At 32.6% G+C, this 113,618-nt stretch overlaps 8 protein-coding genes across 15 annotated transcripts; 4 read left to right on the top strand and 4 right to left on the bottom strand.

Moving 5' to 3' along the window:
* Positions 1-12,815: 12,815 nt before the first annotated feature.
* On the bottom strand, positions 12,816-20,253 carry LOC100782240 (homeobox-leucine zipper protein MERISTEM L1). 2 transcript variants are annotated; one of them, XM_006590328.4, is made up of 13 exons: positions 20,060-20,253; positions 19,533-19,823; positions 16,233-16,513; positions 15,985-16,102; positions 15,672-15,860; positions 15,143-15,577; positions 14,944-15,045; positions 14,595-14,795; positions 14,320-14,494; positions 13,971-14,242; positions 13,792-13,887; positions 13,307-13,708; positions 12,816-13,214 (listed from the first exon to the last, which is right to left on the bottom strand). In XM_006590328.4, exons 3-12 carry the CDS (start codon positions 16,466-16,468, stop codon positions 13,334-13,336), a joined length of 2,199 nt encoding a protein of 732 aa, XP_006590391.1. In that variant the 5' UTR covers positions 16,469-16,513; positions 19,533-19,823; positions 20,060-20,253; the 3' UTR covers positions 12,816-13,214; positions 13,307-13,333. The 2 variants fall into 2 exon arrangements, with proteins under 2 accessions (XP_006590391.1, XP_003538765.1); XM_003538717.5 differs by having other exon boundaries at positions 19,533-20,253.
* Positions 20,254-24,357: 4,104 nt separating this feature from the next.
* LOC100799716 (COBRA-like protein 10) lies at positions 24,358-27,294 on the bottom strand. The gene is made up of 2 exons (XM_003538590.4): positions 26,281-27,294; positions 24,358-25,881 (listed from the first exon to the last, which is right to left on the bottom strand). Exons 1-2 carry the CDS (start codon positions 26,822-26,824, stop codon positions 24,470-24,472), a joined length of 1,956 nt encoding a protein of 651 aa, XP_003538638.1. The 5' UTR covers positions 26,825-27,294; the 3' UTR covers positions 24,358-24,469.
* Positions 27,295-41,578: 14,284 nt separating this feature from the next.
* GA2OX4 (gibberellin 2-beta-dioxygenase 4) lies at positions 41,579-49,164 on the top strand. 3 transcript variants are annotated; one of them, XM_041006508.1, is made up of 6 exons: positions 41,579-41,735; positions 42,279-42,402; positions 45,967-46,435; positions 47,825-47,839; positions 48,060-48,381; positions 48,467-49,126. In XM_041006508.1, the coding sequence occupies exons 3-6, from the start codon at positions 45,975-45,977 to the stop codon at positions 48,701-48,703; spliced, it is 1,035 nt and encodes a 344-aa protein (XP_040862442.1). In that variant the 5' UTR covers positions 41,579-41,735; positions 42,279-42,402; positions 45,967-45,974; the 3' UTR covers positions 48,704-49,126. The 3 variants fall into 3 exon arrangements, with proteins under 3 accessions (XP_040862442.1, XP_040862443.1, XP_003538628.1); XM_041006509.1 differs by having other exon boundaries at positions 45,944-46,435; XM_003538580.5 differs by lacking the exon at positions 47,825-47,839 and having other exon boundaries at positions 48,467-49,164.
* A 2,324-nt stretch (positions 49,165-51,488) lies between these two features.
* On the bottom strand, positions 51,489-54,637 carry LOC100799187 (uncharacterized). 3 transcript variants are annotated; one of them, XM_026124334.2, is made up of 6 exons: positions 54,285-54,637; positions 54,025-54,118; positions 53,768-53,950; positions 53,056-53,170; positions 51,964-52,180; positions 51,489-51,875 (listed from the first exon to the last, which is right to left on the bottom strand). In XM_026124334.2, the coding sequence occupies exons 1-6, from the start codon at positions 54,494-54,496 to the stop codon at positions 51,785-51,787; spliced, it is 912 nt and encodes a 303-aa protein (XP_025980119.1). In that variant the 5' UTR covers positions 54,497-54,637; the 3' UTR covers positions 51,489-51,784. The 3 variants fall into 3 exon arrangements, with proteins under 3 accessions (XP_025980119.1, XP_025980120.1, XP_040862441.1); XM_026124335.2 differs by having other exon boundaries at positions 53,056-53,167; XM_041006507.1 differs by having other exon boundaries at positions 53,056-53,161.
* A 1,956-nt stretch (positions 54,638-56,593) lies between these two features.
* Positions 56,594-60,158, bottom strand: LOC100815716 (probable UDP-3-O-acylglucosamine N-acyltransferase 2, mitochondrial). The gene is made up of 10 exons (XM_041006506.1): positions 59,998-60,158; positions 59,826-59,902; positions 59,517-59,566; positions 59,304-59,368; positions 59,130-59,181; positions 58,997-59,040; positions 58,794-58,855; positions 58,271-58,326; positions 58,126-58,176; positions 56,594-57,680 (listed from the first exon to the last, which is right to left on the bottom strand). Exons 3-10 carry the CDS (start codon positions 59,532-59,534, stop codon positions 57,675-57,677), a joined length of 354 nt encoding a protein of 117 aa, XP_040862440.1. The 5' UTR covers positions 59,535-59,566; positions 59,826-59,902; positions 59,998-60,158; the 3' UTR covers positions 56,594-57,674.
* A 1,720-nt stretch (positions 60,159-61,878) lies between these two features.
* Positions 61,879-65,141, top strand: CRK25 (cysteine-rich receptor-like protein kinase). Its single transcript, XM_041006505.1, has 7 exons — positions 61,879-63,057; positions 63,146-63,256; positions 63,337-63,449; positions 63,548-63,758; positions 63,915-64,152; positions 64,248-64,398; positions 64,486-65,141. Exons 1-7 carry the CDS (start codon positions 62,271-62,273, stop codon positions 64,780-64,782), a joined length of 1,908 nt encoding a protein of 635 aa, XP_040862439.1. The 5' UTR covers positions 61,879-62,270; the 3' UTR covers positions 64,783-65,141.
* Positions 65,142-69,655: 4,514 nt separating this feature from the next.
* On the top strand, positions 69,656-72,326 carry LOC100798137 (uncharacterized protein DDB_G0283697). The gene is made up of 2 exons (XM_003538587.5): positions 69,656-69,865; positions 70,581-72,326. Exon 2 carries the CDS (start codon positions 70,639-70,641, stop codon positions 72,139-72,141), a length of 1,503 nt encoding a protein of 500 aa, XP_003538635.1. The 5' UTR covers positions 69,656-69,865; positions 70,581-70,638; the 3' UTR covers positions 72,142-72,326.
* Positions 72,327-76,300: 3,974 nt separating this feature from the next.
* LOC100816446 (serine/threonine-protein kinase TOR) lies at positions 76,301-111,166 on the top strand. 3 transcript variants are annotated; one of them, XM_003538286.5, is made up of 57 exons: positions 76,305-76,891; positions 76,960-77,298; positions 77,383-77,457; positions 77,572-77,744; positions 78,571-78,669; positions 81,801-81,960; positions 82,087-82,230; positions 82,370-82,539; positions 82,627-82,831; positions 82,958-83,152; positions 86,131-86,283; positions 87,041-87,162; positions 87,296-87,395; positions 87,474-87,560; positions 87,642-87,772; positions 88,093-88,195; positions 88,275-88,457; positions 88,546-88,638; positions 89,923-89,958; positions 90,115-90,213; positions 90,305-90,403; positions 90,502-90,664; positions 92,376-92,500; positions 92,646-92,698; positions 94,036-94,159; positions 94,264-94,446; positions 95,670-95,822; positions 95,905-96,057; positions 96,918-96,989; positions 97,169-97,303; positions 97,432-97,493; positions 97,610-97,707; positions 98,129-98,238; positions 98,310-98,483; positions 98,566-98,631; positions 100,790-100,858; positions 100,958-101,068; positions 102,596-102,736; positions 102,829-102,957; positions 103,046-103,211; positions 103,295-103,509; positions 104,784-104,990; positions 105,824-105,937; positions 106,014-106,217; positions 106,367-106,447; positions 106,647-106,721; positions 106,800-106,866; positions 106,948-107,108; positions 107,231-107,404; positions 107,561-107,689; positions 107,778-107,861; positions 108,506-108,567; positions 108,649-108,721; positions 108,807-108,941; positions 109,780-109,953; positions 110,023-110,288; positions 110,834-111,166. In XM_003538286.5, exons 1-57 carry the CDS (start codon positions 76,778-76,780, stop codon positions 110,850-110,852), a joined length of 7,407 nt encoding a protein of 2,468 aa, XP_003538334.3. In that variant the 5' UTR covers positions 76,305-76,777; the 3' UTR covers positions 110,853-111,166. The 3 variants fall into 3 exon arrangements, 1 of the variants encoding a protein (XP_003538334.3); XR_001383393.3 differs by lacking the exons at positions 108,807-108,941; positions 109,780-109,953; positions 110,023-110,288; positions 110,834-111,166 and having other exon boundaries at positions 76,301-76,891; positions 107,778-107,923; XR_001383394.3 differs by lacking the exons at positions 108,807-108,941; positions 109,780-109,953; positions 110,023-110,288; positions 110,834-111,166 and having other exon boundaries at positions 76,301-76,891; positions 107,778-107,928; positions 108,649-108,705.
* Positions 111,167-113,618: the final 2,452 nt, after the last annotated feature.

Here is a 113,618-nt window from a genome sequence, read left to right as displayed (position 1 = left end):
GATTATAAAAAATATTGAAAGCAAAATTTAAAATATAAAAATATTATTAGTTTAAGATAATGATTTAAATCAAATTTAAAAATATATTAAATTTGCTATTATAAAAAATATTGAAACTAAAATTTAAGATTTAAAATTTATTTATTAATCCATATGTTTTAATTTTTTATAAATTATTTTTGTAGAAATTTTTTATTCTTTTAATTTATTTACAAAATTTGATAATTAAAAAAAATTATATTTAATTGAATGATGTATTTAGATGTTTATTATAATGATTAAAAATTAAATAAATATGATATTTAATTGAACGATGTATTTAAATATTTTTTATAGCAATTGATAATTAAATAAATTTGATATTTTTTTACATTTGTAAATAATTATTAAATCTATCATTTTTATTTATAATTTTTTTATATATATATATAAATTAATTATTATATAAAAAATAATCATCACAAAATTTTGTATTACAAATTTACATATACATTAAATATGAATTAGAAATTTTAGTATTGTATATAACGACATTATTTATTTATAACATAAGTTGTCTATTAACTTTATTGGTTTGAGTATTCTATAAATAATGCATATGACACAAGTTTGATTCTTACTTGAATCATTAATTTTAAATTAAATCGTAAAGTATAATTTTCAAAAATAAAATAAAATTTTATGGGCGGATTGACAACCCGGAGGCCCAACACGGATTGACGATCTATATGTGCATATCATTTTTTTTTCCTTTCCTTCTCTGACGATGAAAATCGACAAAAAATCACCGTATACTTCTAACAAATACACGTACACTATCGGAGATCAAATACATTTTCAAACCGCCCATAACAAAAGCAAATTAAACTAAGTAACAAAAATTTTATAAAAAAATGACGCTACATAAATGAAAAAATTCTAATATTATTTATAACTGAAAATATCATAAAGGTATTTTCAACATTTTAAAAAATTACTAGATGCCTCAAACAATTCCCTTTGGATTGACCTGCTGTATTGTTAGTAAATTTTTGGGTTGAATTTAGGTGAGTCGACAATTTGCCAACGCAGCATTACCCAACAGAATTGCCATGAACAAAGTAACAAACTAGTAACTCGCAAACCTAGTTTTCCTTTTTCGTTATTTTTTTTAAATTTTTTTCTGTACATAGTTTTCCTTATTTTAGATTTACTTATCATTAATTCACAATAACATCAATAATATAAATAACATACAAACAACAATTAGAAAATAACCACTTTTCTATCATATTTTAGTATTATTGTACTTATACAATAATATAATATCATTTTCAACATCTTATATTTTATATATTGATATGATTAAATTACATTTTCTTCCCTCTTGAATTAATGTATGTTATTCTTTAATTTACGATAGGGTAATATAACTATCATATTTTTTTTCTTCTTTTGTTGGCATTATATTAATTAGTCGTTAACTTGTTTATTTGGATTCTTGGATGATTTAAAACGATATTTAAAAATCAAGACTAGGGATGAAAGATCAATTTGTGCTTCGTACTTAAATTGTGAGACAACACATTTTTATTCTTATTATTTCAACAACGAGTCTTTTTCAATTAAAAGTGAGAGGCATCCATCAATATTATCTGTCTTTTGAGCTACCTAGTTGTCATTTTGGGAAGGAATTAACTCATTAATTAAGCGGTGCAGAGTAAAACTCAAGCCATGTTCTTCTGTTCTGCTAATCAATTGTACAAAAGTTAAATCATATCTTTAGTACGTATCAATAACATTTTTCTATCTATTGGATATATCTCCAACACATGTTCAAAATATTTAAGAAAATAGTTAATATTGCACTAATGGTTAAGAGGATCCTCACTTTACTACAACTACTTCTAACTATACTTGGATGCCATAGTTATAATTCACATAATTGAATCTTATAAATAAAACACACACGAACTTAATAGGTATATATACACTTTTCCTAATACTTACGAGTTTGCAAACCGATTTGATTGGAGTCCTTTTGTAGGCATTCTAACTTTTGCATGATTGCTTTGGATCAGTGCCTTATGTTCATCATCATCCTCTAACTGAAGAGGTTTAGTAGGCTTTTGACACTCTTGAAGATTCGACTATATCAATTTGATTTTAATTCCCTTAGTTTCATTCTATGTGAGTTTACTATCATTTATATCTCTAATAGTGGGTTCAGTTCGGTGGATTAACAAAAGAAGAGACCAAGAAGGATGAAAAACACAATTAATTTTCAAAATCTTCCTAATTTGTTAGGCTTATTGTATGAAGATGGATGATGACCAAAATGATTTAACTTAATTGATTGAGTATGATGTGTATAATTTTTTTAATATATATCTATTTTTAATTTGTATGAATAAAAAAATTGAAGAATGATGGAAGAGAAAGTAGTGACATTAAATTCAATTTATTCAAAAGTAGATGAAAAAAGAAATAAGTATTTATTTATTTTTAAAAGCCAAACTATCCTTTTTTTTAATTTGTTGTTTCTTAGAAATATTTGTCATTATATAATATATATATATATATATATATATATATATATATATATATATTTCCTTTACACTTTTAATGAAATTAAGTAAGAGAAAAAAAATAAACTTTGATTTTTTTCTTCTTATCAAACAACTTTTAAAATAATCTCACTTTCTATTCTTTTACTTTTCCTTCACTTTTTTTTTAAAAAAGCTAAAGAAACTAAAATCTAATGAAAAAGGACTAAAGACTAAATGAAATAAGAAAATAACATAATTAAAATGGATAACAGTGATGAGCCAATCCGGCTTTGTCCTTTATACTACTTGAATGTTATCTAATCCTCTTGGTTTCATTAGGAAAGACGACGTACCGTTTTCATTAATGAAAATTCTAGAATTGACATGCATAAACAAAAGCTGGCTAGATATTCAAAGGTACATATTCCAGACCTAAATTTTAGGACCTGGTGCAAAATCATCAATACCTTCACTTCTCTTTTACTTTTCCCAGTATTTAAAAAATTAACTTTGCCTGCCAGAAAGACAGTGGAAAAAAAAAATGAGAGAGCAAAAAGCAGCGAGCACATAATGCCTTGCAAACCTAACCATGTAATGAACATTTCGAGTCCTTACTCTGTCTGATGAATTTAATAATAACCCTGCGGCCTCTGGTGGCATCAACTACGCCTCTGCCTGAGTCTTCTTCAGCAAAAATGAGCAGAACTTGCGATAATAATTTGGCACCCAGTTTGAAATGACGTTTCTGCTGTTGATTCTTTATTTCCGGCCAACAACGATATAAATGTCCAACTGATTTTCTCAGTGCTAGCTTATCATCTCCCTTATGCTTATTAATACTTTACATATATATAATACCTTCTGTGCATGCATGTGCTGAATACTGGATATATAGGTACGATCTGCAGATTCTGCATTTCTAATTAATTTACTCTTCTATGAATTAACTATTACGGCAGACCATTAAAATTTGAACTATAACTACTAGGGTAAATCGTCACCACAATTTCCTTGGGTCGATGGCTCTCTCTATGTGTTTCACTCATATATATTACTTTAAATTGTGCAGTAATAGAGTACGTAGTAAAAGTGTACCCTCGGTAAGACAATATATAATATAATAACGGGGCACTGTACTGTACTGTGAAAAGTCAGAGGGAAAAAGTTAACAATAATTGACAACTTGAGAAAAATACAGAAAGAAAAACAATTTATTTTAAGGAATTATAAAATTGATTTAATGATAAAAAAAAAAGAAAGAAAGAAAATGTCATTATTTTTAATTTCTTGTTAACAAAAAATTTACCATCAGCAACTGGCATTTATCAATATAAAAACATAAAAACAAAGATAAAAGAAAGAAAGGTTATCAAAATATCACCACCCAAGTCAGAGAGACAGAAGCAAAAGGAGGCACAAGGAAGAAGGATACACCCGGTAAGGCTGACCGTATGGTTTGCGTTTGATAGGAGAGAAAATGAGAGAACAAAATAGAGAAGGAAAAAAAAATACTATTAACGAAATGAAAAAAATGTTTTTGTAGATACAAAAATTTTAAATTTTCCTTCCTGTTATTTTCTTTTCAATTCGAATTTTAAACTTTTATTTCCTTCCCTATTTTCCTTTCATCCAACGAAACACATACCAGTAAGACATGGCAATGACAACAACACTAAAATTGTTTCGGTCCAGTCCACCCTTCTTTTTCTGACATACCCAGCTACAGTTTTCCCGCTGTCAATATGTATCTAAATTATTAAACACGTGCATGATATGGAGAATATTAATTTTTTTTGAAGATAATATGGAGAATATTCTTGTTATAAAATAAATAGGCTATTTAATATGAAAGAATTACACTTACTTCATTTTATATTAATTTTAAAATGTCCAATATATCTTTCATTAGGTATATATGGTCATGGTGCATATTTTTTTTTTTTACTAAGAACTCAGATAGTTTATAATAACTTATACATATTATTTAATCAATTCAACTAAACCTCTTAATATATATGACCATGATGCATATACCAATTTCATATAATAGTTTGGGGGTTTTAATTGGGTCAAAATCAAATTTTCAGCATAAGCATCTCAATTTCTAGTTTTATCTTTTTTATATGGTTGAGAAAAAATTGTTGTGAAATGCACATCCAAATATCAAAAGAGAATATTAAAAATGTGTAATTGAGAGAAGAAAAAAAGTAATAGATTCACTATCCTAAGTTATTTATTTTAGTTTAAGGCGTGTTAGTAAAATACTAACATATTTATCCTATGAAATCATATGAGTGATATATGTACGTAAAATAATAAATGAGACCTATTATTTTTATTTATTTATAAATTTTAACTAATAATAGTAAGTACTTAAAAGAATATGTTGCTAATATAAATTGACGTAAACAAGTAAATAAGTTCCACTTATAATTAATTTTGTGATGTAATAACTTTCATCAATCATACAAAATTATTTAATAAAATGTATTTTTAAACTCAAACTAACTAATACATTAGTCAAACTAATTTATAAGTTATCCAGACTATCTTACCGAATACACTTTCAAAAGAAAAATTTGACATTGGGACAAGTAACGGATTTTACATCAACCCGCACCATAAAAAAAAACTCTAGGCGTCGAATCCTTTTCATACCCCACACATCTTAAAAAAAAAAAACACCACCCAATTAAGGACCCTTTGAATCCTATTGTTTATAACATTGAATGGTTTCACCAACTGTGGTTGAATTTTGATGAATATATCTTTCAATTTGTAAATTTTATTTTGCACAATAATTTTGTTTTACGAAAATATAAAAAAGTAGCTTCTCCTTTTTTTTATAAAGTACTTTAACTCGAGTATTAAATAGGATAAATATTTATTTTTATATAATTAAAATTTGTAGTAAGTAATTTTTTACTATGTAATCTATATTTTAATTAAAATTCATAATAAGTAAATATATTTAAATAAATAAAGCATATTTTAATTTAAATTGTGATGTAAAATTATTTTTAACTATTAATAGTTTATCTTAAAAATTATTGAAATTTATTTATTGATAGAGATAAAAAATGATATAGATTGAAAGACATAAGAGGATAAAAATCAGATATACGAATACAAATTAAAAAATGATAGTTTGGAATGATTGAGAGGGAGATTTTTTTAGTTGTGGGGGTGATGCCTAATACCTTCAAATTAGAAAACAATATATAACGAAAGTATCTAACTAAAAGAGTGAGGAAAATGAAGCCTTACTCTCATCAGTTGTGTATTAGATTGTAACATGATTATGATTCTCATATTTTTTTCATGACATTTTGAATTCATTTTAATAGCCAAACTTTTAGAACTAATTCAAACCATTTTTTCTTTTTTGCATATAATGATAACAAAAACCAAGTTTGAAATTAGTACCTTATGCAAATTATTCAAACCTTTCACCACTAATGCAAACTTGTTTATGTTTGGGTTAAAAAATATAGTTCTTAAATAATCATTACTTCTAAAAAATTAAATTGAGAATTTTTTTAATAATTTCAAAATGATTATTATCCTAGTTACAATATCAAAAATGCAATTATAATGTGAAATGGTAATAACCCGAATAGCAAAGGTAGTGCCCATTTCTTGTTGTCATGTGAGTAGTCAAGAATTTATCTATTTCAAACCTTATCAAGTCTTAATTTAGCACATTTAAAAATTAAAATCAGTAAATAAGATTTTATTACCAAAAATGTAAATATTTTTTTTTAGTGGTACATAAAAATGTAACTAATATTGATAAGAAGTAGAATATTCTATCCCAACATAATGTATAACCAAAATCAGACTCTTATATTATATAGTAAAATTAAGGTTAAATGCATAATTTATTCTTCCAGTGTCACAAATTTTCAATTTAATTCTTATACTTAAAAATTTATTAAATTTCTCTTTCTACATTCAAACTTTATACATTTGATCCTTACCCGCATTTACACATTCTTAATTTAATCTATATGCATGCATTTGATCTTTATATATGTAGTTAACACATTTTTTATCTTTATATATGTAGTTAACACCTTCTTAATTTGATCCTTGCATTACACGTATTAATTAGAATGTGCTATATGTATAAAAACTAAATTAAGAAAACACTACGCGTATAGGTACAAAATTATGAATGTGTAACACAAGTGAGAACTAAATAAACTAATAAAAAATGTGTAAGCAACATTATAACAAGAAGGACCGAATCATAATGTATGCACATATTAAAATTAATAAATATTTCACAATGTTAAAAAATGTTTATTTTTTATTTTAATTGCATACTAAGTTCACCGTTAGATAATTGTTTTAACCTACATACCAAGCCCATATAATGTAATATTTAGCCATTAAAATAAACGAAATAAAGATCACCCTCAACACCCCAATTATTCTTAAAGAGGATATTCCTTATTTCATTTGAATTTTTTCACAATCAATCTTATAATGTTTGGAAAGGAAATAATTTATAAAATACTTACTATTTTACTCATAAAAAAAACACACTTTCCCCCAACTGGCATGCCTCTTAAATATGTACGAGCTAGGTTAGTCCAGTGCAGTGCTAGAGAATTCAGACTGCTTCATATAAGGTACCCCAAATCGGGGAGCATTTAATTAGTTCAACCACGGAAAGGCCATTGCCTTAATTTAGGTAGGTTTCGTAAACGGAAATTTTGAAGTCATTTGCACGACACTTCTTTGACGGTAAGTGAAGTCAATGATACGTGTAAATGATTCAATGAAAGAATTTTAATTATACTACATAAAATGTTTGTTTATTTTAAAAGTTAGAAATGCATTAGAATTCTAAAAGCTTGTTCTCAACTTTTATACAAAGATAAACAAAATGTTTGTTTATTTTAATTTTTTATAGAATTAATTTTTAACCATTGAATACAATTAAAACGTTTACTTAAATTGCTTTAAAAAAACTTTTACTTAAAATTAGTTTTAATAATAAATTTTATATTAAAACGCATAGGAGTACGACACATGTAAAATTAATTTCTCTCAAATATTAAAAAACTACTAAAATGTTGAATCAACATCTTTTTTCAATTAAAAAAGTTCCGGGTAATGAAAAGAACACAAGGAGATTAATAAAAATTTTCGTTAAATTATCAGAGTTCTTTAATAAATATTTGAAATAATGATATGGGTTTTTTTTTTTTTTTACTATGGAATGATATGGATTGTTATTATCACACTTCAGTAACTCAGTGTTAGGTGCGTAAGAAAGGGAAGGGAGTGGAAGCCTTGGTTCGAGGAAAGGCACCTCCTAAATATTATTTTCAATCAAGATATCACGCCTTATTCAAGGGTTTCAGCGTCTTTATATACACGTTTCTAGCTCAACGAACTCTAACGGTCTTAACCGTTCTAACTAACCCAGAACTAACTAATTGTACACGTGCTCCATTAACTATTCATGCGTGCATTATACAACAACTAGGTTACGTAGTCGTTTAAGTATGTAGGCCTGTGAGTTATCCTCGTGGGTCTTGCTGGTCCAGGTTCGTCTCTATTCGACTGTGAGTTGGACTCGGGACTAGGCTCGTGTAAGTTGCTGCTGCTATCCTCTCCTTGTGGGTCTCTGTTGCTATCAATACCCTCTCCTCCAGATACCACCTCGTCCTCGAGGTGGTAGGCTTCTTGGAGGTCCAGCCATGGCTCCCATGTTGTATCCTCCGGTGGTTGGCCGGCCCACTGTGTTAGGACGAGTCGAGTCGGGGGTGTCGTTGAAGTGTCAAATTTGGAGTCCAAGATGCAAAGTGGTCGTGGGACTGGACGTTGGCTCACGATTTGGAGAGGCCACGGTGCCGTATTGGATGGTGGTGGACCATAGTGAGGTCGTAACAGGGAGCAGTGGAAGACCGGATGGATTCGAGAGTCGTCCGGGAGCTGGAGTTTGTAGGCTACTTCACCGATGCGAGCTGTGATCTGGAATGGTCCGAAGAATCGTTTGGGCAACTTTGAGTGGTTTGCGCCGGTGACGGAGCGCTGCCGGAAGGGTTTAAGTTTAACGTAAACCCATTGTCCTGGTGTAAAGGAGACGTCTTCGCGCTTAGCGTCTGCGTATTGCTTCATGGTTTCCTGTGCCTTTAGTAGTCCGTGTTGTAGCTTAGTATGGATTCGTTGTCTTGTTTGAACCAGTGAGTCAACTGCTTCGTTTGTCGTCATGCCGGGAATGTAATGAGGTATGGCCGGAGGAGGTTTGCCAAATATGACTTCGAATGGTGTGAGGTCGGAGCTCGAGTGAACAGACGTGTTGTATGACCATTATGCGAGTGCCAAATAACGATACCAACTGGTTTGCTGAGAGTGAACAAATGACCGCAAGTACTGCTCTAACACGCGGTTCATGACCTCGGTCTGGCCATCGGTTTGCAGATGGTACGCCGTGCTCATGCGCAGCCGTGTGCCGGAGAGACGGAAGAGCTCCTTCCAGAAGGAACTCAAGAATACTGGATCTCGGTCAGAAACAATGCTGCGGGGAAACCCGTGGTGTTTGCAGACGAGTTCGAGGAAGAGAGACGCGACTTTAAACGCGGAGAAACCTGTCGGTAATGCACCGAGATGTACCCCCTTCGAATAACGATCCACGATGACAAGGATTACGGTGAACCCATGAGAGGATGGGAGGTGGGTGATGAAATCCATCGAAAGGTCTTCCCATACGCCTGCCGGAATTGGTAGAGGTTGCAGGAGACCCGCCGGACGGCGCGTTGTGGATTTTATCTGTTGACATATCTTACATTCTTTAACGAAGCGCTTGGTGTCTTGCCGGATCCCTGACCAGAAGAAGCTAGATTCCAAGCGGTGAGTGGTTTTGGCGACTCCTAAATAACCACCTAAGGGTGTGGCATGGTTTTCGAGTAAGATAGAAGGAATGAAGGGGTTGTCGCTGTTCAACCAAATACGGCCTTGGAAGAAAAACAAGTTGTTATGAAGTCGATAATCGGGGTATGCTGTGGGCTCATCTCGGACCTTGGTAAGGAGGCTTTGGAATTCTGGGCTTTGTTGAAGTGTTTGTCGAAGCTCATCAATGAAGTCGAGATGGGGAATGGATAATATCATTAACTGGGCCGTAGTTTGTGGGATTCGTGAGAGTGCATCAGCAACTTTGTTGGTAGCTACTGTCTTATACTGGATGTTATAATCGAAGCCCAGTAGCTTGGAGAGGTAGTAATGCTGCTCCGGTGTTTGTATAATCTGAGTCATGAGTTCTCTCAGACTCTTGTGGTCTATTAAGATGGTGAATGATCTTCCAAGAAGATATTGTCGCCATTTTCTAACTGCAGCAACGATAGCGTGAAGCTCCCTAATGTATGTGGAGGCGTGAGTCATGCGTGGGCCAGTCCAGTATGTCACGTACCTTAGAAGGCTCAGGTTCGACCCCTCTGCCGGAAACTACGTGCCCCAAGTATTCCAATTGTTCTTGCGCGAATAAGCATTTGGCCTGCTTCAAGTAATATTGCCCTTGAAGTAATGTCTGGAAAATGGTTTCGAGGTGTGAGATGTGAGAGGGCAGTGAATCACTATAGACCAGTATGTCATCGAAGAAGACGGTGGCAAATCGACGAAGGAAAGGAGTGAGCACGCTGTTCATGGCGCCTTGGAACGTTGAAGGGGCGTTGCACAACCCGAATGGCATCACGAGGTACTCGTAGTGCCCGTGATGAGTATGAAATGCGGTTTTCTCGTTGTCAAGCTCATGCATGAGGATCTGATGGAAGCCTTGGCGCAAGTCCAGCTTAGAGAACCATGAAGCTTGGCCAAGTTCGTCTAGTAACTCGTCAATGGTGGGTATCGGAAAACGGTCCCGTATCGTGACTACGTTTAGTGAACGAAAGTCCACATAGAGTCTCCACGTACCATCCTTCTTCTTAACAAGCAGTACGGGTGATGAATATGGACTTGTGCTTGGGCGTATGAGTCCTGCGGAAAGGAGGTTAGACACTTGCTTCTCAATTTCCGTTTTCTGGAAGTGTGGGTACCGATACGGCCGTACGTTCATCGGAGCTGTGGCTGGGTGGGTGTTGATACGGTGGACTACGTCTCGTGGTGGGGGAAGATGATTTGGGGTCTGGAATAATTTCTGGTATCGGGTGAGCAGTGTGTTAATGGCGGGGATGGGATGAGGAAGATGAGTTGTGGAAGGTTCGGGTTGGTGGGTGGGTAATATTCGTAAGTGGAGCAAGGCCGAAGTGGAGCCTGTTCGGATAAGGCGTTTTACCTGGGTTGTAGACGCGGGTTCTGGCCCAATAGCAATATCAGCACGTAACTCTATTGCTTGGCCCAAATGGTTGAAACGCATGATGAAGGAGGTGTAGTCAGTAATAATAGGCCCAAATTGCTTCAACCATGCAATACCCAGGACCGCATCTGCACCACTTATCGGGAGTAAGTGAAACGTGACGTCGAAGGAGTTGCCTTGTATGGATAGCTGTGTGTTAGGGCAAATCTGATTGCAATCAAGCACTGAACCATTCCCTACGAGTACTTGAAAAGGAGTTGTTTTCTGGGTAGGTAAATGGAGGAATTGCGCTATCCTAGGCTGAAGGAAGTTATGAGTACTTCCGCTGTCAATAAGGATTGTGATACGCGCATGTTTGATGATGCTGGATAAACGAAAGGTTTCTGATGAAGGAAGTCCCGATAAGGCATGAAGGCTGATGTGGGGATGAGTGTCGTCCGAAGTGGGCTGTGACTGGTCTGGTAAGTCCTCTTCATTAGTAGTTATGGAGTCGAGGCTTACTTCACGAGTGTCTTCCTCCGTCACGGGGTTGTCGGCTATAAGCAGCAAAATACCTCCTTTGCAGCGATGACCCGGATTCCATTTGTCATCACAGTTGTAGCATAAGCCTCTCTCCCTACGGAAGGCCATTTCTTCGGGTGTTCTTTGGATAAAGGGTGGCTTGGTCCTTTGCTGTGACGACGATGAAGGAAGAGATGATGACTGTATGGGGTTGTTGGGACGCGAATTAGAGGATGGTGATGTAAAGTTGGGGCGTGTGGTCATACGTCGATCTCGAAGCTTATCTTCTTGAAGTTTGGCAAGTGCAATTGCTTGTGGGAGAGAAATGGGCTGAAGCGCGAGTACCTCCCGTCGTATCTTCGGTGTAAGTCCTGAAATGAAACAACTTAGCAAGAAGGGGGGTGGAAGGCCAATTACCTGGTTAGCTAAGCGCTCGAATTCCGTCAGATACTCGTTGACGTTGCCACGCTGGGTAAGTTTGAATAGAGCTCCTTTCGGATCATCGTAAAATGTCGGAGCGAACCTGGATTCTAAAGCTTGCAAGAACCCCGACCATGACGTGATAAAACCATTACGAAACATCCACTGATACCAGCTCAAGGCGGCGCCGTCGAGGTAGAAGGAGGCGACGGTTATACGCTCTTCTTCCGGTGTGTTTTGATACTCGAACAGCTGAGATATCTTGAATATCCAGCCTAGCAGGTCACGGCCGTCAAATCTTGGGATATCGAGCTTGACGGGGTTGCGCTGGGTGAACTGCGAGTTGGACGACGGTGGGTTTTGAGTGGTCTCCTTCAGACGAAGGTGGTCAAGAATTGAATCCACTTTATCGGAAAGCTCTGCGTATTTGTCCGTGAGCGTGGATTGGCAAGTGGATAAGCGTGTGATAGCTTCTTCTAATCTGTCGGTAGTGGTTCTGCGGGTGGTATGATCCGCCATGGCAACGGCGGCGCCGGCGGGTCGGACCAGTGTTAGGTGCGTAAGAAAGGGAAGGAAGTGGAAGCCTTGGTTCGAGGAAAGGCACCTCCTGAATATTATTCTCAATCAAGATATCACGCCTTATTCAAGGGTTTCAGCATCTTTATATACACGTTTCTAGCTCAACGAACTCTAACGGTCTTAACCGTTCTAACTAACTCAGAACTAACTAATTGTACACGTGCTCCATTAACTATTCATGCGTGCATTATACAACAACTAGGTTATGTAGTCGTTTAAGTATGTAGGCCTGTGAGTTATCCTCGTGGGTCTTGCTGGTCCAGGTTCGTCTCTATTCAATTGTGAGTTGAACTCGGGACTAGGCTCGTGTAAGTTGCTCCTGCTATCCTCTCCTTGTGGGTCTCTGTTGCTATCACTCAGTTCTTTTACCTTACATCTCTTATCGTATGACAAAATGGAGGAGACAAGTTTATATTTAAATTTCTTCTGTCTTAATATAAAAGAGAAAAGCTAAAATGTAAAAAAAAAAAGAGTTTTCATAATAAATAAAAAAAGACTTTGTGTAACTGTGACGGCGGTAACATCTGTGACAACACTAGAGAAAGAGATGAAGTTTACAATACAATAGGAAAAGTCAACATAACCACACTTAGGAAAGTTTGCTCAAGCCTACAAATACTACTCCAAAATTCTACGCTAAAATAAATAGCGAGTCCGAAATTTGCAGTTTTTCTAAGTTAAAATACTACAGCTGGATGGAACCATTTTAGTCTTCAATTCATAAGTGAAAGTCAATACCCGAACCTAAGATTCTTCAAACTCCTAACGTTGAAGTGATACTCCGAGGTGCGTTCATTGACTTCTTGCCCTTGTTTTGGAAACGAAATAGGCACCACTCCAAGCTCGATCATTACTTTCTCTACCTTAATTTGCTCTTCTGACTACAAAAAAAGGAAACGGTACCTTTCAGTGACTTGTTCTAATGAAATGAACTTTCGCTCCTAAAACTGCCACTGTAAATGAATTTGATTACCATGTATATGAAAGTTCTGAATTGAAATCAGGTGTTGTTGTTGTCACGTATGACTGCAACTTTGATCCTTTCAACTGTGCACTTAATTAAACTGTTAACAGTGGCCACTGAACCCAGAGATAACTTTGCGGTTGGAGCTGAATCAACTAAGATCTGGAATCCAACTGTGAGTAGAGAACCTCCAGATCCAACTTCATGCATGGGCCCACCATTTAATGCAGGAGGCCCATCAGGAAGAATAGCAAAGCCCGAGGGGAGCAGGGCAACATAATCTGGATCTCCTCCACTCAAGACAACATTCATAGCAACAATATCCACAGGAGCATAAACTACATATGAGCCAGTAGAATCTGTGCAACTCTCTTGAAGTATCAGCATATTGCTTTGGCTTGAATTTGCACTCTACACAAGGTTTTTACCAAATATGTGCCCGTCATGAGATTTATGCCAACAATTAATTACATACATATATAGCAGGAACTTACATTGACTCGAAGTAAAGAGACACAGTTGCCGGGATCACGACCATTTGCTATATGTGCTAATTCTTGAACTAGACCCCCGTTGGATAGAATGTCCCACTGATAATTCAATTGAATATTATTGTATCAGCTTCATGGATGAATATAGCAAGCAGTTATTAATAATAGATAGAGATAGATACCTCATTTCTTGAGTTTTCATCACGTAGAAAATCAAAAACCCTATTTGGAGGAACCGGAAGCCAGAAAGAAGTGGCAGCACTGAGCACTATACCGGGGGGCCTGCCAGGTTCGTCGGTGCTCTTTCTTGTCATGACCCTTACGTCATCACATCCGGTTGCGGACAGCGTTGTCCAAGCATGTGCAGTAGAAGCACCAACACCAGTGCAATAGCTCATTACCATTCTCTCCGCCAGCTTCATCATACTTTTCCTTCCCTCAGCACTCGTTATCACTGCATGCATATATATATATTTGAGATTAATTGGAAATTAACAAAAAAACAAAATCACACTCCAGCCGATCACATACCACATAGGTCCCCTGCTGGAATGTTGTTGGCCATTGAACTGGCAAGACGTTCGCATTGTCTGTCTAATGTAGCTACCCAGCGTTTAGCTCCAAATGCCAGGCCCGAGTTAACCAGAGGTCTATATATGCTATGCACCGCTCTATCATCCACTTCTACATGTTCAATCCATGTAACCTGATCGATCCATGAGGAATAATATATAATAATTAATAAAGCAAGACAGCAACTCATTAACTTATAATTCATCAAAGAAAATGTAATAATTATTTGTGACCTTGGAGTAACCATTTGGCAATTCTTGAATTAAACAACCAGAGGGCCTTCTTCGGCTTCTTGAGATTGTATTGGGTCGCAGATTATCCAAGGAAACATCCACCACTGCCCATATCCCATCTGGTTGCTGCTTACAGTACCTTACGAAATAGTTCTCACGAGTAGGAACAAGTGGTGAAGGGACTTGGAACTCAGATGACATCTAAACACAAAAAAGCAAAAAACACTTTGTTAATTAAGAGGTGCTAACAAAGATATATTTTTTGTCCTGGTCGAGGGTAAAGTTATCTGTCAACAACACCGGGTCATGGTGTAGAAGAAAATATATAAAAGGGGAGAAAAATGCGTACCACTTGCAAGGCTCCGTTGTAGTTTCCTGCTACTCCAGTTGAAAGGACTTCAAGGGTCAACGCTCTCGAGACAATACCGCAAAACACAGTTGACCATTGGTTCTGAAAACCAGTGAGTACCCATCAATGTCATTGTCAACTCAACTGTTTCACTGATTAAGAAATCGTAAGCTAGGAACATTATTTAATTAACACTCACCACGTCCATAAGGATATCAATAAGGTTAATGTGATTCATGATGACCACCACTGATTCTCTTGAAGCTTCAGATCTCAAACCCAAGGGTTTGGGACCTAAGCCTCTATTAGGGAAAGTCCTCAAGTATTCCTCTTCATTTAGAATCTCAGAATGGTGGTTGCTGGGGACCCACAAAGGGTCTCCAGCCTGAGCTAGTCTTGTGAGTTCCTCCATAGCTGCAACAGCAAGCTCCACAATCATGGGTTTGTCAGCATCAGCAGGAGCTGGGAGTGACCTAAAAAGGTCACTCCCTCCATACATTTCTCCTACCGTGCCTGACTGTGATCCATACTTACCAACAGGCACGTGGTTGTTATTCAGAGATGAAAGGTTGGAGTACGAAGAAGTCACTGGCTTTCCAACGTACTTGGCCGCAATTCCTGAAATCCTATCAATCTGAAGTAAAAGAAACTAACTTGGTTATTTGATTAAGAAAAAAAAAAAAAAGGAACAAGGACGCGTGTTAACTAACGAGTTTCTTTTGTGGTACCTCTTCTCTTAACCGAGCATTCTCAATCCTCAAGTGTTGCTCGTCGAAGGACATTTCGCCAAGAGCAGCTGAGCCTCCGCAGTTGGGGCATGTAGCATTGCTTAGGGCCTCCTTGTACCTGTTGTTCTCAGCGCGAAGCTTTTCATTTTCTGTCTTCAAAATAGCATTCTCATTTCGTTCATGTTGAGTCTACATGACCGGCATAAATTAACAAAAAGTATATGTTAGTGGTGCAACTTGAAATTCAAACAAGGCAACCATACTTCAAAGTTCAATCTAATATAACTTTCGTCTCTCTCTCTCTTTGACTTACCTTCATCTGGGTGCGCTTGTTTTGGAACCAAAACTTGACTTGCAAAGGCTCTAACCCCAGCTCACGGCTCAGCTCTTTTCTTTGCTTGTCATCCGGGTGAGGAAACTGCTTGAAGAAGCTGATGAAAGTAAAGTAGAAAACAATATAATACCAAGTAAGCAAACATATATGCTATTATCATCAGATATGATATATATAAAGAGTCATGTGTAGGAACAAATTAAGGTTTCATATAAAATATCACGTACGCTTCCATTTCTTCTATTTGGCGCTGTGTGTGGCGGCGGTAACCCTTCTTTTTGGGTCGCGGGTTGGGATCTTGGTCGTCGCCAGAAGGAGCGTCCATGGCGTCAGTGATAGATTTGGTCTCGTACTCATCATCTCTGCAGGCCTTTCCCAAATCACTCTCAGAGCAAGCAGTAGTCTTGTGGGGTGACATATCAAGCAAGTGAGGGTGAGAATCAAACATGTTTGCGTGAAACATTCCTTAAATAATTCGGAAGCCGCAATTTTCTTCTCTAGCTAGTCTCTGCCAAACCAGGAATTCTAAAACATTTAACTCGCCCGACGGAAGCAAAAATGTGGGAAAGCAAGAAGTAGGCTAGTTTGTGTAGCCCTATAGCGAGTGCCCTTAAGAATATTTTTTGAACAACTTCAATAATCAATATAATATACGTTAGAAGTTTAATACATTGAATGTTCATAACTACCTAAGGTAAATAGTTAATATTTAATATTTTCTTGACAGATAATATTTTATATTTTTAGTAAAATAGTAAATGAGCAATGCTATTCTTAATTTTAAATTAATTATATTTTTCTAATATTAACTTTCTATAAATTTTTAAATTGTATTAAAATAATAAATATTAAGAATCCAATACTTTTAGCATCTAAAAATATGAAAAATATAGATATTTTTACTTAATAACTATCAGTAATAATAAAAAGAAAACTATGCATCTTATTAACTATTACCCTCAAATTTCTTAGAAATTTTTAAACATATTCAATTAAGGATGTACCTAAAAAACATATTCAATTAAGTATTTAAATTATTTTTTGTAGAAGTAAATATTAAATACATTTGTATTTCTGACATATAATAAATTCTCTCATCTCAATTAATTTTTCCAATATAATAACTTATTTAGAGGCAATTTAATTTAAAAATAATCAAAATAAAAAATTATAAATTGAATCTTATATAAAAAATAAATACTAATACTTTTTATTGGAGAATTTTTTTTACAAGGATAAAACAACTATCACAACTCAAATTAAAAAGATTACTAATTAATGTGCTTGGTAGTGAATACCATAAATGTTAACATCACTTTCTTTAACGCTTTTTTTTTTAATATTTCCTTAGAATTTAATGAAAATCATCATTTTTATTACATTTTATTTTTCATACTCTCTCCTGATTTATATTAAATAAAAATTAAAACCTATCAAAATTGTTCAATAAACTTTAGTCAATCGTATATACAAAGAATCTTTAAAGGAGTGTGCCAAAGAGAATGTTCCTAGCATTCCAAAAAATTATGATTTCCTATAAATTTCAATCAATTATAAAAGAAGTATTTTTTTTAAGGAAATCATCAAGAGTTTGTTAAAAAATGTCTTCCTTGCATTTCTCATACAACATTACTCGAATTCAATTTATAGTGAAAGACTTAAAGAGGAAATATAATCGGTATTGATTAATTAGTATAAAGACAAAATATAATCGGTATTGATTAAAAGTATTACATGTATTTTTTAACTAATATCTTTTTCTAAATTATTTATCAAATTAATTGTTTTTTTAATATTTTTACGTGAAGGTGTATTGGTTGAAATTGAAAAAAGTGTTACCGTACAAAAAAAGTATTAAATGAAAAGAATATTATTACCATACGAAAAAAGTATTAAATGAAAAATAAATATAAAATATTTAATGTTTTTAAAATATAAAACACATTAAATACTCACCATATAAAAAGAAAGTAGTCAAGTCAGTTAAGTCGAATGATTGAGCAAGATGAAAAAATAAAAAGAAAGTAGGAAAATTAATATGGTAAAAAGTCTTCAAACACCCAAATTTAATTGATATCTTGAGAGATGGAAATAAAAGAGAGAGAAACATCGATATGATAGACAATGAGATACTAAAAGAATGATAGAGATAAATTAAGAGTGTTAATAGAGTGTTTGATATTTAAAGATGTTAAAATATAAACACTGAGAGAATATTAAATAATTTAGAATTATTTATTAATTGAGTAGACAAATGGAATTTATTTTTTGTTTTAAAACTACAAGTTTAGTTTACACAGAAATTTTTTTAAGTTTATGATTATTATGGGTAACAAAAGATTAGATAGAAACATATTAATGTTCTATTTGATTTAGAAATAAAATACAGAAAAAATAAGAAAGAAAAAAAGAAAAAAAAATTAATAGAGTAGCAAAGATGCGTTATTTTGATAAATGGAAATAACAAAAACGCAGAGAATTTTTTTCTTGTAATTACTTAGATAAATAAATAAATATTTCCAAGATGTTGGTCGAAGTTATATTTGACTCAATTCCTTTAAATAAATAAAGTCTTAGATTTAAGATTTGTGGATGAAAATTGATTATTGGTAAAACAAGTAGATATTTTATACCAATAACATGCTAACTAAAAAAGGTATAGGATGATCCTTGAGTTTGATTTAATTTGCATATTTAGAAAAAGGATAAAGAGTTTAAGTTATTCTCGATGCTTATGGAAACACCAAATAGCCAAACACCTTATAAAAAGTTATATTTTTCATTCTAATAGAAAAATATACTTATCTTTAAAAATAAAATTGTTTTATATTTAACTATTTTTAAAGATATATATATTAAGAAAACTAAAATAAAAATTAGTAAGAGATCATTTTTCCCCTCACCCATTTCATGCCAATTTGGGGAGGTAAGGAATTTATTTTTCTCCTGGGCCTCACAATAGAAACTTTTTTTCTCTCTAAAATAAACATTAAAAATTAACACTTTCTTATCATAAAAATAAAGAAAGAATAAAATTCTTACAATAAAGTAAGTGAGAGAATGAGAGTTGTCTCTCACATTAATAAGATCTTAGAATGTGAGAAGTCTAACTTAATCCTAAAAATTAACTTAAGGAATAAGAATTGTCTCTCTCACTTATATATTTTAATGTGTGATTATTTTTAGTCGAGATGAAACGTAGATTATTTTCAAAAAAAAAAATTTAAATAAGGTGAGCTTCAACCAAAGCCATGACACACCTAAAAAAACATTTTCAGAAATACTTGTAGATTGCTAAAATACCAAACTTTGTTGGCAATAAAACATTAAGATGAACATATGTGATAACAATAGCAACTGTATATATGTAAAAAAATTCTAAGCCAGAATGACTTTTCTCCCCATCGAGAATGAATAAAATGTTAAAGTTTTTCCATTTAATCAACTTGCTGTTTTACTCAAAAAAGAAAATTTGTTGTACCTCTGTTTAATTATGAGAGAAAATAAGAAATTAAGGAAGTGATCACCTGATAGATTAACCACGAAGACGACTGCAATATAATGAATCAACCGCTTTCCATCTCTAAAGTTTGATGGGACTTGCAATTGGGATTTATGGAACCGCCACGCAAAGCAAAAATTGATAATAAAAGCATCCAGGCCCCTCGTGTCGCTGTTTTGTCTCTGATCGATCGATTTCGAGCACTTTCAAGTGTTTGTCTGGAGATTCATTCTTATGTTAAGGTTGCAAGAGGACACTGCTGACTTTCCCTGGCCTTGGCCTTACTACTCTTATCTTACACGCAAAACTTGCAATGCTAGGGAAATCAGAAAAGACAAAATAAGGGTAGAGTGTTGAGTCAGTGTGAAAGGTTTGACAAAACAGATGATTACTATAACGCTTGTCAAGTAACCAATTTCAATGCGGGGGAACGTAGCCGTTACCCCTTTCTCTCACTCGGAAATTAACTAAGCTAAGCAAAGCAAGTCAAAGCTAAAATTAAGAATGCGTAGATGCAAGAGGGGGCCTTAAGCGTTTGAGAGTGGAATGAACCTTAATTAGTTATGTTGTTGACTGAAACGGATGTGTTGTGGGTCATCAGAGAAACAAGAATGTGTGTGGGGAATTAGGGAAGTGAAGGAGTTGTTGATGGGGAAGTTGTGAGTTTAGTGTGGGCCAAAGCGAAATAGAGATAGAACCAAACGACGCAGGAAGAGATAAAATGAATAAGTAGAACAAGTGGGAGAGGGTTTGGCAGCATGAAGTTATTGCAGAGGGTGTAGAAGCATTTATGGAGGGATGACTGGTGTAAATTTAATTAAATGGTTATACATGAATAGAAGAGAGTTAGAGCGCGATATCGTTCCATGCTTTAACTTTTATTTTGTGAGCTAGGTCCAGTGAAGTGACTCTTATATTTCTCAACCCTAGCCCCTTACACTGCCTTCTACTCTTGCCTTTCAAATTAAAAAGTTAACAAGTATTCACGGTCTTGCTAATTGGTGAGTGTTATTAGGTTATTGGTTAAAAAATTAAAACTTAATTATTGCTTTAGTTCTTGAATTTGGAGTGTATTTTTTTAATCTCTAAAATTTAAAAATATTTTTTTAATCCTTAAATTTTGACAAATTTATTTTTTAATCTCTTACTTATAAACTAACACTGTATTATATGGTGGTTTTTAACACTTTGTGATGGTTTTTTTATTAAAAATTTAAGTAGTTAAAAATTATCACAAAATATCAATTTACATGGCTCTGACTAAAAAGAATAATTTATCAAAATTCAGAAACAAAGAAATAAATTTAAAATTTTAAGGACTAAAAAAATCACAAATCCAAAATTTAGAAACTAAAATAATAATTAGTTAAGCCGGGCTTAAAACTAGTTTTGATAGTAAAGATTAATTATTATACTTATTTTACAAGATGTTGAAATGAGTTTGACAAAAAAATGGATTGATTCTGTAAATTAAATCATAATATTAGTTTATTTTAAATTTTCATTTTGAAACTATTACGAAATACTAAAAAAATTTCACAAAGTACTAAAAATTGACATAAAATATCAATTTATTATGTCAAAAAAAAATCATTTGTCAAAATTCAGAGAATTTTTTTAAAAAATTTTAAAGACTAAAAAAAATACACGACTTAAATTCAGGGGTTAAAAAAATAATTAAGTCAAAAAAAAAAAAGAATACGAGAGCGTAAAAAAATCATGACAATATAATTTTGTGGATCACAATAAAAAGGGTTAACATTAGCCATAATTAAAATATTTATAAACAAAATGTTTATTGTTTATTGGTGTTAAATATTGATTTAAATATATTTACAATAGAAAGACTCTATTTTAACATTTAATTATTTCGTAACAATTTTATAAGAGTTTAATTTTGATACAGTATATCGTTATTATAATTTTTTTAACAAATGTATTAGTATATAATCATAATGAGAGAAAATTATCTTACATACTATTTTTATAAGAGAAAATTATTATATATTGATATTATGCAAAAAGTTTTATATATTCATTTAATTAAACTCATCATATATATTAAATTTATTGACTTTTCAAATAATTATTTTAAAGTAATTCAAACGGAATTCATGATTGGATGATAATGTAAAACTCTTGTATACTATGAGTGTATAAATATTAAACTCATTTTATAAGATAAAATTAGTCACTAAACAATAATTATATTTATTTAAATTTGATTCTTATATAATTCATTAATAGTAAAAGGATTTAACAATATTTTAGAAAATAATGTCATTTTAATTAACATCAGATTTCTGATTTAAATTAATTTGTTGATTGATTTAGTAAATACAAGATGAATTGAATGATTAATATTTATATCATTAATTCTTATTTTTCTTTAGTTTCTCATGAATAACAAGTCATCTACAAATTAACCGCTCCCTTTTGATCTTTTTATAAAATTCAATCAACTAATTCATAAAGATTAAAAAAATAATTAATTAAATTAATAATTATATATTTATTCTAAATTTATATATTATTTTCAAAATTACCTATAATAGTAATGAAACATGTCCTTATTCTTTTTGTTTAGTATATTTGTTGTCTTTATGTCGTTTAATTAATCTGTAAATATGTTTATTGCTCTACCTTTTATTGTTTATAGATGTAAAGATAGTACACAATAAGATTTCTGTAAATTCTCTACATATGAAAAGGAAAAAAATATTAATATTCTACCTATTGGTCATCCTAATTTCAGAAAAATGGTTCATAATTAATAATGTTTTCAAAAAAATATTTAATGCAAGGAGACTTTTAAATTTCTTCTTATAAAAGAAGGTTAAATTATAATTTTGGTCATCCTAATTTTTCAAATCCATGATTTTAATTCCTAAATTTTAATTGTAATTTTTAGTCATCTAGTTTCTCAAATTTATGATTGTTGTCTCCTGAATTTTAATTATAACATTTGATCCTCAAATCTTATAAATTAGTGATTTTGATCATTCTGATAGATTATTAATAAATACTTATAATTAATTGAGTTATTAAGTTAATTATAAATTAATCAAAATCATTAGTTATTAAAAAATTAAATAAAAAAATTATTAATCCTAATTTTTCACAACATTATGTTCTTCTTCTCCGCAAACACTTTTTCTACTTTCATTTTCCTACGTGACTCCACTGATAATAATATTACATTAAGATTAATAGTCTTTTATTAAAAATTATTTTTGACGATTAATAAATTTTATTTAATTTATAATAATTTAATATCTCTAATAATCACAATTATTAGTTAATAATCTATTAGGGAGACTAAAATTACCTATTTATAAAACTAAGGAACCAAATATTACAATTAAAAATCAAAGAAACTAAATGAATTTGAAAAATTAAGCAAGCAAAAACTGCAATTAAGCCTAAAAAGAATCATGCAAAACTTCCAATTTGATTCTGATAAAAAAGGCTACAAAGAATATTAACTATTCAGAATAATAAGTCATTTTTTTATTATTATACATGTAATTATTACTTGTAAAAAGAATTCTTCCGCAATTAATAAATAATTTCATAAACATGATGTTTATTATATGCTATAAAAAAACCAATTAAGTGAACACGTAATTGATTTTTCTTATAATATTAAATGCATTTTAAATATATAAAAAAGCTCACTTTTTTTAACTACTATAATAATATATAATATATTAAAATTAAAATACACTCTAACTAAATAAAATTTCAAATAATTTTTTTAATAATCACACGCAATGCAAGTCAATGCACCAAAAAGAAACACTGATATTCTCAATAAAAAAGGCTTCTCTATATATATGGAAGCTTTATTCTTAACAACGTCATTTCTTCAATTTCAAGTGTTGATATACCAAAGGCTTCAATCAATTGGATGTACTTTTATAGATCTTAGTTCACTACTTTAGCTATGCATTTATATTTCATTGAACCATTTTCTGGTCGAGCAAGTGCTTCAAAATAAATTTTGAACCTTTTCTTTGTCATTAATTTGATGTTAGGATAAAAAGTAAAAGTCATAGAAGCAGCTTCAATATATTCATTGGTTTAAATAACATTAATAAAATTATATGCCGCAAATTTCATATGCAGAATCCAAGCTGGGTAGATAAATACTTAGATAAAATACTAGCAAATTAGTAATAGAATGTCGTAAGCTAATTTTTATGTTAGAAGCATTCTTAATGCTCTTATCATGTAAGAATGCAGAGAGATTACAGATGGTCTAACTAGTGGAGTTCATCATGCAGAGGTTCACTGTCCAAAATTTCCCTTTTATGGTGGTTGTTGAAGTAAAATTTATAACACTTTGCAATTCGTCTAGTTATCTGTAGAAATACTTAAATAAAAAACGTGCATGTTTTTCACTCCGCAAGCTGGAATATTAATTGTCCCCTGTATTGAAGCTTCAACCATGATCACTATGCCAAATCATACATTTAGTTTTATAAATGGGATGAGACATGATCCATCCCTTCAAGCTTAACTGATTGTAGCTAAGAATAAAATTAGTAGAATTGTGGTAGTGACACTGACACCGCAGTAGATTTTCATTCCTCTAGACACCTTATCTTCAGGAGGTGACGTAGAATTTACAAAACTATCTAATAGGTATAATATAGGAACAATTTAGAAGTTGGCTTACGCGTGTGAATAATAGTGAATGAATATTTATGACTAGTTGTTTTGATTAGAAATTATTAAATTGGTTTTAACATTGAATTCAGTATTAGAGACGAAAAAGTTCAACTTTAGCTTTTGGCTTTGGTCGTCCAATTTTTTGTTTTAGCTGTTGCAAGTTTTCAATTTTCTACTCTTTTTTTTTCTATAGGAGGGAGATGCAACCTAACACGAGAGAGAGAGAGATTAAAAAACAAAGCTAGATTCATAAACCTGTCTAATGGAACAGTTCTTAACATTATTATCTTAATACAATATTATACTCATTGTAAAAGCTAGGACTAAAGCTAATAGTAGGTGTAGGTTTAATGAATCTGCATTATGTTGGTTTCCATTTCCCACAGGGAAACGGGTAGGAATAGAACACTCTTCACCATTAAAAAAGACCCTTGATGGGAACCCATCTCCTTTTGCAATTTTCATGCCTGGTGCAAACTTCTTAGTAAAGGAAAGAACAGATTGTGCTTTTCCGGGCACCTTTGGGTTTGTTCCATTGTCTAAAGCTAACAAAAAGTTTGATCCTTGTGTTCCTTGCAAGAAAATAGTATGATTGAGCTTCGGAAGGAATGTTCCATTAAAAGAATAAACTTTTTCGTAACCAAGAGCAGTCTTCTTCTTGAATTGCAGTGCAGTGAACCAATTCTCAAAATTCGTATGCTGCCAATTGAACATAGTGATTCTGGCACTCCACCCACCTTTGAAGTCCGAAACTACATGCCAGTTTATGCTAACTCCACAGTTGTCAGCACATGGTAATTTTGTTGGGACTTTAAAATGCTTTAGTTTGGCCCAAGCAACTGTCTTTTTTGTCCTATTCTCAAAGGGTACAAGAAGAGCTTCTGGAGGGAGAAGCATTGCTGGTGAATTCGGATTACATCTTCTGTTATTTTCATCACAACCACAGGCACATGTGTTGCAAGGTACTATGGACTCATTGTAATAAGCAGAGAAAGAAACACAGCAGCGAGTGCTCCTCTTGGTTGGCTTAGTGATATTGCAGACTATTTGCCAACTTGAAATGGCAATAACCGTTGCTTCAAGTCCCCTGGGATCTTGAGATTGTGCAGGATCCACTCTAATAGGTGCCCCACATCTGTATTCCGGGTTGAGAATGCCCGTTATTTTCCATTTCTCTGGAGGGAAAATTGCTGTTTTGTTTAGATCAGGTGGAACTTTGAACACTTGCATTTGGAAAACAGACTTGGATTTGCTTGGATCCATAAGGATAGGTAGAAGAGTTCCGTTTTTGCAACAGTGAGGTATCTTTCCAATTTCAGTGTCATTAGCTTTCTCTGGAGGCAAGTCACTGATTATTGGATTCTTTTGACAGTTAACGACTTTAGAAAAATCCATGTCCTTGTAATACTGTCCTGCAGCTCCATAGATGCAACCTGAATATTCTATCACACGTGTGAAAGCACCTTTCATACTGTATATAAACTCCCCTCTTGTCCACTCCCAAGTCAAGTTCCAATGATCCAGCCGTCCCAAAAGGTGATTGTTCTCCATGGTCACCTCTACCATATAATTATTCTCATACACTTGATTCACGTCATAGGATATGGTAAGATCCCCTTGTTGCCGTGGCAAGAATTTTGTCTTCCGTAGTACAGCCTTGAATTTAGGGTCTTTTTTACAACACGCATACATGGAACCCTCTGCATGTGGACCATGATTCTACTAGTTAGATTAGAACCCAATGAAGAATACAAGTAATATCAATAACACACCATATACATGAGTTAATAATATATTCTTAGATACATTTTTTAAAACACACTATTTTATTATTTGAAATTTATTATAAATCACAAAAATTATGCAAGTCGCATTCCTCATTTATTGATCTTAACTAATGATTTTATAGTTTTTAATAAATTATAACTAATAATAATTAATAGTATATTAGCAAATGTAGATTAAAGAAGACATTATTACATGATCTCATCAGCTCATCAATCAAACTTGAATCATGCAATAATTTGAGGTGTTAGAGAATATGCTTTTAGAAGTAGTGCAAGCAATAGATAAAAGAGAAAAACAGGAAGACTACTCACTACGGGTAGTTGGTAGGGGGCACTTGTAACCATCATTTACCAACTTGATGGTTTTGGGCATAGGAATAGTAGGAGGCCTTACTCCAAACTGGGTGCCAATAAGCTGGATCATGGCTGAAATTTGGGTTAAATCTTGAGCTGTGTTGATGGAGCTATCCAAATCTGGCACAGAAGATCCAACAAAGGTAGTGCCATTTCCTACCAGAGCAGGGAAGTCAGTTCCATCGATTAGATTACCTCCGCTGGCAGAGATTAGAATCTCGTCATGTTGAAAACCTATGAACAGCCTCCACGCCTTAACCACGTCTTTGCCGGTGTTGAGAACTGTTGCGGTGGAATTGAAGGCCCAAGACTGTGCCGTGGCATTCTTCACGCGAGGGAATTCTTTTCTTCGAGTGAGAAAGTCATAGGAAATGAAAACCCCGTTACAAGTTTCTGCTGCTGGAGGCAAAGCCTCGGTATCTTGAGCTTCACATTCATGAATATTTCCACATGAAATCAAGAATAGCAGCACTAATGATAATGATAGCAATGGACTAGGCATGTCCTCGAGTTTGCAATTGCCTTAATTAGTATGATGAAAGAGAGAGGCTGAGCTTGAGCCTCATTGTTAGAGCAAAAGAAAGGAAACAAGGGTGTAGGAGTGGTTGGGAAGTCTAGGTCATGGATTCATAACAGTAGGAGTAGAGTTACGGTGAGATGCATGGAATATCGAAAAATGAGTGGAGAATAAGTCACAAAGGAACCTCAACCTCTAAGTGTGCGATGGATTTGGCGGAGGCAACGACTAAAATCTCTATTTTTGCACTCAATTGCCCTCACTCCCACTAAAGTATAACATTCTTTCCTTATTACTCAATCTTTTTAGTTGCTATTTTAGATGTGTTAGATAAGAATTTTAACAACATGTGAAAAATATCAAGAATTTTCAAGAATGCAAAACAATAACTTTTATTGCGTTGCTCAAATTCTACCAATAAAATGATGTACTGTCAATTATTGTCCATAATTCTTACCAAACATCCAAATTTCTTTGAAGAGTAGTTCAGTGTTATTTAATTTGTAAATTACTACTAGGTTTCAGTTTTTTTTTTTTTGTGGTTTTTTCACTCTTTTTTTTCAAATAAGAATATCCTCTGCACGTGGATATAGTTATTAGATTCTAGTTAGTGATAAATGAGTCTCATGTTATTGTTGTTATTGTTAATATAATTGGTATAGGTTTTTTTTTTTTTTGTCTAAAAACTAAAAAAGATCTTGTTAAAAAGATTTCCTAATAGGTTTTGGTGGGTCGACAAGGGATTTCCTACAAGGGTTTTGGTGGCCGAAAATATTGCTTAAGTTGCTGGCGACAAATATCTACCCCCAAATAGTAACAAACCGATTTTTTTTTTTTTTTACGGATTTACTACTAGAAAATCAGCTTTTGTATGAAAAGTGCACATTTTGAGCCCAATTCCCATAATGCTGCATGCTGAAGCTGCAGATGGCATCTAATAGGCCTTTCTATTTGCACTCTTTTTTTCTCACTATATCACCCTTTCTTTTGTCATTTCAAAATTTCTAAAATACTCTCACTCTCTTTTAAAAAAGGATTAAATACGTTCAATGTTTCTATATTTTGAAGTGTTTACTTAGAGTTAGATGTATTTCAGTATAAAATATTTTATGCTATAAATTAATCATAAATTGTCATACAACTAAAAATCGTGACTTTTATGGTATTTATTTTAAAAATATATTTAAGTTATTTTTTCTAAAAAAAATTACACAGAGAAAAATTAAATTCTATATTTAAAATTATATATTTTAAAAATAATTGCATTGGTTTAAAACTAGTTTTAGACAAAATTCATATTATTTTATTTACATATTTCAAATAAATTTTATAAAAAAAGAGTTTTCTATATACATTCTATTTTAGAAAATCAAATTTTATTTATTGTGGTTATTTCTTCAATTTTTTTTCTTTTATCTTATTTCATCCAAATCAATCTTCAATTTTTAAAAATTTTATTTTTGGCATTCAAATAAAGCTTTATCTTTAAATTTTTTTCAAATTTACCATTTGATTTGAATCCAAATAAAGCGTTAAGGCTTGAGTGGTTTTTATATAAAATATATTTTATTGTAAATAGCATGTTTCATTTAAAAGTCTAGAAGCAAGTATAGGAATGGATGTAGACGGATGCAAAATTGACAACAAAAATCACCATTCATAAAACAAACGGGCGGGGCCTCATTTCCCATGGCCAATCTCCATAGTGACAGGGGATAATCATTGCCGACTAATGCATACAAACTTGGATGAATGCATGAATGAATGTAGGGCAGAACTTTTTTCTTTTTGTGAAAATGATGGTGCTAAATCACTCTTTGTTTCCATAAAAAAATATAAAGGATATATAGAAGAAGAAAAAAGATAGGATACAAATAATCTTACCATTTGTTTATTCAAAATGACCAAAATATCAACTTAATTATCCTTTCTTTTCATTCATTCGGCCCAAACAATTGGCATACTTCTCATCAGAGGCCAATATTTATCCAACTTTCTTTTACTTTTCCATTCATGTCAGAACCTGTTTTATGTTTTCCATATCAACCTCGTTGATACGACACTCTTAGGATTCTTTTGAACAAAACTGAATTTCATATCTTTACCTGTCTTTTATTACAGTAATATGAAAATATCAGTTTTTTTTTTATCTGCTTGTAAAACTAAAGTAATTGTGAAGACACAATTTCGTTCGGTAGATAAATTGAAATATAAAAGAGAGGAGAAAAATAAAGGAGAGCTTTTGAAGAAAAAAAGAGGTTAATGCGTCTTTTTGTGTGTGTTAAAAGTATTAAAATATGAGATTATATTATAAGTCACACCTATCTTGTTGAGGTGATAAAAAAAAGTTATTAGCGACGGTGAGCAATATAAACGTGTTTGCTAAGAGATTTTTTTTAATCTTATCACCAATAATTAATTTTAATTATCAAGTTATTGATTTGAAATATTATATAATATTCATGCCATTTTTTAATTCCTAAAGTTGATAGTAAAATTTTAAAATTAGTTATTGAGAAAAAAATTAACTCGAAAAGTTAGAAATAAATTAAAGTAAAGTGTACATTAATCTTTGAAGAGAGAAAAGTCTAACTTTTAAAAAACAGAGTAAAATTTACTGAAACGAAAATGGATGCCCCACTCCTTGAAAGCATTAGCAGCAAGAAGCAAATTGAGAGAAAGGGGAGGAGCACCAACAATGCACATGACTTAAAATTATCAGTGGTAGGACCACATTGATGATTATCAGTGGTTGGAAAGTGAAATCATTATTATTTAGGGCCTCGTAATGATTGAGGTGCCGTCAATAGCCCAATAGACCAATACTCACTCACGTCATGCTCCACTATTCCTAATCAACACCATTTACCTGCCTAAGTTTAAATACCTTGTTCGCATACTTGTAACTTTTTTTTTTTTTATGGCTTAAAATATGTGAATTTAGTTTCGATAGTGCTTTTTTTTTTTTAATTTACTCATCATTGTGAAATACCTACTAATGTCATTTGTGGAAAAATGTAGAAGGTGTGAAACTCAATATGCATTATGCAGGCGGAGGGAGTGGGGGCCTATGGATAGGGGCCATGCCTCCCAAAGATTTTTAAATTTTTATACAGTATTATATATAAAATTATTTTATGATCCCCTCTTTTTCCTTCTATAATCTCTCTTTAATATTTTTTTTATCACTATATTTTATTTAAAAGTCGAAATTCTTTTTCATTTTTGTTGTATTCTATTTGATAATTATATTAGTTTTTTATACTCTTTTGATTTTTATAATGATTAATTTAATTGATACTAATGCGTTTGTCCTAATTTTTTATTTTAAATTTTCATTTTTATTAATAACATCACTATTTTATGAATGTTTGACAATATAATTATTTGTAAATATTTTAGCATAAAAACTATTGACAAAAAACATTATGGATTGGATATTGTAAAGAAAAAAAGAACAAGCATCACTCTTAACTTTAAGTCTTATAAATAGGAAAATAAAAAATAATAAAATACTTAAAATAATTCAGTATCCTTTATAAAATAAATAATTTATAGAAAAAATAGCTTTAAAAAATAGGTTTATTTTAGTAATAATTTATTAGATTTATAGTTTCTATTTTTGCTAATGATACATCTATACTTAATTAATTTATCTAAACATTTATCATGTGTTATTGAATATGTTTTCTAAAAAATTTAATGTGTGACTTATATATTTATTTTTGAAATATTTTGAATGACATGCTTTTAACTATAATGATTTTTTTCTCTGAATTTTAATGAAAATTTTATACTTTCTTATCTTTCGGTTGTCCATCTTTGGACCATTATGTGTTGGTTGTACTTATTGATTGGTATCTCTTTTATGTTCAACACAATTATATAATAATATTTTTATTTGCTCATAAGAAAATATTAGTTGTATATTAAAAATTTTATAGACATCATGCATGTAAATTTTTTAATTGATTATAAATATATATTATTTATTTACCTTAGGTAAATTAAATATTTTCATTTACTTTAACTTTAGAAAAATGAATATTAATTTTTTAATTGATTGAAATATGTAAAAAATGAGTTTAGATAAATAGCTCTCATTTTACATATAGATAACAATAACAATCGGAGTGTAAAGTCAACTGTAAAATGAGAACTATTTACCTAAAGTTTAAGTTTCATATATTCCAATAAATTGGAAAAATTAAAATTCATTTTTCTAAAGTTAAAATAAGTGAAAACTATTTACCTAAAGTTTTTTATGTTACATTTAAAAAAAAAAAAAGATATGATAAATATTCATGTAAACTGAATAAAGAATATAGATTTTTATAATTAAATAAAAAATACCAATTATTAAGATTTTAATATTAAGTTTATAATTTTTTATGTATATTTATTTATTTTAGTATAATTCTAATTAATGATTCTAAATTTTTAATTTTATACATAAACAATATAAAAAATATATATGAAAGAGAAATTAGGCTTGACTAATTGACCCAAAAGTGAAAATTGGGTCATTTTTTACTAACAAATCAGCACAAGCATTACCGTCGCTGTGCATGAGAGGAAAGTAAGGTAATATGGTTACTTTTACAAAAAAGTCAGCATGTTTTCCCATGGTCTCCCAATAGGTCAGGGAACAAAAGAAACATGCTTCAGGGCCTGAACAGCAAGGACAAAGTTCGACTCAAGCCAATTATTAATTCAAAGTTATACTCTCTATCTATAATTTTTAATTCACAATTATACTCTTTATCTTCTCTAAAAAAAAGTACTCTCTTTATCTATAATTTTTAATTAGCAATTATAATAAATTGTGGGAAAAAGGTTTTAAATTATTATACTTTTTTCGGGAAAAAAAAAGTATTATACTAATGAGTTATAAAATAAATGAAATAAAAAATAACAAATGGAGTGTGTGATAAAGGAAAATATATGATATATATTGTACATATAATTATAAAGTTGAGAAATGTTTTGCACATAAATAATGTGAGAAGTTAAGGATTCTGTAAAAAAAAAAAGGAGAAATTATGAATATATGCATTAAATATGATAATCATTATATTAACGATAGAATCTAGAATAAGATAAATGTCTGAATTTGATTGATTATTAGAAATGAGGTTAATTGACCCAATTTCACCGGAGTCAATTAGACAAACCAATATTATGTTAGTCAACTTTCTGATACTACAAAGCTTAAAGCTAAGCAATTGCGTTCAACCATTTGACCATTGCTACGTAGTGTCAATCATAATAAAAGGATGCTAAATTGGAAGATAAACGAAAAAAGGCCGCAGCTACATTTAGTGTCTACGCGACCGATGCTCGTATGAGTTCCACCACTCACATCACTCACCAAACTCAATTCTCCATGACAAATTGAATCTTCGTCTGCACTCACTATTCTAGAATCCCACTTTTGGAGAGTAATCTTCTGTTTGCACAAGGAATTTTAAAATTTTAATAAATTTGAAATGTTTAAAATTTAAATTGTTTTTTATTTTAATTTTTTTTAAATGTTTTGTTTAGATAAATCAATTCAAATTTCTTTCATTTTAAATTTTTTATTTGGATATGATAATTCAATTTCTTCCATATGTAAATTTTAATTTTATATTTTAAATATATGAAATTTTAATATTAAACTTTATAGAAAATAAACACAATCTAATTTTGCAAAATTAATTAAAAAATATTTTTAATTTTTAATAATTTATAAATACAAAATATTGATAATTTTAACTAATATTGTTTTATCTGACCACAATCAGTGATGTTTTTAAACCGACATCAACTAAGCTATTTTTCAATCAACATCAAATAGAATTTTTTTTGTCAAAATATGTCAGAAATATTTGTCAACTGACATCAGTCGGGACTATTTTTTGCCTAATGTTGATTGAGTCTATTTTTCAGTCGATGTTGGCTAGATTTTTTTACCAACGTCGACTAGGATTTGTTTGGCCGACACCGGCTAAGGTCTTCACGAACGATGTTAACCAAGACTATTTTTAGCCAACGTCGGCCTAAAGAATCCTAGCAAACATTGACAAAAAAATATACTCAATATCGGTTAAAAAATAGTTTGGTCGACGCTGACTAATAGAATCTATTCGATGTCGGCTGAAAAACATCATTGGTCAACGTTGGCCGAAAAATCCCTAGTAGAAGTTGGCTAAAAAACAACCCTGACCAATGTTGGACAAAAAACCCTACCCAACATCGACTATAAAATAGTCTTGGCCGATGTTGGCTAAAAAATAACTTTGACCGATGTCAACCAAAAAAACTCTAGTAGATGTTGACTGTAAGAACCTAGTCAATGTCAACTAAAAATAGTCATGTCTAATGTCAGTCAAAAATTCCTAGTTGATTTTAGTAGAAAAAACCTTGACCAACATCAACCAAAAAACCTAACTAATGTGGTTAAGAAATAACTATAGTTGATGTCAACCAGAAAACCCTAGTCGATGTCAGCATAAAAATCTTAACCGATGTCGACTAAGAAAATCTAGTTGACATAAGCCAAAACACACTAGCTAACATCGGCCAAAATTAACCCTAGTCGATATTGGCTAAAAAATAGTTTTGGCTGATGATGTTGGAAAAACCTAGTTGATGTCGGCTGAAAAACCCTAACAGATGTCTACTCAAAAGTTAGTCATGATCGATGCCAGTAGAAAAAATCTAGCCAACGTCGGCCAAAAAAATCATTGGTCAATATCAATTGAAAAAATCTGGATGATAACGATAAAAAAAATCCTTGGTCGACGTTAGCAAAAATTTCCCATGACTGACATCAATGAGAAAATAACCCTAACTAACATCAACTAAAAAAAATCTTAGCCGATATCGACAAAAATAGCTTTGGTTGACATCATACAAAAAAATTTTGACCAAAAAAATATCGGCTAACGTCAGTGAAAAATAACTTATGTTGATATCGAGCATAAAAACTTTGGTCACCCATAGTTGTGAGCGTTGAACGAGAAAGAGCCATGAGCAAGAACGTGAGTTAGAGTGAGCATCTCCAAAAAAAATAAATTCAAATTCTATATTTTTTGAGAGAATTTGAAATTTCACTATTTTAGTTAATCAAAATGATTCATAAAAATACTAAAAATTAAATCTCATTTCAAATACTCTATCCAAACAAACTATTTTATCATGAATCATTTTAAATTCTTTGAAAAAATGAATTTCCCTATTAAATTACTCCATTCAAACACACTATAAAAGTTGTGTGGATAAACTGCATAACTATAAGTTTGAAGAAAATGAGAAAGAAAATAAAGTAATTAACCTTTTGTGACAATTGATTTTGTTATTAATTCAGTAAATTGAAGTCCTTGATGCTTGCTAAAACTCTGTTTAATTTATTGCAATAGAAAAAAAATATTTTTTTAAATAACTTTGTGTGATTTGGTAGGAAAAATAAACATTGAAAATCATTCCATCAAGAACACCTTATGCTCCACGATGAGTCCACATGATGAAATATTTGTTAGGAAATTTGAAGGGAGTAAACACACACTTGTACTCGATGTGGGGGCATTTATCGCCTTGTCTGAGCCGGTCAACAAGTTGAACCATCAGCTCTGATACCAGTTGTTGGAGGAATTCGAGAGGAATAAATGCTGGTGAGATTTACATCAATGAGTCATGAGCAACCACATAAAGAAACTTGATACCACACTTTAACCTAAAATCTTAAGGCTCAGATTTATGGGTCTTCTCCTTATTTATATGATAATTTTTTCAATTTTAATCAATGTGAAATTTCAGCTCACACTCTAACAATATTTAATCTATCAAGAATGATTTACCTTTTTGGTCAAATATTTGAAAAACAGTGTAAACACTATAATCCGTTTTTATTCTTTTTTTTTTCCTCGTCGACTAGAGAGGGCTGACCAGAGCTTTCATGACAAAATAATCCTAACAAACTTTCATATCCGCCAACGCTCAAATTTACAAGAATAATAAAAAAGGTGAGTAACCTATTGTAGTTATTTTCACTCTATTTCTTACTATCTGACTTACCTATTTATTTCTCTCTTAATTTATTCACCATATTTTTTATTCTCAGTGTTTTAAAACATACATGTCTTCCGGCCGCCTATTGTAGAGAAAATGGTGGAAAATAGACTTAGGTGGTTTGGGCATGTAGAGAGAAGACCGGTAGACTCGGTAGTGAGGAGAGTAGACCAGATGGAGAGAAGACAAACAATTCGAGACAGAGGAAGACCCAAAAAGACTATAAGAGAGGTTATCAAAAAGGATCTCGAACTTAATGATTTGGATAGAAGTATGGTACTTGATAGAACATTATGGCGGAAGTTGATCCATATAGCCGACCCCACCTAATGGATAAGTTGTTGTTGTTGTTGTTGTTGTATGTCTTCCGGCCGCCATGTCAGCATTTTACACAAAAGATCTTAATTATAAAAGTGAGAAAAGTTGAAAGAAGCGGTTCAAGAACGTGAATTAGTTGCAGCTCGATCGATCGGTATGATAAAAGAATTTGCATGTCCCATAAGTGTATGTTGCCTGTGTGGATGGGCATCACATGCTTTATATTCTTTGTCCGATCCGTATTTAATTGGCAGAGCCAAATTGGAGATAAGAAAAATAAAAAATACACAATGTCGGTATATTCTCGAAGAAGGCCTTTTGTTGTCATTCAGCTAATGTGTTTGTGACAGAACCGCTGGCGCTTTCGATCACTACGACCACACTACACGCACATCATGACAATTGACAATACAGATATATAGTGATCAAACAGAAACTTTATTAATCATTTTCATATACATATAGTCACAGTCATGTCATTTCACTTGAATGTAGTACGTATACTGTATACATATTAGGGTAGTTATTGATTATATGAACCGATCGAGTCCTCATCTCCCATTGATGATTACATAGGGTCTGATATGTGTGGCTTGGTAGTGTTGATTTACTACCACCAGATAGATTCCCTGACCCCTCTCTATTGGAAATATCAGCACCATTCTTTGGCTACTAATTATTTTATTTAATCATTACCGGAGGAACCACCGGCCATCTTTGTTTGTATTGCTAAGAAAGTAAGTACATTTCTCATCTCTCGTTTCTACGACAAGTGCTTGAATGTGTCTGTGAGCGCTGAATAGTTGCCACTCACTCCGACAATTAAAGTTTTAAACAAAAAGAAATTATATGATACTGAAATTATATAATAAAAATACTTTTTACACTTTCAACTAGTAAGAAATTATATTAAAAATAATTATTATAAAAATTAATATATATATATATTTTAATTAATTAATAGTTTAAAAACTATTTTTATATATTATCTTGTTTTAGAAACTATTTCTACTAGCTATTTACTATTCATTATATATGTTGTCAATGTTTATACTATTTTAGTGGTAGTTGCTACTTGCTTCCCTTTGGATTGGAGAGAAACGTGAGTAACCATTTGCAGTCATGTTTCTGATCAACGGAAAGGTTCGGTATTTCCAAAAAAAAAAAAAAAATCAAACATACTGAGTCACTGTGGATGAAGGTGAAATGGCATGAAAAGATATTTCTATATAATAAGGTAGCAGTGCACATGAGCTTGCCTCAACCTCTCATCTTGGCCAAGTGGACGTGCATGTGACCCTAGCTAGATGGAGCCATCAACCATATATAGTTGATGTTTGGGTGCCGACATGGATTTGGAGAACTTGGTTAGGCCCCGGTGTGCTTTCCATTGGACTGTGGACCTGTCATCCATCTCACATCTGCCATTCTGTCAATTCATTAATATTGGGTTCGGTTAATTTTAATTTTAGTTTTTCTAATCAAATAAATATATTCCCAAAGTAAATTCTTTTCACCAATTCATGATTTGAGTATGGTTCTCATTCCTCCAAGTCTCTCTTTTTCCATCTCTACACTTCGCGTTAATTACATCAAATAGAGTCAGTTCATGATTAGGGAATTGACAAGTGCCATCATTTTCAAAAAAATTGATAAACGGGTGATTGATCCTTTTGTGTCTTTTTTTATATATATTTTAAAAAATGAATCTGTTTTACAATATATTACTAACAAGAACCTATTTTGACCAAAAGAATAGGTGAATCGGCAATCTTCTTAACTTACTATTCTATTGTCACATAATTTTTGCTAAAAAAAAGAAGGAAAAAGAGGGTGTGAGTTTTACGTAAACCAATCAATAGAAATTGTTTTTTTTTTTGGGTATTGTACTGAACCAGCAGATAGAAAATTGACGGTTGCATATAGTTAAAAATAAATAAAAATTGAACACGTTAAATACAGTGAGACCGGGAACTCTTGCATGAAATTTATTTTCCATTTGAAATGTATTTTCCTCTAGCTAACATGATATATTCTTTTTTTCCATGAAATTTGAAAAATCTAAAAAAAATGCTTGTGTTAGCAGATTATTCCATTCCAACCATTAATTAAATTACTATTTGTTGATGCTATGTCAATAAAGTAATACAATAAGAGTACCAATACAAAATTACGTGGAAATCAAAACAATGTTATACCACACCGTTGTTCAAATTGCGCTGCTTACAAGAAATTGGAAGCAATAAATATGAATTGTTGTTTCATATTTTGTTATTTTTTTAATAGTGGCATGCATTTCATGTGCACATGAAATAACAATCACATATTGCTATTTTTATTATTGACATGATACTTTATCGAGGACAAAGAAAAGAGGTTGAACCAGTAAGTCAAATTTATTATTTCTCTTTTGTTGGTTGAGTTGAACTAACAATTTTGTTTTGCTGGTTGCGGCTGACGAAACAACAAATTAAATTTACTAATTCTTTTTTCATATCATGGAAGCTAATGAGGAAGCCACATCTTTTTTCTTAATTTTTTTAACAGAAAATTGTGTGACAATGAAACAACTAATCAAAATTACTAGATTACCTATTTTTTATGATGATAATAATGATAATAATAATAATAAGACCCACGTTAGTAATATGTTCTAAAATAAACCCATTTTAAAAATAATTTTATAAAAAAATCCAAAAGGATCGATCACTCATTGATAAACACATATACACATCTTAAAAAAGTTACATATTTCATTATTTAAGTGACTAAATTGATTGATTCTTCTAAAATAAAAGTGGCTAAATTGATTATCTGTATATAATTATATAATATATTTTTTCCATCCCAAAATAAGTATTGCCTTTAAGTTATTTTATACATATAAAAAATTAATAAATAGATAAAATAATAATAGTTTTATAAAATTAACCTTATTATAATATTACATTCACAAACTGAAATAATATTTATTAGAAATATTAATAAAAAATCAATTAATATTACATTGAAATGTTAATTAATTGGATCTTCTAAACTCAAGTTTTCTCCATTTACACCGCGTAGTGACTTCTTGCCACTAAATTATTAGGACCACCACATTTTTCAACTAAGTGTTAACATGCAAATTATATTCACACTGATAGATAATTTGGAATTTAATAAAATTAATTATAATTAAAAGTTTACATAAGTAAATATCACCTTAACAAGTTACTATGTTAATAAACACTTTATCTATCTTTTATTAATTAAAACCTTGTTTAAATTACTTATGAATTCTCATATTAATTAAATTTTACTTTTAGTTAAATAAACCTTTACTTAATCATCATTTTAATTCTTATATAAGAAAAAACTAATTGTAATTGTTAAATACGCAACAATATACAATCCAAAATTATTAAAAATGTAAAAAATTAAAAACTCCAAAAATTACATAATCCAATATAATAAAATAAAATAATAAAATAATAAAAATAGTATGTAAAACAATAGTGACAAAAAAATAAGAAAATAATTAGAATATAATACGAAAAATTGAAAAAAGGAAACCAGTGGGAAATTAAAATAAAAATCTAAAGGTGTAAGCAAAGAATTAATAAAAAAAATCAAATATAAATTGATAAATACAAGAATGCAATCCAAAAATATAAAAGATAAAATAAGAATTAAGACAATCCACAAGTTATACCATCCAAAATAAAAAATATAGAAAATAGCAAGTTAAAAGATTGAATAATAGTAAGAAAAAGTGGAGCAAAAAAAAAAAAAAAATTAAGAAAAAATATTAAAAATCTACAAAAATAGTATGAAAAAATAAAAATAATAATAAACAATACGAGAAAATACAACAAAAAAAGTGCGATGCAAATCAACAATATACAATATTCAATATTATATATATAATCCAAACCAAAGGCAACAGTAAAAAAAGCTAGTAACCAAACCCATTAAAATTTAATATTATAAAATCGAAAAAATAGTAACCTGATGTAATGTACAATTTAATAATATATAATATTGAATATTATATAACCAAAAATTGGATTAATAGTTAGTATCCAAACAATTGAAAATTTTAAAGAAATTATACCATGATTCCAAAACGACAATTGGTCCTTGTAGCATGGAACAATGACAAGCAAAACGACATCTAATTGGAGATGGGAGGGGCATCAGATCGAGAGAGAGAGGCAACGACGAATGCAGAGAGGGGAGGGGGGAGAGGCAGCAGAGGGATATGAGTGACCAAGAGAAACTACACATTATGCAGTGAAGGAGGGGAAAGAGAAGAAAGTGGGAATGGAAAAAACGAAAAAGGATTAAAGATTTGTTTGCATATATAATTAAGATTTAGTGATTGAATTCTTTGGTCAATAATACTGTCGGAAATTACTTTTTTCTTATTAAAAAAAAAACCTCATCGATTTGGTCTTTACAAAGTTATCGTAGAAAGAAGTTCAAATGTTAGGATTTGATGACAAACATGATATCAGTTGCTAATGGTCAATATTTGTCACTAATTGGCATAATAGTAGTGTGCATTTTATAGATCTGGTCCATTTGGTTGCTAAGCCAATACCCAATTACTAAACAAAAAAATGGTCACTAGTTTTGTTGCTATAAAGCTAATGTGGAAGTTCAAATGCTGGGGTTAGGAATCAACTACATATCTGATACCAACATAGAAGGCAACCACAGGGAAACAGGAGACAATAACACAAATAGCAGACCAAGGAGGGATATAGTGAAGCCCACTTACCAGCAGTGGTATCAATTGAGAGTTCAGGCAGTTGATGCTTAGTTAGTTGCAAGGGAGAAACTCTGTTGTAACCAACTTACCACATTTCAGTTGCATATTCAATTGTATAAATAATAAGAACTATTGAATAATAAAGCAGAAGAATTCAGACTTATCTCTTTCTCTTTCGTAGTTTAGTTTTCCTACTCCCCAGTCCTCTATCAATATCAATTGCTAACTGTTGGTGTTTCTTTTCTGTCGTTAAAAAACAAAGTAGTTGGGGTGCATTTTAGCGATTGTTGCTAGATCGATCGCTAAATGGAAACACTAGCACAAAAAGAAAGATTGAATTGCAAAAACAATAATTATTTAATCAACAATTTTGACTTAAAAAAATTGTCATTTAACTTCTTTAGCGATTGACTTTTTCTGTAACTGCGTTTATCGATTGCTAAAGCAATCACTAACAAATTAATTTTGATTGAGGATTTCAACGGAAGAAACCTCATTCCCAGTGTTTGTTTTGGTTACATCACTAAATTGATAGGGGTTGTAAAATAAGTTAGACCATCCCGGTCAATCGATTTGTTTTGATGGGGTGACTTGTGGTCTTTAATCTACCAATTTGTTTTGACATGTCTGTTTGATATGCCAAGAAGACGAATTAGGAAGGGTTAAGGTGGGTCTGTCGGTCAATTCTTTTTTTTTTTTTTTTTAAAAAAAACTAAAAATTATTGCTTGAACTAATATTTTATTTATTTTGGCTTTATGAAGAGTGAACTACTATTTGGTTGGTAATAATCTCCTCTTAAATGTTAGTGATGTAATACTAATATTTATAATTTTTAATTGTATGCAGGTTTTATTGAAAATGTTGGCAATATGTTTGTATTTTTTTAATTTTTCCTTTATTATTAATTATTCATTAAATTAATTAATTTGCTTACTTTATTGTTTTTTTCTTTTGACATGCATACTTGCCACTAAGCAGAATGAAGTAACAATATAATATACTGTGATATGATTGATAATTTAAAAAAAAACATTTTATCATTACTCTTAATTCTAAAACTAAAAGAGTTAAAAAACAATAATTCTGATTCTTAGTTCCTTCCTTTCCTTTTCATCATCATTAAAGAGTATATCTTGAGAAATACTCATAATATTTTCTAACAAAATTATAATAATTTTCTTTTAAAACTTACCTAGAGATATTATTATTATTAAAAGAGAAAGAGAAAAGAAATATCAACACTAATAATGGCCTAACATGGTGTATAAGAATAGAAGATCATTAATAGAAGATAACAGATAATTTTATCAATATAATGAATCTAAATAGTTTAAAAATTAGTTTCTAACTTTCAGTCAAAAAATATTGTGGTTAAAAAAAGAAAAACACGAGTTAAAATTTTCCAACCATTTTATCAATATAATCAAGCTATCTGATTCAATTTATAGAGTGTCCATGAGGAAGGGGATTGACAGTTTTCCACCTGTAAAAATAAATTCCTGAATGTTTGCTTTACTTTGGTGTAATCTTCAAATGAAAAAAAGGGAGATACTAGAGATATATTTTCTCTGATACCACCATGCGCCGCGTGGTCTTCTCTTCAGCATAAGCTTTCAATCATCGTCATCGAAGTTTCCTCGACATATGTTGACAATAATTCATCGTCTTGTTGCCTATAAATTATCAGCCACTGCGCCAATCTTGCTATACCACATTCTTTCTTACACTCTCAAGTGGACCTTCATTTTTCATAGTTACGATCTTCTTCTGTAAGTAATTATGTTCTTCTTGCACATGTATAATTAATTTCCTCTTTGGTATGGTATTTTAGAGACACTTGTCACGTTAATTAACTGAAATTACATTTCTACTCTTAAACAATCTAAGGATGCGCTTTCCATAGACGACGTTGTAAGAATTGATCAATTTTTCTAAATTCTAAGTAAGAACCCAAATTGTCAAGACTAGAAGCAGAGCAGGCTTATTTCCTCTGAAATTAGACGTTCTGATCTCCCCAAATTATTGTATTAAATATATAGTTATTTATATAACTAGTTTCTATGGTTCACGTGTTTAATTTCTCGTCTAACATATTAGTGTGTTATTTAATTCATTATATATATGGCAGCAATTGAAGTTTAATTTTCAGTCACCTTTAACATACATGACATCTGAAACTCCAGACGTCATGCATGTAAAACCTTTTTTTTCTACCCTGCACCTTTACATAAACAATTCATCATAAGCTGATGCTTGTTTTATATATATTATCATATCATTTATATACTGCTTAAATCTATCTTCTCCTGCAGAACCCGCAATATAAATATAGCAGTCGGGCACATCTGATGGAACTTGAATGCTGGTGAAAGCACAATACAATATCTAGGAGTTTCTCGGATAACTTATATCTTAAAGATCCTCAACCTCAACCAGGTATCTAATTTGCCTACTATATAGCACAGATATTTATTTATTTTGGTATTGGTAAAAGATTCAACCTGTCCTTAAAATAAAACTTTTCAATTCAAAAGTCAACAGATCGAGCAACAAGGTTTTGACTACCTGACCAATATTCTATTTAGATGTGACCATGTGAATCTCTCAAATGAGATCTAATTAGTAATTACCTTATATATATATATATATATATATATATATATATATATATATATATATATATATATTAGGTCAGTCATAGATGTAGGCGTGTAGGATAACCATAACCTCAATTAGTAATGACTCCCGGTATACTAATCATTTCGCAGAATATTGTGTGCCACCACATGATCTTCTTCCCATGTGGAAAAAGAAGAACCAAGTTTTCTTACTTGATCTGCAAAATGTTATATTATTTTGACCAATTAACAATCTGCCACTTTTAACCATGACCATTATTTATATATATACGTACAATAGTTTTGGGCATTGGCGATGGGAATAAAGTAGTGGTCCACTGCTACATGTATGAACAAACCCAAGCGGAGTGAGCGATAATATGTTATGGGTCTAGACAGTTCCAAGTAGCCACAAATTTAACATGTTATGGAAAAATCCGAATCCAGTCTCCATAGATTATAAACACAAAGACGGGTTTGTTGTTACCGTGCCTTGTCGAAGTTCTTTGTAACGTTTCCATAGGTGGAGACGCAAATATTGCTAGCCAGTAGCCAGCACACACATGTTATATATTTGTTTTCTTTGTAGTCGTTTTGTGGAAATTTGGACCGTGCAAATCAGAAAATATGGCTTGGACCACCAACTTGTTAAAGGATTTTTTTTCCTATAATTTCTTAGAAATAAGTTTTTGGGAATATATACTATCTACTTAATTTTACTAAAACTACTAGATATTTTTTTTGTGAGAGTGAGAGCCTCGGATATACCATCAACCCCACGAAATACGGACTTTTCAAAAGTGGGTCTCCATGCCCCTCCAAAGGAGAGTGTGGATTCTAACATGCATGGAATCTTAGTCTTAAAAATAAATTCTATATATAAAATAATAATATAAAATATAACAAAAAAAATAGATCCTTGGATAATGACTACAAAATCTTTGTATTTACATTTTAAATGCAAGGAATCTTGTTCCATCCAAATTAAGGATCCCCACGTTAACTAAGCATACGCTCATGGGAATTGATTCGTCACTAAATTCCTAATTACCTAATTAAGTTTTTTTTAGGCCAGTTTAAAATATTAGTGATTAATTGTTTTTAAGTGTAGAGACCGGGTATGTACATTGTGTATATAAATGAATGAGATGTAACTTAAGAGAGAGAGAGAGAGAAAGCGACATATGCATGAATGATGTAAATTGTGTATATAAATGATCAGATGAGATGCAGGAAAAAGAGATGTAAAAGTATTAAAATTGATTAAGTATTTAAGATGTATACAAAATTACAAATAAGTGAGAAATACAGTAAAAAGGAGAAAATAAAAAAAAGATGTTAAAATAGTAAAAATTAAAACCTAGGAAAGATACTAAACAAAAGGATATGAAAATATCAATATTGTCGGGATTTTTATTTTTTATTTTTTTTACTTTGAGACAGTCGGAGAGGTGGGGTTTTATGGGAGATCTCGAAGCCAGTAGTGCTACTATGTGAATTGTGAGACTTCTTAGGGATTGAAGATTTGAAGAAACCTTCTGGTGTCTTCTTAGTAGTGGGATTGATCTTGAAGCCAATTAGTATTTGTTTTCTTTTTAGTAAAAAAACAAGATAATATATAATATAAATATTTTTTATATAATAAATATTTTATTTTCAATAAAAAATACTTCTTTTTTTTATCTTTTAATACCTTGAAATTAATATCATTAAAGTAAGTTAATCTTTCCTCCTCCTTTTTAGGGGTGTTGAAAATCGAACTAAATCAAGTGTAAAATAGAAAATTAACAAAAAAAATACTTAAAAGTAGCATAAAAATTGATTGTCATTGGTTTTATTTTTTTATTTTTCAAACTGCACCGGTAGTTTAATTTATGGTTTCACATGTGAGAATTGAATCAAACTAAACCACACTGTCAATATTTCTAAAAATTATTGTTGTAATTAGTTTTTTGTTGTTAGATATTTACTTTCTAAGAAGCAAATATTATAAATATTGTTTTACTATTCTTTTTTTAAGTTTGAAAGTTGGAACTTAAGAACAAGTATTATGTGTTATTTTTACTTTTATGTTGAATGATTACTTTTATGTTAACAAGTTGAGAATAGTTATTATTTTACTTTAAATTCAATTGTTAAAAATTTAGTTAGTTATTATTCAAGTTTTTTTAAATTAATAACAAATTTTTAAAGCATTTTTTAATATTTATTAACAAAATTTTTCAAACTGCTAAAATTGAACGGAATCAAATAAAAAAATGATTTGATTTGGTTTGGATTTCCTCTTCTTATATATTATTATTATTATTATTATTATTATTATTATTATTATTAATTATTATTATTATTATTATTATTATTATTATTATTTCAAACAAACACAATCTACAAAACGAGCAGAATCGTCGCATCATTCTGGTGTCTTCTTAGTAGTGGGATTGATCTTGAAGCCAAGTAGTATTTGTTTTCTTTTTAGTAAAAAACAAGATAATATATAATAAAAAAATATTTTTGATATAATAAATATTTTATTTTCAATAAAAAATATTTCTTTTTTTTTTATCTTTTAATACCTTGAAATTAATATCATTAAAGTAAGTTAATCTTTCCTCCTCCTTTCTAGGGGTGTTGAAAATCGAACTAAATCAAGTCTAAAATAGAAAATTAACAAAAAAAAATATTTAAAAACTGCATAAAAATTGATTGTTATTGGTTTTGTTTTTTTATTTTTTAAACTGGGCAGTTCGTTTAATTCATAGTTGGACATGTAAGAATTGAATCAAACTAAACGGCACTGCGAATGTTAAATCTATTATACTTAATTTTTTTTTTATTTAGACTAATTTTAAGTCAAAATGGGTGACATCAAACTGCATTCCAAACACCATCCTCTTCTTATATATTATTATTTCAAACAAACACAATCTACAAAAGGAGCAGAATGGTCGCATCATTGTACTTGGTATGACTTTTAAGAAGTTAGTTAGAAGTAATTTGGATTAGGCTTGAATAGCTCCGTGACGAGACGAGTAGCAGATAGTTGCTTAGAATTGATGTTCGTGGGGGCATGAAATTAAAATGATTAACGGATGTAATTTTAAGTTAGAATTTGGCAGTGTAGGTGGTGTGAAAGAAAAGACAATAATAATAAAGTAAAATGGATCAATCTGTCTGAACAAAAAGACATGTAACGACCTTTGTCTCCAAAGTCTAAAACGTTTTCATCGATCAAATTAAAGGCAAAATAAACAGAAAAAAACAAAGCAACAAAAAAATTAGTTGTCCTTATCTCTTTATAAGTTGTTCCTTCAAAGAAAGCCTCCAGTCGATTAATTTTCTTTTGACATATATCTCCTTAGCTTTTTTCTAATTTCTATCACAGAAGATAGAATGGAGTCGATTTCGGACCCACCCTTTCACGAGGCATACAAGATCCTGTTTGACAAGACCAGAAACGGAAACAATTTTGAAGAGCATAAGGAGCTCTTGGCGGTGGCCGAGGAATGCGACCTTCCGGTGATCGATCTGAGCCGTTTAGAAGAGAGCGATGAGGTTGTGAGGGAAGAGTGCAAGTCACAGATAGCTAGGGCTTCGCAGGAGTGGGGTTTCTTCCAGGTTGTAAACCATGGTATTTCCACTGAGATTTTCAGCAGCTTGAGGTGCGAGCAAGAGAAGGTCTTCAAGCAGCCATTTGAAAAGAAGACCAAAGAGGACAAGTTCTTGAACTTCTCCGCCGGTAGCTACCGTTGGGGAACACCCTCTGCCACATGCATTAAACAGTTATCTTGGTCAGAAGCCTTTCATATTCCTTTAACCGATATATTAGGATCCACTGGATCAAACTCTCTTAGGTACGTATGTCCCTACTTAATTACTTTCTCATATGCTTTGTTTTTATTATATATTCGGCCCCCTTAATAACAATCCAAGTTAATATGTATATATTTCACTTTTTCCAGAACCTGTTCTATACAAGCTTCATTTTTTTTCTTCATATGTTTGTCTATATGGTTCTGTACAATATAGTATGTGGTAATTTTTTCACGTGTTATTGCACAACTAATTCGTAGTTCTTTTCTTTTGTAGGAAAAATTTTTGTTCACTTATATTTATTTTAATTCTTGATCACAACTAACTTTTTATTACCTATTACATAAATATTAGTCAAATCATAAACACACCGTCATCTCATTCATATAATAATAGTTTCTCTTAAGATGGTTTGAGGATTTGAATATCATATTTAGATATATGTAATTCTTTTGTTACATGATTATCTAATTCTTTAAGATTAAAAAAATAATTAATTTAGTTAATAATAATATATTTATCTTAAATTTATAAATTTTAAAAAATTATCCTTATCATTAATACTCTTTTATTTATTAATATATTTTTTCTCTTTTTTCAATGAAAAAAAAATTTAATTTAAAATAATTAATGTAAAAAATATTATAAATTAAGTCTTATAAAAAAATATAAACATCATTTTAAATTTAGATCTTATTTAAATAAGAATTAAAGGAGTAATATATAGTAATATTTAATTCCAGTGTGGGCAACTTTTATTTGATTTATCCATCTTAAATCGGGAATTGTGGACACATTACGACCTATCTTGCGTGGTCTGTCCTCTTTTTAAATTTTTCATCAACAAACCCGAAATTTTCATTTGACCCCGTTCATACATGAGCTCAAGTAGTGTCATTCTCAAAAGGATCTGTTGGTAAAGTGGAAAAAATTGAAAGAAAATTAAATAAGATAATATATATATATATATATATATATATATATATATATATATATATATATAAATATGAACACCACGTTATTTTACTGTTTATTCCTCTATTTTTTACCTTCTTTTTCTAAAGAGAGCGGATTTCTGCACACACACAGAAAGGAAAGCCTACACTTTCCACAGGTCGAATTAATGTTGTCAACTTCTTCTGCCACCGCCATCACATTCGATCACTGGACTCCCATAAATGTTAGCTCCGTCATGTGTTGACTTGACTCACTCTTACACACACATAATTAATTAGTTTCATGCATTTTATTAATTAATTAAAATCTAAAGCCACATGAAGTAGACATTGCTTTCTTCCTTGCCCCGAACTTGTTCACACAATTTTGGTATATAAGCACATGGCTTGCCACCTTTACGGTTCCCCTGACCTACACATTCCGTTGTTTCTCACGTGAATGTTGCAAATCTGCTGGAGCCGAAAATTCTACAGGAATGGCAGACTGACGTAAGACACCATTCCATCAATTGATTGATATCAATTCAAAATTCAAACAATACTATATATATCCCACCAGAAAGAAAAAAAAAAAAAACTATACAGATATTGTTATTTGTTGTGGTCATACTAATTAATTACAATATTCCTTAACCTTCAGCTTTAATTATTACCATATAGTTTGTAGCCAAGTGTAATTATATGATTATGGATGCAAATATGTTTGCAGTTGGACAATTGAACAGTTTGCTACAACAGTTTCGAGTCTTGCACAAACATTAGCCGACATCCTGGCCGAGAAAATGGGTCACAAGTCAACCTTCTTTAAGGAGAATTGTTTGCCTAACACATGCTACCTTCGATTGAACCGATATCCTCCATGCCCTATTGGTTTTGGGATTCACGGTCTCATGCCACATACTGACAGTGACTTTCTCACCATATTATATCAAGATCAGGTCGGAGGTTTGCAATTGGTCAAAGACAGCAAATGGATCGCAGTTAAACCAAACCCTGATGCTCTTATAATCAACATTGGTGACTTATTCCAGGTACTTAAACTTAAATATTATTATTAATTGCTAATTTGGTTAATAATTAACATTTATTAGACCATTGCTATATATACATATGTAGGCATGGAGCAACGGGGTGTACAAGAGTGTTGAACACCGTGTTATGACCAACCCGAAACTAGAAAGGTTCTCTATGGCGTATTTCTTTTGCCCTTCAAATGATACAGTGATAGAGAGTTGCAGAGAACCCTCTTTTTACAGGAAATTTAGCTTTCGGGAGTATAGACAACAAGTTCGGGATGATGTTCAGAAGTTGGGTTCCAAAATAGGCCTACCAAGGTTTCTCACACATGCATGAAGGAAATGGCATATAACATAATTACTTCATAGCTAGCTAGCTAGCTATCTATCTAGAGAGCATAATATATAATTATGATCATGATTATATTTATGGGTACAACAGTGTTCAAACATCAACTACATAGCTAGGTTACGTCATATATATGTTTTGTGAAGAAGACAGAAGAGAGAGATCGATCTAGAAGTAGAAGTAGAAAGAAAACAAGTGTGCTTGTCAGTGTACGTTTGGGTTGGTAATAAAATTAATTTGGCAGAGACGGTCGGTATGCATGGCAGCTGGTTTGGGCCTGCATGTTTGATGCTGTCTCATTTTGTCTGCTGTTAAGCTACAACCTGTAATATACGTACCACAATTTCTATTCTATTTATTACTACATGTTACTAGAAAGGAAGCCATTCCCATTAATGGAATGGAATCTTAATATTAATTATATATATATTCCAATTCCATACTTGATACTGCTTTATAAACCAAATTACTACTAATAATATTATTTATGACTAGTAATTTATCTTGAATTTAACAATCATAACAATTTTTTTTTGCATATAGGTTTGAAATGCTGGATTACAGTTCAAAACATTTCAAACCTATCCTTGGCGTACAGACATAATGCTGGATTGCTGGGTAGGCACATTGCATTTGAATATGGATAGTTACTGAAATTAGGATTTGAAGTTTTGTTTACTTTATAAACCAATAAGTGATACGGGTACAAGGGTACTCCGATACCTAAGATTAGGATTTAATTAAGTGTCCGGCCGGTGGCACTAAAATCATGTAGGTGAAGAATTGGTATGCCATATGTGTTCTGGTTTCTTTGGTAGCACATATAAATATATACTAACCCCCAGGCGGGCCCCCACCACCACCACAAAAAAAAAAAAAAAAAATCAATAATTCGTTCATGGTTTATATATAACGTATAAGTATCAAACTTCAAACACTAAATTACATATCCCTTTTCAATTTTTAAATTACAGTATTCTATTTTCTTCTTTTAAAAATTACATTAAAACCTCCTAATAAATCAATATCTATTATACTTTAATTTATTTCCATGTGAAAAAGTCTATCAGCCGAAGTGAGCAATTATGAATAATTTTTTAAAAGATTTTTTTATTTCCTCTTAATTTTTAAGGTCACTTGAACCTAATTTTTTATTATTATATTTTCAGTTTTAAAGCTTTAGTAGATAAAATGATATTCTAAATATTCACATATACTATTGGTTTTAAAAACTTCTTTTAGAGTCTTTACTTTGTCTTCTAAAGCTCAGAAGATTATACTGAAGTTTTAAACCTGATTATTGAAAATATTGAAAGCGGAAAAAGAAATAGCAATAAAAGGTTCGTATTCGTATAATTAAAATGAATAACTAAATCATAACATATGTTAACTAAGGAAGAAAAAAGAAAAATCTTTAAAATAAAAATAACATAATTTAAACTTCTCTAAAAGAGAGTGTAATTTACTTCAAGTTAGCATAGTTGGTTTCCACAACTCATTATTAAATATATTTTATATGACTCCTACTATAAAGAAACTGATATCATATACTTTAATGAGTTTTTTTTTTGTCAACATACTTAATATGTTAAAAAGATATAGTGCATTCAACGAGTGCATCTGCTAAGTAAAACGGCGAGTTAATGGGTGAGCCCAATAACTTGTCCATTGTGCAAGATGACGGGCCCAGTCCAGGCCCGGCTGACTTTGCCCTCGCGGGTCTGTTGAGTACGTATTGTGATGGGTGTCACTTAAACTAAACTATATATCCTAGCTAATGGGCCTTTTAGTGCTTGACGTCTCACGTACTTTCAATTTTAAAATATAAAATATCGTTTGATTCATGGTTGGGTGTTGCTTAAATATCGATTAATGATGTTTGACTTTGACCTCAAGCATAAGTGCAGGCTCCACTATGTTGAACTACAACGTTGAAAGCACCATAGTTCTCTATTTTCTACCACTCCTTGTGGACAGCTATGCCTATTTTAGTTGTCATATATCAATCTACAGCGGACGGTGAAATGTTTATCAGTTTCAAAACATAGATGAACAAGCACTTTGAATCTTTCTTTCGTTCTTTATTTTTTCTCAAAACTCAGAATCTATCAGAAATCAGAATGTTCATTGTTCTCTGTTGGGAGTGCGCAGAATGGTCGTTATTCTACCACGTCAAAAGGTTCAACAGTTCTATCATGTAATTAAGTCCACATATCACTCAGCCCCCCAACAAACAAATAGGTGTTTTCTGTGGTGATCCTACTTCCAAATTACAATATTTGGCCTTATATTTTGATTCACAAAAAATTATAGGATTTTTTTTAATTATTTTTTTATTTAGTAAAAAAGAAAATGAAAAAGAGACCATAAAAATAAAAAATTCAAAATTATCTCTTCATTTTAACATTGGCTTACATATGTTGCTTGGGAAAACGGATGTAACATCCACAATTGCAGTTATTTCGACCAAAGTGCATTCATACCTAGTCTATTCCGAAATAAATAAACATTCTTTGTCCCTGGAAAAAGCACTATAGGACTCCAACATTTTTCAGAGGGGGAAAAAAAGCCTTTAAGCACGCGTTGGTGACTACTGCCCAGGCAAACACTAATGTAGCTTCTAGCCGCCTCTCGTGGTAATGGCTTTCTTTAATTCCCTCAGCTTTCATGAAAACTCACAACACTAAAAAGGTTGGTCACTTGCTTTTAGATTGCATGCACGAGCAAAGCAGAACAAAAAGAGGGTATTAAGATAAGGATCATGGATCAGAAATAGCAAAATGTGACTTTATGATCCATCCTCCACTAAGCCCTGCGATCACGCAGCATATAAACTGAAGGGCAATGTCCTTACTACATTATATTATGTCTTTGTATTTAATTTATCTCTTGTAGTTGTAGTTGCCAAAGAGACGACGTCGAAAAGCAGATTTTAACCGATTCTGACATCAGGCTGGCCGAAATTTGGCTAGCTTTTGCTTTGCTACACCTGCTGCAGTGTTGCTCCATTTCTGGGATTTTAACGTAACTTTGCTCCAGAATTAATGCATCATAATCCAAAACCTTCAGTCAATGCTTCCAATCACCCCCATATTCATCTGCACTTTGCTTACTGATTGTCAGAGTGAAGTATATCAGCAACATTGTTCCCATGCTTGACCTGCATGTTTCATAACATCCACAAAGCAATTCAGGGAAAATGACAAAGTAATTAACAGAGCTATTAAATGTAGGATTTGAAATCTTACAAGGTGGCAAAGAAAAGGAGAACCCTTTTGGGATCAATGGCCCATGAAGAAGGTCGTCTAAAACTATTTCTCCGAGTTATACTACATTTGCTCTCTGTAGGGATGTTGTTGGCTGTCGTAGTAATCGGATGATGGACGTGTGGGTTCATGGAATGATCCATGGTCCCTACTTCCATCCCTGCTGGCTTTTCGGGCGTGAAAGGCCCAACAAGTGCACCTATGCATACAGATTAATGATTTATATCCACAACCATAATTAGTATAAGGATTTGCTACTAGCTCGCAAGGTTGTTCAAACGTCAGAAAATGCCAATTCTTGTGTGGGGTACCCAAGAACTACAAACATAGCATTGTAATGTACGTGTACCAAACTGATTCCCCCTAACCTATTTCCCTTCTAGTTCTAGCTACTAGGGTTGACCCAGAGCACTATTTTACAGACAGCTAAAATGGTCCCATTACATTCACAGGTTCACGGAGTGGGATAGCTAGCCCCTTCAAATAGGCATTCTGAAAAAAAGATAAAAATAAAATCATCCTAACTAATCCTCAACCCCCAGTGACCACCAGGACAAAAAATTACTTACATCATCCTCATAAATCTTAGTTTACAGTTTTACTCACTCTGACAGTGTGGTCACATTATTTTATTTTTTTTACTGTGAATCCTAAACCTACTTATAAGAATAACACACCTCATAATCCAGCAAGGTGAGACCTAACAATCAGGGCCATGGAACATCCATCTTGGCCTGACACAGGTACAGGTTGGTAATGAAATATTTTATGTACATAAACTAAGGATATGGAGGAGGCATTTCAATATGTCACTTGTGTCCTATATATAATAAATTCATATTTTATACTAACGAGCCACGTCCATAAGGGCCAGATAATGGAAACAAACAAACGTGTAGATAATTATATTAAAATTCTTCTCGACCAAAGATATAGTACATTATATAGCAAAAGGAAATAAAATCAAATCCAGAGTAGTGGAATCGTTCGGTCTACGTTTATAAGATTAATAAAAAGGACAAAAAAATAAATTATAAGATGAATGAAATTGTGTTTTTGCTAGGGCAATGGTACCTTTTGGAGAGCATATAGCAGGAGCGATATCCTTATCATAAAGTGTAGCATTGTTATTCACCTTCCTGTCACCCAAACGCTGGGATCCCTTCCTGGAAAGACTCCTCTGCAACTTCTTTTTTTTTGTGGGTTGAAATAATTAATAATATGTTAAAATAAATTAAATTTAAAAGTAAAACAATCATTTAAAGCCAAAAGAATCATCGAAGAAGAAATCTTTGGATGACACCAAAAAAAAAAAAAAAAGAAGAAGAAGAAGACATCTTTGGGAGATGGTTCGTTCCAAATGCATATTATGCGTGAAAAATTAAAGAAAGTAAGTGGGGGATGTATTTTATGTGGGACTCATATTTTCCACTCCTTTGATATGGGACAGAATGAGAGAAGAAAGTTCTTTTTGTAGTTCTTATTTAATATTTATAAGATTTTTTTCCTTAATACCGGTTTTGTTATAAATGTAATAAAAAGGTAAAGAATTTAGTTAAAAATCAAGTGCTCTGTTAAAAAGTTGTATTTATTACATAAAAATCTATAATATTTTTTTCCTTTTATTAATTAAATATTTTAACTTTTGGATTCTTAGAAATGATCCATCATGTATTAAAAAAAGGTAAATAATATCCTGGGTACTAGTTGAATATTTAAAAATGCACTAGTAATCTTCATGGCTTTAATTTAGAGTATTTTTCAGAAAGGAGTGAGAGAGAGTTACCGTAATTCTGGAATTAGCATTGGTGGCATCTTTGTTGTGGCCGGAAGAGAAGGCATCCATATCGATCACAAAGCTATCGGCTGTGTATTGAAATGCGTTTATGTGATCCGAAACTAAAATTTTCTGGCTCTTCTGTTCCGAATCCAAAGCCTCTCTATGGTCAAAACAAGAAGACGACAAATCCTGAAAAACAACACATCCGTAACCATGACTCAAAAAATGGAACTGTTTACCTAGCTAGGAAAATGAATGCTTACCAACTTCGGGATTTCCGCCATCTTAAAGAGAAGAAGAAAAATGTATATGTTGAGGCTTGCGTACCGAATGGGACACAGCACAGGATATATATACCTGATTAGTCAAAACTATAAATACAATTAGAAGATAGCCCCGTGCACCACAAGCCTGAGTTTTCGTGTTTTCTTCTTAACCTTCCTTTCGATTGGTAAGGAAAACCAAACTCCCAATAAGAAGAAGAAAAAAAGAAAACTCACTTACAGAGTCTGACGTGACTTACGTGGTCTTCTTCTCTCTGGGTCTTGAGTGAAGAATCGATCCTTTTATCTTCCGCAACCTACGTAGGGTCTTGCCGATAGAGAAGATAGATAAAGAGTTGTTGTTTCTTTGTGGAGGAATTGATAATATAAATGGGTAGAGATAACAAAGTGACTTGTTGTAACTGGTCTCTGTTGAATATTTTCTCTTTGTTTTTGTTTCTTTGTCATACATATTAACTGACTGGAGAAAGAAACAAAGCGACGAAGAAATCGGTGGTAAGAAAGAGTGTAAGAGAGAGGGAGATCGAGAGAGACTAAGAGCTATAGAGAGAGAGAGCGAGAGCCATGATATTGGGTTAGTTTGTTTGAGGCCTTCTATATCTTCTCTATTTTTGGAGTGCCATGTAATGAATTTCGTATTATTAAAGTTTTGTAATTTGTTAGGAATAAATAATATATCCACCTTAGTATAAATGTTTTTTATTCTAATAAATTGTTATGTATCATGAATTTGTGAAATTTTAAAAATTAAATTGGTAATATTTTTCTACTAATTGACTATGTATAGATTTTAAATTTGATAGAAATGTATTATTTGTGTAAAGGTTTTTATAATATCAATTAATAAGAAGCCATTTTTAGTATGAATTTTAAAATAATTGTTAAATTAAAAAAAAAATATTTTGATTAATTTGTGATTAAATTATAATGTAAAAATAGAAAGACCAGGTGAAAATTACATTTTTGTTCAGTGTGTACTACCGTTACTGTTCTTACAAGGTAGAGCTATTCTTTCAAAAAAAAAAACAAGATTAAAATAAACCAGTGACAAAGTATCAATTTATTGTATCAAAAATTAAAATTCAGAGACAAAAAACATATTTTTAAATTTAGACTAAAAAAACACATGTCCCAAATTGACATAATTAAGCCTATATTTTAATTAGCTTATTTTTTAAGATCGCATATAACTCAAACATATGAAAGTTATCAACGTTATATCTTTGGATGAAATAAATTATCTTACGTTTCAGTCAAGAAATAAATGATCTTACGTATGAATTTTATAAAGGATTCCTATAAGTTGGTGATGGAAAATGATTGTAAGTGAAGAAAGAGAAAATATTTCAAAGGAGATAAGAGTACATGACAATATCTACTCAAGTAAATAAATCATTTGCTCAGACTATTTATAGCACATTTAAATTTCAACGAGATTAAAATATCTAAGACAAAGAGTAATGTGTACTTTTTATATGTAAATGATATGATTGATGAAATCAATAATAATAAAAAAAAACAGTTAACATGATTAAAAGATCAACAAAATTCTGAAGAAGAAAGAAAGATCAACAAAATGGTATAGAAGGTTAAACGAGATTGATAAAACAACTTTCCTAAAAAAAGAGATTAATGAAATAACTGATAGAGTTCCTTATTTTGTCATACATAATTACTAGTATATTACATATATTATAAAGGGTGATATCGCTAAGAGAGTTAGCAAAATTTATTATTAAATAGAGTAAATTACAAATGTCCAATGAGATTTATTCTTATTATACCTAATACTCCTTCACTTTTTTATATTACTTTGAAATTACTTTGAGCTCTTTCAAGAGGGATCAATAACATTTTTTCGGCCTAAGAAAGGAACAATGTAACATTTTATACCTAAAAAGAGGTCATGTAACAAAAACTAAAAGATTAAAGAGTTTTTTACATGGTTAAAAAAAGGAAGAGTGTTCTTTATCAATAAATATTCATTTTTAATGATTAATTTTTTATTAGCGGAAAAATTAAACCCGCAACCTTTTACTTCCTCCCTAAAAAAAGAATAAGTATTGAATGTAATAATGAATAACATTAAGGAGGGAGGGAGTATAATTTACTCAAATACGCGTAGCCTACTTTAACAAATAGTAAAAGTTACAGTGAAGTAATTCCAATTACTTTTAACATTTTGTTTTTAACCATAATTTTAAGAAAATTGATAATTTACAGTATTATTCTTAATGAAAACTGTACATATTATACTAAAATATTATTTATAATAAATTATAAATTAATAAATCAATGTCTTTTAAACATTTTTTTGCATTTTAAATTATATTTTTTTTCCATGTATACAAAGTCGTGTGTACAAGAAAACTTCATTGTCTAATACTTATTACGGAAGGTGACATAAGATACAAATCATTACATTAATGCATTTCCTTTTTACTGCATATTTAATCCGATAATAATACTTCTCCGTGAATATATCCTTTCTGTCGTCTAGACTAATGACTAGTGCGATGTGGTAATTATTCTAATAATCGCAAAAAAGTTATCCAAAAAATAAAAAAACTAATTGGTATAACTAATATGCATACGAATTAACTAAAACTCCTAACCCAATTAATTTATAACGCATAAAAATGTAAATTAATACGCTGCTGTAAGAATGCAAGAATTGGTGCATATTTATTTGACACGAAACAGCATTCAGACCCGACATACATGGGGCCCAAAAGGAAAGTCCAACACCTGCAGGGTTGTATCGAAGAGGGCCTTTGTTTCCTTTATGATGCTGATCTCTATTTTTCATAAATTAGATTAAGGCTACCAATGCAACGATAAATGAAAGTTGTAAGCATTCCCGCGTGCTTAAGTAATGCATATATTCTTCCCTGGCTCATACTTCATCAACCCTTTCACAACACTTTAATGAAATATCAATCATTTTTGTCAAGGATGTGTGAAGGCAAGAGTCTCTACATATGGCCCCTGAAAGTTATAGGCCTCTTAGGCCTTATTGTTCTGTGCCTGTGGCTGGCCTTACGTCCCAAGAACCCCTCCTACTCCATTATGTTCATCTCCATACAACATCCCTCCAACTCAAGTGAAAACTGCACCATCTTTTACAGCCTTCAAATTGAAAACCCAAACAAGGACTCGAGCATTTACTATGACAAAACGATTTTAAGTTTCTTATATGGGGAGCCTGAGGACGAGGTGGGGGAGACAACTATAGTCCCATTCCATCAAGGAACTGGCAACACCCGGGATGTATCTGATACTGTTAATGCCAAACCTCGACCATTCAAACCTCTCTTCAGTGCCATCTCAAATGCAACCACAGAGTTAAAAGTTGCTTTGATCACAAGATACCGATACAAGACATGGGGAATTAAGAGCAAGTTCCACGGGTTACAACTCAAAGGTATTCTACCAATTGATTCCGATGGGAAGCTCTCACGTAAGAAGAAAAAGTACCCACTTAGCCGTAATTCCAACAAACTAGGAAGGTTCAAAATAAGGCACTGACCTAATCTCCTTCATTGGTTTTTTCCCCTCCCTTCCTTTACTTTCCCTACAGTACCTAGAAAGATTCTTGCTTCCACTGTACATGGGACATATCCTTGCTTCTACCCCTGGTGTAAGCAGAAACAAGAAAAAGTTTAGTATCTGATGGGTCCTATGAACGTGGAACTAAAATATAGGGAGACCATTTGGTTTGAGATTGACGTGGTTTAAGAAAATTTCTTCCATATAGTAGAAGTATTACTCTAGAACGTAGTGTGTAGTATATCAGATAGAAATCAAAGAATTCAGTACTTCTGCATTTTCAAATCTCTTGTAATATGTATTCATTTAATGGTGTGTTTAATGAAACAAAAATTTAGCTCTGAAAACTGTGCTAACTACATATTGATTTCAGCATTTAAGTTTTTGGCATTAATTGCTTACAGTTCTCTACTGAACAATCGATCAGAAATTACTGCACAAAAAGTTCTTCATGAGGCAAGTATTTAGACTCCACTAAGTACTAACTACATATCAAAATATATTTTGCTGACTTTAAGGATTCCTTCATACCAGAGTCTGACATCTACTGGCAACTTGTATCCGCCATTGGTGAATTAAAACCTGCAAAGCAGCAAATGAGGTAATTTATAGATACACCCAACAGGAAATATGCATGCCATATTGTCAACTTAAATAAAGCAAGCTAAATCATTACAGCTGGAAAGCCACCATAGTCCCCAGGCTCTTTGATGTCCTTGGTTACACAACTTGCTGCATCAAGTTGAACCAGCAAAAGCTGTGTAATCAGATATTTTCTCCTAAACCCCAAGTTCCTAATTTTTCAAAAATAAAAACAGTATAGCAGCAACCAAATATATAGTAGTCAAGTAGTGTTGATTGATCAATATTTAGTCCAGAAAGCAAACAATTCCAGGTTGTACTGACAGCACGACATTGCAACTTATGCCCCTTGCAGACTACTCAGATTAGAGAACAGGCATATATGAAGGGATATAAAACATCAGATTAACCAACTTGTATTGTATGTATTCCCATTGTCTTTCAAGACTTTTACTCTACCACTTTCCAAAACCTATCTAGTTGATTGAGAATAGTATTGGTCTCAGAACAACCACTTGAAGACCACTTATTCATTCACTAATTACCGATCACTAGTCATCTTCAATGCACCAAGGCTATGAGAGGTTAACTTGTAAGATCAGGAAACAATTACATACCTTTGATATGATGGATAAATGATCTCGTACTGCTACCCTTCCTTCCGTAGTCACATAATCTCCTATGCTGACCACACCAGAGTACCAAAGTTGTAACTCAGTAGAAATTCAAAAGCCTCATCTAGAAATTTAGTTCGAATTAAACCAGAAATGTCAAAATCAAAATTCACTGTGCAGGACAAAAATGAATGAAGATAACATACATTGCTGAACCTGCAATCCCAACTTGTCCACAAAGCAAACAATTCTTCCCAATTACAACATTATGGCCAATCAGAACAAACGAACAAATCTTTTTTCTTTTAATTAATAATTATGAAAAAGATAAATGTTAACCTGAACTAAATTATCTATTTTTGAATTGTCCCCAATAACTGTATCTCGCCAGCTGCATAAACAAAGAGTGAGTAAATTAGAAATAAAGCAAGTGAAAATCAAAATTAGAACACATTTTAATTTCAAAACAAGATTCAGCGAAAAATAAAATGATAAAACCATTAAACCACTAACCTGCCTCTATCAATGCAGGTATTTGCACCAATTTCCACATTGTTCCCAATTATTACATTCAACATCTGACAGATTTAAGCACGAAAAGCATTTTTATTGTGTCTAGTACAAACTAAGGAAGGTGGGTGCTAAATATGGAAAAATCTAGTTTATGAAAAGCACCTGTCAACATACAGAGTTTTAAATCCATTCACAATAAGACATACAACCAACCTGAGGCTTCTTTATCATATTACCATCACCATCCACGTAAAATCCAAATCCTGCATGTCATATACATCAATATTATTAGACAAAAACTGTTCTTTCAAAAGGTATGTCCAGTGTTAAATTAGGTTATTTAAATATGTGCGTATCAGTTATTCAATAATAAGCATCATCTTGTGTAAAACATTAAACGTCTCTGAACAACAAATATTATAATTGCTCTATAGTGATTAGTAAGGTCCATACTAGGACTCTTACTCTTTCTTAAAGTGTATTGACTATATAAAACAAGGAAGCTTAAAAATCCAACTTTACCATCTTGACCAATGCAGACTCCATTGTGGATTACACATGAATCACCTATACAGAAATTACTAAGTGCGACATTATACCTGGAAAAGTGTAGTAGTATCAAGACCATATCAGTAGTATAATACAAATTATTTTATAAGAAATGTAAGCGAAATGATTTGATTAGATGATTTACCTGAAAATGCGGAGATATGACGAGGAGAAGGGAGAATATGGCGCAAGTTTGCATTTTGATTGAGATTCAGAAAAGGGGTTTTTTTTTAAGCAAAGCCAAGTACCCTCCTTACAGCCATAGTCATCGTCATCGCACTTGGTTGCATAAGACCAAAAGTAGTCACTGCCTAGATCGGGGCTCCGACCAACTTTGGTCCATATATAGGCCTGATCCAATGGGCCACTACCATTGTCATTTTTTTTGGCCCACTTTTTTCGAGACCCTTCTTCATTCACTTAAAAATAGTATAATGGAAGAATTGTTTAATTTTGTTTGGTGAGAAAGTAAGCGGCAGCCACATACTATCAATGGGATTTGTCTTTGATCATGTGGATTGTAGCACCCTCAAGAAAGTAAATTATAAAAAAACACATATCTCTAATTATATTAAACTTATTTGAAAATAATTTTCACTCAATGGAAAATATTTATAAAATAGAAAAATATCTTGTAAAGTAAATTTAATTATCATTAATTTATGGATAAATGATCATTTTAGTATTTGAAGGTGTAAATCTCTAATAATTTAATTTCTTAAAGAACAAAAATTCCAATTTAATTTTTGAATGTGTAAAAAATGTGAAAAAATTATCTTATTATTGTGAGAATATTTTATTATTAAGTTATAACATTTAAGGATCAATTTCACGTTAAGTTATATTATTTGAGAACTAATTTCAGATTAGATTCTAAACTTATTTTAATGATAAGAAAAGTATCTAAAAGTATCTAAATATATACATTTAAAACTTATAATATTAAATGTGTCATAAATTATTTTAATTAATAAAAATTAATTTTGAAGATAGTTTCCAAATAATATATTATATGTAATAACAATAATTAAACAAAATTCAGTATTAATTACAAAATATGAAAAAATTTAAAATTTTAATATTATTGTTGAATAATATTTATAGAAGATAAAAATAATTTATTTAAATATAATTAAATGATATTAAATTATATTTAAATATTTAATAAAAGGTTCAAAAATATTTAATGAATTCATCATTAATTAAGAATTCAAAAACTTAACAAACAAAAAAGTTTTTTTAAAAAAAAGAAATCTAAATTAAATTAAAAGAGTAAAAATTATAAATATTTTAGCATAAAAATAGTTATATTATTTATTTATTTATTTCAGCAACATTTTTTTATTTTAAATAATGAAAATTAAAAAATAATTAATTTTAAGATGAGTTGGGAAGTCAACGATCTAAAGAAAAAGATATTTTGGAATGAGTCGGAATTGGAAGAGAGAGATAACTGAATAAGTTCTCTATAAACTATAATAAAAACTTCCTTTAATAATATTAAAAAAATCAATTTTTATTTTTCAAAAATAAGTTACTTATATTTATAAGAATTTTTTTATGAAAAGTGTGACTGCGCTTAAGGATAAAATAAGCTGAAAAATAAATTGATATAACTTTACAAATTATTAAACTATAATGCAACGTATAAAGGAAGCTACGTAAGGAAATATGGAGTTTTTATGGTGTTTTTAAAAAAAATATATTTGATAGACATTTAATGTGTTATTTAATGCCCAGAGAGAAGGACTAAAAAAATAGACAAAATTATAGATTTTATAAAGTGATAGAAAAATAAAATAAAAGATACAAATGAAATATTTAGAATAAAAGGTGACTTGTGTATATTTTTTTTTTAATAATATTAAAAGCACGGAAGGAACATATAGGAAATAAAATACAGCATTATAGCATGGCAATGATAGTCTGTGTGTCCTGGTGAACTATATTTATATGTTCAGACACCGATTGTCATTTTTTTTTCCTCCTCTCATCGTCAGTGACATCTCTTACGTTTCTATTATGCTTGGCATTAAATGTTATTTATTTTGTAAAACCGTCATTATCCGAAAAATTGGTTGAACCTTATTTTTCGGGTCAAGAAAAAAATTCTTCAGTTTTCATTCTGTCAACTCTAAACCCTGGATCCTGTTTACTTAACATTTCAAACCCAGAGTACCTTAATTTCCTTGCTTACGTGGTACAATATTCAAACATAACAATTATACTAGTAGGCACAAGCAGAAGTGTTTTCCTAGATTTGTAAATTATAATCATTGGTTGTGATGTGTTTGAATTAATCAGCATATTAGCAGCTTCTGGGAAATTGTAACCTCCTTTACTGAGCAGGTAATACTGAAAGAAGAAGCATTGAAATAGGGCTTCTGAATTATCATTCAGAATCAGAAAAGGGGGAAAATGATTCATTCTCTAATGGTTTCAAAACCCTTTCAATTGCTCCTTCTTTGCACTTTTGCTTTATTTTCAGGCGTTGTATTTGCCGATCCTCCGTATTATATTTGTTCCACAAGCAGCAGTTTTGCAAAAGGCAGTTCTTTTGAAAACAATCTAACGAACCTCCTTTCCTCTTTATCCTCCATTGCTTCAAACTACAAATTCTATAATACTTCTTCGTATGGGATTGGCCCAGATAGAGTTTATGGCCTCTACATGTGCCTCGACTATATTACAAACGAATCATGCAAGACATGCATCACTACAGCAACAGAGGACATTGTCAAACTCTGTCCTCGAGCCACAGAAGCAGTTGTTTGGGAGGAGTTGTGTCAATTACGTTATTCCAACAGCAATTTCATGGGTATGTTGAATGTCACAGGGAACATTGGCTTAGATAATAAACAGAATCTTTCAGAGCCAGAGAAATTTGAGTCTGCTGTGAATCAGACAATAAGTAATCTTACTAAGGTGGCATCTTTTGGTGTTTCGGCAAACATGTATGCTACTGGAGAAGTCCCCTTTGAGGATGAAACAATATATGCCTTAGTGCAGTGCACCAGAGATTTAACTGCCAGTGATTGCAGTAGGTGCCTGCAAAGTGCCATTGGAGATATACCAGGTTGCTGCTATGCCTCCATTGGGGGTAGAGTTCTGAGCCGTAGCTGTTATTTGAGGTATGAATTTTACGCCTTTTATCATGGTGCAACAGGACCCACGGATTCTTCAATTGGGAAGAAAGAAGGCGAAAGTAAGCAATTCAAGTCATTCTCTAGTTTTGACAAATGGTCTATAAACCACAACCATTGGATACTGAATAGGATTGATTCTTTATGCAGATAATTCAAGCAAAATATGGGTTATTACAGGAATTATAGTTGTGGTTGGCTTGGTGATAGTATTTTTCATTTTCGGACTGTACCTTGTCAGGAATAAAAGAAAACGGCAGAGTAAGTTATACTAAGAAGGTGTGTTTATTTATGTTTTTAAATTCTTTTCTTCTCCTAACTCATTTGGTTCTTGTCTTTAGGTAAGAATGGAATAGACAATCATCAAATCAATCTTGGATCTCTTCGAGTGGCTACCAATAATTTTTCTGATTTGAATAAGCTTGGACAAGGTGGCTTTGGCCCTGTTTACAAGGTAAATAGAAGTCAAATTTATACAAGGTTCATCCCTTCTTCTGGCCTGAATATTTATCACTGGAAAGTTCAGACAGATTTTTTTAATTTTTTTGTTAGGGGAAACTTAGTGATGGTCAAGAAGTAGCAATCAAGAGGCTCTCAACTTGCTCTGAACAAGGCTCAGAGGAATTCATAAACGAGGTTCTTCTGATAATGCAACTTCAACACAAAAATCTTGTAAAGCTTCTTGGATTTTGTGTAGATGGAGAAGAGAAGCTTCTGGTATATGAATTTTTACCCAATGGCAGTCTTGATGTTGTACTCTTTGGTACGTATATTCTTTCACTCCTTTAAGGATGGAGCAACCAATTACATTTCAACAATGATAAAAATAAAATAGGCTGATTCACTTGATTGTAGCATTCATTTTACCATTTGTGGGGTACTGCATATTTACATTTTTATTGATATGGAAAATGAATAGATCCAAACCAACGTGAACGACTAGATTGGACTAAACGCCTGGATATCATAAATGGAATAGCAAGGGGGATACTATATCTTCATGAGGATTCTCGACTAAAAATAATCCATAGAGACCTAAAAGCAAGTAATATATTGTTGGACTATGACATGAACCCAAAGATCTCAGACTTTGGAATGGCAAGGATATTTGCAGGAAGTGAAGGTGAAGCTAACACTGCTACAATAGTTGGCACATAGTAAGAAGCACTTTGTACCTAGTATTATGCATTAACGTTTCCCCCCTTTACATATATTCACTTACTTAACCATAGTTCTATTTTCCAATTTGCAGTGGGTATATGGCTCCAGAGTATGCAATGGAGGGACTGTATTCCATAAAATCTGATGTTTTTGGGTTTGGTGTACTATTGCTTGAGATCATTGCAGGGAAACGTAACGCGGGTTTCTATCACTCTAAAAACACTCCAAGCCTTCTATCATATGTATGTGACTATGTGTTAGCTTCTGAACATACTAAACGTGTGGTGTGACCATTGATTGATTATTTAACATCGTAAATCACTTTGCAGGCATGGCATCTATGGAATGAGGGAAAGGAGATGGAATTAATTGATCCCTTGTTAGTTGATTCATGCCCCGGAGATGAGTTTTTGAGATACATGCATATTGGACTGCTATGTGTTCAAGAAGATGCATATGATAGGCCAACCATGTCTTCCGTTGTTTTGATGTTGAAGAATGAATCAGCAATGTTAGGCCAACCAGAAAGACCACCTTTCTCTCTTGGGAGATTCAATGCTAATGAGCCAGGTTGCGAAGATTACTCACTCAATTTCTTAACTTTGTCAGATATAGTGCCCCAGTGAATGCAACTAAAACCTCCCTCCTAGTCTTTTTTAGTGTTTACTTTGTGGATTAAGGAGCACCAATTTTATGTTCGTTTTTTTTAGGATTTACATGTAAAATAAGTTTCATATTTTGATATAAATATAGTTAATGTGGACACCTAGTTATGCTTAAGAGGTAAGACTTCTCTACACACATATTTACCTATATTTTTTTTTACCAAAAAAATGGTTGACATCTATGGGATGTGAACGTCTGTAGCAAAGATAACAGGGAATCATTATACTAGTATTATTTTTTTGTTAGGTATTCTCCTTCCAAAGTAGTTATGTCCGATTAAATGTAAATACATTTCTCAACAAAAAGATTTAAATTTTAATTTGTGAGAGACTACCCTCTTTCCCTGAACTCAATCTGATTGGCACTCTATTTTTTTATTTCACGCTTATCACACGGATTTCAAGTTATTACATTCTTTGTAGAGTTACAAAAATAAAATTCCATAAAGATTGATTTTAACTTGTTCTATGGAGTTTAATTGACAAAGGAAGCACAAGTTGAAAGACGGAGTAAGAAAAAAGACAGGTTGTCATTTTCGAAACTTATGCATATCGTGTTAATTCACAAGAGAATTGGTCAGACTTTAGAGGTTCTCAAACAAAAATTCCATAAGCGGGGCTAAGCAAGAAGTTCTGTAAATTTTTGCATCACTAAAGTATTCAAAAAAATAAAAGGACTTTGTTAACTGCTAAAGATTCAAAGATAAAAAGGTTTCATTAAAAAATACTGCTATAGTATTTGATGTTATTAATATATTTTCATAATAATGTTTAATAAAATATATATTAGTTTTTAATCATTACTTGGAAAAAATTCCAATACGTCATAAACAACCACACGCGGTGAGATCAGATTTTGCACTAGCAGTATTTAAGAAAGATAAACTTGTGATTCTGAACTTCAACTCTAGGATGTTCGCTGCTGGGCAATGCAATATGAATTGCAGTGGGTTGTCATTAAGGTCATCATAGTATTTTTCAAATTGCTAAGAAACTTTGACTGAATGGTTATAAACTTATAATAATCGGCTGGCGTAATCAGCCTAGAGACTTATTTGGGCTAGTTTTTTTAGGGATAAACTTAAGGCTCAACCAAATCTATAGGCCTTTTCAATTGATCATTTTATTTCAGTCAATACTCCATCTTTCCTTTTATTCGTCACTAAATATTATGACATTTTTTTTTGCTGAATCCTAAATATTATGACATAAAGACTAAGAAATAGAAATAATATTTTATTCAGTAAAAAAATATAAATAATATTTTAATTCTATAAAAATTCTTAACTTATTATATCTTACCTCTCATATTAATTATTTTTTGTAATCACACACACTAACTAAGTGTTAAAGATAGAATAAAAAAATATATGCAACTATTTGTTGATATTTTACAATCAAAATGATGGAAAAAAAAATACTAAAACATAAAAAAGTATTGGTGTGTGTGTTCAGCTTGCTTCATAACTTTTATAAATAAATAAATAAAAGTGTACTTCATAATTAGATGGAATGTTAGTACGTTGCATTGGTGTAATTAATCATAAAAAAGTATTATTTGAATATGTAAATAAGTATGTGAAGAAATGAAGTTTTATTAGTTTATAGTGTATTTTAAATGATTCATTACAAATAATATTTTAAGATAATATGTGTAATTAATAAAAAAAAGGGTTGAAATAAGTGATAATAATTTGTAAGTGTAGTTTTTTTTAAGATTTTTCTATGGGTATAGAATAATTCTGATTTCAATGAAAGAAACTCTTTATCAATACCATGATTTTAAAAAAATAATAAGTGTAGTTTTTTTTAAGATTAATAATATTGATTGACAAAATTTTTAATGAGGTTGTGATTAAAAATATGAAATACAAAAGGATTGAAGTTAATTGATGCAATTTATTAAATATTAAATTGGTGTAATATTTAATATATTACATCAATTTTATTGGTGTGTGGGAGGGCCAAAAGACCCATACTTGTGAATTGTGAAGTTAGATGTTCTGCTTGTAAAGGAAAGTTTGTTCTGAATCTGCTACTTGTTGATCCGTATGAAGTGCCCCTCTCCCATAATTCATCGTTTACATTATAATCAGAATAAATCACATCAAATCAATGGATTGACTTGCGACTTTGCGTCATGTAATATCACAGCCGTACATAGATTGCGTAATACTAGATGAAATATACAGACAATGAAATTCACATTCTGATTGGTGCTGTAATTTCAGGTACGAGCTCTACCGTTTCTGCATTGCCTCCTCCAATCTCCCAAGGCACCATAAGCTGAGTAAAACTTTGTTTTCATGTTTTGGAATGGGATGACCTCAGCTGGAACCATTGTTGCAATTGTGGTTCCAATTACCAAGCTTCAACATAGAAATTTAGTCAGCCTTCTTGGGTTTTGCTTGCAGGGTGAAAAAAAGATACTTGCTTATGAATATGTGCACAACCAAGGTCTCCACTATATTCTCTTTGCTAGGTTCATCTTTCTGAATTATGTCATACTTTGCATGCCTGCTTTGATTTTATTTTAATTTTTTGCTTCCAGTTTTTGCCCTGTTGGCCAGTTCAGTATATACATAATAACCGATCAACGTGTCAATGTTTCTTCTAAATGACTACATTTTTCATATGACTTGAATATTTTGTCCAATTTGTAGATCCTGAAAAGCAAAGGAAGTTGGATTGGGGGACACCTTACAAGACTATTGAAGGGATTACTCTAAACATTCGATATTTTCATAAAGATTTTAGACTTAAAATCATACATCGTGATCTTAAAGTTAATAACTTATTGTTGGATGGAGATATAAATTCAAATATCCCAAATTTTGACATGACAGGAATATTTGGGATCGATCAAATTCAAACAAACACTAATAGAATGATAAGAACTTAAAAATTATATTAATGTTTATTTACTATTGAATGATAATATTAAATTATTTTATATTGTTCACTATCACACGATTATTGATCGAAATCACTAATAATGTAGTAGTTCTAAATCATTTAACAATTTTTTGCATGGATGATCATTAAATTCATAAATTATTAACTTTTAGAGCTAATTCTATTTTGATGAGTACTTTTAATTATTTTATCATATTTTCACAATACCATAGGACCCTTGGACTTAGGCACCTATCACTAAATTTTAATTACTATTTAAATGTTAAAGGCTTGAAGAAACATGTTTGCAGGGATTTTGGCAGCACACAAACAATCTTTAAGATCTTGAGGCATAAGAAAGAGGTTATCTAATGACGTTTAGACAGTCAAAAAAAAAATCTAAAGTGGGTTAGAGCCCAAAAGCTAGAAGTCAAAAGGAAATCTATGACTAATATTTTGAGAATTTTTATTCTAACCTATCATTCGTTATTGTCACCCCAATATGTTTTTTTTTCCGGTAATCATGGTATTGATACAAGATTGTCCCTCTCGACAACATTGAAAAATCTTTGTCGGAGACCTTGAGTGCACACAAAGTGTATATTTCCCTCCAAACATAATTTATTTTATATCTAAAAACCAATCAAGATTTAAACTTTGAACCACTTGATTAAAGGATGATGATACACGACAATATTATCACTTTTATCAACCATTGTTGGTTGTTATCCTTACATGTTAAAAAATAACTTTTTTGTTGCTAAAATATTTTTTATGAAAATATGATTTCATTGTATGCTTTATATAATATATTCATTTTTTTTACAATTAGTGCTTAATTTGCTAATAAGGATTTATTATTTTTAGTCCTTTCATCTTTTGTAGATTTTTGTCTTTTATTTCTTATAAATTTTTGTTTGTTTTTAGTTTCTCAAAAACTTTTTGTTTCCTTTTTGATACTTGATATACATTTTCTTAGGAATTAAAAATGAAAAGAAAATAATATTACATCTTCGCATTTTGTGTAATTATCTTTTGTGTTTATGTGATTTTTTGAGTTTCTATAGTTATTAGGATAACTTAGAGTTTGCATGGCAATAGTTAGAACAAATTGGATAATGGGTGTTTGTTAATTGGTATATCTTCTTTTCTGAAAAATGTAACTTATTTTCCAAAAAAAAAAATCTTTAGTTAAAATGAAATATAACTTTTTTTTCCTTAGTTTCTATAATTTGATATTTGAATTTTAAAAAAAAGTTCAATATTATTCTTTCATGTAATTTTGTTAACTCTAGTATCAATTTAAATGAAATAATCAAAGGAATCTAATTGACTTGATTAAGTAAGATGATGAATGAGTATTATAAATTCTTTGATAATGTCAATTTTTAGTTAAAAATAAGTTAAACAAAAGAACAACATTAAATATTTTTGTAATATTAGATAATTAAGTTGAATATTTAAAAATGAAAAATTAAATAAAGAGAGAGTAAAAAATAGTTTAGCTAAAAATATATCTTAAATCCATCTTTTAAATACACCAAATCTAAATTTAAATTTCAAACTCATCAAAGTCAACCTGAAATTGATGAGTCATACATACTCATAATACGAATAGGAACAACAAAATTTTATGGGACAAAGTATGAAGTATTTTTTTGCTAAAGCAACTTTTCAGGAAGATTTGCTACAGAGAACGAAGCCTTTGTCATTTAAATTAGCTGTTGCTACTTGCTTAGACGGAGTCGAGAAATAGAAACTAAAATTAAAAACAAATACAAGTGGTGTAAGGAATACAAGAATTATTCATGTCATGTCCATATGTACTATTTAGGTTGCCTGCATCAGCATCAATAAATCCCAAAACTTGTTGGCATTTTGTAGACAATAACAGCTATATATCCTCTAAAAGATAGAACATAATGCACACAAATTTATATCCAAAACTGCATTATAGGCTAAAATAATAATTTGTTGTTAGAAATAGAAATACAAATTATTTAAATTCATAAGAATATTATTTCCGAAGAAAGCAGTTGCAGTTGCACACCTAAACCCCCTTAATATCTTTTGACTTATAACATCAACTCTTAATTACTTGCTTGCTTCTTCTTCTGCTCATTCATTTCCTCTTCGTTTGCGGAACAAGGTTTTGCCATTTCTCTATTCTTAGTTCAATCTGTCTTCTTTATCAATGGTGAATTCATGTTTGTGGCTGTTGTTTTCTTATTGATGTTTTCTGTTGGTGTCTTTTTAGTTTTGCTTTGCTTGAGGGGGTTTTCTTTTTCTAGGGTTTGCTTGTGGTGTGGGTCTGAAACCCCCCTGCCACCACTCACTGTATTCATTTGCATGCTTCCAAGTGTAGACGGAAATAACCAAACGAACACTTACATTGTTTCTACTTCTCAAAATTTGTTATTTTTCATTTGAGCATTTGTTTCTGCTGCAATTATTTGGGTTTTGTTTAGTCTTTTAGTCTTGCGCTTATAATTATTCCGGAACCTTAGTTTAAATGGTTGTGAAATTCGCTTTTATTGAAATTTTCTTTTGACACAGGTTAAGTTTTAAGTGAAATGTTGTTTATTTAGTTCCTTATACCTTCAATTTGATGCTATTTGTGCAAAGATGTTTATGAATGGTGAATAATGTTGTTGTACCGTAATGTTAAATGTTTTTTCCTGCTGTTTTTCATTTCAATTGAAACGCAGCTTCGTTGTCGTTGATACAGGAATTTCAAAGGAATGGGATCCTTTCATTTTTCTTTTTAATTTCATTATCAATATTGCCTTCTTAATGCATATTTACTTTACATTGCTGATCATTGCTCACGAAGTTCCTAATTATGCATTTCCAATTGAAAGCAGGGAGCCTAGCCTTAGAATTTGGAGAAGTTACAATTAGGAGTTCGTAAGTAAGTTAAGCATGATAAAACGGTCACCAAGTAGGAACAACAGATCCAAAGGCATAAAGGTAAAGCATGTTCTGCAGATTATTCTATTGCTTGGTGTTTGCTTCTGGTTGATCTATCAGGTTAAGCACTCACATGATAAGAAGAAGGAATTTGAGGAGAATGATGCAAAAGTGTCCGTGGGAACTCAGACAGCATATCAGACTCTGAAACTTGGTAGAAAAGATCTTCATCCGGGTAAGGACGAAGTGAATCAAAATGAAAAGCATGAGGAAGAAGAGGAAGATGATAATGTAGAGGATGCATATAAGCATGACCACAATGAACATGAAGAAGAAGGAAATGAGCATGAATCTGAAGAAAAAGGTGACAAACGTGGAGTGAGAGGAGGAGGAAGTGAACAAGAGGAAGATGAAAACAAAAGCAATGAGGTAGAAGATCAAAGGGGAGGAGGAGATGATGAGATAGACGAAAATGACCAAGAGCAATCAGCAGTGGATACTGATCATGATGAGGAGTTCACGGATGAAGAGAAAGAAGAGGAGAGTGATGAGAAAGAGAAAGAAAATAGTAGGGATGAGGAAAAGGATGGTTCTGTTGAAAACCACAACAGTCATGAAGCTCGGGAGGAAAATTACAAGGGGGATGATGCTTCTAGCGCTGTCACTCATGATACTGGTACAACTAGCACCGAAAGTGAGACCCTTTTAGAAAACTTTGATGTAACCTCAGCAATGAATATCACGAAATCAGAGAACAGACCTAATTATACCGAGGAAAGTAACAGGAGCCAAAATAGTTCAAATTTTAATATTACAGAAGCTGAATTGCTAGGTGGGACTTCTTCCAATGCAACATCTGATAAAGAAACTGGAAGCGACAGCTTGTCCAACACAGTCGATAGCTCACATTTAGACAATACTACCACAACATATTCGGACAGTCTTTCTGGAACAGGCAGTAATCTGACAGCAGCGATCTCTGGAGGTAACTTGACAGGAACTAGTGCCAATACTTCATCTGAATCAAACCAAGCTCAAAATGGTACTGTGAATGCAACAGTCATCGAAGATGTAAAAAATGTGCAGACAGAAGGATTAGATCAGAGTGGCAATATAGTCTCTGAAGAAAACCTGTCTGGTTCTAACTCAACAGTCCCTGGTGAAAAAGAAAAGGGACATGCAGCTGCAGATGAATCTTCTAATCTAGAGGGTGGTGAGTTAGAAAACACAACAAAATCTGTGGCATCAAATGAAACTGAGAAAAATAGTAACACTGAAATGAGTGAAACAAACAAGAATCAGACTATCTCACATGTGGAGAACACTGATGCTACTAAGAATGAGTTCAAGGGTGACACACAAACAGATGAAACATCAGACTCAGTTGAACACCAAGACACTGATTCTTCTGATTCTCACATCCTAAAAAATGTGGCAGAGGGCCGAACTGATCTGGATACGTTGCCAGATATTAGAAATGAAGGGGATAACCGTGACGCAACTGCAACAGACTAAAAACATCGTCTTCTTGTTAACGAGAAGAGCTAGTAGAGTTTTTCTTCTGAGTCATGTTATTTGAACACTTTTGCTTGTAAAAAAAAAATGTTTAGGCAAGACCGTCAAAGGTACAAAGTAAGGGTTGTGGATATTCATATCAAGGTCTGAATATGTATTAACTGATTTCTTTGTTCCACCATCCACTGCCATTGTTTATCTTGCTTGCCGTATTATTACTTGTTGCTATAATTTTATCTTTCCTTTTGCGGATTAGTCTTTCCTTGTTTGAATTGCTCATTATAATATCCAATCTAATCAGTTTCTTCTTAGGCAGAAACTAGTTGGAAGTAGCTGAAAAGCTGAAAGTTTTTAAAAGCTCGCTTATTACAAGTGTTTTATAGAATTGGTCATTCGATTAGTTGAAAAATATAAAATAAAATAAATGACATTTAAAAAAAGAAAAAAGATAATAAGAAAATTGAATAATTATTTTAAGGATAAAAAAGTAAAATATAAAAATTAGAAATTAGTATTTTTAAAAAATTACTTCAAGTAGTATTTCAAAAAATACTACAAGTTACTTAATAAAATTATTTAACAAACTGTCAAATAAATTTTTTAATTAGTAAAAAAATTAAAAATTATTGCTCAACATAATTTTACTAACCTTGTTTTGATAAGGTGGAAAGTAAAATTAGGAAAATATTTTATTTATTTATTTTGAATTGAGTAGAAAATGGGAAAAAATGTTTTTAAAATTAATTTTTCTATTTTCTTTTTGATCAAACAAAAAATGTTAACTATAATTTATTCTTTGTCATCCAAATATACCATAAGAATGAAGTATAAAAAGTAAATAAATGAACCATTAAAAAAAATAGACTTAATTATAAAAATAATTCTCTTATTTATCCTAACTTACTAAATCAATCTTCTTTGATTTAATTTGATTGTTAATAAGAAAGATTATCGTTCACAGTTATCATAATCATATTAAATGTTAAAAAATGATGTATAAAAATTAAAGTCCAATAATATAATTATTATCCGTGACGGTCAATATTAGCATTAATAATTAACATCCAATGTGATTATGATAGTAATTTTTTTGATTTAGGAAAGTTTAATTAACAATAAAAAAATATATTATGAAACCGGGAAAGACATAGGTGTTTTGGTTAATACCTATAATTAATTTCGTACATCATAACTCTTGTTTTAATGGAAAATATGTAGGTGAAATAAATTTAAATATAAGTTTTCATAACAAGCTGAAGTTTAAAAATAATAATTTGAGGAGCGTTAATAATATATTTTTAATACGTTTCTTTCAATACTTTTTTTGTTAGTTAAAATTAAATATAAGTTATAAAATCGCAAATAGGTTTCATCGAATCGGGGTGAGAGATTTACATAATCATATGATTTAAAATCAATTTTAAATAAAAAAACATATTATAAAGTGCATTGTTGAATTTCTCAATTAGTTTTATCTAAATCTAGACCTAAAGTTCAAGACATAGAACTGACCTTTGCCAGAAACCAGCAACCTTGCAATCAAAACTTTTAGCTGCTGACTGTCGTGCTTTTCAAAATTTTCACAATACCAAACCGACAAATTACCACATTCATGGCCTTCACACCATCCGAACTTGGGAGTCTCATCCAAGCTCTTTAGGACACTAAGGAATTCAAATAAAATACTAAAAAAGTGCTATTAGTAGTATTCTTTTATTGTACTAAATTCTTAATTAGGTCGGGGATAAAACAGACACAACCCTTGAGCTAAATTTAATCTGTTCCACCATTCCAATTACATAATTACAAATTACAAATTAATTCTTTATTTTAGTTTTATTGTCATATTATTTTAAAATTCTTTATTTTTATTTTACAATTTACAGTGTTTATGTTAGGATTTTTTTGACACCATGTTATTCATATTGTTGTTTTTTTCATCCAATTTTTTCACCTCAAATTTTCTACCCATCAATGGGTCCTTCTGAGCTCTCAGTTTTTAACCAACACGTGCAAATTAAACTGATTTTAGTTTATAATAATTTCAAAATTGAAAATAAAAAAACCATTTCAGACAAGACTTTAGCTCCCTTTGTAAATGTACAAAGAATGGTAACGTATAAAACAAAATATATATGCTAATCGAAATTTACGTCATCAAATCTTTATATTTTCTTGGCTTTGGCCCCCATACTTTTATTTTGAAATGAATGTGGTGGGCATACATAAGCCGTGATGTCCTTCTTTTTCGTCTTCTAATAGAACATTTATACACTACTTAAACATTAATTTTTCTTTTGGTAAGATATTTAATTAGAAACTAAACGTTACACAAAGTTTAGAAAAATAAACTTTTTCTCGTACACTTAAATTCATTTGTGAATGTAGAAAAGCCGTAAAAACAAAATTGTATACAGATGGAAATTTAAGTCAATAAATCTTTACACTGATTCATAATCTCTATCTGTCATTATTTTAAATTTAAATGGAAGACAAATGAAATTTCAGATCATCAAAAATATATTATTTATGATATCAATTTATTAAATAATAATACTTGTATTAGCAATGTCATATCATCTTTTCTTATATAAAAAAAAGATTTAATTACATAATACTGCTCATAAAACTTATTTATTTCAGTCTTTATAATTAATAAATAGATTTTTTAATCCATAAATTTTATATTTTATTTCCCAAAATATCTATGTCATTACGGAGTTAAATTTTTTTTAATACATAGATCTTTTATAAATTAATTATAAATTTTAGGGACTAAAAATTATAAACTATAAAAACTAAAATGATTAATTATTTTATTACTTCAAATGATAAATTTGTTCCTCTTAAATTCTCAAAATTAAAAAAATTATCCATAAAACAAAAGTCTTCCAAATAAATAATTTACACACTTAGATCAACCTCACTCACAAGACAAGGCAATAATATTAACAAATTTTCTCAAAGTCTCATTATACACATATTACAGTAATAAGAAGAGCTATCTTCAACCAAGTTCTTCATCAAAGTTTCTCTTTGTTTTTTTAATAATATTTTACAATTTCCTATAATGTTACGTTACATTTATTATTTTAAACAACTCAATCAAATTTTTACTTCAATCAAAAAGTTCATTAAAGTTTCTTAAATGGACCCCACAGTATATATTTAAGTTAATATATTTAAATGACAATAGGTAACTAATAAATAAATATAACTTTCAAAATTAAAATACATAAAATATAATATTAATAATAATTTTTAAAATACATAAAACAACACAAATAACCTATCATTAAAATGGACTTCAAATTTTATTATTCTCGCATCCAAAATCTTTTCAAATATGTTCTAAGTTTGCTTGAAAATGATAATGTATTTCCTTTTTAGTGCATATATGCTATTATTTGATCGACATCTCCCAATGGTGTATACAAGGGAAGGTTACAAGAAAGCAAAGTATAAGAGAAAAAAAGATGCAATTGAAGGATAATTGTGTGTCAAAATATTATCAAAGTGTTGCAATTTTATTGTTCATTTTTTATGGTTGCATATTGCAACACTTATATTTAAATGTTTAAAATAAATTTGATTCATAACGCAACGGTCAATTTTTTTTTTTAAAATTACTTGTTCAATTTATTTATAGGAAAATTGTCCAATTTTAACAACACCACTCCATACCGCAAAGGTGCAGCAAAATTTATTTTTGTTTAAGATATAAAATAAAACAAATATTATAACGTCGGAAGACAACGAGAGTTCTCAGCAAAACGTGGGTCCTGCCAATTTCTCTCTTCAATGAAGACACGAATCCAGAAAGTGTTAAATTTGTTTTCTTCCTTTGTAATTTTTAAAATACTTACTATTTTTACAGATATATATATATATAGATATTATATTTTAAATGATAATAATTTTAACGGTTATCATAATAACACCAAACACACAATTAATTTTATATTAATTATTAACTTAATTATTATCATAATAACAATAAATTACAACTATTTTTTTTTCCAATTTTACTTTACCTAACCTTAATCATCATCATTGTTTTACATCATATATCACCCAAGTTTACACTAAGTAACTTAAAAAATTATATATGTATATACATAAATAGCAAAAGACGGGTTAGGACCTCTCGCAACCCTTCTCCATCATTGCTCCAACGATCCCAAATTTAATTTTTTTGTTGTGTTGCTTTATATTACACCTTAGAAGAGCAATCCAGCCGTGGTGAAAACATTAAATGGTGGACTTCTTGGATCCAACCATCTCACCCCCAAGCCAAGAATTGTCATCACCGAAAAGGAGCAATCACTGCTTTGAATTCTAATGCTAATCATATATTTTAACAAAAACATGTTTTACTGTTGAGGTTCCAGTCCACACACACATCTAACTTGCGCCTTTGATAAATAATTAATAAACTTGGTAGTATTGTTAGTGATCTACATGGTACAGCTAAACGCGATTTGTTAGTGACCACGTCCATCCCGAATTAAGTAGGCATGGACATGGCGAAACGCGATTTCCATTTTCAATTTGAGTTTCTACTTGTCCTTTCCAAATTCCTATCGCAACTAAACTAATTTAGGGCTTAGGTTAGCCTAGCCAAATAAATAAATTAATGGCAACCGCGTCTCAGTCCCACCGTTACATCGGCCCTCCCTCCGTCGCACCCGGTCCTGGCGACGCTCTCAACCGCATCCTCGCCGACCTCTGCACCCGCGGCAATCCCAAGGTTATTATTTCACTCTTCAGTTTCAGTGTCACTTTCATTCTATTCACTCTTTACTCTTCACTCTTCAGGAGGGTGCTTCTCTTGCTCTGAAGAAGCATCTAGAGGAAGAAGCTCGTGATATTAGTGGCGAAGCCTTTTCGCGTTTTATGGATCAGTTGTATGACAGGATCTCTGGCCTTCTGGACAGCAGCGACGTTGCCGAGAATCTGGGAGCTCTGAGGGCTATTGACGAGTTGATTGATGTGGCGCTCGGGGAGAATGCTTCTAAGGTCTCCAGATTTTCCAGCTACATGCGTATTGTCTTTGACACCAAACGCGATCCCGAGATTCTCGTTCTTGCTAGTAGGGTTCTCGGTCACCTTGCTAGGGCTGGTGGTGCTATGACTGCCGATGAAGTCGAACGCCAGGTTCCCTTCCTTCCTGCCCTGCACTCTGTTCCTCTCTTCCCTTCCTTCCTGCCCTGCACTCTCCTCATTCATTTTTTCTTTCAGGTTAAAATTGCTCTCGATTGGCTTCGAGGAAATAGAGTCGAGTATCGTCGATTTGCTGCTGTCTTAATCTTGAAAGTAAGTGCCATTGGTGACAATTGTGTTTCATTTGATTGTGTTTTCATGCTCTCACATTTTTGGAATCTATTTCTTGCTAAGAACATGCACTGTCTTTTGTTTTTGGTCATGAAGGAAATGGCAGAAAATGCTTCCACTGTTTTCAATGTCCATGTGCCGGAGTTTGTCGATGCTATCTGGGTTGCTTTGAGAGATCCAGTGTTGCCAGTCCGTGAGCGGGCTGTGGAGGCATTGCGAGCTTGCCTTCGTGTTATTGAAAAGCGTGAGACACGATGGCGCGTGCAGTGGTTAGTTCTTAAACTTGTTAACATTTAAAGCTATAGTAACCCGGATGCTGCTAGGCGGTAGTAATGCTATTTTGTCGCTACGTTGCCTTTGGCAACAGTTAATGCACTTGGACTAAATGAATTTTATTAAAATTCTGTTTCACCAAAGAGTTTGATCCATCAAACAAAAGGTTGGCTGTGTACTTGTAAGATTATTCAACTGCCTGCCTGCTCTAGTGAGTTTGAGTAGAATAAATTAATGAATAAACTCTGAAAGCTGAAGTTATTGTCCTAACTGTGAGTAATTATGGCATACATTTTAAGATCATTTATTTCTACGCAATTCTGTTAAATTACAATTTTTTTCAATTGATCATAGATTGTAGTAAAAGGCTAGCCTGCTGCCAAAAACAGTTTGTGTCATTTCAATGCAACGAGTGCCTCAGTTTTTGCTGCCTCACTTAATGCTTGGTTCTGAGTAATCAATAAATTGCACAAAATTTGATATTAATTCTTTGAGTTGTTTACTTTTTACTTTTTTGTATATGTTTTTTCATGTTAGTAATAAAAAGTATGGGCTGGGCCAGTAATCGACAATAGTATAATAGAGTTGGCTTGTGAATAATGACAGAAAAAGGGGTATGTAAATCTTTAGTCATTTGAATCCACATTGATGGCTATGCTAGCAGTGCTTTCTGGAGGGTTTTGACTAGAATAAGTATGCTGTTGCCTTTTGGACATTTTTATACTCAATTTTACCTTACATCATGCTTTTTTTGCTTTAATGATTTATTGCACAATATGCCCCTATAGGAGAATAAATCCCTTACTTTCTATTTTATGGCAGGTACTATCGAATGTTTGAAGCAACGCAAGATGGATTGGGTAAAAATGCACCTGTGCACAGCATACATGGTTCATTGCTTGCCGTTGGAGAGCTTTTGAGGTTAATAGGATTTTCAACATTTGCATTGTTAATGTTGATATGCAGATTTTTTTTAATATTTTCAACCTAGCATTCTGGACAAATTGTGTCTGTTTTACTTTTAGGGAGTGTTATTAACTTATTATATTTATATGCTTCTGTATATAGAGAGCATATGTTCACAATGTCTGCAAGCTTGGAAATTGTTGCTTGGTTTATTTAAGCACTGATACTTCATAATTATTAATCCTGGTTAGCGTTGTGTAGCAGCCAGCTCTGAAAATCCTATAGTTTGATGACTGCTACAAGAAAATAATTGGTATGAGATATACAAAATATATTTTATATGTACAGATGGACAAAACTTTAAAGATACCCAAGATAGAAATAAAAAAAAAATGGTAGAAGAGAACATGCAGCATAAAAAGATGAAACTTGAAAGGCATGTTTCAAAAAGTGGATTCTACTGCAACAATGGACTGAACAAAGCAGAGAGAACAAAGGGATGCAACATGAATTGAGGTCTGAGAGGACAGGGGGCACAAAACAGAACAGAGGGCTGCAGATATCTTAGGCTGGTGGGAGGATGCCTGAATACACTGGAAATACTGTTGGAGATAGGTGGGTGGGTGTGGTTTGTCCAGACACAAGCGAGTGCCACATGGTGGGAAAAATAGGAAAAAAATCTAAAGGGGAAGGATCACAATTCCCCCCCTACCTACCCCCACCCTCTCCCTACTAGAGGGCAAAATGGGTTTTCTGAAACTCATTACAGTAATGCCACTATAGTGTGCAAAATGATGTTTTTGGCCCCAATTGCAGCTGCAGTGGCCAACACCAAAAACTGCTCCTTGATTTGAATTTTGAATCCTGTAGTGGCCTAGGGAAGCTGTGCTCAGTGTTGTCACTATAGCGTGTGTTGGAAAAGCCCCCTAAATTGTGATCACCCCTAGATAAAGGGGGTGTGTTGAAAGTTTCACATGATGGGTAGCTGTGAGCAAAAGGGAACATGTTGAAGTCCCACATTGACTAAAAATAATATCGAGATAAATTATATAAGTGGGGAACAATCCTTACCTTACAAGCCAGTTTTGTAGGGTTGACTTAGGTTCATAACCCATGTTCTGACATGGTATTAGAACCTATCCCAGATGGGTCCCTGTGTCTTTCACGCTCTAGGCAGGTAGCCTTGAGCGTGAGGGGGGATGTTTGAAAAGCCATCTAAATTGTAGTCACCCCTAGATAAAGGGGGTGTGTTGAAATGGTTAGCTGTGGGCAAAAGGGGACATGTTGAAGTCTCACGTCGAATAAAGATAGTGTCGAGATAAATTATATAAGTGAGGAGCAATCTTCACCTTACAAGCCGAGTTTGTAGGGTTGAGTTAGGCTCATAACCCACTTTCTGACTGTGTGCTATTGACTACTATTACCACTGCTAGGTAACCCAGCTTGGTGCTAAAGTTCTGTCCTTCATGATTCGTGCTTTAGAAAAATATGTTTTAATACATACTGAACATGAGATGAGAGATGTAAATGACTTGCTATTGATTTTACTGACCATACTGAACTTTTGTTGGAACTATTTGATTTTTAAGCTATTTTTTTTTAACTGCGAAAGATATATATATATATATATATATATATATATATATATATATATATATATATATATATATATATATATATATTAGAAGATAACGAGTACCAGGGGTACTACAAAACAACACAGGAGAGAAGATCTCCTGAAAAAGATAACAAGAGTACAGCATTACAACAGCCTGACACAAACCACCACAAACCCAACCCTACAGACCAAACTCTATAAAAAAGCTATAGGCATAGCTGAGGACCATTGATGAAAAGGAACATTGAAATCCCTTTCCCACCCCCTCAGCCAAGACCAAGTGAGGAAATTTGTATTATCCACCAGCTTCGATATATCAAAAATCTGATTATGAAAGACCATGTCATTTCTGAGCTTCCATATTGACTTTGTAGCTGCCATCCACCATATTTTCCATCTTCTATTGGTAGCCATCGTACCTGCTGTAGTTGAGTGCTGGAGAAAATTATCCATTGGCCTACAGTGAAGAACTCTGTCTCCCCTAACCTAGGAATTGAAATCCCACCACAAAGGCATAACTTTATGACATGTGAAGAACAGATGTGAGGCAGACTCTGGTTTCCTTTGACAGAAGGGACAAAGTTCATTATCAATCTCAACTTGTCTCCTAGATAAGTTCTCCTTAGTAGGAAGCCTATCCCAAAGCAATCTCCAGGCAAATGATAAGGATTTAGGTGGGATTTTTAAACTATTTCATTGTACAAACATCCACCTTTGTCCTTTCTATTGCCTGTTTTATCTTGATGAAAGCTTGAAGAACCCCTATGAATTTGGTTATCATTCATCGTCAACTGTGATTTAGTTTCTTCACTCTTGGATTTAGTACGTTTAGTCATCGACCAAGTATAATGTGTGTTCTTGACTTGCCCAATGATGGGGATTAGTATTGTCAACCTATGTTGCAAATTTAAAGTAAAATAGTTAAATCTTATAAAAATGTAAAAACGGTAAGTGTCGAGTATGCCCGTTGTGTCTATTACTGTTATATTATTTCTCTGTGTGCAATAATAAAAGGCTAGAGTTGGTTTACTGTAATGCATTCATCCATTTTTTTAAAATACATGTACCATTATGAAATTAGTAACACATCCTAGTTGGTATTCCCATTATTTTGTGATAGAATTGGATCAGATTTAGATGAAGTAGAATAGAAAAATAAATAGGGATTTTATTGATTGTATTCTGTTCTCAAGATCTAAATCAGAGAGATCACAGGTCTGACACAGAAGAAAACTGACAAGTGTACAAAAAGGAACTCAGCACCCAGGAAATTTGAGTGTTCTGGCTCTCCTCAAGCTTTCTTTACAATTTTTAATCAATGCCTCCTCTCAATATCATATTTGTTAAAATCTTCTCAACTAACTGACAGCTTAACATTTCCCAATCCTAACCATCCTTGCTGTTATGATGACTGTCAACAACATTAACTGACTGCCCTAATTGCATACACTCCTTTCTATTCTTTCTAGTAGGCACCTTCATAATTGGGGTCTGCTATCAATTCATGTCTCTAATTATGGTTGGGCAGGAATACCGGTGAGTTCATGATGTCAAGATACCGCGAAGTTGCCGAAATTGTTCTCAGATACCTTGAGCACCGGGATCGGCTTGTTCGCCTGAGCATAACTTCATTGCTGCCTCGAATTGCCCATTTTCTACGTGATCGTTTTGTCACTAACTACTTAACTGTATGTTAACTTTACCCTATTACTCGATTATACTTTTTAAACTGAGAGTACATTGAGAATGATGACTTTTGAGTAAGTTTCAAACTTTACTTATTTGAGTGCCTATGGAGCTGAAATTCCTTGCAGATATGCATGGATCATATTCTTTCTGTCTTAAAAGTACCACAAGATCGTGATAGTGGGTTCATCGCTCTCGGAGAGATGGCTGGGGCACTGGATGGGGAACTCATCCATTACTTGCCGACAATAACTACTCACTTACGTGAGGCGGTATGTTTCAGGAATTGTTCGATGCTAGTTGTGCCATAATTTATCTTATTGTGTATAGCATTTCTTATTTAGAGGAGTGCTTGGTTATTTTGTTCTATTAAGGATTTTATTTGATAGTTTGGTCACTTTATGAATGTAGATTGCACCACGAAGGATCAAACCTTCACTTGAGGCCTTGGCTTGTGTTGGAAGTATTGCTAAAGCAATGGGGTCAGCAATGGAACCTCATGTACGTGGACTTTTGGATATTATGTTTTCTACTGGCCTTTCTACTGTACTTGTTGAAGCCCTTGAGCAAATAAGTACCAGGTATAGTGTTGGTTTGGAGCAAAGTTTATCACCTTTCTAGTGATTAATTTTAAAAGGCATTTTGTATTTGTGTTATTTTTTGTTCAGCATTCCGTCTCTGCTGCCAACTATTCAAGACCGGTTACTAGACAGCATATCTATGGTTCTTTCTAAATCACATTATCATCTGGGGAGGCCTGCACAAAGCGTGGGCAGAGGAACAATAATAAATGTCCCTCAACAAGTTTCAGAGCTTAATGGTTCTGCTCTTATACAACTTGCTTTGCAGACTCTTGCCCGTTTTAACTTTAAGGTTTTGTATACTCATTTTCTATAATGACTCACATTCATATTTAATAAAAATCTTCATTTTGTTTTTGTGTATTTATAAGTTGGAAAATTGCTAGAGGTTTCATTCCATTTTATTTTGTTGATATAGGGCCACGAACTACTTGAATTTGCTAGAGAATCAGTTGTTGTCTATTTGGATGATGAGGATGGAGCTACACGAAAAGATGCAGCTCTATGTTGTTGCAGATTGATTGCTAGTTCTTTCTCTGGTATGGCATGCTCACATTTTGGTTCTAGCAGGTTGACTCGATCAGGGGGGAAGCGCCGGCGCCTTGTCGAGGAGGTTTAGTGATTTGACACATTTCATATCTTTTGTTTAGTTTCTTTTTAGTTTTAATAAATATTACTACTAGTTCTTGAAGTTTTTGTTTTCTGGGAACCCACGTGTTAAGCTTCTTTATTTGGTGTCTTTGTTGTCCTTTGCTTGGTTCTGCCCATCTGATTTCTAACTTGGATAGGGTTTTGGCTTGTGACAATTTTGGATTGTGATTTTATAGTATATGGTGAACTTATTGAGCTATCAGAAGTCAGATGTTGAGACAAAAGGTTTAGCAATAAGTGAAAGAATCTGAGCATGACCAAGAAAATGAAGGAAAGTGAGAGAAAATGTGAGAAAGTGAAGGAGAGTGGAAACCTAAGAATAATATCCAAGAAGTTGTGTATTTTATATCTGATGAATCCAATGTTGAGTTATTAGATTTATATAGTCTGCTGTACAGTTAGAGAAAGCTGTTACATTGAATGATGCAGTTAGTAGGTCATGTAACATATACTGATGCAGTTAGTACTCTATTAGGATTGGTATCTTTGAAGTAATTAATTCTTAAAATATTCTGAGAGAAATTTCTTTTTTCCTTTTTACACTCGTACAGTAAAAAAACCAATACAATTTGATGCTACTGGTTCAGAAATTGGATGAGGAGTAGAAGAATCTCATTGTTGAACCCTAATTTTGGACCCTGTCCTAATATGGGTACAGCACCAGATTAGGGTAGATTACAAACAATGATGAATATTCTGGATATTCGGAGATCCAGAAACTCTACCAAGTGCCCACTACAAATTTGTTCTGGATATTCAAAATTTGTTGATGCAAATATTTTGGGAGTTGGAGAGTTCTTCCCCTATGTATGTGTGCTGTGGGAAAGAAATCCCTCCCACCCACCCACCCATGCACAGCAATTTCCTAACCTTGCCACTTTTGCTAAAATATTTAAGTTAATTTGCAGGCCCCTTTAATTTTTGGGGTTGTTCAGATATGTCCCTATATTTCAGGTTATTGCAACTGGATGCCTACTGTCTTCAAAATTTCTTGTTGGGTTCTAGTGTTGGAGCATCATAATAATTTTCTAATCATAGGCTGGATAAAACACACCTAGTCAGCAACATAGAACTTATTAAGAATGTGCCTTTTGACAATTTTCTATTCTAAAAACCCATGATTTTCTTGAGAACCACCTTACAGAGATAATTAATTAGCACTATGGTGGAATGCAACTATTTTGTACAATATTGTTTAAAGTAAATCCGTATGTCCCTATATTTTTTGGGGATGTTCAAATAAATCCCCTAGGTCACATTAGTTTAAAATTTTCAAATACTGTCCCTACCACTAGAGCACCCTTATTTATTGTTTTCTTCAGGGCCCCAGTTAGAAGTTGTTAAAACCTAAATGAAGCACCGAGAGCTAATAATGAATCTATATGGTGGAGGGACCTAAAGAATGTATCTCAACATCCACAACAGGGGCAGCTGTTGAACGGTCCGATATCATGGAAGGTTGGGTGTGGGGACAAATTTAAATTTTGGGAGGATAATTGGACAGGGGGAGATAATCACTTACTAGAGAAGTATCATAGGTTATACACCATATCGGTTCAGCAAAATCAATTAATTCAGCATATGGGAGTATACAAAAACACAGGATGGGAATGGGATTTCAAGTGGCAGAGACCATTATTCGACAGTGAGATAGATCAGGCGGTTTCATTTATACAAGAAGTGGAGGGGTTCAGAATTCGGCCTGACATTGGTGACCAGTGGGTGTGGGAGGCAGATCCAAGTGGACGGTATTCGGTTAAGAGTGCTTATAGTGTGCTTAGACAGGATGTATCAGAGGAGGCCCCGGATGAAGAGTTCAAGGAATTATGGAAGCTTAAAGTTCCATCTAAAGTGGCTGTGTTTGCATGGAGGTTACTCAAGGATAGGCTACCAACCAGAGACAATTTGAGGAGGAAACAAATTGAGTTGCAGGATTATTTGTGTCCTTTTTGCAGAATAATGGAGGAGAGCGCAAGTCATCTGTTTTTTCACTGCAGCAAAATACTTCCGCTTTGGTGGGAATCGCTGTCTTGGGTGAATCTGGTGGGTGTCTTCCCACACCACCCAAGACAACATTTTATCCAGCACATGCATCAAACACATGAAGGATTGATGGCGACTAGATGGAAATGGTGGTGGTTAGCATTGACATGGTCTATTTGGAAGCACAGAAATAGCATAGTTTTCTCCAACAACACTCTCAATGCAAATAAAATGATGGATGAGGCAGTGTTTTTACTATGGACTTGGCTGAAACATTTAGAGAAGGGTTTTGCATCTCACTATAATCAGTGGTCTTCAAATCTTAGAGAAGGATTTCGGTGTAGTTGAGGATAGGAATCTAGGCCACATACTTGTATTAGTCTCATTATGTGGTTTACTTTCTGGATATGATCAACCAATTGCTTGATTTGAACTACAGCAGAGTTGTAATCTGTAATTTGTACCTTTAATACCTCTGGTACTCAATTAATTCAAATAGATTATTTTGGCTAATAAAAAAAAAAAAGTTGTTAAAACTGAAAACCAAATTACAAGCATCTAAACTCCATGTAGTACTAAATGGCAAGATGATTGTATATGAGGAGATATTTATGTGACACTTGTTAGAAAATTGGTTAAGGTGGTTTGGTCACATGTAAAGAAGGCCACTTGAGGCACTGGTGAGAAGAGTTGATTGCATGGTTTTTAACCTTGTGATAAAGGGTAAAGGGAGAATGAGAATAACAGAGGAAATTATTAAAAAGGGATCTCATGGTGAATAATATTCCCAAGAATATGATTTTTAATGGAGTCTAATGACATTGTGTGTTTCATGTGGGTGACCTCATCTAGTGGGATACGACTATTGTTATCTGTTCTTTAGTCCTTTTGTTCTTTGCGGATCTTATTTTTATGTAATGATATGCTTGTTGCTAACTGATCTTTGACTTTCTGCAGCTTGTAGAGAAGCTTCTCATTTCTGCTGTTGCAGATGCTGATGTTACTGTTCGGCATTCTATCTTTACTTCTCTCCATGGAGATAGAGGTTTTGATGAGTATTTGGCCCAGGCGGACAACCTGAGTGCAGTATTTGCTGCTTTAAATGATGAGGTAGAACTAGCCTAGATACCTTGTGTTGGGAAGATGCCATGCAAATTGGCCTTTAGATTTTGATTTCATGTTGTTTAATCTTCCATTAGGCTCTATTGGCTGATTTGTGTCTGGGGCTCTGGGCAGTTGTGTAGGATGTTTTTTATTTTATATTTTTTTTCAAGGGTGGTAATTGGATTTTGGGGAATTACATTTATCTGTTTTACTTCAGAAAATGTTGCATGAATATGCATGATGTTGGCACACATCTTTAAGGGCTCTCTTGTTGGGTTTGTTGAGTACCTTGATGTGTTTGATGGTGAAATTTTATCTTTTCCTTCATTTTTTAAATTATATTAAGTTTTTCTAATGTGTGCCTATAGGCACATAATGCGAAAGAATTAAATATACGCTAAAGGTTTTAAATTACTAAAAGAAGCAAGCATTGGATGATTTTTGTATTTTTGATATAGTAAATAATTTCTTTTTCAATAAAAAAAACTTTCTGTTTTTGTCTTCTTATCATGCGCCCATGGGCACACATTAGAAAACCCCAATTGCAATTTCAGTGTACTTGCTTTTGAACAAAAATGCACTATTCATTAATTAAAAAAAGTATGCACAGATTGGATATTCTACCACGGTTTTCCCCTAATGTGGTTGTGGTTATGATATCATCGTATGGTCTTGTACACTTGAGTAGGATCTTATTTTCCAGTAATTAGTTCTTGGAGCTCCATTTTACATCCTGTTGATATTGAAGAATCTAATTCTGCAGGATTTTGATGTTAGAGAGTATGCAATTTCTGTGGCTGGAAGGCTATCAGAGAAAAATCCTGCATATGTTCTTCCAGCTCTTCGTCGCCATCTTATACAGTTGTTAACTTACTTAGAGCAGAGGTAATGTTCAAGTGTTTATTTTATTGGTAGATAAAGCACATGTATGGAAATATTCATTGCTAATGGAGTGCATTGGTAGATTGAAGAACTCTTTTTATTACATGTCCATTTTATTCTCTTGCTGTGTCAGCAGTGCAGATAGCAAATGTAAAGAAGAAAGTGCAAAGTTAATTGGCTGTTTGATAAGGAATTGTGAACGGCTAATAATTCCATACATTGCTCCAATTCATAAGGTTTAGTTAGTCATGGTGTTAAGGATACATTCCTGTTTTATTTTATTTGGTATCTTAAAGATTTTCTGATTATGTCAGGCACTCGTAGCCAGACTTATTGATGTTAATGCCAATACTGGAACCATTAGTGGAGTCCTTGTAACCGTGGGTGATCTTGCGAGGGTGGTCAGTAAATTTCTCTCTTCTGGCATGCTTGTCTTTTATATTTATTGTTAACAAACTTATTTGGATTGTGGTTTTGTTTAGGGCGGTTTTGCAATGAGGCAATACATTCCTGAACTTATGCCTTTAATTGTTGAAGCTTTATTGGATGGAGCTGCTGTCTCCAAACGTGAAGTGGCTGTTGCTACACTAGGTCAAGTTGTGCAGAGCACGGGGTATGCACATGTTTGTTTTTGTTAGTATGTAAAAATAATCACACGACTTTTGTGTATCATTATGACTTTTTCTGTTGTATTTTTCCACTAATATGTTCAAAACTGTTAAAAAAGGTTAAAACTGATGCAGCCATGTGAAAATTTTCACATTCAAGATTTTTTTTGAATTACATATATAGTTTTGATTTGTAAATGTGTATGATTTTGAAAGTCAAGTCATATTTATATGAAGAATAAAATAAAGTTTGAATCAGATTTCCAAGTGATGTACTCACTTTTTTCTGTATTGATGTTGGTTGAGTTTGTTTCTGTTTTGACAGGTATGTTATAACTCCATATAATGAGTATCCTCAATTACTTGGGTTACTCTTAAAATTACTAAATGGTGAACTAGTATGGTCCACCAGACGTGAAGTATTGAAGGTGATGATAGTAATTGAGTAAATAATTCTTTTTTGATATAGGCATATGTATACATAAAATTTTACTTGGGTTTTGCTAGGTTCTTGGCATTATGGGTGCTCTGGATCCTCATTTGCATAAAAGAAATCAAAAAACCTTGCCAGGGCCTCATGGAGATGTTACCCGTCCTGCTAGCGATTCAAGTCAACAGATTCAGTCTATGGATGAATTTCCCTTGGACCTTTGGCCTTCTTTTGCTTCATCAGATGACTATTACTCCACAGTAGCATATTAACATTCCTTGTTAATAATGTTTGTTCTGATTTTTTCCACTTGTTTTGATATTTATGATATCTTCATTATGAATTCAGGTTGCGATTAATTCTCTCATGCGAATATTGAGGGATCCATCACTTGCTAGTTATCACTTAAAGGTGGTTGGGTCTCTTATGTTCATATTCAAGGTATGCAAGCATAATAGAGGCATTATAGTGCTTTCTTGTTATTTCTTTCCTCTTGTTTTCTGTGTGGCCTAGCCTAAGAAGGATTTATGATCCTCCTGATTTGTACTCTCTGGTTTCTTAATGAATACTTTTATGAAAAGGAAAAAAAAAAGAAGAAAGACTTGTTGTATCTGTTCTGTTTAGTTTACTTTCTTCCTGCACATTATTGGAATTTGTGCGCAGGCCCTGTATATGAGTGAGGAAGAGTGCGTTATTAGGCTTTAGCTTGAGTGGCTTGTTTGTTCGAAAATGCCTTTGCACTTTGGACTCATTGCTCTCTTGCTGATATATCTCTTGTGTCTAACCCACCGATGTGGCACTTGTTCTCCAAGACTACCCCTCTAGTCCTACTGGTTTGACCCAGTTGTGACTTGTTTTTAAATTTCTGCTTGGGTTTATTCTTCAAGTTTGGGCCTCGGTGGCCTTAGGTCTTGTTTTCATTTATTGCCTAGGTTTGTGCTCCTTTTTCTTGAATTTTAGAGGCCACAATTGTGTTTTCATTTACAATGCCTGTTTTTTTATAAAATTTTTAGGCTTTTTTTTTGGTTTGGGCTTTAGGTATTCCCTTGGATATAGGCTCTGATCCATATTAGAGTTTGTGTGGGGGGTCCTAGTCCAACAGTGAGGAAAGAGTGTGTTAGTAGGTGTTGGAGATCCCACATCAACTAGAGATATGGCCAATTAATATTAGAGCGTATCCTAGCAAGTATTGTTGGGCCTATTGTGTCACTCGCTATTGGGCTGCTATTGAAAGATGTCCAGTCCTGCAAACTTCATGTTCAAGATGTCCACTCCTCGGCGTGAAGGGAGTGTGTTGGAGATCCTGCATTGACTTGTGATAAAGCCAAAATATTGTATATAAGTGGGGGCAACCCCCACCTTATAAGCCGATTTTGTAGATTTGAGTTAGGCTCAAACCCACATTCTAAGAGGAGGCTTTAGCTTGAGCGACCTGTTTGTCCAAAAATGCCTTAGCACTTTGGACTCATTGCCCTTTTGCTTATATATTTGTCTAACCCACCAGTGTGGTACTTGTTCTCCTACACACATTAATACTAGTATTTGATTTAAGGATCTTACTAGTTTGATTTCATTATCTTGCAATGAGTTTCAGAGTTTGAGTTGTGAAACTGAAGAATATTAAGTTTTCTGTTTCATTAGTTGGATGTTGTTGAAGTACAGTCAGTTCCATATGTTACTGATATTCATTGCCAATATGGTTTGTATTTTTGTTTGTGAGGTCAGTCGATGGGACTTGGCTGCGTTCCATACCTGCCAAAGGTTAGCTCTTAGCCTTTCATTTGTAACAGACCTTACTTTCCAGTGCTTAAATGCTTATATCTGGCTTCATGCCTTAAGTACTTATTTATGGCATTTGAATCCATTTGAATTAGTTTTCATTTATTGTTTCGTGGCTTTTGCCTTCCATCCTCGTAGGTTTTGCCTGATCTTTTTCATACTGTTCGGACATGTGAAGATAGTTTAAAGGACTTTATAACATGGAAGCTTGGAACACTGGTGTCTATTGTGCGCCAGGTAGGTTTGATTGGCTTAAAAATATGTCCAATATTTGTATGATTATTATTCTACTGTGCTTAAAAGCTCAAGTATGATGTTGATTGTGCAGCACATTCGTAAATATTTGCAAGATTTGCTATCTTTAATATCTGAATTTTGGTCAGCCTTCACTCTTCCAGCACCAGCTCGTCCTGGTCCTGGCTATCCAGTTAGTGTTGCTTCTTCCCTGGTTTTGGAAAAATACCTAGGCCTATGAACATGTTTGTAGTTTATGATTATTATTTATTATTTTATTGGTTGTTGCAGGTTCTTCACCTGGTGGAGCAGCTTTGCTTGGCTCTTAATGATGAATTTAGAACATATCTTCCAGTTATTCTGCCAGGTTGTATTCAGGTCCTTAGTGATGCAGAACGGTGCAATGACTACACTTATGTTCTTGATATCCTTCATACCCTAGAAGTGTTTGGTGGTTAGTACTCTTTCCCAATTTCCTATAGCATATTGTGTGTATTTTTATTCAAGAGGATTGTGATACGGACCCAAAGAGGCCCACTATTTCTAAAGTGTTTTTTAGAAGGGCCAAAAGGTGTGATGCACCTAATCATAGCCAAAAAGGTGGGAATGGGGAGTGAGGGGGCCAAAACGTGATAACAGAATAATGGTATTTTAGTGGAGAGTGAGTGTCGGGTGGGGGGTGGAATTTTAGTGGAATTGGACCCTTGGGAGAGTTTAGGTTGCTCAAAGTGCCTAAGGAGAGTATTTACTGTAAAAAGTGCTATATCTCAGGATCTGGTCCTTAATCCCAGACCTGAATACGTAAATAATACAGTGCTAGCAATACACTCTTTGACACACTCCTCCAAACACTCTTTCTACTATTGGTTAAAATTTATTGGAACTATAAAATTATGGGTATCTAAGAAATGAGACCCACAAATTCGTGTTTTCTAATAAATGTGAGTCTACAATAGTGTGTTCAAAAGAGTGTGTTAGAGAGTGCAATCCTAACATTTCTCTTTATTCAATTACTTAATGGCACGAAACCCCCTCAACTCTTGGTCACCCTGTGCTTCCGATTAATGTAATCAACTCCCTAAACTAGTAAGGTCATGTAAAACTTACCCTGTTTCTACTCCGTATTCTGGTTTCAATTACTAATGGAATGGTGCTTGAATAGTTATTGATCTCAGATAGCGACACGTAGCTGCTATCTTTGAAAACGCTACAGTGGAAAGACCATTATTTTAAAAATTATAAAATAAACTAAATAGTTTATACAATTATTCTACACAAAAATACCAAAATTAAAGAAATTCATGATAAATAAGAAGTCATAGATTACACACATAATCACCATCAGTTTAGGATCAATAAGAACATAATAATGAAGTCCAAAAATGAAAGATGCTAGCAAAATTAATGGAAAGAGAACATAACACACCAGATAAAAATTAGCAGAATGTGAACTGCGAAGTCTAAAGGAATAAGAAAGAACAGAACATGAAAAGAAAAATAGTCCTGCAAAGTTTGAAGGATCAGAGGTCAAAATTAAGGTAACTTTTTGTGTGAATGGTCAAGGAAGAGGGGTTTGAAATCCTATTATGTTTTTTAAACAAAATATGCATTAAAAAATGGGGGAGAAATTACAATTTTACTTTCCAAACCATAAACAATGTTTCAGGTGTCAAAATGGATTTTTGAAATTAATATCGTAGTAGCTCTGAGGGCGAGCCCTGGTGCAGCGGTAAAGTTGTGCCTTGGTGACTTATTGGTCATGGGTTCGAATCCGGAAACAGCCTCTTTGCATATGTAAGGGTAAGGCTGCGTACAACATCCCTCCCCCATACCTTCGCATAGCGAAGAGCCTCTGGGCAATGGGGTACGAAGTTTTTAATATCGTAGTAGCTCTGCTTTAGTGCGCAAAAAGCCACGATGGCCACACCATACTATTGAGTTTGACTACTATAGGTGCATGTGACCTGCAAATGTTTGAAATAGACCTAAAATTCTGAAGAAATAAAATTGTGAGTGCCCGTGTACCACTACTGTTAAAACCAGCTTTTATATGTTCAATTTTTTGGGGGTAATATCATATTAGTTTACCGTGCTTAATGAAATTATAGCATAAGTAATTGTCATGGCTAGGAATGGCAAACTGTGACAATTTTTTTCTTGGTCAGGGACTTTGGATGAGCATATGCATCTACTTCTTCCTGCTCTAATACGATTGTTTAAAGTGGATGCCTCAGTAGACATAAGACGTGCTGCAATTAAAACTTTGACAAGCCTGATCCCTCGTGTTCAGGTTAGTTACTGTGCTTGCTTCTATTCACCTTCAGTTTTTAAAAATTGACTTGTTTATGCTAGGCATTGTGATATTTTTACTTTTCATGTTTAGTCTTTGATTGTTCTAGTCCGTGTTATTTGATACTCTTCCCTTTTATCATCAGGTCACTGGTCATATATCTTCTCTTGTGCACCACTTGAAGTTAGTTTTGGATGGGTGAGTATGAAAATTCTGAAATTTCAAAATATATGTGTATGTATCAGATTGTCCTTCCATCCACTGAAATTCTTTTGATGTAATAATGAAAGTTAATATAATTATTTGTTTTTGCAAGTGATAAATAATTATCAAGAGATTTATGTAAAAAAAAAATAGGGAACTGTGAAGCAAAGGTTTGCAAATCCATTGAATCATTGCCATTCAATATTTGTATTTTAATCAATTGGTGGATTGTGCCTAAATGAATTGCTGAAACTCCCTAGCAGCTTGTTTTCCAACACTGAGAAAATGATGTACTATGAGGAGATAACCTTGTTACCAATGGCGGAATATTGCAGAAGGCCAAAGTTCTGCCATATAAACATGCGATTGCGGCTTATGGCACCGCCATAGTGGTGCTCCCTTCACAAATTGCCTATGGTGGTTGGCAAAAATCCATAACTCTATTCTGCCATGGCGCCACCATTTAACAATAATGGGAGATAATATTTATCATTAATTTTGATTTATGAAGCAATTGTAAATTCTAACTTATTGTTTGCCATTGATGATTTATGGGTTTTGCTCTGGGATATCTTATCCCTGGATGAATTATGGCTTTATCTTTTGTAGTAAATTTTGTTTCCTTGAATTCTAAGTTCAGGTTGCTTGTCTTTATAGATTTAAGGTCCTTTGAGAAACCCATATTAATCATGCCATCTGTCTTAGGGTTGACAGCTTGTTATTGAATGCTGAATATTGAGAATTTTGAGATTATTCTTTGCCTTTTTTTTTCTTTATCAACTGCTTATAGTAGTCATGGATGATAAAAGTTTGTCTTTCTTATCTGATTGGTACTTGCCATTGAAACCAACTTAAAAACTACTCCCTCTGGTCCTTAATACAATGCACTTTGGTCATTATCATGCGGACCAATAAAAATAGTTAATTCAGTTGATTTTATTGATATTTTTAAAAAATGTTACTAATGTACCAATTTTACCCTTATTAGTAATCATTAACTTGTTATGGGTGATGTGAAAACATTGAAGTCTAAGACAAATAGTATTATGCACCACTATTGATAAAAAACACAAATACTTAAGAGTATTTAATAAGGATAACTAGGGAATTTTTTTTAAATGCTTCATAGGAATTGCAAAATGCCTTAAAAAAAGACCATCAATTTCTTCTAAAAGGTGTCTTATATTAAAAGGACTGGAGGGAGTATTTTAGAATTCCATGAATAATTTGAGTTGCTCAATTTTCTCCTTTAATTTATGCTATCATCGTTTACATTTTTTTACCTGATCTGGTGATCCCTTTCAAATATCAATTGTACTTATGTCTTACAGGAAAAATGATGAGCTCCGAAAGGATGCTGTTGATGCACTTTGTTGTTTGGCTCATGCGCTTGGCGAGGATTTCACAATTTTTATTCCATCAATTCACAAACTTCTACAAAAATATCGCTTGCGGGTCTTGAATTTTTCTATCTTTATTTTCTTGTTGATATCCCATGGTGTGTGTGTGATATTAAATATTTTGTCTTACAAGTTTCTAAAAGTAGCATTCTACTGCAGCACAAGGAATTTGAGGAAATTGAAGGGCGTTTACAGCGACGGGAGCCACTTATTCTTGGGATCACAGCTTCACAAAGACTGAACAGACGGCTTCCTGTTGAGGTCATTAGTGATCCTTTAGATGATGTGGAGATTGATCCTTATGAAGATGGATCTGATGCTCACAAACTTAGAGACCATCAGGTACCCTCTTGTGATGAGTTGTAAAGTTTTTTGTTCTTTTATTTTGGCCTTTAACCCCTGGGAAATCTACCTACTGGCTGCTGACTACTGAGCATGCCTCCAGTGACTTTTGAGCCAAAGTTTAAACTGACCAAAGAAAGTTTGAATATTGACATGTTAATCCCTGTTGACTGCATGTTAGGATAACAATTGGTCTGATGAACATTAGGCTTGATAATTTACATTTTACATATTCAAATAAAAAAGAATTGAAGAACAGAATGCAGGGCCACACAATAATCTCTCTTCTACTAGATTGAGATTTTATTTGTTGTAAAAAAAGATATTTTTTAATTAAAAGATGCTTCTAAAAATTGAGATAATTAATCGAGATTTTTTTATAAGGAAATATTCACCAAGACTTATAGTGTTTTTTCCAAAAGCTAAAACTAGTAGCTTCTGTAAAAAAACAAAGCTATATCATCAAACCATAATTTTCAAACCTTATCCAATGCACCCTGAATAGTTAAATGAAACTTTCATTTCTTCAATGTCTATGTATATTGTTGAGAAAAACTCTAAGTCTTGCATTGGCTAGAGATAAGGTCACAATAGAATATATAAGTGGAAGACAACCCTCACTCTATGAGCTAACTTTTGGGGTTGAGTTAAGCCCAAACCCATATTCTAAGATGGTATTAGAGCATATCCTAGATCCATTAAACGGGCCATCCATCATGTCATCCATGCACCAAGCCCAATAGTGCTTGAGCATGAGGGGGTGTGTTGAGAAAAACAAGTTCCACATTGGCTAGAGATAAGGCCACATAGAATATATAAGTAGGAGGCAACCCTCACCTTATGAACTAACTTTTGGAGTTGAGTTAGGTCCAAATTCACATTCTAAGATATATAAAGATAATTCCATATGTGGTAATCACACACATTTCTAGTAAATATAATTAATATGAATGCTAGTCTTATGATAGGAAATATACAACTCATTAGGATAGAGCTTTGTTTAGTTTGTAATGCTGCAACAAATCATTTGTCCTGATTCTATTAAGCTCTATTTTCCTCATGAACGATTGCACATTAGAGTTTTACCTTAGATTTGCATGTTTGTAGTATTGGGAAATGGAATCTGGAAATGAGATTTACAGATTTACAAATATACGGTTCAAAGGGGTCTCAGCTCTGTAGTTTTCATTTTTTCTATTGGTGGCTTGAAAACTTCCATACAGGTTAATGATGGTCGATTACGGACAGCTGGGGAGGCTTCTCAGCGAAGTACTAAGGAAGATTGGGCAGAATGGATGAGGCATTTTAGCATTCAACTTCTAAAGGAGTCTCCTTCCCCAGCCTTACGAACCTGTGCTAGGCTTGCACAGTTGCAGGTTCCATTGACTATGGATATTATTCATTGTGGCATTAGTGTTTTCCTATCTGACTTTCACTTATTGTCTCTGAATTTTACAGCCTTTTGTTGGGCGAGAGTTGTTTGCAGCTGGATTTGTCAGTTGTTGGGCGCAGCTAAACGAAACTAGCCAGAAACAGCTAGTTCAGAATCTAGAGATGGCATTTTCTTCTCCAAATATCCCCCCAGAAATTTTGGCAACACTTCTTAACTTGGTATATCTTTTCATCTTGGTGAATATATTGAATCTGTGAATGTGAATTTTGACATCTGTTTTATATTTACTTCCTAAAGATTATTGATTATTGGATATATCTGGTTACAAAATGCCAAAGATGAGAGTTTACTTGAAGATGTGTAACAAACACATTAGGACAACAAGGAATTTATAATAGTTTTGATGGCGATCTTATTCTATGAGTGCAACTATTTGCTGCTTTTGACTTCACAATTTGAATCATATACTCCCACATTACTGATTTCCCCCCTGACTCCTCTTAAGGTTTTGTGAGATTGTGCAAACCCCCCTATTTTTTCTACCCCTATGTTAATTGCCCTTAATTGTTTGAAAAACATTACATTGACACCCTTTATACATTACACTGACCCCTTTAATTGTTTGAAAAACATTACACTGTGTCCCCTCTACAAGGGAGGTTTTGTAAACATTAAAAAAGCAACTAGAGTTTGTGCAATCTCACGAAACCTCAGGGGTGTAAGTGTAATTTATTCTTAGAAATAAGGGGAGACCATAAAAAGCTCTTGGTGAAACCATTAAAAAGGCATTGCTGGATCCATATAGCTGATCCCACCTATTGAGAAAGGGTTTGGTTGTTTTTCTTTTTAAATGACTTTTGTTCTGGAGGGATTTTTCTATTGATTTTTATACCAAACTTGCATTTATCTGGAAAATATTTTCTATCAAGTTGGGTTCCTTAAAAACAAAGGTGAAGGGTTAGACTTAGTTCATTTTTTTTATTTTTTTATTATTTTAAAGATGCATGGAGACGGATGAAATTATGGCATTTTGCTTCTTTTTTGAATTTACACTTGTTTTTGTTAACTGAAACTGCAGGCTGAGTTCATGGAGCATGATGAGAAACCTCTTCCTATTGACATACGCCTTCTTGGTGCTCTTGCTGAGAAGGTCTTTCTCTTTTCTTTTTTGTCTTTTGGGGTGCATGTGTGTGTGTATATGTTCATGATGTATACATGTCCTTGTTCAATGCATGCTGCTCTTTTAAACAACTTCTTTACTGTTATTGGATTATTTCGCCGACTTTGTCTTATACCTTTCATGTCTTGTTGCTTTTCAATGGCACACAGTGTCGTGCATTTGCAAAAGCCTTGCACTATAAAGAAATGGAATTTGAAGGAGCACGTTCCAAGAAGATGGATGCTAACCCAGTTGCTGTAGTTGAAGTTCTTATTCATATAAACAGCCAATTACACCAACATGAGGTTGAGTTGAATAGAAATAATTATTTTCTTTTTTTATCAAGATTTACCATTTCACTGCTGCTCTCATAGTTTTAACTTTTTTTTTATCTGATATCTATTCATTTCAATAAAACATTTGCTTTTTGTAGGCTGCACTTGGAATACTAACCTATGCCCAACAGCATCTAGATTTTCAACTTAAGGAGTCATGGTAGTGTTTGATATTTAATTTCTAAGTTCATCATCCCTTCTTTTTCTTATACAATTCTAGTTTATATCTGTGCAAGCTTTTGAGAAGATTAGAGACTTATGGTAGATGTCCTTTAGGTATGAGAAACTGCAGAGATGGGATGATGCCCTCAAGGCTTATACAGCAAAGGCTTCTCAAGCAACAAGTCCACATCTTGTCTTGGATGCCACTTTAGGTCTGTGCTGATGACTTCACCTTCGTTATAACTTCCTTGGTTTGAGTTTTTTGAATGTTCCTCAACAGACAACACCTCTTCTGGCATGGTAGGGTACGGGGGATACCTGATAAACTATAGGTGTGGGGGATACAGAAATTTTGGATAATCTCTGAGTTATCTATTGTAAATAGGCACTAATTTGGGATAGAATATTTCCTGTATATAATAAGATTATATCTGTAATTATTATGATGGATTTTAGCTTTTGTATATTATGTTTTTCCTTTAATAGGTTTAGCCTATAAATATGGATTAGTGCTTGTGTTGGAGAAGTCTTCAAATATGGATTAGCTTTCATATATTACGTTTTTCCTTTAATACATTTTTAGGATTTTTTTTTCATCTTTGGAAATGTTTGAGCCTGGAGCTTGCTTTTCAGGTAAAATGAGATGCCTTGCTGCATTGGCTCAATGGGATGAGTTGAATATCCTATGTAAAGAATTTTGGACCCCTGCAGAGCCAGCTGCTCGTCTTGAAATGGCACCAATGGTTGGTTTTATGCTCATGTCACTTGTCAAGGATATTTTTCCCTGGCCGTGCTAAGTGTTAATGTTTTTTAGGCTGCAAGTGCTGCTTGGAACATGGGAGAATGGGACCAAATGGCTGAATATGTGTCTCGATTGGATGATGGTGATGAAACAAAACTTCGAGGTTTGGGAAATACCGCTGCCAGTAGTGATGGAAGTAGTAGTGGTACTTTCTTCAGGGCTGTTCTATTGGTTCGTAGAGGAAAGGTATTTGTTTGCTTGAAATATCAACTTTACTTGCTTTAAATTTTATTCAATTTTACTTATTCTGATTCCAATCTGTTGGCAGTATGATGAAGCACGTGAGTATGTAGAAAGAGCTAGAAAATGTCTGGCAACAGAGCTTGCTGCTTTGGTGAGTTTGGTTTATTAACTTTACTTAGTGGTTGTTTAGATATGATTCTGATGTGTTAAGATATCATTTTGATATGATTGTTTCCTTATTTGCATTATTGATTTAATTTCCTAGTTACTATTTTTATGTAATTGATTTAGCTTGATTATTATCCCTACGATTAAGGATTAGATTATTACTATAATTAAACATTGATTACTATAAATAAACAGCCAAGGGGACATTCTCTTTAGGCATTTAGAATATACTATTCAGATATTCAAGTTGGTATCAGAGTCAGGTTGAGGGATAATGAAAAATCATGCTCCAATGGGGACCTACTGTCCCCGGTGGGCCTCTTTGCTTGCCCTCTGTTTGTCTCCCTTCTTCTGGCTACCTATTTTCACATTCTAGTAGACCTTTATACTCGACGTACCTTTTCTAGCTATCATTTTTCATCTGATTTTGCTTTCTGGTGACATTTTCTGCTGTGAACCACCACTTCCGCCGCTCCGGTGACACCATCGCCTGACTCATCTTCCGCCAATCTACATGGCACTGGACACAACATCGGCATCTGACTTTTGATGCGCTCTCATGCGTCTTTGGCCCAGATATACTGGCCCCGTTTATGTCCCAGATGCACTAGTCCTGATGATTGTCCCAGATGCATTTGTCTTGCCCTCAATTTGAATAATATAGGTCTTCCATGAACAAAATTGAAATTGGCTGTCACTTTATTCGAGAGAAGATAATTTATTGAGAAGTCACTACTAGATATTTTTACCAAGTCACTTAGAGGATCGAGGACATCCTACATTTGTTCCAAGCTAGATGCATATGATCTATAGCCTCTAGCTTGAGGGGAAGTGCTCAGATATAATGATCCTTTTGGTCCTTTATCTTATTTTTATTTTTCAAAATGGTCAATTATCTTTAAAAAGTTCACTTTGGTCCTTAATCTTATTTAGAAGATTCAAAATGGTCCTTTATCTTTTAAAAAAATCACTTTGATACCTTATCTTATTTAAAAGGTTCGAAATGGTCCTTCAACTATTTAACCTTTGTTTTTTAGAATTGATATTTTGAGTTTACTATATGAGTTTATGTTAATGTAATCACACCTTGAGAACGCATTTGATTGTCGGATTTTAAGACCAGCCTTGCATTTGATATTGATTTAGAAATATTGATAAAAAGTAAAGCCCATTCCCAAGCCTTCTATTAACAACTTATGCTCTTGGGAATAGGTGACCCCTTGACTCAAAGGTATATAAACCTTATACAATGATTTTTTTGTACAACCTTATACAATGATTTTTTTTACCACCTTATACAATGATTTGCCTTTTATGGTGAAATCTTTTACTGTTTATGATCATTAATTGAATAATGTCTCATTCCTATCAATACCACTGATTTCAATGAAAATTGATCGATATAGCCTTTTCTACATGACTTCCTCTAAAAACATTTTATTGCATGTTGTCTTGTTCTTGTAGTTTCCAAGTGTGTAGGATTTCTAAAAAAACTTCGTACCTCATTGCCCAGAGGCTCTTCGCTATGCGAAGGTATGAGGGAGGGATGTTGTACGCAGCTTTACCCTTGCATATGCAAAGAGGCTGTTTCCGGATTCAAACCCATGACCAACAAGTCACCAAGGCACAACTTTACCGCTGCACCAGGGCTCGCCCTCAAGTGTGTAGGATTTCTATTTAAAAAAAAAACATTCCCACCAAACTCATCCCTCACCACATGCAACACCACTCTAGATGACCCACTCACTTGAGCTAGGACCACAAAACAGGAGCATGAGAAAAAAATCCCAAATGTTTGTGTTTTGGGTCTTAAAACACTTATTTGGAAGCAATTTTCAAACTTAATAGATTTTGGATGAGAAATTGATTATTGAGTAGCATAGAATTACTTTAAAAAGGTTTTTAAAACCGAAAGTTAGAAGGAAATCAAACAGACCCTCCATTTTTAGTTTTTATGATTTAGAGTATGTTTGATTTCATGTTTAGAAGTCCCAAACATCCATTCAAGTAGACTAGACCAATGAATTTGAAAAAATGTGCTCTGGAATGTGTGTGAACCGCAACACAAACACATACGTAATTGTTACTTTTATTTCATTTGCTTTTAAAGAAGTTTGTTATATAATTTTTTTCACTTCTAGGTTTTGGAGAGTTATGAACGTGCTTATAGTAATATGGTTCGTGTTCAGCAACTATCAGAACTAGAAGAGGTTAAGCTCTAATATATTCAGAAGTATTATTTTCAGCTGCTGCCTTTACTCAATGTTATTGTCATGAATATAAATTGGGAAGATCTTTTCTTCTACCAGGTGATTGATTACCGTACGCTTCCTATTGGAAACCGAGTAGCAGACGAGCGACGGGCTCTTATTCGCAATATGTGGACTCAGCGTATAGAAGGAGCCAAAAGTAATGTTGAGGTAGACAGATTTTCCCTTCTTAAAATGTATATGTATGATTAAACATTATGATTATTTTATGAATTAAATTTCAGAGGAATTTTATTAGATTCTATTGACTGGATGCATACATTGTGATTCATTTATTCTTCAAAAACAATGGGAATTGTTTGTGCCAGGGCCATAATCCTTGTACGTACTAAAAGCCCTAACAGTGTCTATTTCATTGAATTGTATGTCAACCTGTGTAGAGTGGTCTTGATTGAGATGACCCTGCATAAGTCCACAGTTGTAATTGTGCAGAAAGGGGTGTGAGAAAAATGAAACTATTTTGAAACAATAATGCTAGTTTTCAGTTCATCTTAAGAGCCAGACATGTTTGGCACATTATCTTTTTTTGATAATTATTGATAAGTGTACTTTGAGGCTGAGGTTATGTTAGCTTTTGATTAAAACTATGGCACTACAAAGAACAAACAATGGTTATGTGCAATTCAACCAATACATGTTAACTGACCCTTTCTTTGCTATGGTTTTATTTAATATGCAGTACTATGAATGTTCTATTACTTCCGACTATTCATTTAGGATAGTGGTGTGAATATCTAGTGTTCACACTAGTTAATCTCTGCCAACCCAAGAAAACACAATAATGGTATAGTTGATTGCAGAGTGATCATTGCATTGCAGATATAATGCAAATAATTTCTATCACACACATAATAAATGCTCAAAACTGAAAAAGTACTAAAAGATTAAGAAATTTATCATTTACAAAGTCATTGCTTGAACAATAAGTCGGTAATAATAAAAAGCATAACAAAACTAATAATAAAAAACATAACAAAACAGAGGTGGGCTTGGCCAGGATGGATTAAACAGAGACTAAGAAACAAGTAGTGCTGAGCCCAAACATGGAGCAAGAAGCTATGAAAACAGGCGTGGGCTGCTAGAAGCTTGCTGAAACTGATGTAACCTTCTGAGAACTTGCTGCAACATGTCTATGACTCTGATGTTTTTATTTATTTATATTATTATCATTATAAAACAAAAAAGAAAAGAGGTTGTTAGCCCTAATAATTGGTCTCTGTTCTATGAATGTTGGGAGACGAAGCCTCCCTCAATCAGTGGAAGCAGGTGGCTTTAAGTTTGAGTAAAATAAACATTTTTGAGTTGAAGAGATTGCAGAGCAGATATGAGCAGACTTTAAGAGAGGATTAAGCTTTTTGAAACAGATATTTCATAAAAAGAAAAAGAAGACATTTTCAATTTTTGAAGCATTGCAACTGGAATAAACCATAATTACTGCTGTGAATCTGAAATTTGATATTATAGGAATTCTGGAGTGATGGAGGGCGGCTATGCAAAGGTCCATTGTGGTACTGCTGCTATTTTTGTGATTGACAACTTCGGATGTTCAATACCGAATATTCAGTTTTAAATCTCTTAACAAAAGTTTATGATGAGCTCTTGCAATTTATCCTTGTAATTAACATTTTGCATAATTGTGCTTGATTTTCCTTCCTCTAACTTTATTGTATTTCATAGGTTTGGCAGGCACTTTTAGCTGTCAGAGCACTTGTGCTGCCTCCTGTGGAAGATGTTGAATCCTGGCTCAAATTCGCCTCTCTTTGCAGAAAAAGTGGGCGCATTAGCCAAGCAAAATCTACTTTAGTTAAACTTCTACAGGTTTGTGCTGTATACCTAGTCTAAAATGTTTGCTATCTTGTGTTAATCCTCATTCTTGTGTACCCAACTCAAGTTATTGTTCATTCTCTCAGTACGACCCTGAAAAGTCTCCCGAAAATGTTCGATACCATGGCCCTCCTCAAGTAATGCTGGCATACTTGAAGTACCAGTGGTCACTTGGAGAGGATTCAAAGCGCAGGGAAGCATTTATAAGGCTTCAGGTATTATATGTATTCTTAATTGTATAGGGAGAGCTTATCTGAACTTGAATATTTATCACTGATCATCTGCCTGCTTTACTTGACCTAGAATTTGGCTATGGAACTCTCAAGTGCACCCAACATTCAACCAGTTACACCATCAAGCTTCACAAATGGTTTGAATCTTAGTGTTCCTCTCCTTGCTCGTGTTTATCTAAATCTTGGTTCCTGGCAGTGGTCACTTTCTCCTGGGCTAGTCGATGAATCTATTAAAGGTTCTTAGTTGTCATAATTTTGACTTTGAAGATAAAATGATGTTGGTCTTCTTTTTTTTTTAATTTAGTTTCAATGTTTGTAGATATACTTAATGCATTCACAAAAGCTACTCAGTATGCCAATAAATGGGCTAAAGCTTGGCATAAATGGGCATTATTCAACACAGCAGTGATGTCTCATTACACTTTAAGAGGTTTCCCCGATGTTGCAGCTCAATTTGTTGCTGCAGCTGTCACTGGATACTTTCATTCTATAGCATGTGCAGCAAATTCCAAAGGTGTTGATGATAGTTTACAGGTAAGTTACAATTAATATGAAACCATCTATACATGTATTGATCAATTTGGACAATATTGGCAATGACGAAGAAATTTTAGGTTCAGTAATTATTGTATGTACTGACTCAAGGGCAAAACGATCTACTATTAATTACTGTATCAAGGGTTTGGAAAAACTCTCATGCTTTCATGTTTGCTTTATAATTTTAACTTTCAGCATTGCTTTCTAGACTTACCTGTAATTACTATTCTTTAAATTCATTGTTTACTCATAAAACTTTGAAGACTGTTGAAGTTAAGGACTACATTGTTGAAGGGTTTGGGATACACATTACATTAGAGAAGTGCTGAGTTTCATTTCTCAGCCACACATTGTATATATTTATATAAAACAGAAATAGTACAATAAGAAAGGAGAAAAGACAGGTTCAGACTAGGGAACCTGCTCCTACTTAGGCTTTTCAGAATCCACACTAAAAACAGCCTTTTCTAAACCTGTCAAGACTACTCTTACAAAGATACAACTAGTACACAATACAGCTGTCTACACCTACACCAGCTGTCTACACAATACAGCTGTCTACACAATATAACACTTTAACAAAGACCTTCCATGGGTAATTTATAAGTTGACAATTCTTACTTGGCATAATGCTTAAATGGAGCTGCAAATTCTAGAGTGAAAGTAATTTATGTTTAAAATCTGTCAGTGTGCCGAGGCTCATGCCCAATGACTGGTTCTGACCTGACTTCTGTGGGCAGAATTTTTATTAAGCCCTATCAGTATAACAATTAAACATCATGTCCCCATGACAAATGAACATATCTTAGCCTAAAATAACTAACCAACTAATTAATGACAACAAAGCGTTGTCCCACTAGGTGATTCTTATTAAAAAAAAGAAAGAAAAGCAAACATACAAGAAAAAGCGTATTTGGTGCTTTTCTCAAAAGTAATAAGAGTAGCTTTTGTGGGAAAAAAAACTCAAAAAAAAATTTATATCATCAAAGAACTTTTTCAAGCTTATCCAAATGCACATTAAAAATAGGAAGAAAACACATTAGTAATTTTAATTTCTTATTTGTTAGTTCTTCCTTTTCCTGAGAAACATTTTTGAAATATAAAATAAAAGAATGGATTTGTGTTCAATGGTGCAATTCTTAGAAAATTATATTTTGCAACTTAACTTTTTTATTACTGCACTTTTGTCATGTCTTTCTTGCATGTGATCCAATTGGAATATGCTAGTCCTCTTCCTTTGAATCTGAAACTTGATGTCACATTGGCTGCAGGATATTCTTCGACTTTTGACATTATGGTTCAACCATGGAGCTACTGCAGAAGTACAAATGGCCCTAAAGAAAGGATTTTCCCTGGTTAATATCAATACTTGGCTAGTAGTTCTACCTCAAATAATTGCCAGGATACACTCTAATAACCATGCTGTTAGAGAGTTGATACAGTCACTTTTGGTTCGGATTGGGCAAAATCATCCACAGGTGTGGGTCTGATATTGTTGAACTTCGACTTATTTCCATTTGTGATTTTTGTGCAAGTATCACTTTGTAGATGTTTACTTCTGAAAACTGAAGATATTGTGAAAATGTGGAAGCAACACGTTTTTGTTTTTTTATGTTTGGATGAATTTCACTTTTTGGTTGGCTATTTTTATATGGATTTTTTTCTTTTAGCAAGACTTGAGAGAGTTAGGGTGGTACTTAATTCAATTACGGGTTTGCTCCTTTTATTGCTGCAAATATTATCAATTATTTTATATGATGGCAAGTTAAATTAATGTTTAACTCTTGACACACTCATCTTTTTTATACTCTCAAATAATAATCAAGGATTTTTAATTTTCCCTGTTTGAGAATAATTTTCTGGTTTCGCTTGGTTTAAATTTTGTCTAAGGTGAATGTAATTTTACCCAACTCAATTCTGCAATACTTAGTGAATGAAGTACTCTTATATGAAATTTTTGCTGGCGGTGGTTGCAGGTAATAATTTGAGATTCAAAATAAATATTAAAAAACAGAAAAAAATGAGGTGTTGATAAGCCTTTTAGTTTGCAAGAATGCAAGATGAGAATTGACTATAATTGGTTGTTGACAAATCTGGAGTTTGTAGTGCGATGACATGATTTTGTCAGTTTCATAATTCCTTTTATTGTCAACTTCTTGATATAATAATTGTGTTTCTTCACAGAGAGTAGCACTTGACAGACTTACTAAATGCTTCTTATTGTAATATATTGCTGGTCATGTTACTGTAAATGATTTGGATGTCAAATTGTTATTAATTTTGGTCTGTTTATGTTTTATTTCTTCTGTAGGCTCTCATGTATCCTTTGCTTGTGGCCTGTAAATCAATAAGCAACTTACGCAAAGCTGCAGCTCAGGAAGTTGTTGACAAAGTTCGGCAGCATAGTGGTGTACTAGTGGATCAGGTTTGATGATAATCTATCTGAAGATTATTTTTGTTAGACTTCTGTCATTTTAACCATAAGCTGGCATTTTCTACAGGCGCAACTTGTATCGAAGGAACTGATCAGAGTTGCTATTCTTTGGCATGAAATGTGGCATGAAGCACTGGAAGAAGCTAGCCGTTTGTATTTTGGTGAGCATAATATTGAAGGGATGCTAAATGTGTTGGAGCCATTGCATGAAATGCTTGAAGAAGGAGCAATGAAAAACAATGTCACCATAAAGGAGAGAATATTTATTGAGGTGCTATAATCTCCTTCTTTTGGGTTTTTATTTAAGGCATTATAGTATATTGCCCATCTTGGAAACCTTGTATTATCTATCATAATTTTTTACCTTGGTGTTATCACTTTAAGTTTTTATTTTAATTTGTCTGTACCTTGTTATTTCAGGCTTATCGACAGGAATTATTAGAAGCTTATGAGTGCTGTATGAATTATAAGAGAACTGGGAAAGATGCTGAGCTGACCCAGGTATCAAAATTTGGACTTGTAAAATTGTAGCAAAAATGAAGGGGCTGATGTTCCTATGCTGTACTAGTTTCTGAAAAATAGAATTTCCAAGAAATATTGCATTCTTAAATAATGTAGAAATGCTGGATTTCAAAGAAATAAATCAATTAATTGCCATTTTCCCTTCCTTGAGCTAGTTTTCTAATAATTTCTTTATCAGGCTTGGGATATTTATTATCATGTTTTCAGAAAGATAGATAAGCAACTTCAAAGTCTTACAACTTTAGACTTGGAGGTAAGTGTAATGCTTTTTCATTCTTGCATTTGATTTGTCTTTGTTATGGGCATTAAATTTTATGCATATTCTTTGTAGTCTGTTTCTCCAGAATTGCTAGAATGCCGCAATTTGGAGCTTGCTGTTCCCGGGTCATACCGTGCTGGTAAATTAGTTTTATGACCTCCTTGATACTGGATCAGATTTAATCCTTTAGTCTACTAATACTTCCATATCCGTATTTCAGATGCACCAGTGGTTACAATTGCATCATTTGCACGCCAACTTGTTGTCATAACATCCAAGCAACGACCCAGGAAGTTAACCATTCATGGGAGTGATGGTGATGATTATGCCTTCTTATTGAAGGGACATGAGGATTTACGCCAGGATGAACGAGTCATGCAGGTATTTCCTTTCTACTGGTTGTCATGGAGCATGCAGTTTGTATATATTTGGCACCTGGTAAATTTTCTCTAGGTTTGTCCATCTTGACAAATTAATAATCACTCTATCGTTACTTTTGCTAGCTTTTTGGTTTGGTGAATACTCTCCTTGAGAATTCTCCCAAAACAGCAGAGAAAGATCTGTCTATTCAGCGATATGCTGTAATCCCTTTGTCTCCAAACAGTGGTTTAATTGAATGGGTCCCAAATTGCGACACATTGCATCATCTTATTCGGGAGTATAGAGATGCCAGAAAGGTCATTTTGAAATCCCCTCTTTTATCCATTTCTCTCCATAGTTCCTGTTGCTTTCACTTACCAATGATTGGGTTTAAATGTAGTAATATCTAACTCATAAATATGATTATTTTCCATGATTTAAGTTGCTTGAATTGTTTTATCCTTCTTGTACAGATCACATTGAATCAGGAACACAAATGCATGCTCAGTTTTGCACCTGATTATGATCATTTGCCTCTTATAGCTAAAGTGGAGGTGTTTGAACATGCGTTGCACAATACAGAAGGAAATGACCTAGCAAGGGTTTGTGATGTTTGTTTAAATTTTACTTGGTATATGGTTTTCTATAACATAATACTTACCCCGAGTTTCACAACATACCAACTCATAGGTACTTTGGTTGAAAAGTCGAACATCTGAGATATGGCTTGAGAGGAGGACAAATTATACAAGGAGTTTGGCAGTTATGAGCATGGTGTGTTCTTACTATGCATGTGCTGTTATCTAGTATCTGCCTGCCACATTTTTTTATATACTGTAAGGTTGTAGAACGTATGCTTTTTAGAAGTTCTGATTTTATTTTATTTTGAAAGCATTTATAAGAAGTTCCTCCAAGTAGCTTTGCTAAACCTTTGACTTTACAATCGGCTGGGAAAGGTGGAACATGTGCCTTTGTATACAACAAAAGCCTTGTCCCACTAGGACGTGCACTTTGTAAGCTGGTGAAAATTTGACCATTACTCGTTGACCTCTCTCTCTCTCTCTCTCAGTTTTAATCTAGCATAACCACTATTATGAACATATTTTTTGTCCTCAATTGCTAATATGATCTTACTGATTTGCATGAGTTTCCTACCATTGAAATTGACAAGTTCTAAAATTTTGACATGATTTGCTAATTGCTATTAATTTTCTATATACTCTATATATTCCTCCACAATCATTGCAAATTCCAATTTGTGGTATCAACTTTTGTCCATTTTATTACATTTTGCTTATGATATCCTGGCAATAGTATCCTGAATGTATTGCCAATTGCAATTATATTTCCCTGTTCTTGTTGTTTAATTATTTAATTATTGTATAGTATGGGCTAAACTAGTGCTTGTATTTTGCTAGGTTGGTTACCTTCTTGGTTTAGGTGATCGCCATCCGAGCAATCTTATGTTACACCGGTTTAGGTAACCTGTGATAAAGAAAGTTGGCTATGTTAACATTAATTAATTTTTTCAAGCCTCTAATATTTGTGATGTGTGCTGCAGTGGGAAGATTTTACACATAGATTTTGGAGACTGTTTTGAAGCATCAATGAACCGTGAGAAGTTCCCGGAGAAGGTGCTCAATCACTAACCATTCCCAAGTTTGAATAATAGGGATTATAAATATTTTATTGTATCTTATCTGCTGAGTTCCAATTCAGGTTCCTTTTCGCTTGACAAGAATGCTTGTGAAAGCCATGGAAGTTAGTGGTATTGAAGGAAACTTCCGCTCAACTTGTGAAAATGTTATGCAAGTTTTGCGAACAAATAAAGATAGTGTTATGGCCATGATGGAGGTATAGATACTTGGCTTACATCCCTCCAACCTTTCTAGTTAATTAAGTTTGAGAAATTCCAAATGATGAAAGCCTGGTAAATTTCAGATTCTACATTGAAGTTTGAAACAAATTATTAACTTGAGAGTAGTTTTTGGTCTAGTAATGCTACAGTTCCATTTGTTGAACCTAACTAATGTGGCAGTGCAGATCAGCATTGCCATATCATCCAATGTAATGCCAAGAAATAAAATGCATAAAAAATATTGCCTTATTTTTTTTATTATTTGATTTTTTATTTAATTGTTTAATTCATTAAATCTAATTGAGGACTTGGTGGTTATAATTCGGCCGTCACATCATTTGCGGCTAATGTGGGTACCAGGTAGTAGGTAATTGACTGAAATTATTTATTTGTGTATGGAAAATTATAAGGAAAACCATTAGATTTAACAAAGTGTTGGCCCTTAATAAATGCTTGATTTCTAACAAAAGGTCTTTTTATGTTTCTTTCCTTCTCAGGCAAACCCAATCTAAGAAACAGAAAATTGTGGAAGTTTTTCTTTTTAATTTTTCACAGATTTTTTCTTTTGTACCTTTGCAAAGATATTATATAATCATAATTGTAAAGACTATATATGAAAGGTGAAGAAAGAAATAGGGCACGATGAACAATTACAGAGATTTGTTAAAGGCTAAAAAAGTAAGGTAGCCCTCATTATGTTTCTCTTGAACACTTCTCTAATTACAGATGTTAAATTGGGTCATATGTGGAGGATTATTTCTCTAAATCATCTTATGTTTCTAGTTTGGAATTTTTTAAATAAATACATTGATTGTTTCTTCTTCCTGTGTTCAGGCCTTTGTACATGATCCTCTCATAAATTGGCGTCTTTTTAACTTCAATGAAGTTCCACAAATGTCTATGCTTACCAGCAATCATGTACCTCCTGTTGTAAATTCTGAGGAATCTGCCCCAAATAGAGAGCTTCCCCACCCTCAGCGTGGTGCCCGTGAAAGAGAACTTCTACAGGTATCTTCTTACTGTATTATTTTGTTGCTTTTTGATTAATGATGCTCACTTTATCTATCTGTGATATAGGCTGTTAATCAACTTGGTGATGCTAATGAGGTTCTGAATGAACGTGCTGTGGTTGTCATGGCTCGTATGAGTAATAAGCTTACAGGACGGGATTTTTCAACTTGTTCTTCAGTATCAAACAACTCCCTTCAGCATGCTGTGGACCATAGCAGCTTAATTTCTGGAGACACTCGTGAAGTTGATCATGCTTTATCTGTTAAGTTGCAAGTTCAAAAGTTAATAATCCAAGCCTCCTCACATGAAAATTTGTGCCAAAATTACGTAGGGTATGATCTCTTAACTTAGTAATTTTCGGATTAAATATCAAATTTTACACACACACACACGACTGGTGAAACATGGGCTTATCAATCTTTGTCTCCTTTATTTTATCTCTTTTTGATGATATCAAAAGGAACTTTCATGACTTTTTAATGTATTGGTTTGTTAATATTAGAAATATAATATAAAACCATTCGTGTGGCTTCATCTGTCAGCTTAAGTTTTTAGGATAATTGGTTCATGACATGGAAATAGAGCTTCTATGACCCATTGGTCTTGAGTTTGATCCTTGCCGCCCCCATTCTTCAAATAAAACAGTTTAATATATGCACAACATAGGTAGGTTGTGCATTATCCACACGATTCAAGCCCCAAAGGGCTCTTGTGTGAGGGTACGTGTTAGATTTGTGATATAAAAGTATAAAACCATTGATGTGTCTTTGTCCAACAAGTTTAGCTTTTAAAATAGTTGGTTCATGACAGATAAGGAACCTTTCACGTCTTCAGCAAATTATGATTTCTAGATTTCTGTTTTCTCTTATTTTTTCAGGTGGTGCCCTTTCTGGTAAATCTCAAAGGAGCAGTAAATTTTGTATATAGTCTGTACATAGTGAAAACCTGCCATGGATCCAAGTCCATTTTGCCCCCCTCTTCCCCCTTTCACCTATTAGCATCTTTAATTTGTGTATATGTACAGTAATTTGTCTCCTGACACTGCAATGAAAAAAATGAAGCATAGCACATACTTGGTCCTTGTAGTTCAGACCACATTTTAACTGGGTCTTTGTAAATATCACCTTTCCATTAGGGAGTGTGTGTTGTAATATATGTTCAATTAATATCCCTACAAGATGGAAATGGAACTAGATCATAGTTGTGAGAAGGCATTTTTTGACCTGATGTTTGATATCTCAGATGAGACAATAGTTATTGTGGATTAAAATACGAAGCAGAAAAACTACACATAAATGATGATTACACTGGTGCTCGGTTTGGTCATGAAAGCGATTTGTGCATTTTAAGTTAGAATTTCTCTCTAAAAGCAATTCAATTTGCTTCCATTGAAAATAGGGTTTAATATCTTTTCAACTTGCCACGTAATTAAAGAGTCTAATAGAGTAGTCACATAATTTACACATTTTATAGTTTTTTTTTACATGTGATAGCTCCATTAGACTCTTTGATGATGAGACAAATTAATGGACCGTTAGTGTGCTTGTTATGTTATTAGAGTTAATTTTGTTGCTTGTTAACATACGGGAGAAAATTATAGGGAAATAATGTAAAAAAAAATAGTTTTGGGACTAAAAGTAGAAATTTGAGAAAGTTTAGGAATCAAATATTAAACCCTTGTAAATATTATAAATCAAAGTGTACATTAATAATGAACATAGTGATGTAAACTAAACTTTTAGTTTAAAAGATTTTAGTACAAATAACTTGAAAGTTAAAGTATGTTACTGACTTAACATGTGTAATAGGCTGCTCGTACTTTTAACTTTGCAGCTGAGGTGCGTTTTAAGAGGATGCATGCATCCGCTGAGGTGATTACAATCTAGAGTTCACTTTCGTTTGTTTTTCTTTGAGAAACAATTTTTACAGTATTTTGTTAATTGTTTATTTTCCATGACGTCTTCTAACATAAATTTATGCTACTTTTCATCCACAAATTTTTCTAAAGTTGTTAAAGTGAATGATTGGTTTAATTTTTTTTTTATTTATCTGATGATTCTTGGCCAAGAAAGTACCTTTAATTGATAAAAAAAAAATAGTTAAGCAACATTGTTTATACAAGTAACATTGTTTGTCTAAGAAACTCTTAGAAAATATTTGAAAAATAAAATAATGCATCTTATTTTTAAGTAACTTGCATAAGCAACCATGTAGAGACTCTTAGAAAATGATCAAATAATTAGGATTTATTGAGACAATGGTTGATAAACATTTTTAAAAGTATTTATAGGAAAATAAAATAAGATGAACTAAATTCTTTTTATAAGTTGAAATTAATTTATATGTCTCATTTTTTAAATGTTTTTTCATTTAATTTTTCTTAAAACTGAGATATACAAGTTGGTTTTTATTCATAGAAGAAATTTGATTTATTATGCTTCTTTTTTATAAATAGAGATGTTTATCTAAATAATGTTATGCTATTCTAATTATATATATCACTTAAGTGTTGTTTCTTTTTATGGTTAGTTTCGAATAAATTTTGGATCCAGTATTTTGCTATACGAGTTTTATATTTTAATGACTAAGTTTTCCGGAATTAATAGAAAAATGAAAGAGCACCTTAGCATGCAAAATTAGCCAACTATTCTCCATAATTTGATTAGTTGCCATCCTTACTATTGAGTCATGATAGAAACTCAACAAGGGCCAGCGTAGCACGATTTAAAACCATGTACTTATGTCATATGTTGAACAGTGTCAATTGAGCTATCTGAAAGGGTGCAACAAACGTAGTGCATATTTAAATCAAGTTTAAAACACAATTTCAGTCTTTTCACGTTTACAATAAGTTTTCAAACACTTGGTAATTGATATTGCATTTTATTAAGAAAAACACATTTGAAAGATAAAGTCAGGGAGAATTATATATAAAAATTCAAAATGTGAATTCTCAAGTCACATTTGCTAATATCTGCAATTTTAGTTTGTAAAATTTAGTGAAGCAAAAAATGGAAGCATGTATAGCATGTTAGTTGGGAGAAATTGGAGGGAAGATGCGTGACTGGGGAGTTGTTGGAATTAGGAATCCAATGAATCTCACTAATGTTTGGTGTCTCAACAAAGGACACGCTAAACTCTCCAGCTTCCCTCTCTTGCCTGAGCACAAGGTTACCGTGTTGGAAGGAAAAAATTCCATTGGTCAAACAAATTATATCAGCCGAATGAAAAGCATCACACTCATCTCCCCTACAAGCGCCAAGCATTTCCTAGTCTGATATGAGTATACCTGTTAACTCGTTGGCAAGTGTACCAAATCGTCACAACAAGTGTCGAATCCACAGGAACTTTGTTTGTATTTATATTAATGCAAATCCAATTTAAAAGGATAAGATATTTAAAGATAAAATTAAAAGATAAAAGATTTAAAGATCAAAATAGAAGATAAAATATTTAAATTGAGATATGATAACTACTTCTATACTTACTCCTGAAACACAACAGTAAAATAAGGAATAACTACTTCTAAAAAAAACTAACAATAAAAACAAGGAATAAAATCTATATATTAAAATCGCTAAAACTTGACAAGTCTAATTAGCCTAGATATATAGATTCTGGATTTGTCTGTTATCAATACCAACGAACTAATTCAGCCCCAC

The sequence above is a fragment of the Glycine max genome, chromosome 11 (assembly GCF_000004515.6).
Source record: "Glycine max cultivar Williams 82 chromosome 11, Glycine_max_v4.0, whole genome shotgun sequence".
In the NCBI taxonomy this organism is placed as follows: Eukaryota; Viridiplantae; Streptophyta; class Magnoliopsida; order Fabales; family Fabaceae; genus Glycine; species Glycine max.
Note: the sequence above shows the minus strand (reverse complement) of the source record. Positions and strands in the feature narration are given on the sequence as shown.

Coding starts and splice junctions, on each gene's coding strand:
- LOC100782240 (XM_003538717.5), bottom strand. CDS start 16,468: ATGTTTCACGCAAACATGTTTGATTCTCACCCTCACTTGCTTGATATG. Junction 16,103..16,232: donor CAAATAGAAGAAATGGAAGC/GTACGTGATATT, acceptor TACTTTCATCAG/CTTCTTCAAGCAGTTTCCTC. Junction 14,243..14,319: donor TCCAGCAGGGGACCTATGTG/GTATGTGATCGG, acceptor ATATGCATGCAG/TGATAACGAGTGCTGAGGGA.
- LOC100799716 (XM_003538590.4), bottom strand. CDS start 26,824: ATGCCTAGTCCATTGCTATCATTATCATTAGTGCTGCTATTCTTGATT. Junction 25,882..26,280: donor CCCCCTACCAACTACCCGTA/GTGAGTAGTCTT, acceptor GTCCACATGCAG/AGGGTTCCATGTATGCGTGT.
- GA2OX4 (XM_041006508.1), top strand. CDS start 45,975: ATGGAGTCGATTTCGGACCCACCCTTTCACGAGGCATACAAGATCCTG. Junction 48,382..48,466: donor ACATTGGTGACTTATTCCAG/GTACTTAAACTT, acceptor ATACATATGTAG/GCATGGAGCAACGGGGTGTA.
- LOC100799187 (XM_026124334.2), bottom strand. CDS start 54,496: ATGTATGACAAAGAAACAAAAACAAAGAGAAAATATTCAACAGAGACC. Junction 54,119..54,284: donor CCCAGAGAGAAGAAGACCAC/GTAAGTCACGTC, acceptor TTGACTAATCAG/GTATATATATCCTGTGCTGT. Junction 53,951..54,024: donor TGGCGGAAATCCCGAAGTTG/GTAAGCATTCAT, acceptor GTTGTTTTTCAG/GATTTGTCGTCTTCTTGTTT.
- LOC100815716 (XM_041006506.1), bottom strand. Junction 58,856..58,996: donor GGGATTGCAGGTTCAGCAAT/GTATGTTATCTT, acceptor TGGTCAGCATAG/GAGATTATGTGACTACGGAA. Junction 58,177..58,270: donor ACTATGGTGGCTTTCCAGCT/GTAATGATTTAG, acceptor GCTGCTTTGCAG/GTTTTAATTCACCAATGGCG.
- CRK25 (XM_041006505.1), top strand. CDS start 62,271: ATGATTCATTCTCTAATGGTTTCAAAACCCTTTCAATTGCTCCTTCTT. Junction 63,450..63,547: donor GCTTTGGCCCTGTTTACAAG/GTAAATAGAAGT, acceptor TTTTTTTGTTAG/GGGAAACTTAGTGATGGTCA. Junction 64,153..64,247: donor GCTACAATAGTTGGCACATA/GTAAGAAGCACT, acceptor TCCAATTTGCAG/TGGGTATATGGCTCCAGAGT.
- LOC100798137 (XM_003538587.5), top strand. CDS start 70,639: ATGATAAAACGGTCACCAAGTAGGAACAACAGATCCAAAGGCATAAAG.
- LOC100816446 (XM_003538286.5), top strand. CDS start 76,778: ATGGCAACCGCGTCTCAGTCCCACCGTTACATCGGCCCTCCCTCCGTC. Junction 87,396..87,473: donor ACATTGCTCCAATTCATAAG/GTTTAGTTAGTC, acceptor TGATTATGTCAG/GCACTCGTAGCCAGACTTAT. Junction 88,196..88,274: donor CCAGACGTGAAGTATTGAAG/GTGATGATAGTA, acceptor GGGTTTTGCTAG/GTTCTTGGCATTATGGGTGC.